We start from the raw sequence: 144,179 nt of genomic DNA on the forward strand, positions 1-144,179 counted from the left end.
TTATATTTTTTTTATCAATATTTATATTTAGAATAAATTAATACATTCGGTTGAAATACATATTTTTCAAATCATATAAGTTGGTTTAGATAATAAGAATAAGTAATTATCATGAGTTTATAATAAATAAATTTATTAAATGGAATTTATAAAACAAATAGCTACAACTGGTACGGAATTTATAAAATTCATACAAAAAAAAATTTGTTAACATAAATTACTATATAAGTAGTTAAGTGAACCAGTTATAGAACGGCAAACATCTCAAAAATATTATTTTTACTTTTTTCTAAAAATAATGTTACTCTTAATCTCAAGGGCTAAATGTATTTTAGCCCAACTATATCCATTTTTCTTACGTATCTTAAAAAAATAGATTATAGTTTCTGTACAATAAAAAGACCATAAGATATACAAATTTAAAAACATAATAAATTAATCAATCATAATATTATAGTTATTATTCGTAATGTCAAATATCATAATAAAATATTTAAAATTTATTTACAAAACACAAGGAATAGTTTTCAGAGATGTTGACCTAACGCCGTCATTTCACAAACTGAGCTGTTTTATAGCTGATTCTTTTTGTAGTTATCCTAATCCTATCTTTCTATAAAACTCGATGAAAATTGTCGAAATTATCGTAAATTTATGTATAAAATTTTAGTCATACACAATAGCATTACAATGAAACAACTAGTACATTATAATATAATTTATATAAATACCAAACACGTATAAGTGGAGTATAGCACCATAGCATTTTCAACTCACTATACAAACGGAAAACTATAATTAACATAAATACCGTACCGATATGGTGTTACCTTTTTTACATTCGTTTTAAATAAATTATTACTATTTAATATTAATTTAATAATAAAAAAAAATATAACACCTCCAAATGTTTTTTTTTTTTTTTTTAACAAACTAATTTTTATCAAAGGACATCTCTTAATGAATAAATGTTTTAAATTTATTAAATTTTGTTTAATACTGAAATATATTTTAACACTTTTCTCGGTTTGTTTATTTAGTATTAGTTATCAAGAAAATATTTGTATTTATTACTATACATTTTACAGTAACGTAGTCATACATTTTAACGTATAAAAAAAAAAAAAAAAAACATGTTTAAAATTACATAAATAAAGATATGATTATAAATGTATTAATTAAGCATATACAGTTATAGTATCTTCTTGATCACTGTATAGTGTATATAAATATATAATAATATTATTATTATATTTTATTATCATATTTTATTAATAATTTACAATATTGACGGCATGAAATCCTGGTACTTAGTTTCGTAGACATCTCGACGACGCTTATAATAGCGGTATAGGAATATATATTATTATTTGTAGTAGTAATAGTAATAGTAGTAGTATTAATGGTAGTGGTAGTAGTAATAGTATTAAAGATGACTGATCCTGACAAATAAGACAAATGCAGGCCAGACAAGAAACGTGCACTACTGCAATACAAATGCATTATAGAAGTAAATTAATTCGTACGTGGCGAAACAGCTTTGGTCAAGACTACAATAATGTCCATATAATACCTAAGCATAGAACACATGTTATAAATTATGAATTTGTTTTTCACAAAATATTTTATAGCAATAATTATTTGGTAACAGAATGAAATATTTCATAGTTATTGTACATCTTAAAAATAATAATTATTATGCAGCTTTATTTTTTATTTTTAATATTTTACAGTATTATAAGTACAATTTATTGTTTCCTTATAGTATTTGTATTTGATTAACTTATAAGTTATAAACTAAAAGTATGTTATGGAAAATAAATATTCTAGAACTAATTTAACTTACTAGAATACTTTTTAAAAGTAATAGTTAACAATAAATAATTCTAGCTGAGGCAGAATAAAATAAATGTTAGAATAAAAATATCATATTGATTTAAACACTAAATAATTTAATAATTTATTAAAATTAGTAATAAATATTTATTTCGTAAATGGTGTACTGGTGTGTATTTCTTTTCAAATAATTTTTCCTAAACATTTTTCAAATACATCTTACTCATTTTTTAAAAGATTATATCTATGTATATTTAATTAAAAATAAACAGTATCTTTTTATGAGATTGGCATTGGTCTTAAAGTTAAAAACAGCAAAATATGTAAGACTACGGTTTTTGAATCATATGAAAACATTAAAATTTACATTTTAAATATATAATGAGTACACGAAAAGATTGCGTTATTATAATCCATTAGAAAAAAATTAAAATTCGTTAATCTTTTATAATTTTATTGGACCGTGGTTTTAGTTTATATTTCTTAGATTACAAATACTACCATTCAATAAATTTAAACATATATTATACTATTAAATATATTAAATTCGAAAATAGATATCTAATGTTCCCTGAGTGTAATTTCTAATATTATTTCCTCAGTCTTCAAATAGCTCTAGTCAGCATCGAACTGACCAATAGTTTTTTTGTGGGGGAGGGGGGGAGTAAATAATGTATAGAAATTAGTTTGGTGGGGTGGAACTTCATATATGAATACGTTTTAGAGTAAAATACAAAGTATAAAATGATTATTGTACATATTATTACTACTTAGAAATTCGATCAGAAATATTAAAAGCTAGGTTCGTAAGATGCTACCTGGTGATGGAGTACATTTTAGTCTTGCGGTAGGCCACTGTCCGGCGAAACGAAGACGCCGCCGCGCACTTTGCCGTCATCTATGGCAGCAGTTGCTAAGATGACAATAATAATATATAACACCATGATTGTGAATTTTTGTCGTGTGACTCGCGTGGAATGTGCCCGATGCTCGGAAATCGAAAATTTCCGACGGATCAAACGTGTTTTATTCCCATAAAGGTCGTCGTCGTGAACCGCCACTGCCACCGCCGTCGGTCGATTTAATGTATTCCGTCCACGACCGTCGTCGTCAGTGAGCTGCACTCTTCGCATCAGCAACAGCAGCAGCAGCAGCAGCGACATCGGCATTAGACTGCAACTGTGTAGAACTGCGATCGTCGCCGACCTCGTCTGCGGCGTTACTATCATTATTTACACCGTAGGTACTCTGCTTATATAATATTATAAATTATACCTGTCGTTATTCTTTCACGCCAATGACACGTCGTCCTGTCTACTCATAAGTCGTAATATACACATATGAGCGTAAACTGTATATAGATCGGCCCAAATGCCTTACAAAGTTACAAATGCCGCACTACTACCCCTTCGTCACGAACCAAGAGACAAATAAAGGCCATTCGGCACATTCGCACTTTAAGGGACCATAATATATGATCTATCCTACTCAATTAATAAGCGCACAACATTACTCGTTGATTTAAAACTACCACAAATTAAACGTATAATTTTTGGCATTTTAGCTCATAGTAAATGTTAAATAAAATGACTCGAGAATGAACAAAATTATTACATTTTAATATTAGTATACGATAAATTATTCTTCGTACACGATTAATTTACAGTTTACACGATTTGTCTCCATTAACACATCACTTGCATTGCTTTTTATTACGATATGGTAAATATTAAAGAACCAAAAAAGCGATGACAAATAAATAATATTTAGTGACAGTTGTACGATCAAAAGGACTTCATAATTTTAAAAACATAATATACACATATCCATTTTTCACAGATTATGTCATCAAGGCAGCATCAAGCTTTTTTTCCCGAAAAGTTTATATTATATATATAGATTTTTATTTTATTTTTTCATAAAAATATTATAAAAACCTACATCAACATATTTCTATGATTAGTATACATAACGTTAGTAAGCGCGTTCCAAAAGTCTCACAAATATATTATTGTGAAACCCGCCGACCACACAACACATGCCCATTCTTAGAAGTAATTATATGGTTCGGATTCTTTAGTTGTGCAGAGGTCAGCACAAGCAGCTCGTAACAAAATAATAATAATAATAATAATATGTATCTATGCTACACACCGTATACTGCTATTAAACATATGTAGTAGAAATTATTGGGTTTTATTTCAAAACTACATATCAAGTTAATAATTATAACGATATTATTATTATTATTATTATTATTGTACTGTTGCATATTTAACCGACAATTCGTATTTTTTAAATTAATCCTCTGTTATCTAGGTTTTCATAATACATAACCTAGACAATAACGGTCGATATTAGGTAGGTATTACCTACTCAATATTATATTTCAGACATTTACCATCGTATAATATATATATATTATTATAATGTTGAGAAATGTTTAAATTTTGTATAATTTTTGGATTGCTAGTCGTATCATGAATACCATTTTCACAAATTATTTACATACATGTAGGTACTTAAATTTTATTTTTGTAATACTGATTATATACTATGCACCTAGTGGGTAACATATGAACAGTATATTTTAATTATTATTATCAGTATAAGTCTAGTTTAAAAATATTATATCGAGTTGAGTAACTCGATTAAATGATATCACCGTATCTGTTAGTAGGTAAACGTAAAATTCCTTTAATTATTATTCTGGTTTTCAATGAACTATCGTCTGTCATGCGTTTTTTACTATTTGGGTAAGTAATATATTATGAATAATTATTAATAAAGATTACAGTATATTATACAAACGTGAATTACATAAAATTACATACGAATAATATAAGACGAAATTCAATAAAAAATAAATAGGACACACGATGATGAAATAACTTCGACTTGACTTTAGTCATATCATGAAGAGTATTTATATGTAAAGATTAATCTTTTACGTTTTAAACAGATCAATTCTTGTATAATCCTGCATGACCGGACTTATCTATTATAGTATATTATGTAACTTATCTACCTACTAGGTTTTTAGTAATTTTAGTTATTTTTATTTTATCATTACATTACAATATTAAAGAACACGTGTTTTAGTTTTAAAATAACTCACCAATATATAAATCGTAATAACGTTAATCGTTGTTATCAAATTTTTGCAGCAGTCATGTCATTGACAGTTTCTTGGCAATCTTTTCATTCTACTTTAATACTCACATACGTTATGCATATAACTATTGAGACGACGTAGTAGTAAGTTGCGACAGGAGTTTAATGGTATTTAAAGAACATAAATGCTTATTCGCGTGCTATATTTTTCATCGGAAACAAACGATTTGAAAATACTTGATGCATTAAGTATTTGAGTATATGGTGGTCAACAAGTAATGATTGCTGTTGCAGCAGGGACGATTCATAGAAACTGTGCCACTATGCCAACAATATTTTTTCTCTTACTATGACGCATGCTTGTTGGCAAAATTGATTCGATTTATAACTAAATAATTATCGCATATTTAACCATCGATGAACTGTGCAAAGTGAAATGTTATATACATAACAACAGTTTGTATTATTTGAAAACCTATATGAAACTCTTAAATTAGAAAAAAAATTATGTAAACAGAGTGATTCAGTAAGCATGTTTATCACCCATTTTTTCCTCTGATAATATAATTTATTTAAATTCTGAATTTTGATTCCTTTTTTACGTATCTGATTTATCTCTTATGTTTATAATTGACTATTTTAATACGCATTTTAAAGGCTCTCCAAGATAATTGTTTGTGTATCTGTACTTAAATACTTTTAAAATTTATCTTTTACAAGAATATTTTTTTGTTAAGTTATATTTTATTTATCTATTATTACAGTACATTCATATTTTTATTGCATTCATTTATATGAGTAAATTTTATCATATAAATATATGCATAAAGATATTACGTTTTTATTTATATATAATTCTAGTATTCTATTATACATAATTGTATAAACGTTTTTGGACTGAATACATTCATCATCTATGCATTTTTTTCTAACCGATTTTAGTGACGTCATCTAAACTCGTTACAATTTAAACCATGACATTTATAAATAACATTTTTTTTTTTTAAAGAATTTTTATGAGGTTACCTCAGATCCTTAATAATTAATGTTTAATATAATATAATTATTTCTATACTCAATAATAATCTTAAAATATATGTGTCAGAGCCCAACTTAGGGGGGGGCTAGGGGGGCTGCAGCCCCGGGCCCCGATATTATTTGGGGCCCCGGGCTCCTGTTAATATTTAATTATTAAAGTGGCATTTTGAAATAATTGTATGATATTACTGGTTAGTGGTTACGTAGTTTCGTTAGTCGCGTATCGTAATGGAATTTATGATTATTCTCTAATCGATAAAATAAGCTATTAAGTTTTAAGATAAAGTTGGTCAAAAGCACTTTATATTGTTATGATTACAATTTATCTTAACATAGGTACATATTCATTAGCACATTTAAAGATGATATTGATACAATAAATATAAGACAAGAGATTGTGCACTTTTCTAGTTATGTAATGCAGTTAAATTTACCAATAATTTCTCCTCAAAATATTTACTTATATGTACATGAAAATAATTTAAAAGAAGTATTTCCAAATGTGTACATTTCTCTGCGACTTTATTTAACTTTGCCAGTTTCTAATTGTGAAGCAGAAAGAACAAATTCAAAATTAGAACTAATTGAAAATGCCAGAAGAACGTCCCTTCATCAAGAAAAATTAAATTCACTCGTTCGTCTGTCTTCTGAAAGGGATATAACTAATACACTTGATTTTTCAAATCTAATTCAAAAATTTGGTGAATTAAAATCTAGAAAAAAACCATTGTCTTAAATTATTTAACAAATTATTTCTTTAATTATTATTTATTTTTTATTTTAATTTTTTTATTATTTACATTGACTATGTTGAAAAATGCATTGCCACTTTGACTTTGTATACAATGTATATGATGTATATAAGTAAACATTTGTTTGAATTAAAAACTGTACTAAAACTTCTTTATTTTTATATTTATATTTTTAATTGCATCGTTTTATTTATATTAATTGCCATTAAATAATTTTTTGTAGCTTTATTATGGTATAATTGATTTTTAATCCTATATAAAATAAATTGAATATAACAAATCTATATATAACATAAAGACTGCATTTATAATTTAAGTTGATAATAATAATAATGATAATAATTAATTTTGGGGCCCCATTAGAAAATTTGACCCGGGCCCCAAAATTCCTAAGTTGGGCTCTGATATGTGTGGTTCAATGTTTGTTTTTGCATACAGTGTGGAAAAAATATTAAGAAAAATATCTTGATATCTCCATATTATGTTTTCTTAAAAAAAAAATGCTATACCTAATTAATATATTTTTAATACATCTGAATGCGTATTTATAATTTTTTTTAAAATATAGATAATTCTTTCAATTTTTATCAAAAATCTGTATGATATTAAAAACTAATTTTATTTATTATGTCATAGCATCATAGCATAATATATATTATAAGAAAAATAAATGCTTTAGAAACCTATTGTTACTATACAACCATCAATCAATAATAGCAAAAAATCCCATTATTCACTATAATATGTATTAAAGTCTTATTTTATTAACTGAAAATATTAAAATTAGTATTTATAAATTTTAACTTTCAGAAATAATGAGTATAAATAGTATTATTAAATTCAAAATCAAAATTAATAAAAAAAAAATGTTTAGATGCAGGAATTCCGTCCACGCTCTGCACTCTGCAATTTTGAATTTCGATGATCTTAATTCCATAAAGTGGCGGTTTAAAGGCGTTTTATAACATAATATTATACAATTGCAATATGCGATGAAGTATGTGACACGCGTGTAAGCAATAGCAAGAGAGACGAATACGAGTTTCCAATAAAAATGTTGTTGATGTGCCCGGCCGTATATAGTCGTCTTGTCGTTACGAAAGAAAAAAATCGTGCGAATACCGATCGATTATAGAAAATTCAAATCGTATACTCTGAAAATTCCTTTGCGTATTTATGTATATGTATATATATAAATTAAATAGTTTATACATTGTCGCGTACGATATTCGAATTGTCCGTGATGATAGACACGTGATATTTAATTATAATTGGTATACATACGTATAAGCAGATATTAGGTATATTGCGTTACGCATGGTTTATAACTAATTATTATTAGTTGTAGTAATAATAACATTTTAATAAATGGATAATTATAAATTATATAAATAAACAAATAAAAAATAAAAAAATTATGAAAAATTAATTAATTTAAAAAAATAAAAAATGTTAGTATTTTAATATTTTATTTATCTATAAATGTTGAAAAATATATAATTAATTATTATCAAATATTACGATTATGTATGTTTTAACGTTACATTTTTTTTTTTTTTTAACTTTGAAAATTAAATAAAACTATTCTTTCATTGCCCAATCTGTAACAATCTAAAATGATACTACTAAATATATAAATCATGATATAGAAAATCATCATTGTACAGTGCACAGATACCTATCATGTCTAGCTGGTTTATCACTATTATCAGTCTTTATACAGTACCTTTACAGATAGGTACACTGAAACACGTATAATAATTTTTAAAATATAGTTACAAATCAACAAAATAATTAACATCCTTATTCCTCCTTTAAATATGTAATTTCGTTCAAACTTGAAATTAAAATGTCTATAAAATAAATGTATTTTAAAACGATGTCGTGTACAAAAAATGAAAATATTTATATTTATTAATTACTTAATTACAACAGATTATTTATAATTGTTATTTTTTAGATGAGGAATAGTTATTTTAAAGATATCCAACGTCGGATGGTTTTGTAACTTCAATCGTTCATTAAATTAAAGTGACTTTCCGATTAACTTTTTTTTTATAAATAGATTAAATAGAACACTTAGGTATATGAAATCTCTTATTATATTCTAAACTAAAATACAAAAAAAAGTCTAATTAAAATCAAACATTTCTCATGTATATGTATAAATAGTTCAAAAAGTTTCAAAATAGTTATAAAATGTTATTTTAACTAGAAAATGCTTACATAAATATTTGATGAGACTTTCAAGTATCTATAGAATTCGATATTAAGTTACATATAAAAAACAAAATTGATTTTGTCGAGTATTGGTTTCGCGAAAAATCTCCATTTTTCGTTAATTTATTTTATTTTTTCTCAGTTATTTTTATAAATATTAGAAATTTTAGCATAAACTAAAAATAATTAGGTATAAAAAAGTATACATAAAGTTGAAAATCAAAGCATTTTTCCAACCACTATTATAATGTATTTAATTACACCAAAAATAAATAAATTAAGTTAAAAATAAAACTCAATACACTCATTAATTACTCCGCTCGAAATCTAAAAATGGTCGAGCAATGAGCATCCCAGGTGAATAATTACTCTATATAAGATGCGGTAATACGCCGTGATATAATTATTTTGCGTAAATGCAACTTTTTTAGTACTTCTTTACACAACTTGCATACATAATAGTAAAATACGTGACAGTGTTAATACTACAAGGGTAATATTATATGCATAATATTCTTTTTCCGAGTTGATCACACCGCTAACACCACCACAATACTAAATGCTGCAATGACATCTCGCGCACGTGTTGACGTCGCCGACGCCGCCTAGGGGTCGAATTTTTTTTCCATTACATCATAACGAATCCTCCTCTAACGCGCATAACGCATGTTTAATATAATATATATATTTATATACTTTGTGTAGAAAACGTAATACGATAATAAAATACTGTGGTATAGCGCGTAGACGTTCAGCTGTGGACTAACTACCTTTATACAAACGCGTGTAGCAATATAATGGTGGTGGTATACACGAGTTATTATAATATTTAAGACAATATGACAACGACGAAAACGAAAACGATACTTATGTATAGCCCTCGTAAAAAGAGAAAGAAAAAAAAACCGATCTCGCGGTGCATGCGGGCCGCCCCGCGGAGACAAGACTCGACAGTCTCTGCAGGTCTACCGCTGCAGCAGTGTGTGTATCCAAAAGGTGTATACATAATATTATTATTTTAATACCACGATAGTGATAATGATGATGTTATGATCTTTAAAAAAGACTACATCGACTACGCACATAATAATAACCATTGTGCGCGTTTCATGAAACCCGATACCGGCGCCAGTCACGTGTGGTGTGTCTTCTGTAGCGTGATAGTTTAACACATGCATAGCCGGCCGAGTGGGTTACTAATAATCAAGACTCGAAATCTAATCATCATAAAAATCAAAAGTAGATAAAGTCATAATTGAATTTTTTCATAACAACGTTCTAAAGTTATAACGTAATTTATTAAAAAATAAAAAAAATATTAAAATCAATAATTGATATCAAAATAATAATCGTTTTATAATTTGTATATATAAATCGATTCAAATTTTAAAAGACAAAATACCTTTCTACAAAATTCAACAATAACCGACTGATCATAATAATACTAAAATAATGTTCATCGGTAGGTAATATCATTTGTTTAAGAACCGTTCTTCGGTCGCACATGACGTTTACGTGAACCAAACAAACTACTGCACGTAAGTTTATTAGATTTGAACTTTTTAAACTAATATAAAATATTATTTTATACATTCTAATTACATATTATTCTTGTTAAAATAAAAATGAAATAGAAAATATGGTTTATATAACATTGTATTAAACACCTATACTCGTATAACGTTATTCTATACACAAAAAGCAATAGGTACTATTATTGTCATATAAATGATTTTTTTTTTTTTTTTTATCAGTTTTATATCTTTATAGAACATTTTAACTATTATCATAAAGAATAGTTTTTTTTCATTTTATAAAAATAAACGTATACTAGTATATCGTAATTTGTAATATATTCTAAGTTCTAATATTATGTCTAAGAATTTAAATAATAAAATATCATAACACGGCGCATTAAATAGGCAATTCAGGTACTCTTACACCTCTGCTGTATGACGAATGCTACAGTTTTTCTATACGTAATAATATATTATTATGCCATGTAATAAGTACAATATAATTATTGCTAACGGGAAATTATTTCGAATGTCTTTAACAATTAACAACTACATATATATTTTAAAATAAGTTAGAGTTATGTTTTTCGCTATACAATTATGATTAATTATACTACTGTAAATTAAAATATAATATATTAATTTAGAACTAGAGGTTGTTAATTGAAAATATTTAGGAAAATAATTTTATGTTGAAAACTTGAAAATGAAATTAATATAGTAATTACAATCTACAAATATTTATTAATATTGTCGAGACAAAAGCACTTTATGACTGAGAGAAGAAGACAAGCGGACCGTAGATATGTTGTTTTATATTATTTTACAAAGATATTTTTGCAATTGAAATTTCTAGACGTGAAATAATTTTCTAAATACTGTGATTCATTTCAATGTTTTAGCTAGATATAAGCGAGATAATAATATATGATATTTTATATATACAAAAACTAATTCTTTATACTGCTAATAATTTGTAGGATTTTTTATCTAATTCAAAACGTATTAAATTTATTTTCAAATGTCGCAATATAAGATCAATTAAGACAATTGAACATGTTACAATGTGGAAACCATTTATTCTAAAAATCATAATACCTACTTTATTTTGAATTTATCTACACATGATAATACATTATCTCAAATATAGATTTAAGTATACAATTTCCATAGTACCAGATAAGTGATTAATATTGTTTAGTTGATAAACATGTTAATCCACAATATTACTAATAGAAATGAAATTTAACACTGTCCACTGCTGAATTGATAACTCTTTACTGATAATATTTGTGGCATGTTTAATGCAATATATTACATTAAAATATGTGTTACTGTCCCGATAGGCATCTGTTATAATAACACAATGTATCCAAAGTAAAAAACGTACCGTCATCGTCTGTAGTAAATCGGTACGAGTCAGTATAGTGTGGTACATAATGTATACACCAAACTCTAAGTATAGAGTGGTTATTTAGTATGAGTACGTCTAGACGATGTCAAACATTACAGTGATTAAAGTATATTAACACCGAATATCTGTCAGTTACGTCATAATTATATGGCGTTTAAAAATTATCTGATTATTTATTGAAAGCCATTTACGTAGATTAATCTTCATAATATTTATATTATAAAACATAGATAATACAACAATAACTATTATCGTATCATTAATATTGATATGTCATGTACCTACAGCCGCTGTTTTATCCTCTACTGCAGTGCTATAATATATGCGATACATTTTAGATAATGTCACTAATAATCGCTCACGAAATCGACTCATTTATTTATAATCACAAGGTGATATACAGAGTGATTCTTTTATCGTTAGTCCTTTTTTATTTAAAAATCTATAAATTTTTTTGAAAACAATTACTACCTAACATAATTTTCAATCGAAATAAAACAGTTTTTTTTCTTCTTTTAATTATATAATAAAATTAAAGTACCTAGATACTTTAATTTGAATACTTTAAAAGGCATCTCTTTTAGAAAAATGTTTAAGTACAACTATTGTACATATATTATACATAACCATTTATTAAGTACCAGCTATTTGACAAATTACAATTTTTACAATGTCCTCGTTGCACTTCATTGCTTCATTCAACATTGTTTCGCTATGAATTTTTAAATGCCCACAATGTTCTGTTGATCATGCAACATTTCCCGTACACCGTCGTTTTTAATATCACATTGTACTTTTGTCTTATTTTATAATTTTAATTTATTCAATCTTGAATATTGCACCATACATATACTTACATGATATTATAACTTATGGACGTTTTTTCAGATAATTCTGTTATTGATTTTTTTGGCACACTATTTACGAGAGTTATCCAAACAGGCAATCTGTTTCTTCGGGTTAAAAAAAAATACCTACTAAAATTATATTGACAGATAATAAATATAGTAGACTAAAGAGGATATAGATTAGCGTACTATTAATTTTCTCTCTTCAGAATATAGCAAATTTGCGTTCTGTAAAATCAATCTCGTGTCAAATTACAGTGAATTTATTGATATATTACTTGAGTTAAAGTTAGAAACATGTTTATATTTGTCTGTGTTTATGCATTGTGTTTTTTAAGATATTTCATTCTTGATGCAATTTATTTATCTAGATACCTATAATTTAAAATATTAATATAATAAAATTTAACTATGTTCATATTACATAATAACTTGCTTTAAAATTGAATGTTGGTTAAAAAAACCTTTGTACCAATACAGATAATTTTACAACAGTAAGTTTTATAGTACCAGGTAAATGCACTCTAAGTCTTTACTCTTTAAGTTAATATTAAATACCTATATGGTTGACTGAATGCAAACTATCTATGGTGTATTGATGTGCGTAGATCAGAGAGAAAATACCTATTTACAAATAATGCGTTGTCATCCTCTTATTATAATATAATATCTAGTAATAAATATAATACATTTTTTTTAACCATGAAATATAATAGCACAAAAAAAAATAAATGATAGCAACGACATCAGTCAAACAATAACAACTGCACTTAAACTAATTAAGCATTCTATTTTTTTTTCACTAGTCATTAAAAGACGAGTGATTTAGATTAATAAAAATAATGATATGATTTTGATTATTTCCTATGTGTTAACAGATTTAAGTTCATCTAAATCCACAGTTTATACCTACAGTAATAAAATTAAAAACCATTAAAATATGTAGGTATAAAATATAATAACATACCTACATAAAACTTTTATGTTTCATAATTAAAAATTATTGTGTATGACAACTTGCATCGAAAGGAATGGCTTTTTTTAATACATTTTTTTGAAGCCTACAAAAATTAAGTACACTTTTTTTCTGGACATGCGTCGTGCTATAAAAAAAAACAATGAATATCATTATAATTTTTTAGATTTTTTAGTTTTAATATTAACTTCTCATGAACAACTTACATGGGATCTATATATTGTATCAAATTTTCAAACTTTTTGAGAGAAAAAAATTGTTATAGGTTATAAATAACTCAAAAAGAGTCAAATATATAGAAAATGAACATATAAAACATCAAAAGTAGGTAATATAATCATAAATAATTTCCAATAAACTTTTTTTTTCTTTAAATAGAAAGCTAATGAGAAATTTTGAATTGCATTTTCAAATATAAGATGTAAAAAGAATCATTTTTATATATTTTGAACTAAAAAATGTTGTAAATATTTATTATTTTATTTTTTTACTTAAAATGCTTATAAAAGAATACTATTGTGATCATAAATTTTTGATATTATTTAGTTGGTAGATGAACAATTTATAAGGAACCTTATACAGTTTCCAAGCATTTTTATCAGGTTATACATTTTCAAATGAAATACACAGAAATAAATTAAAATAAATAACTAAAACCCTTATATTTATAATTATCTATAAATTGCTCAGAAAGATTCAGAATATTTTGAAAATTATACTAAATATCAATATGTAAAATTATTTGAATAATTAATCAACATTTCAATTTTTTACTGTTATTGGTTTTTGAATTTCAGCAAAATAACAGCCATCATTTGAAGAGAAATAATTATTTCACTTACAAGTATTCAATAATATTAACATTTTAACTTAAAACACTCATAAGAAATTAATTGTACTTTCTAGTCTGAACTTGAGTAAAAGTTCTTTATTTTCCTTTTTCTTCCCCAATTATTGATATAGGTTAGGTATTTTAACTCTATAAGTGAAAATTTGCTACCAGAAATCACCTACAAAGTTTAGGATTAGAACATTTTTACTGCTTAGTGATGACACAAAAATAAATAAATAAATAATTTGTTTAAAATAGAAACTTTTTGATAAATAAAGCAATTTAAATAGGTGTTCAATACATTCATGACAACTTTTTGGACTGTTTGTTTTTTCATACAAATAGAAAATAAATAACGTTTAGGAAGTTAAATTCATTCATTACAATCAAAATTTTAAATTGCAAAAAATAAGAGAAAAATGTCGATACTTTAAATAAAAACAAAAATATACTACTTCATCAACTTCATTAATTAAATAAATAATTTTTTTACACACCAATAAAAGGCAATAGGTAAACACATTTAATTTGCTACATAATAAATTGTAAGATCCCAAAGGTAATAAACATTATCGATTCTTATGATCTTTGAAGTTATTGAATTAAATACTAACTTTAATGGTTTTTTTTTCTTTTATACCATTATCATATTATAAATACATTGTCCAACAACTTTGCATAATATCATCACTATAAACAATTTATAATCCTCGAAATATTTTATTTACTGGATCTATATAATAAAGAAATTGTACTTACCTATCTACCAAATAGAATTAAATATTAATATAAACATTATAAGATCTCTCAAAATTAAGACCAACATTCATATTAATATAATGAAGTAACAATTCAAAGTAATTTAAATCTTTGAAATAAAATAAATTTCAATTTATAAAAATGTATTAAAAAAATAAATAACATATTTTCTTCATATAAAATTTAATTTTAATTACACTTGGGTAGTATTAGTATTTCACATAAATAAAAATGTATTTTGCCAACAAAATACAAAATAATTGTGAAAAACTAAAAAATGTATATAAAATTAATATTCATGATTGGATTTTAATACATAATATAATTGAAAATGTTAAGCATCAACTTCCATGACAGTTTCCTCTGCAATTTGGAATTTTATTTCACTTTTGCGTAATACTTTGGTCAAACCAGTTGGATAGACATATTTGGCACTAAAAAATAAATGTTTTTATAAAACTTTAACTTATAAGACAACTATATGTCTACAAATTATATAATACAGTCAAGTCTCGATAACTTAAAAAACTTCATAGCTAAACTTGTTTTCTTTTTCTTTAAGTGCTTTAAGTTATATTTGTATTTTGAGGTAAATAATTCAAAAATACATGAATAAAATTTATATTTATTCAATTAGAGATTTAAGTTATTGAGACTAGACTACTGCAAAAAATAAAAACCGTACGTAGCTGGTTTTATATTGGGTGTCAGATAGTTCCTGAGCATGCGAGTTCCATCTTTTTTAATGACACAAAGGTCTACATTACTTCCAGAACCAAGATCATTAAATACACCACCCAAAATAGCATCACATGCCAGTTTCATTCCTTCTTCTTCCTAAAATTTAATAAAACCAAATAATTTTAAGGTTTTGAGTTTAAGCATTGATTAAATATTAAATCAATGATTTAAGCAATAAATTTAAATTAAAAAATTATTACTGTTAGATTTTCATTCCAGTGACTTTCAAGTTCTGAAATGGCTGCCATACTTCCTGACCCCATAGATATATAAGGCAATTTATCTATTGAACCATGAGGATAAATTGAGTATAAATGTGGACCATTATTATCAATGCCGCCTAAAATTAAAGCGGCTGAAACATATCCCTAAAATCAAATAAAAATTAAGATAAACAAGCAACACTTGATTAAATATAGAATGAATTACCATGTACTTGAAAAGATACTGACGAAGTGATCTGGCAGCGAATGCTACAGGAACCATTTCATCAGGAAACTTAAATGCTTGCAAGGAAACATTAGCAGATACCATGCGAGTAACTTGCATTGTATCTGCTGCTGTACCAGCACCACAGCAGCTAAAGCAATGAAATAATTCAAATGTATTAATTTTCAAACATTGTTTATTTTAAAATTAACATACTGCATGTATTTTCCAATATAATGGATTTTTTCACAATTTTTTTCCATAACTATTGTGTCAGATGTAGCACGTGTATCAGCAGCCAAAATAACACAGTCACGAGTAGTTACACCCACAATTGTAGTACCTGTTTTTCGGAAACTTGGCATTTTGAGTCCCATTTTTTCAATTTTTGCATTTCTAAAATAATAAAATAGAACAAATGGTATTGGAATTATATTAATTATTAATCAAATCTATAGCCTAACATGAAAATACCATAACTATGAACTAAGTTGAAAAAAATTATACTTGGGTACAATTTAATTATTTTTACAAAAAGCAATAAATAGAAGAATAAGGTGATCTACTAACTGTACACAAATTATTAAACAAATTTTAAAAAACATTTAACTCTTGTTAACACATTCTTTGTTGAAAAAAACAAACAATAATAAATATTAACATTTTATCAAAAATACTTATTTTTAATTTTTTGCATTTCAAATTTATGAAGTTAACTAAACCCTATTGCCTTACCAATATTTTTAAATCTTCATTTGTTTAAACATCAATTAAAATTTAAAAAAAACCAACTATAAAAACATGGAAATAAATTATATTGAACTTACTCCAATGTAAGCAGTGATTGATTAACACTATGAGGTACTATTTAGTATATATATATCAGGGCCCAGGGGTGTCCAACCAATTGTGAAGTCTGGGCCATATCAAATGGGTAGAAGTTGTTGTGGGCCACATAGTTTTTAATAATAATTATACATACAGTGTTTTATTTTTATTTGTTGATAAATGACAAGAGGTCTATGCCATGGACATATCTCCAATAATAAAATATTTTATTAAAATTGGCTCAAGTTGATTCACTAATCATTCGTATAATTAATGTGTGCCCGTGCTATTATGCTAAGATAAAAGTATTAAACACTATTAAAGTTTATTTGATGTTTAATATTATGTAGTTTTATATTCTTATGATTAATTTGTTCTCGTAATATTATATACAATTAATTAATAGTTTTTAAATTGAAGTGAGGGCCGTATCAATATCTACTAAGGACTGCGGGTTGAACACCTCTAATTTATATTGTTTGACAATTCGACATCGTCATTACGACTAAATAACATAATTATACAGATAATAAACACAAATATTGTTATTTAACATGCACTATTATAATATTGTACTATTATATATGGTTATTAAATAATTATTTTAAAACATTGAACATAAGATAAAATTCAAATATTTTTAATCAACTCTTAAATAAAATAGACACATAACTAAGCTTTTATTCGTTGGTAAAAGTTTATTGGTAACAATTTATTTGACTGTCTTGTTCATAAGACTAGACATCAAAGCATTGAAATTTAAATGTTTTACACAAATGACTAAAATTATGATAAGTATCTTAGGAATTAGAATCATAAGAATGTTGATAAAATAAATGTTATTAATCATACAAAGTTAAATAACAAATAAATCTTACAAACCTTTCAAGATTCCGGAATGAAAAGGCTTCGTCATCGTTGATGGAACTATAGTTCAGAGCCATTGCAAACAAGATAAAAATCTAAAGAATAATAATTAATTAATAATAATAATTACTTAAACAATCCTCAACAGAGTAAGCAGTATAACACAAATTCGGTTTTTACTTTTTTGTGGCAGACAAATTAATTAATCAAATGATTATTAAGATTAAAGATATTAAGAATTTAAAATAAAAAAATGTTTATACTATAATATAATATTGTTCATGTAGATTGATACTAAATTGTAATTTGTAATTTGCAATGAATTCGCTTTATCATTGTCAAAGATGTAATACACACAAACCGTACCAAACCTCTTTGGTTATTAATTTTGTCAACATTGATAATGAAATGGTTCAGAACACACATATATGTGTTTCAAAATTGATAATTTCATATAATCAGTCTAATAATTTAAAAGAAAATTAAAAATCTTCTAAATTTATTTTAATATATACCGGCACGATTTTGGCCAGTATTATTTGATGTAAAAGTAAGTTTAAATAATATCTATCAATTCTAAAGGTGCGAAAATGTCAGTGTCATTTTTAGCGCCGTCTTTGCGTTTCTCTGTATTTGATCCCATGAAGTTGAAGACCGTACATTCGGTTCTTTTTAATGTGGTGAGGCACAAGTGGAATTTTACACACATGGAGTTACCTAGCCCGAAATCCAGGAACTTCAGACGGGAAATCGAATGGCCCGAAAAGTACACCATAAAACCATTAAACAATAAACACTTAGCTGGCCGAGATCCTGACACTGGTATTTATAACAATATTAGGACAACAAATATTAATTATTACAAGATTTTTAATCATTCAATTTCCAGGCCGAGTTGTTGTCAAGGGCTTGGGTGGTGGTATCAAACAGAAATACCATTGGGTTGATTTAAAACGTTTTGGACCTACTGGTGAAAATGATGCTCCCCGAATTGACCGTGTCTTAGAGATAATAGAGTGTGGCTGTCGAACAGCTAAAGTGGCATTGGTTGGTTGTGGCACAAATTTAAAATACATTATTGCAACTGTTAATATGAAACCTGGAGATATGTTAGTCACATCTGGTTACATTCCTCGTATTCCAGGTTCATTGAAATTCATTATCTTATACAATTTTATAAATTAACATTACATACAACTGAAAATAATTATCATTGGCATACCTACTTTTAGTTAATCCAAATGAAGGAGATGCATATCCACTCGGTGCATTATCTAAGGGAACAAAAGTACACTGTATTGAAAAAATGCCAGGCGAAGGTGCTTATTATGTAATGACAGCTGGATCAACAGCTACTATATTGAGACAAGTTGATGACAGAGTCATTATTCAATTGCCATCAAAATTACAAGTATCACTTTCTAAACATTGTATGGCATCAATTGGTAAGTCAAAACTTTTATTGATATTTATTTTATTATTTTGTTATCCTTTTTTGCTTTAAGTTATGAAATAAAATCATCATTGATAAATAGTTAAATATTTGAAAATTATCTAATAGTAAAAATATTGTCGAATACCCAATGGAAATAACATAAATAGGAATCAAATTATTAAAATTTAAATGATCTTAAAAAATTGAAAATTATAATAAACTATTTGTTTTCAGGACAAATATCAAATGCAAATCACTTTAAGGAACATATTGGCAGTCCAAATCGTAATCGTGAATTAGGTAATCGTCCTCGGTCTGGATTGTGGCAAAGAAAAACAGGTCGTTTTGGCCGTAAAATTAGACCACCACCTCCCTTAAAAATTGTAACTGAACTTGCTCCAAAAAAATTAGAAAAAGTTACATTAGAACTAAGTGCTTTGTTTTGAATTATATGTACTTGGGACACTAAACCCATAAACTGTTATACCAAATATATGTGAAATAAAATAAAATAAACTAATATAATATTTTAATTTTATTAACGACTAATGTACAAAAAAAAAAAAAAAAAATGATAATAATCTAATATTTCTATAAAATTAAGAATTTATCTGTGTTTTTTTTACAACGTGTGGTAAATCAAATTTTCCTCTGACACATGTTATTTTTACACCAGGCAAATCTTTACACCGTCCATTACGCACTAATACAACGTTGTGTTCTTGAAGATTGTGTCCTTCACCAGGTACATAAGCAATCATTTCTTTTCCATTGCTTAATCGCACCAAGACACATTTTCGATTAGCCGAATTTGGTTTCTTTGGTTTTCTAATTAGTGTTTTTAGTATAACACCTTTTAGAAATGGATTGTCACCCAATGGATTCCGTTTAAACATCGGTTTTTTATGAGGGCCGGTCTTATGCATTTGATAAAGTGATGCCATACATCTAGTTGTTTCTCCCACTAAGTAGAATAAATACAAATTCTAATGTTAATTTAAAAATTATAATTATTGGTTTAAGATGACACTTACATGATTTATTCAGTACTAAATTTTTCATCCCTTGTAACAGAACATTCATTTTGAAATATTTTCGTTTAATTCGGTTTAAAATTGAACTTCTTTTTTTTATAATATTTACTCAGTAATTTAACTTTACTGAGCTATTGGAATACTACATCCAATAACAAAATGTAGTTTTATAAATTATATAATTTTAAGATCGTATGGATTAAAAAAACTTTACTAATTTTTACTATAATATTAAATATTAATAATATTATACACACCAATTGATAATAATATTTTGATAACAAATCCAGTGTCGCCAGATAGGGCGATGTAAAATAAAGAATATAAATCAATTTACCTGTAAAAAATAATAACTCCAATATTATGCCTTGGTTCTTCCAAAATAAAAAGAAACAACACAAAATCCGTAGGAAATCAAACCATAAGGATGAAATCAAATCAGAAGTAAAAGTTTAGTAATTCTTACTGTTTTTAAAATAAATATTTGCTACTTTAGCAACATTATAAGAAGTATTCGTGTTACCATCTTATGTTTCCACTACCCTAAAGTTTAATTTTCAAAATAAATATTTGTACATAGATTATTCTATTGACCTAATATAACAAATAATACATTTTCCAAAACCCAATATTCTGCTTGAAACCAGTCACTTAAAATTTACATGATGTTTGATCTGTAGAATTTAAGTAGGTTATTCAGTTTGTATTCTTCCTTATTGGAACTGCCGTTCACAGGGCAGCATTAGTCATTTGGCACTATGCCTAGAACCTACAAACATTTTTGGGCCTACGAAAATGTATAGCTACAATTTTTTTGTAATATCCTTTTTTTTTTTTATAAAAATTTCTGTAATTTACAGGCAAAAATAATGATATTAGGTACTCGTATATTTACACTTAATGTTTGTTAACGTATCATAAAGTCTCGGTAAATGATGGAAACGTAATTGATGCTGTAGATCAAATAAGTACTAGAAATTAAAACATTTTATATTATAATTGACAAATCGATTGAAGAAATGGAAAAATGAAAAATGGTTATCTAAGATAAGACAAAACATTTAATTTTTTAACTGACAAAAGATGATGAAATAAAAACAAGAGCTCATAATTTAGTTGAAACCTATGAAACCGATTTGGAATCTACATTTTTTAATAAGTTTTTAATCTTTAAGAGCTTTCGAGAAACTGAAATATCTCTCAATGAAATTCTAAAGGAATAAATAAATACCAAAATAGTAACAAGTTTTCAAAATGTAAAAATTGTAAATAAATAAGAAAATGAACGTAGCCAGTGGCCTCCAAACTTATTAATTATTAAAAATAAATTTAATTAAAATATTTATGTTTTTTCACAAGTATCTAGGTTAGTTTTGAAGCAAAAAACATTATTAAAAACCAATACAAAAAAATATTTAAACGTAATTAACGTAAAAAAATAAAAATATAAGTAGCTATTTTAAAAATCAAGTACATTAATAATAACAATGAATCAATTAGTTGAAAAAATGAAAAACTTGATACAGTAAAAGATTATTCAAACTCAATAAATGTAAATTATTAAGTACATATATATATATCAATACATCTAATGCTTATATTTTAACTTTAAAATATCGTATAGAATTTAACAAAAATGTTAAAAATGAACAGTTAAGAATTGCTACACAACAATAAACATTTATTTTTAAAAATATTGAATTAAATTACACAAATAATAAATTATTTAACTTTAAGTACCATACTATCACTTGCATAAGAAGTATATTTGTTATACAGTTCACGAATCCATTGAATGTGGTAATTAACATCTGTAAAAACTGCAATTGAATTATTTGTATTCGGATCCTTGACACTTACTATTCCGGTTAAATAATAAAAATTAGAATGTAAAAACGATAAACCTGCACCACTGTCACCTTCACGAACCCCCTGTCCTGAAATTAGAGATAAAATAAAATTAATCATATGACCATTTATGAAAGAAAGATGTAATACGATATATATGACAAATGAATTATTGTGTACAGATTGTAAATTGTCTTCCTTAAAAAAAAAAAATGTATAACAGACGATAATCAGTTTGAATGTTTGATGTTAAATTTTTAAAATAATAACAATAATAATAATATTAAATATAATTGACAACTAATTTGCCTTAAGTGAATAATGATTGATTTTAATTTTAAATAAAAAAAAATCATTATTTTTAATGGAGTTTATTAATAATTTGGATTTACAGTCCTAGACTTACACAATAATAGATATGAAAAATACCTGCTCACCAAATAGTTATACCAAATAAGTCAACAATGTATATAATTGGATTGTGCTTGTTGAAAAAAAAATGATTTCAAATATTAATAATTAAATATTGTATTACCTAATGCAGACCCGGCACAGAATTTATCAATTGTCACAAACGTTTGAAATCCATTTGTATACATGCTTCGACAAGAATTATGATCGATGTACGGTAAAGTTGCTTCTAATAAAATGGGACTCGACATGTGTTTTTCTGTTCTTCCCCAACCAACAATCTGTAAAAGTATAAAAAATAATTTTATAATGTATAATAGGGTAGAGTATACTGTTATTGGCACGGGTACAGTTATTGGCATCCTAAAACTGTTAATTTAATAAATAGTTATGTGTATGACTTATAAGAGTTTTTTTTTTATACATAATTGGCGACACTGGTCAAGTTTCGCTCCAAATTGTTATCTTTATTATTTGATTGCGTTTAGTTTATATTTTACCAAACAGCAAACGGACGTCTCGGCTCGTATTCAAAACAGGTAATATTCTTATACATTTTGTACTTTATATGTCTACGGCGATAGTGTTTTATTATTCGAAAATTATATTTTAAAGCCTATGTTAGGTGTTTTCATATATTTAAGAACATGTTTAAACCATAAATGATAGTTTTAAGTTGATTTATTTGATAAATATACGTATTAATTCTGGTGATAATAACTATAATCAATATTTAATGATTTTAGTTATTGGCATACCATGCCAATAATTGATTATAGTTGAATAATTCATAATTGTTTTATTGGCATACCATGTATTGTTGACAAATAAATTAATTTAAGTATTCACATTTAAATTCATGTTATTTCAATACTCAATAAAATTGTTAAAATTATCTAAAGTATATTTTGTCGTATTTTAGTCATGCCGAAAAAAAGAGAAAATTTTTGTCAGTTAAATATAACTGCTGCAGTTAATGCAGTTTTAAATGACGGTTTAAGTAAAAAAGCAGCTGCAAAAAAATTTGGTATTTCAAGATCTACTCTACAGTTTAGGCTTAAAAATTTAAATGGAAAAACATCTTGTGGACCAGCAACTGTATTGTCAGATAAAGAGGAAGAATTGTTACAAACTTGGATAATTGAAAGCTGTAAAAAAGGTTTTCCAAGAAGAAAAGAAGATTTACAAATGAGTGTGAAGCACTTTTTGGATATAAACAACAGACATACTCCTTTTAAAAATAATATGCCAGGTATTGATTTTGTAATTTTTATGGGTTTATGGGTAAAAATGTAGGTAGGTATTAGGAATATATTTTTGTTTGTAGGTAATGGTTGGTATAGGGCATTCATGCAAAGACATCCATTGATATCGATCCGAACAAGTGAACATTTCACAACTGCCAGTGCATGTGTTAGTGAAAAGGACATAAAAAAATGGTTCTCTGACATCCATCAATATCTAGTAGATGAAAAACTTGATGACATATTGTAAGATCCCACTAGATTATTCAATGGTGATGAAACTGGATTTTCGCTATGTCCCAAAACCAAATCAGTTTTAGCTCCAAAAGGAGTTAAAGATATTTGTGAGGTAGCAGTAGGTAATGCTAAAGAAAATCTTACAGTTATGTTCACATTTAATGCTGCTGGTGACATGTGCCATCCGATGGTAATTTATAACTATCAGAGAATCCCACAAGATATTGTAAATTCTGTTCCTCCCAATTGGGGAATAGGTCATTCCGAATCAGGTTGGATGAAATCTGAGTTTTTTTATGAGTTTATTGCGAATATATTTTACCCTTTTGTAGTTGAAAAGGGAATAAAATTTCCTATAATTTTATTTGTTGATGGCCACAAAAGCCATCTTACCTATCAATTAAGTGAGTTATGTACAAGTTTAAATATTATATTAATTGCGTTATATCCAAACTCCACTAGAATTTTACAGCCAGCTGATGTGGCTGCATTTCGACCACTTAAATCTGGTTGGAAAAAAGGTGTGTTTGAGTGGAGAAAAGACAATAATTTAAGTACAGCTGTAACTAAAAAATATTTTGCCCCTATATTAAAAAAGGTAATTGATGAAACTGTTAAAGCAGAAACTTTAATTAATGGTTTTAAAGCTTGTGGATTGTACCCTTGGAATCCTGATTCTATTGATTTTAAAAAATGTCTTGGTACTAATACAAAAAAAACTGAATTGTCAACGAAATTAATAATACACAATATCAATGTCCTCTTACTCTTGAACAATTTTGTAATACTGTAAGTCCTGAATGTATTAAAAAGTTTGAAAATTTTAATGATATTGTTAAATCTAATGTTATTAGTGAAGAATTTCATGCATTATATAAATTGTATCAATTACTTAAATCTAATGATAAAAATATGTTAAATAGTGGTGTGAAGTGTATTTCAGAGGCTGGTGAGCAGAATTTATTAGATTTTATAGAAGACCAAAATGAAGTAACTATAATTGATGACAGTTTTGTTGATAGTAGTAAAGAAGTTTTTCAAGATGCAATAAAGCAAAACAAAATGGATGTGTGTGTAGAAGCCAATAAAGAGAAAACAGATTTTATTAGTAATGAAATAGAAAATACAAGAAAACAGGATGAAATTGAAATTTGTATAGAGAAGAATGTAGTTACACCCAGACATTTAAATGGAAAAACTTTTCAAATTTCTCCTTTAGAATCATATCTTGTGTGGCCAGTTACTCCAGAAAGGAAAGGTAAACGTAATATTGAAAGAGTACCATATGTTGTATCATCTAAAATTTGGAAAAGTATGAACCAGTCTAAAGAAGATAAAAAGAAACAAATTGAGCTTGAAAAAGAAAATAGGAAAAAAAACAGAATACATAATAGATTGGTTAAATCGAATTTGGTCAATGATAAAAAATTAAAAACTGTTACTAAATCAAAGGTTGTGAGAAATATATTTGAAAAAGATATTGTGTATAAGAAAAAACCATCTGAAACTGTAACTAGTGGTGCGTTGGCTGAAAGTTTATGTGATGATATAGCACCTAATATTGTTGAAGAAATAGATAATGATATTCCAACCACATATGTAACCGTAGGACTTTGTTTTGGTTGTAGGAGAAATTTAAGTGAGTTGTTGAAAGGTGTTGATTGTGTCTTTTGTTCACATATGTATCATTTGAAGTGTTTAACCACAGATGAATTCTGTGGCATGGGCGAAAATGAACCTATTTTATTCATTTGTAAAATATGCCAAAAAGACTTAAATTAAAGTAAGGTACATATAATACCTATTTTGATCTTAAATTTGTATGTATTAACTAAGACCTAAAGGTAATAAAGGTCTTTTTATAAAAAGGGAAAATATTAAGTTTATTAATTGTATTTAAAGACTGATTGTTTTTATTTTATTTTATTGTTTTGTTATTGATTTCTATACCTACATTATTATTTATTATGGTTATATCTAAAGGTGAATTTATTGATGTTAATCAAATTCCTAACTTTTTATAAAATTATAAAATATTAAGTTTGTAAATTGTGATAAAAATTAATTTAAAGACTGATTGTTTTGTTTTTTTTATTTATTATTAATTCCTATACCTACATTGTTACTTATGGTTTTAGGTAGGTATTGACTAAAAGTAAAATGGGTTTTATTCTTAAGTTTTGTATAATATTTAAATGTATTATACAATTATTGTTCTAATAAAATATTAATTTAAAGTAGGTACCTATTTGATTTGAAATTGCGTTCACACTAATAAATTATTATAGAATCAATTGAAAAAAATTATATATATTTATTATTATTATTATATATTCTGTTATTTTATTAGTTGTATTTTACCTAGTTGAAATAAATTTATTTTTTAGGTAGGTAAGTACATATTTTTGATTTTTTAACAAATACTATAGTAGATGCCAATAGCTATGTACTCGGGTGCCTATAACAAAAACTACATGCCAATAACTGTAGTTTTAGTAAAAACTGATAAAATACCTATTTTAAACGAAAATGACAATATTTATATCAATTTTACCTCTTAAGTAAAGTAAAGATAAGAATATTTGGAATTCAAACATTTATTTTCAGTTATTGTATCATAATTATTTTGTATTCCATGATTCATTAAAAATGAGTATCTGCTTAAAGTGCCAATAACTGTATACTCTACCCTACCACTTTTCTTTAATGTAACCATGTAAATGCAAGGGTTAAGGGGGATAATGTGAGACTCCCCTACCTCTAATGTTGATTAAAAAGCATCCACTTTAACAAATTATTCGTAAGGTACGCCGTAACACTCTAAGTATAACCAAACATTAGTTGATTTAATATTCCGTTGAGATAAAATCTTAGTTTTTATTATTTTTATTATCAATTAATTCCTTTACTTTTATAAAATGTATTTACAACAAACTATGGACGATTTAATATATATTTAAAAAGTATTGATTTTATTAGTTATTGTAAATGATTATATCTATTGTGATTAATAAGTATTCAATTAGCCGAAAACATATTGATATTATTTAAAATTGTACTTTAAATATTTATAAATATATATATAGATAACATGTAAAAGTGTGATTTTTTAAGCTTGCTCGCTCCATCATGAGTAAAATTTAAATTCTTTTCTTCTATAATTTAAAACACTACATTTTATGTACACCTATGGTAATATAGTACTTAACTGTGATAATATCATAATTTTGATTTTTAATTATTTAATTAACAAACCTTTCCTTGAGCTCCATTTGGTACATTATAATTAGCACTCCAATCAACACAAACTGGTGCAACAACAACACTAATAGATATTTTGTTTTTCAACACTATAACAGCTATATCTTCACCATGGAACCCATCAGGTCCATAATAACCATCTTTCAGATAAATAGTTTCCACCTATAAAATTGTTTGATTTATAACATACCTATACTAAATAATGTCTATTATGATTAATTTCTAAAATTCTACTTTTACACTAATTTCATACATCCATAATTTGAGTGAAGTCATTATCAACAACCGTGTAATCTCTATTATATTTTCCAACACCAATTTTATATAAACCATCGTTAATTGATATTCGTTTAGACAACAAATCTTTTCGCCAAAAACAATGAGCAGCTAAAAATGTTATTTAAATAATTATTATACTTCTTAGATCTTAAGTACTTTAGATAGTTTTTACCAGAAACAACTAAATTTGGAGTAATAATTGATCCTCCGCAAATCAGGTCATACTTGGAGTTCTCTTTATTTAATTGATAAATTGCAACATTCCAAGGAGCTGTTCCAATATGTGCTGTCTTACCATGATCGATCAATGGTCTGCTATCATTATATACTCTACCACATTCTAAAAAAAATTTGAAAACTTATTTAAATAATTATAACTAATTAGTAATATACATATATAAAACATAATTTTGAAGGCTTAAGATAATTTTTGCGAATTTCATAAAATCGCATATTACAAAAATTATAAAAAATAACAGTTTTTCATTTTATAGTCGAATTCACTGTGAAATATTAATAAAATATAAAACAAATATGCCAAATCCTCAAAAATGTATCATTTACAATTTTTTCATAATACAATTCACATACGTTGCATGTAGATCTGAGAGAATAAATAAATATTGTGCTCGTATCTTTTTAATACTTTTTAATACTTCTACAAACAATTATAATTTGTTTACCTAAAATTTTAATTTTTAAAACACATAGAAACAAAACCATTTTAATACAAGAATCGTTTAGTAAATTAACCAAATATAAATAAATAAGACACATATAGTAAAAAAAAAAATTACGTGGAATGCATCTATATAGTTGATTACTCCACATTCCATTTGACTGACAAAGTAATTCGATTGGAGTCTCATCTTGTCCGTTTGGTATTTTATGTGTTGGTTTACATGATGGTATTGCTCTTGTACCAAATATTGATAGATTTGAACAATTAGCATAGTTACCATTTAAAGTACAATTAATATTTAAACTATCTGATATTAGAGGCGGACACATTTCTATAAACATAAACAAATTATAGCTAAATATAACCATTCATCGGAAATACAAAATTTAAATAAGTAACAATTACATTTAAAAAAAAAAAATACAATACATATATCTTACTGAAACATAATTTCTCAGAATTCGATATCCATTTTCCATTTTCCTGACAAAGCCTAAAACTTTTAGGATAAGCTTTATAATATCCTACTTCACAGTTCTCGATAACAGTGCGATATTGATTAATCAATGTCCCGTGAGGTAAAATTTCATTTGAACCTTCGTAAGAATATAAAACTCCTTCGATCGTCGGTAAAGCGCATACATTCCTTAAATTATAAAATATCAAAAATAATAATAATGAGGATTAATTGGTTGTTATACAATTCATGCTCAATAATCTTTTGCTTATAACTATAAATAGTGATACTTATCATACATATAGGCTATAGACTTATAATATCTAAAGCTAAAGATTATATATTTTATCAAATACAATAATAAAAAATTAAATGGTAAAATTAAGTTTAAAAGGGCCATAACTAACTAATAAATTTAATTTTTAGAAAAATACATTATTTTTTTTTGTATTTGTAAAATCATCAAATACACCATAAATAATGCATATGTTATTCATACGGCAAAAAGGATATAATAAATACTTTGTATTAGACTGCGTAGTTGGTCGAATTGTATTTATCACAGGTTTTAGTGTTGTTGGTCTAGGGGTTGGATTGGGATCAACACATTTTTCTTCATCAGATCCATCAGCACACTGTTTTATGCCATCGCATTTACTCTCTTTACTAACGCAAGCCCCATATTTACACCGATATGTAAACTTTTGACACCTTCAATTTAAAATATTTAGTAAAATTGAATGGTCATTTTATTAAAACCAACTAACCGAACTGTATTACATAATGCTGAAGTTTCATCAGACCCGTCCTTGCAATCTCGAGTTCCATCACAAGTTGATGTTCCATCAATGCATTGGCCTGATTTACATTGATACTGTTCTTCGCTTTAAACAAAAATAAAAACAAATATAAATATGTGTAAGATTTTATAAATCAATAATTATTGATATAAAATATAAAATATAATTTATATAATTATTTATTAATTAGTTATTATACAAGTATTAAGAGCAAAATATCATTACACGTTTAAATATTATGCCTTAATAATAAATAATTATTAGATTTAAATAACAAATAAGTATCTAACTGTATAATATGCATATTATGTCTACAAATTAATATTCGGTGATATGGTTTTAGTTTAATGAAATGAATGTTTAATAAATTTAAATAAAACTAAGTATGTTTAAAAACCACGTACAGGCATATAAATGAACCATTGGAATGTTGATTACTGTTTATAGAGCTTTGTTTACATTCGGGTAAATTTTCATCAGATCCATCAACACAATCGTTTTTACCGTTGCATTTTACACTTTTATCCACACAAGCTCCATATTTACATCGATATGCATAACTTCGGCATCTATATTATACAAATAGTCAATAGATACATAATATTAAATACAGCTATTACTATATTTTGTAGCTGTAAGTTATAGACATATTTATTCCTTACGTTTGTCTAGAACACAAATCACTGGTCTCGTCTGAACCGTCTGAACAATCAGCATGACCGTCACAAATAGCCGAAGACTCGATGCATAGTCCATTTGTACAATTAAACACGTCCTCGGGATTTCTGTAATTATAAATTCAAATATGCAACAAACAATGGTTTAAAATTGATAATTAATTATATTGCAGTGGCTATAATTAGATCAAGAAGCTCTATAATTAATATTAAAATGTAATTTTAGGAAATAATAACTATTATTATTTTTCGGAAGAAAATCATTTATAAGCATATTTGTGTTATTATATATTTTCTTTTTTTCTAAAATTTATAGTGAAATATATAAATATAAAAAAAATTTTATGTCAAAAAACACTAAAAACTAATGACTGACCATTACTATGTGTGTAATCATACAATTAGATAGGTTAAAAAAGAAGATATTATAAGTGATATAAAAGATATATGACAGCACGCATTTTAAATATTTATGATATTAATTTTCAAGAAAATGTCATAAGAAATGTATCAAGTTTGTTTATAATATATATAATAATTTTGTGTATTAAATAGCTTTTGTATTATTTTATGTGTGGCTGGTAAAAACCTCAGGGATCTACGCCTTCCCACAAGTTACCCTATTTTGAATACGTCTTATTTAAATAATAATAATAATTAATATTATAGTTACCAACACTGTGCAAGATGGTACGGTTTGTCGTTTTTCAGGTTTTCTGTCACAAAAAACGCCTATGCCTGAAACAATTTGCAGTGTTAACTAGTAAAATATTAAATATCAAAATTTTCTGTTTAATATAAGATATATTAAAAAGAACACCAGATTTAAAACTGCTATAGATCAAATTTATTTATGTAAAAATAACTAAAAAAAAACCTATTATTTTCTTAGGTTGAGGTTTAAACATCAAAAATAATATCAGGCATATAATCGTTTCACTTACTAGACCTACACGCGATCAATCGGTCTATGAAATCCTTCATCGCCCGATTACATATTGCCCCTATCAAGTTCGTAGAGTCATTTCTTCATTAAGATTCAACAAATTGCGTGGTTTGTTCTAGTAATATCGTGACTTAGTGTATCCGTAGAAAAAATCACACGGTGACAAATCACAAGATCGAGGGTAGATTTAGTCACCACGTACTTGATGGGACATTTTTCGGGTGAAAAATTTCATGTATCGAGTGAACGCGTGTTAGAGGGGGGCCGTATGCCCGATATTATTTTTCATGTTTGAACCCCGATTTCTTCTAAAGAGAATGTTTGGTTTTTTTTTTTATTTTACATAAATACATTTGATCTATAGCAGTTTTAAATCCGGCGTTCTCTTAGAGATACCCTATATTTTTATGGTTTTATACCGTACATATTCTATCCTACGTTTTAGTTTTAAATAAATAATATTAATTGAGTTAAAAAAGAAATTAATACTTAAACCCTACAATCATTATTATAAAATTATATTAGCTCAAAATAGAAAGATTGGCTTCATTCTTTACCATATATTTTTATTTAAGTACATTTTTTTTCATTTCACATAAAACGAGAATTTTAGTTCTTTCTATTATATCTATGAATATATCATATGGTATAGATTGTACATTTACTCCTCAAATTAAAAATAATAAACTGTATTTATTAAGGGACTAGGACCAATTGGTCTCCATAAAAAATTTAGGACTTGTGTAATAATTACACTCACAATAGGTTTCCGGTTCTAAAAAAAAAAATGTTAAACTATGATATAAAAACTTAATTTTTGAACATTTTCACAAACATAAAAGAAACATAAAACATTTTATAAGACAATACATAAAATAAATTAGTAAAATAATTTTAATGTTAACTACAAAAATAAATTAATATTTACTTTTTGACCACACAAATAACATAATATTGTTCATGTACAGTTTGATAATAATAGATAAAACAGACTATATAATAATTGGTAATTATAAATTATAAGTATGTTTTATCTTAATTTATTAATATATTATCAATCATTAAATAATAATGTCAGTATAATTAAAATCAAAACCAATATATAGCATACAGTAACAGAATATTATTTTCATACATTTTAAAAATTAGCTAAATTTGTATTGTCATTAATATTTGTCGAACAGTAATTTAGTTTAATACACTATTGTTTTCGAAAAATTATATTTTTATATCAATATGGATTGATAATTGTATTAACTACATTTTTTTTTTTTCGTGTAACTAACTATTTTATTGAATATTATTATATAAATAACATGTTTAATACTACATTGTAAACAACATTAACAAAGATATTACGTACCAAAAATTAAACACGAATATATTAACCAGGAATACGTCATTTTCATAGTCGATGATGAATTAATATTGGTCCAAAAATGTATAATAATATATTAAATGAATCAAATGAACGCCACTAGACACTTAACAATATTTTACAGTAAATTAACAATCATGTAGCTTTTATCTTACTGTAACGTATAATAAACACTGAGAAATATCTGTAAGGAATGAATTAATTTTGAACTTAATCAGATATACATATCATTTTTTAAACGATCTCTAAATAATATCTAATATAATATAATATTAATGATTAAAATATCACAATTCCAACTACACAACACATTACGCTAAATCTTCTAAATTAGTATTGCAGAATGCAGGTTATAATATTATGCTTGTTGATATTATCATGTACCATCTATATCTACAGCTACGTCCATATGATCGACCAAAGGACACACTACGTAGATAGGTAATGAATATTAATTTAATAAACAAACTTGTTTTAAAATTGATTATACAGTCCTACTGTTATATTTAACAGCTAATGGTATTTTAACATAAGTAATAGGTATACAATAATACATGTAATACTGGTTATTCTGAATATATTGGTAGGCGTATACATTTATACATTAATTTTATTGACAATTTATATGTACATAAGTAAATTTATAGTAATTCTATTTAAATATATATATACATGTTAAATTGTTTACATATTTTGTTATATTATTATACAAACGTTATTTACACATTTATAATATATTTTATATTATAGATTAAATATCAAACAAGTATATGATACATTATAGCTAATAGCTAGATACAATAATTTAGAATGTCTACAAAGTACAAAATGAATTTTTATATCATTTCCATATAATAACTTCATAATGATCTCGAATATTATCGTTTATAGGTTATTACCTACACCCAAATATTGTTGTTGTAAGCTTAATAATATATTTTAATTACTATTCATATCAACATATCTTGGAAAAAAATAATTGGGTATTCGTGTAGGAAAATACCATTGAACAATACTCGGAAAATTACGTCAGAGGTCAAGACCCAAAAGAAACGCGTTATAGTCTTATGTTTAGTAGATTAAATATATCATTTTTAAATCCTTAAAATAAACTGTATATTATATGATTATTATATTATAACAGCATATTATGATAAATAGCTTAATTTTGTATTAAATTTATGTAATTATATGTTTAAAAAAAATTAAAAATATAATTATAAAAATTAATGCAATTTTCTACTTTCTAAATAATAATTAACAATTTTGAGGATAATCATTAAAAGTTTTATTATTATTCAACATAAGTATTGTACTAGTTAATAGAAATTATATTATATATATATATATATATATCCCATTTCTCCATTCATTAATGAATTTTTTTACATGAATATTTTGCAGTCGTTTGAAGTTCAAAGTCTTATAACAATAAATATTTAATCGTATAAACTGTATCTCCTTAAGCAGTTTAAAATTTTATTGTAATTTATCATTGTCACAAAATATTTCTTTTTGAGCTATTTAAAAACATTTGACATTTTCAATTTTATTTTTTTAGTGTATATACTGTATAGTTTTTACATCTATTAAATATTATAAATGAACAAATATCATAACAACATATTTTCCTTTTTTTATTATTATATTTTTAACATTAAGATTACTTACCGAAAAGTAAACATGAATATATTAACCAGGAATACATCACCTTCGAGGCCAACTGTGAGCTCCATTCTATTATATTGTATTGTCTTGCTGTCATTAATGGAAGTTGTATAGAAATCTATATGGTTTTATACAAATAAATATGAATATATATATATTTCTAAATTATTAAAGCGCTAGAGCTAATGATTTATATATCAAAGGGAAATTTTTTATACTGTGGGTCTTTTACTCAGTTAATAGTTATTAAAAACTCCATTGAAAAAATGCATATCTATGTAATTTAATTAAACCACCTAAGTTTCTATTCTAAAATTACTGTAATCAATTTTAAAGATAGTAAACCGAGCAAAAATATATTTAATAGTAATTAACTACCTATAATTAAAACTACCATTGCAAACCATGTTTTATAAATACTGTTAAACTATCTATTTAAAAATATTAACTAATTTCTCATAAGTATTTTTTTCCAATAAATGGTATAGCAATAGCTTAAAATATATTTCGTCAAATTTCTTTGTTTAAATTAGTTGATGAAACTTCGTGTATAAATATGTAAATATTATCATATACTTTCACACTTGGGTGTTTTAAAGATTTTAATAAAATTATATAAATACATTTATACCACCGCAACATATCACACAATAAATAATAATTTTTATCACAAGAAAAATAGCTGATCTCACACACATTATCAATATCGTAAATCACTGTTTTATTTTTATAATCATTAAATGTGTGTTATGAATTATATAATAAAACAGATAAAATGAGAATTGTGGGCCGCGAACCGGCTGCTCAAATATATTATTGTAAATACGACTGTAATTAATTTTATTCCGTTTCATTTGTTGACGCGTCAGCATCAACATACATTTATTTAAATATACTTTTTGTGTTTTACTCCAATAATAAAAATTTTCATATTCGCTAAGTTTTTAAAGGTATGAATCGCCTTAATATTTTTTTTATATCACTAATCACTATATATTGTGCGAGTACAAATCGTCAAATTTTTATATTTATTTATTTGTACGATAGATAGTGGCTGATCAGTCTTTACAACTAAATATTTGTAAGTTTTATTTAAGTTTTACTAAACATAGGTATAAAAACTAGGAATAATAGTCACTTTTGTGGTTAATGGTGAGCTCTAATTAAATCAAATATACTTTTAAATATAAACCTTTTATGGTGATACAATATTTATTTAAAATTAACGAGAATTAGTTAATTTTCAAATTTAAAAGGTAATAATATGTAGACAATTTTACCAACACAAATTACAAAGCTTCACACATAAGGTCGGATATTTTAAATTAATAACTTTTTCAAGATACTGGTATGTTATCAAGATTGATTTTTGTATTTCTTACCAGCTATAGATGCCTATATGCATTTACACGATCGACCAAAGCACAAACTTCATGTCTATGTAGTTATATATGGTGAAAATATGAGTGAATGAGTAAACTAGTTTAAAAATTAATTGTATAGGTCCTAATACTACATCAAATCGAGAAAATAGTTCTTTAACGTATTTATACATAAATATGTATTTGACTGATTATTCAGATTATTTAAAAGCAAACGCATAGATACGGATTATAAGCAATTGTTGGGTACACAATTAAGTTTATTGTAATTATATTAAAATTGTATGTACATTACTATTACATGATAATTTTTTCGTCGAACTTTTTTTTATTGCCAAACACCGAATGCCATCAAATAGTAGAATAATCTGATATCAAGACTATGCTAATTGTGTTAGTCGGCCCTTCCTCATCATCAACTGACCGGCAATTTATTTTCTTTATTCTTATCTCTTGAAACTTGGTGGCTCTCATTTTGTGAGACCCTGAGCACAATGGCTACTGGTTCTACTGTTTGATTAATCTTTTACTTAAAATCTGTAAGATATTTTAACCGTCATTTATTTGTTCAGTAAAATACTTAGTTTTTCCCATCATCAAGCCCGGATTAAGGGGAAGGGGGGCAGGAGGGGCCAAGTCCCCGGGGCCCACGTGTGTTAAGGGCCCATAGTTTTCTCGGTTTAAAATTACATTAAGTGATAATTTGTAATTTTTATAGTACCTACATTAGTACCTACAAAAATATTTTTATTTTTTTTTTTGTTTGAGCTAACAGTCGATGGGGCCCGTCGACCGTGTTTACCACCAATAGTATGGTAAGTGGGGAAACATAGCGTCATAGCTATGTTTGTGTTTGTTGAGAATAGGCATATATTTTTATATTACTGTATTTAAAAATAGAATTTGGAAAATTTGTTTATGTGACTGTCTCAGTCATGGATACTCATAATTTAGATATCTACCGACTAAACCTGTTTACATAAAAAAAACTTAATTTTATGTGTAAATATATATTTTAATAAAAATATTATTTTTTTTTAATATTTTTATCCTCATCAATCGTTATCATTAGAGAGCGGATTTTTAGGTTTTTACATATTTTTATTGGTTTTATGCAGCTTTATGAGAGTGAAAAATGTGGACAACTTATTCATCACAGAGTTCGTAGGAAAAAATTTATTTAGCATATTAAAGCATATTTTAGACTTAAGAGAATATTTAGCTTATTTTTCATATTTTAGAATATAATATTCGATTATTTTTCATAAAAAATCATATTATACATTATTAATTTATTGATTTGTGATATTTTCCAGCAACAATTTTGTCTAGGAAAAAAAATTATTTTATATAAGAATGATAAAAATTAAAAATCATCCAATTATCTACTTGTTTGTAATCAAATTGGTAATGATGATCATTCTGTTACTCTTAATTCATGATTTTACTTACGATCTTATAATAACGTGATAAGAATGATTTATAATAATAAATCTATTTTTACTTTTATATTGTTTATTATTTTAACTTTAATGTCTGACGACTTAGTTAAATTTGTAATATTCATTTTTATTTTTTTTAAATACTGAAAATTAACAAAAGTTTAAAATATTTACATAAACAATGGATAGAGTCGTATAATAAAACAAATGATACAGTATTTACGACTGATGGTGATATAGTTTAGTAGGTAACTAAGTATGAACTAATTTTGTTTTTATTAATTTTATTTGTTTTTTTTATTAATATTTCATTATATTTATAAAGGTAACTAAGTATGAACTGATTTATATTTTATAGTTAAATAACTTAGCTGTTACTAAAGACCATACAAGTTATGTATTGTTTTTATTAAACTATTTTGTTTTTATATAATATATTTCATTGTATTCATAAACCTATGAACTGTTTTGTATTTTTTATAGTTAAATATTTTATATGTTACCAAAAAGGAATGGTACATAAGTTATTTATTGTTTTAATTGAATTATTTTGGAAAAAAAACAAATCATATTATCTGCATATTCACAAGTTTAAGGAATATTTAGAGAATATTTTAGGGTTTTTTTAGAACATATTAGCATTATATTTTAAGCTTTTAAGAACCTAAAAATCTGCTCTTTAGTTATCATACTTAAATAAAAATGTTTAAATTTGTTTTATTGTATAATTTTATAATTTTAAAGAATTGTTTTTATTGACGGGGGCCCACAACCATGTATTGGCCCCTGAAGCTCTTGATCCGGGCTTGCCCATCATGTCAGTGTTTTATACCCATTTAAAGATAACATAACATGATATAGTAGAGAAGCAGAATCACATTGCGGTAATGTGTTCTAAGAAATTATTTGACTAAGGGGTTATAGAAATTCGTCTATTTACTAAAAATCCAATAAAACGGTTTAACGAAGTTAACGGCATGTGAGCTTAGACTTCTAAAATTTAAAACAACATTTTATTTAAGTATTTTTACTCGTAACTACTTAGTACTTGTGTAAGATTATTGTTACTTATTTTATTATTATTTAATTTTTATTTTACTGTACCTATTAGTATAACATGTGTTTGTTTCATAAAAAATAAAAATAAATAATTAAATTCTATAACTATAATCTTTTTTTTTAAATTATTAACTATTTATCATAAACAGAGCGTTGTTCGTTAGTGGGTAAGTCGTTTTTTCTTCGTTTTTCTTCTGAATCCAATATAACTTAACTTAAGCAACGTATAAACTTCAATGATAATCAAATTGCTCGCTCAAATGTTTTTTCTTATGTTATAAATTTGATAATTTGAGATATTCACTTGCGGTCATTGAAATAAGAATTATATGTGAATAAATACTAAGTATAATTTCCTTAAAGTATGTTAAATTGAGATTGATTACGAATTTTGAAAAGCTGTGTCACATAGTTAGAAGCAATAAACACCTATGTGCATTGCTACGCTGACTGTGATAAAATGGATTTCTGTAGCTTTACATTTTTTTTTAAAAGTCATTATTAAATTGAATTGTTGTACTGCGTCAATTGTAACATAAAGTTTAAAAATATGTAATTAAAAATTAAAAATATTATAAACATTTATCATTGAGGATACCTATATATTAATAACTTTCCGTCATTGATAGTAGTAGATCTATATGGTTATTTTATGAAAAAAAAAACAAAATAATTATTCAAAATATTGTTTATCAATACATTGGTGGAAAAAAGAGCGGCACAAAATAAATCAAAAATAAGCACAGTAAAATTAAAGAAAAATAAACCATGTGTACCAAATATAATTCGTCTTGAACAAGTTGCTCACCAACCACAAAGAGATACAAGAAGAATATGTGCCAGATGTAGCACTAAAAAGAACGAGGTTCGTACAAAATGGATGTGCTGTATATGTAATGTTCCGTTGTGTTTGGTAAAAAATAAAAACTGCTTTGCACTTTACTATAATACACAAGAAGGGTAAGATTTTTAGTAAAACAGTAAGCACATATTATAATAAACAGTTTCAATAATTTTTTAATTTTTACTATTCCATATTTTATGCAAACAATTCATAGACCACAATAGTACTGTAAAATAAAAACATTTAACGGAAAAAAATTGTTTTTATTGTGTTTAACATACAGTTATTTTCTAATTAAACTACTTTTTTAAATTTTTCTTATAATTTTTTTTTTATAAATCTAATATATAAAACATAATACGAGTATAATATGTGTATAATTAAACATCTAATCAATTAATAAAAGTTAATCATAAAATGTAATATTATTTTCATTTTATTGATATCCCATAAAATCTATACCACATACTACATGGGGGGACATACGACATCCCACCTACAATAACTTTTTTTTTTTAAATATCGAATTTTTTTGTACACCAACATCGTATTATTTACCAAAATAATATTTGATTTTTATACTCAAATAAATAAATTTCTAATAACCTAGCGCGCAAGATTTGATTACAGACAAACAGACGTGAAAGCGAACTTAAGAAAAGTGTGTAAAAAAGCGGTGTTCGTGTGGTACGAGTAAAAAAAATATTCAGACCCCTGTACCGCAAAGAGTTTTAACTAGTAAAATTTTTAACTGCTACAAATTCCAATAACAAAGATAAAATAAATATAAAAAAATTCATGTTATAAAGAAATTAATTTGTTTGAATAATAACAGTCTGTAGCACGGCGTTCTAGATAGATTATTTAGCTGCATCTCTGTATTGAAAATTTCTAAGTATCCTATTAGGAATTATAATATTATAATTCTTTCATTATTTATTAGAGAAAAAAGTTTAGAATCCTATAATCTGAACGTAATAAACTCTATTTTTAACTCATTCGGTTATGTATTTCTAGATAATTTTTTTCGAAATTTGTTTAATGCGTATTCTAAGTATTAATAAGTACTTTTCATAACTATGGATTAGAACAGGATTTGTTAACTTAAATACTTTTATAACATTTGCAAAATACATCACGTGTATCTAGAATGTTAATCACTATTTTAAGAAAACTTAACTACTAATATTAAAGATATTCAAAATAAGAGACAATAAAACTACAATGAGTACACAAACTACGTATACTAACAAAACAGTTTGCGTATACAAATATAAAACACTCAAATTATTGCATAATTTATTTATTTTCTGTATTTAAAATAAGAGAAAAAGTAGCATTCTAAAAATAAAAATCAATTGTTTCCATATAAATAAATTAAAATGTAATTAAGTTTAATCTAAAAAACAATCAATAAGAATGAACTTTTTAATAGTGTTATTTAAAAGTAATAATCTATTTGAATAATTATCGATTTTAATTACAATAAGAATAAATTATTTTTATTTAATTACCATACTATTGGGTTTAGATATATTATCACTTGCCTAAAAACCATATCTGTTATACAGTTCACGAATGAATTGAATATGGTATTTAACATCTGTAAAAACTGCTATTGAATTATTTGTATTCGGATCCTTGACACTTACTACTCCAGTTAAATAATACAAATTAGAATGTAAAAACGATAAACCTGCACCGCTGTCACCTTCACGAACCCCCTGTCCTGAAATTAAAGATAAAATAAAATTAATCGTATGATCATTCTTGAAAGAAAGATATAATACAAATATATATGACAGATAATTATCGGTTTGACGTAAATTGTATTTTATGATAGTAAAAATATTAAATATAATTAAACAACTTCTTTGCTTTGAGTAAATAGTTATTGACTTTAAATAGAAAAAATTACTATTTTTAATGGAGTTCATTAATAATTTAGAATTACAGTCCTAAACTTACACAATGAAAGACTAATAACCTAACTTGCTAGATTATTCAAGATATATTTAGATAACTAGATACTAAACGATAAAGTTTAATAAGTTATAGCATTGATAAAAAATATTTAGTAATATCAAATAAGTTAATAATGTATATAATTGAATTGTATTTGTTGAAAAAAAAATTGAAAAAAATGATTTCAAATATTAATAATTAAATATTTTATTACCTAATGCAGACCCGGCACAGAACTTATCAATTGTCACAAACGTTTGAAATCCATTTGTATACATGTTTCGACAAGAATCATGATCGATGTACGGTAAAGTTGCTTCTAATAAAGTGGGACTTGATATGTCTTTCTCCGTTTTTCCCCAACCAACAATCTGTAAAAGTATATAAAATAATTTTATAATGTATAATACCATTCTTTAATGTTATTATGTAAATATTGGTAAAAATTAATAATCTATATAATTTATAAATTAATAAAATAATTAAAGTTCTATAATTTTAGAAATCAAACAAACAAAAAATTAAAATAATTTTTAATGATTTTAGAAATTAAATCATAATAATTTTTTTTTAGTATTCTTCTATTTGTTATAAGAACATTTTAAACTTTAGCAGAGTTTCTAACAGTGTTTTCCTACACATACAATAAAGAATAATGTGTAGTAATTTCGATGTTTTATTATTAAACAAACAAACCTTTCCTTGAGCTCCATTTGGTATATTGTAAATACTTCTCCAATCAACGCAGACTGGTGCAACACCACTACTAATAATAATTCTGTTTGATAACACAATAACAGCTATATCTTCACCATGAAACCCATCAGGTCCATAATAACCATCTTTCAGATAAATAGTTTCCACCTATAAAATTGTTTGATTTATAATATACCTATACTAAATAATGACTATTATGATTAATTTCTAAAATTCTACTTGTACACTAATTTCATACATCCATAAATTGAGTGAAGTCATTATCAACAACCGTGTAATCTCTATTATATTTTCCAACACCAATTTTATATATACCATCATTATTTGATATTCGTTTAGACAACAAATCTTTTTGCCAAAAACAATGAGCAGCTAAAAATGTTATTTAAATAATTATTATACTTCTTAGATCTTAAGTACTTTAGATAGTTTTTACCAGAAACAACTAAATTTGGAGTAATAATTGATCCTCCGCAAATCAGGTCATACTTGGAGTTTTCTTTATTTAATTGATAAATTGCAACATTCCAAGGAGCTGTTCCAACATGTGCAATTTTACCATTATCAATCAATGGTTTACTATTAATGTATACTCTACCACAATCTAAAATAATATTTGAATACTTTTTAGATGATTATAACTAATAACTAATTAGTAATATACATATATAAAACATAATTTTGAAGGTTTAAGATATTTTTTGCGAATTTCATATAATCGTACATTACAAAAATTATAAAAAATAACAGTTTTTCATTTTATAGTCGAATTCACTGTGAAATATTAATAAAATATAAAACCAATATGCCAAATATTCAAAAATGTATCATTTACAATTCACATACGTTGCATGTAGATCTGAGAGAATAAACAAATATTGTGCTCGTATCTTTTTAAAAATGTTTATCAACTATTATACTTTTACAAATAATTATAATTTGTTTGTCTAAAATTTTAATTTTTAAAATACATAGAAACAAAACCATTTTAATACAAGAATCGTTTAGTAAATTAACCAAATATAAATAAATAAGAGACGTAAAATAAAAATAAAAATTACGTGGAGTGCATTTATATAGTTGATTACTCCACATTCCATTTGACTGACAAAGTAATTCAATTGGAGTCTCATCTTGTCCGTTTGGTATTTTATGTGTTGGCTTACATGATGGCATTGCTCTTGTACCAAATATTGATAGATTTGAACAATTAGCATAGTTACCATTTAAAGTACAATTAATATTTAAACTATCTGATATTAGAGGCGGACACATTTCTATAAACATAAACAAATTATAGCTAAATATAACCATTCATCGGAAATACAAAATTTAAATAAGTAATAATTACATTAAAAAAAAAAAAAATACAATACATATATCTTACTGAAACATAATTTCTCAGAATTCGATATCCATTTTCCATTTTCCTGACAAAGCCTAAAACTTTTAGGATAAGCTTTATAATATCCTACTTCACAGTTCTCGATAACAGTGCGATATTGATTAATCAATGTCCCGTGAGGTAAAATTTCATTTGAACCTTCGTAAGAATATAAAACTCCTTCGATCGTCGGTAAAGCGCATAAATTCCTTAAATTATAAAATATCAAAAATAATAATAATGAGGATTAATTGGTTGTTATACAATTCATGCTCAATAATCTTTTGCTTATAACTATAAATAGAGATACTTATCATACATATAGGCTATAGACTTATAATATCTAAAGCTAAAGATTATATATTTTATCAAATACAATAATAAAAAATTAAATGGTAAAATTAAGTTTAAAAGGGCCATAACTAACTAATAAATTTAATTTTTAGAAAAATACATTTTTTTTTTTTGTATTTGTAAAATCATCAAATACACTATAAATAATGCATATGTTATTCATACGGCAAAAAGGATATAATAAATACTTTGTATTAGACTGCGTAGTTGGTCGAATTGTATTAATCACAGGTTTTAGTGTTGTTGGTCTAGGGGTTAGATAGAGATCACCACATTCTTCTTCATCAGATCCATCAGCACACTGTTTTACGTTATCACATTTACTTTCTTTACTGACACAAGCCCCATATTTACATCGAAATGTATACTTTGGACACCTTTAATTTAAAGTATTTAGTAAAATGCAATGGTTATTTTTTTTAAACTAACTCACTGGACTCTTTTACATAAAGCTAAAGTTTCATCAGACCCATCATTACAATCTCGAGTTCCATCGCAGATTGATGTTCCATCAATGCATTGGCCAGATTTACATTGAAACTGTTCTTCACTTTAAAACAAAAAAAAAAAAACAAATGTAAATATGTGTAAGATTTTATAAATCAATAATTATTAATAAAAAATATGAAATATAATCTATATAATTATTTATTAATTAGTTATTACACAAATAATAAGATTATAATATCATTACAAATTTATACATTTTACCTAAAATAAAAAATTGTTAAAATTTTACAACAAATTAGTTATACTGCTAAAGGTATGTGAATTATTATGTTTACTAATCAATATTCAGTGATATGATTAATGGTTTTAATTTGATGAAATAAATGGTTTCTAAATATAAATATGTTTAAAAACCACATACAGACATTTAGATGAACCAATGGAATATTGAGTACTGTTTTTAGAGCTTTGTCTGCATTCTGGTAAATTTTCGTCCGATCCATCAACACAGTCATTTTTACCATTGCATTTTGCATTTTTGTCCACACAAGCTCCATATTTACATCGATATGCATAACTTCGGCATCTATATTATACAAAAAGTCAATAGATACATAATATTAAGTACAATTATTACTATATTTTGTAGCTGTAAGTTATACACATATTTATTTCCTACGTTTGTCTAGAACACAAATCATTGGTCTCGTCTGAACCGTCTGAACAATCCGCATGACCATCACAAACAGCCGAAAACTCGATGCATAATCCATTTGTACAATTAAATGTGTCCTCGGGATTTCTGTAATTATAAATTTAAATATGCAACAAACAATGATTAGAATTGATAATTAATTAAATAAATAATCTTAAAAAATAAATCATATTCTTTTAGATTGTCAATATGGCGATATAGGTACAAAACTTAGATAGTAGCCTAATCTGACATAAATACAATATTTATAATTTACATTAAAATGTGATTATAGGAAATAATGATTATTATTATTTTTCGAAAGAAATAATAATTTATAGTCGCATTATTACAATTCCTTTTTCCTAAAATGTATAGTGAAATATATTATATAAAAAATATTAATATCAAAAAACACGAAAAACTAATAACTGGCCATTACTATATGTGTAATCATAGAATAAGTTAAGTTATTGTTAGTAAGTCTTGTAGCTTATATAGATTATATTAGTAAACGCTATTAGTGATAAAAAAGATAAATTGTAACAATATTTATAAAGGTAAATCAATAATTTTTAAATATCAAAAATAAAGGAAATTATACAATAAAAGTTAGGTAAACGACAAAAATTATAATATTTCCTTTATAAAGTATTCATCAATTTAAATATAGATAAAAATCTAGTAAATAAAGATTAAATAAATCTAATTTATCGCCCAATAAAAAAAAAAGATAAGGGTAAAACTCTTAGACGTTTTAGCTTAACTAAATTGTTGTTTATATCAGTAAGATTTCAAAATAAATATAGGTTTCTGTTTTATATTATTCAATAAAAATAAATATTTATTTTTTATTTTCACTAAGTTAGTAACCTATCATAGCTTGCAGTTTTGTATAAATTTAATAATAACTAGTGGTATAAAAAAGCAAAATTCTTAGAGGTCTTCAAACCCCGTTTTTTATGTTTTATATACGAGTATATTAATAGATAAATATAGCTTAAATTTAAAAGTAAAGTAAAATACTATAGAGTATAAGAAAATTTCATGAGTTTTGTATCAAGTTTGTATGTAATGTATGAATGAATAATAATTTACAGATGATATCTATTAAATAACTTTTGTATTATTTTATGTTGGGCTCGTATAGGATTTAAGGGTCTACGCCTTACCACAAGTTACCCTATTTTTAATACTTATTGTTAAATAATAGTAATTAATATTATAGTTACCAACACTGTGCAAGATGGTACAGTTTGTCGTTTTACAAGTTTTCTATCACAAAAAACGCCTAGAAACGATAGAAAGAATCATCATTAGTTGGCATCATTTTTTACCATATATTTTAATTATTACATTTACATTTTTTAAATAATAAATTTTTCATTGCAAATATTATTTTAGTTCTTGCTATTATATCTATAAATATATCATATGATATAAATTGTGTGTATAATCTACGTACTACTTAAATTAAAAATAATATGCTGTTTTTAATAAGAATCTAAGAACTATGTGTCCACGTGAATAAACGTGATATATAGACAAAAATTTGGCTTAATATTTTTATGTACTTTAATGCATATATAACAGTTAATTTTTGAAAATATTTATAGACATATTATATTTTTAAAATACTAAAAATTTAATAAAATTATACATAAAAAAAATCAATAAATAATTTTTATAGTCAAATACAAAAATAAATAATTAATTTTTAATATTTACTTTTGAATTATACAAATAACATAATCATTCGTTTACAGTTTAATAATAATAGATAAATTGGACTACATAGTAATTATAACTCATAACCGATCAAAATTTGTAACTCATCTTATTTAATTCAAAAATGTGACATAAACATTGAATTTTTTAGTAATACTTAGTGATAATTTCAATTATTAATGAATTATGCATCTGCTGCGATGCCATTGCTACAACGAAAAAAAAGACCAGTTGTCAATTAAAATTCATAAAATGTTGATTGGGGTCAAAACTAAATTGTCCACATACGACTTGATTCGTAGCTACTAATAATATATTATTAATTTAATAAAAAATATGTTATACATATAACATGAAACATTATTTTTGTTTAGTCTCAAAAACGTATTCAAATTCATCTAAAATTAAAAACAAAATTTTATTGAAAGTTTATTTAACATAATTTATTAATATATTATCAATTATTAAATAATAATACCAGTACAATTAAAATCAATACTATTTTACCTATTTAGCATAGAGTATCAGTCATCAGAATATTATTTTTATAAGCTTTCAAAATTGACAAAATTTTTATTGCCACTAAATTTTGCTTTATTAGTAGAATATATTTATTCTCGAAAAATTATATTTTTAAATGAATATTTAAAAACAATACAAGTCTACAATATAGATTGATAAATGTATTACCTATATTTTTTTTCCATATAACCGACTATTTTATATAATATGTTATATATTATTATTAAATAAATATGTTTCTCCATTATTTATTACTATATTGTAAACATTATTAAAATATATATCACATACCAAAAATTAAACATGAATATATTAACCAGGAATACTTCACCTTCATGACGGATTAATATTGAAGTGAAAATGTATAATAATATATTAAATTAATTAAATGAACGCCACTAGACACTGAATAAAATTGTACAATAAATTAACAAGCATAAAGCTAGGTTACTATACAATTATGTATAGTAAGCACTAAAAAATATAAATTAATTTTGAACTTAATCTCAAAAATACGACATTTTTAAAACAATCAATAATATTGAATGCAACATAATATTAATGATTACAATATCACAATTACAACTACACAACACATAATGTTGGGTTTACTAAATTAGTATTGCAGAATGCTGGTTATATTATGATTGTTGATATTACCATGTACCAGCTATACCTACAGCTATGTTCATATGATCGACCAAAGGACACACTACGTAGATAAGTAATAAAAATTAAATGAGTAATCAAACTTGTTTTAAAATTTATTGTACAGCACTTCTACTATGTCTAGCAACTAATGATATTTTGACGTAGGTAATACTGTAATAGATATACATAAATACATGTAAAACTGGTTATTCTAATTATGTAGATTTGCATATATATATATATATAGTCATACAGAAACATTAAAAATGATTTATGAAGCAATATTTGCGATAATATCATGTTGTTTGTTGTAGTTATTTATTTTACTATTAGTAAGCAGATTGATTCAAATATATAATTTCGTTAGAATTTAAACTTCAAGTATTAAAAAAAAGTCATGATATTTTAATATTTTTTTCCAACATAAACTATTTACTTAAGAATAATACCGTATTAAATTGTTAACCTATACAGAGCTAAGAACAAACTATGAGGGATCAATAAAATTTTGCCCCAGTGAATAATTTTTTATCTTTAAAAAAAAAAGTTAGAGTATCGCTCTATATTAGGTTTTGGGTGAAACTCGCTTTTGAGTAAATCACTATCGTGGATTTTTTTAATTTTAATTCAATAGTAACATATTATATTCGATTAAGTCTAGCAATACCACGGTCAAGGGGATGGACATGGATAGTCCAGCCGTTCCATATTGACCACTGTGATTTGGCCACCGGAAGCGTCCGAAATAATTAACGTCCCCAGAATAAGGAAAGCGGAGAGCTATGCATGCAAAGTAATCGTGAATATTGATTTATACGAAAACTGACAGCAACGTATAATCAAGCAGTTCCCGATGACGGAAGGTCCTTTGTATCGGAGTGGTCGGTATCCATACTAACAATGCAAACGTTGACAGTTTCAACGACGGTGTTTCCGTTCGTCGTTTGTTCGCGTACATGGATAACATCGGTAACGGCAGGTAAATTCAGCACCGCGAGTAACCAGTCAAGTGTTAATCACGTCCTCTTATGTCTCCGATACCTATCCTAAAGCGGTTAATGCGTTAACCACGTTGCTGGTGGTTCGTCGAATTGTTACATTCTTATTGTTGATTACTGAGAGAGTTGGCCGACGAGCTATGATTTACTACAAATTTTACAATTTTTTATACAATTTTGCAACAAACAGTAATGCTGGTCGGGATTTAAGCTCAGGAGTCGTGTCCAGTCAAGGCGCGGTTTCCAGTTCTGAAGTGAATTTTAATTCGTAGGATTTGTGGTTTTCATTTTAGCCGGTGATGCCATAACTGGCAGAATTGAAAATTGAAATCAGAATTTCGTTATGATATTATTATGTGTAAGGAACACGAATACAAAAATAATGTAGATATTTTGAATATCGAAGGTTATTTGTGTTAAGGTTACACTTAAAATTACAAATTGATGTTGTCGTAAACAGGTTTTGCATAAACATTTCCGTTTTTTTCTTAATTATTTGTTTGTTCTTCCCGATGATAATATTGAAAAATACTGAAAGTTTTTAATTTTTACGCGTTTAAAGTACAAACTATATTTTACAAGAAATCTCCATCAAAATGAAAACAATAATTTTTTCGACTACTTATCGTGTATACAAACAAAAAACAATTATTGTAAAATCATTCATTGCTTACATTAAAAATATAAAAAAACAAACAATATTTTATACTTCTATACATTTATGATTATTATTTATACAAAACCTAGAAGACAAAAATCGGTTCAACCTATTTATTAATCGAATACATAACATTATAATATTGTATGTGTTAACGTCAATAATGTACTTCATAAAAAATCAAGGTTAAGTTAATACAGAGCTTGCGCTAATGTGCAGTACAAACACAAAATGTGCAGTTCTAAAATAAAATGTTTAGTTATAAAACGCTAATTGTGCAGTACCTAGTGCTACTTATTCTAGCATTGTAAAAAAAAAAATAGCTAATATACCATATAATACTAGGTATACCAAAACAATTTGTATTAAAATTATAATTCATAATAATCAAATATTATATGATCATGATATTATGATACAACCATGAATCAACGTGGATTGCAATATGTTTTCTATGATGTAGAATGTAGATTGATCCATAATAATGGCTATAATAATAAAATGTGTATACAAGCTAAGTTCAGGTACCTATTTGTGCAATTCTAAAATTTTCTTAGCGCCTAGCACAAACACTGAGTTATAACAAATTTTTTTGTAGTTGGAAATTTATAAAAAAAATTGTTGTCATATTTGTGATTTAAAAATTGAATTCCATTAAAATCCATGAGGTTTTCAACCTGAGTATAGAAACTTAACCGGAAAATCAAATCAATTTTTCATAAGCATTTTCAACTTAACAGTGGTTCTGATAGAAAATTGTATCTAGACTCTAGAGAGTACTTCGGGTTCGGATAAAATAAATGATACAAGATTTCTCATAAGTTTTTCCACCTATAACGAAGACAAAAAATTTCACCAGAGAGAGTCACATTCATTTTTTCTACGACCCTCTGAAATTCAATACTTTACGGCATTGCATGGATATTCTGCCCTATATGATGATGACCTATACATTTCTCTTCAAACGATGATTTTGTTAGCATTAGGTACATAAACTCGCTCGTCGAATTGCTGACTATTCCTCAGTAAGTATAGTGCTCGTACACGCAAAAACTCGGCATATTATCTTACGATATTTATTTGCGTCTTGATATTATTTAATTTAAAATCATTAAACCAGTAGACGTTCGCAAAATATTGCGTACGGGTGCGCGGTTTAATCGGTCGAAAGCCACGAGGATATACGCGACATTCGGAAGTACAAAAAATATAAATATACAGCAGTATACATACGGGAAACATAACGGTGCACGTCCGGTCGACAATAGTGATCAGTCGGTACGCTGCGACGGGCAATGCAACACGTGCAGACCGTCCACGTCAATGGCATTGCGCCAATGGTATTTCGCACTATACGAGTGACATTATTATCGTCTGTCGCGGTCTTCGGTGCGCCGTTACGGTCACCGGCGTTTTGGTGTTTGCGGCTCACTGCGGGCCGTCGCGAATCGACGTAGCCGGCCACCCCGCGCCGACTGGGGCCTCGACAGGGCCACGCAAACGGCCTCCGGCCAACACGAATAGGTCCGCGTGAACGTGCACGTCCTCGCTGTGGCCCAAAACCGAACGGCCGTCGTTGACAGACCGCTGGATGTGCGCTGTGAATAACGCAATGCGCCGCCGCGGTATCAGACGAGGCTACAATATTATAAATAGTTATCGTACAAAACTGGCTTGTAGCACAGGCGGCGACTTGCGGCTCACGTCTTGTTTACAAAATCAAAAATTCACTCTATATTATTGTAAATTTTAGTTTTTTAGGTATTAGTTTATAATAAATTATCGAATTACCTAGTATATAAAATGTGTTTATACACATTTTGGCTTTTGGTATCGTTGTATTTATCTTTATTTACGGGTGTGTCTTATGTGCAAATAATCTATTTCTATATTATGAAGTATACGTAGGCACACGATTCATCATGAATTTTTTTCACTTTCATACGAAACAACTAGGTACTAGCTAAGATATTATCATGATATGCGCAATTAAAAACACTCTATTGTACCTATATGTATAATACGATTCATAATATAATATGTATAAATAATACATACATAGTTTTAAAAAAAATTGTGTATAGGTACCTGCGATCAGAGTCCTGGCAAACGACGAAACACCCCGAACCAATAAAATTTGTCCACATACGTTATTCAATTTTCTCACGGGAAAAATAGAATACAGCACTACGTTTTGAATACATTTGTAGTACCCTGAAATGTATAGAAAAATATCATACAATATTCATTAATATTGTTATATTCATAAATCATAACATTTACAGACTGTGCTAACATAATCATGTAGGCAAGTACCTACTTAGTAATTAGTACATTAATTTTAGTACTAACAAATTTTTGGTATATCATATCATTTATTACAATAGTCATAAAAAAAAAATCAGCACGGGTTCAAAATTCAAATCACATGGATAAGTATCCATTTTTTTTGGTTCTTAAAATTAACGGGCATGACCGTTTTTGACCAAAAACGTATTCTTCTCTTTTCAACCAAATTAAAAAAAACACCGATCCTCTTTTCGACCAAAACAAAATTTTATATAATATATGTAAAAAATAAAATAATTGAAATATAATTTTTGTAAAATTAGGACAATTATATAATTATTATATAATTTTGAAAATTATTAAAAGTATAAAATGCATAAAATATTATAAAATAAAATGTAGAGAATTATTTAAAATATAAGAAAATCTATATATTAACATCATTTTTATGTTAATATGTCAACGTCATCTGCCTATTTCCCCGTACATGTCAAGCGCTTCACAAATTCATGTCATATCCGTCAGGTATTTATTATAATTAATCCATTTTGTCCAACTATGGTATAGAAATATGAATTTAAATAACCTACACGGTTACAACATAAACCATACAGTATTTTATTGGTAGGTGTATACACTATATTTTAATAACGATTAAAAAACATTTTTTTCATTTTAAAGATCTTGCCAAGATAATTAATATTATAATAGATGGAGAGCATTTATAGCATTTCAAAAAGTTATAAACCCTTTATGGGATAGGTATAAGTAGTACTTTTGCAGTATGGGCATATCAAGTATTATTATGTAAAATAGATTTTGACCTTTAAATTGGGCTCAAACAAAGTAACATTGCCGTCGAAGAGTATATCATCTCTGTACATCGGCCAACTGTCGATAAAACTGTTTTTGAACATGTTCGTCACATTTTGGACGTCCAAAATCCAGTTTTTATACTCTTTGTACAACCAATTTATGCTGTAGGTGACTTAACTGGATTCTTGTGCATGGGAAATCATCGGAAAGTTCGTTGAAAACCGCCCCACCCAAAATCTGCAATAATCAATTTATTATAAATAATAATAGGTATTGTTAATTATAATAAATATTGATCATAGATTTGATACATTCTCAAATAACTGTCATCACTCATCAGTCATCTCATACAATAATGTATACAATATATTATGAATAAGTGCCTAAAGAGTCTATTATATATGTAGGTATCGTATATATTATAATTGCGACGACCGCAGCCATTACTAAACAATTTAGATACATATTGTATAATATGCATCACGGTGTACTATATAAGTACTAAAATTGTAAATGTATTCCTAAAAAAATTACTGAAATAAATGATTTTTAAAATGTATATATTTTATAATATAACATACATTATTATTAGTATATACTCGTAATATATATTATAGTAGGTACCTACATTGAATATAGATCACCTTTTGATACAATACCACGCTATATACATATAATATTTGGTGAACAGTGTCTGTTTTTCTTTAAACTATACAAGTAAATATTAAAAAAAAAAAAAATTAACTGTAAAAACATATTTTCCAATCGGATATAAATAAAATATTACCAGTTTCTTACAGGTATTTTTACATATATTTTAATTTATAATACATTAATACTTATAAATATATAATATATATACTGCTGTAGACATTTCATAAACGATGTGATGTATACGTATTAGTATTACGAGCTATAATGGCTAAAATATATTACTTATATTAATACTAACATGGGTTAATAAAGTCTCACTGTTGCTTTCCGATCGTGGTTTTAATGGTTGGAGGTTGATGCTTTTTGAGGAATTTCTCAACATTCCAGGCCGCTTTCATGGTATTTGATTTGGAAGGATTTGACAAACTAACTAATAATAATTTTGTTTTCGATTGCATCAAGTTTTAACGGCACTGGTGTGGTAACGAACAACCAAAACACCAGTGTAAAGCACATCAAAACTACATTAAAAGGTAAGTATAATATGCAGTGTATACAATGCATATTAAACTTGTATCGCCTACTTGGATTAATATATCAAACGATATTATTCACAAAACATTATATTCCACTTAATTAAATACTATGTATATATGTGTTTGACTAATATAAATATGATTATAGCTATATCACGAACCTATTTATACTTACCCAAATAAATATGTAATTCCGATTTCAAGTTAGTAAATAGTAGTTGGTATTCGATCATAGGTGGCATTACCATCATGTCAGCAATACTTCCTAGATGAAGACATAAATACGCTGTGCACTGATTTACAATTAAAAGTGTGAATAATAAAACGAAAAACGCGATCTTAATCATAATAATACCTATTTCAATACCTTTGTGTATAAAATGTATATATAAACATAGGTATACAATATTATATTTCTAATATTTGTCACATTTAATAATGTATATTTTCTTGAAAATTTGGACTTGGTTATTGTCATCATGTTTGGCATTTTATTTTAATATGTTAAATGTTTTTATTATTGATAGTATTTTTATTGAAATTTAAACTTATATCTTTTCAGGAAATTAAATTGTAATTTATTTATCACAGTTAACTTCGGTATTTACATCTATAAATTAATTACATAGGCACTTAGTTATTAAATATCACTGTAATAACTAAATTATCAAAATCCTTTTATTTCTTTTATTAAACAAAGCAATCCTTAAAAATATAAAATATAAATTCATAAGTATAAAACTGTAGAATAGGATTTTCCATATTTTTTTAAAATAAATACAAGTTTATTTAGGAGTTGGATTTTCTAGAGCAGGTTCAGAAGTATTAACTACCTTATGTGTTACTTCACTATTTAAACTGAAATCAGTGATTTATTAATGGGTAACTCAATGAATTTATTAAATGTTTAGTGATTGTTTATACAATCCGGTATTATAGATAACTCAAGGGATGGCCATTTCATATTAAAAGTAAAGTAAAAGTATGTAATAGCATACTTTATTTTTACTTTTCTTAAAATACATGGACAATTTTCTATGCACATAGATCACTAAAACAGATGATTATAATAGATCATATGAATATTTAGATGTCAACCAAGTTATTACTATTTATATTTTATAACCATTAACAATATAAAATATTAGACTATTGTCCTCATAGACATAACATATTAAATAAATGTCTACAATTGTACTACAAAAAATTAATTACAGTGAATCCAACAATAGATGTTTAAATATAATATATTAATATCATTAAACTAAAATTTTAATGGCACGAGGAATAGAAAAATTATTTGAGAAATTTCATAAAAAATATGCATTACGAAAAATGTATTTATCAAAATATATACCAAATTAAATAGTTTATAAAATATTGTAAGCTTTACACTTATAATAAGTCTTATAATATTTCAAATTAAAGTTAAATATATGAAAAATTAATGTTATACATTAATAATTTCTGAAATCACCAATTATTAAATCCATGAAAATCATAACCAACGACTTTCTTTTTTTTGTTAGGCAATTCTTCATTTTCAATCCTAAAAATAGAAACATTTAATAAAATAAAAAATAAGAATCACATAATTGAAAAAAAAAGATCTACTTTGGATCAAATGATTGTTTCAGCTATACATACATAAAATGAAAATAAAAAACATATTGGCATAATTATTAATTCTAATGTAAAAGTTCTAAAAAGGAAGTCAATAAATGTTTTTTTTTTTCAAACTAAAGTGCAACATAGAAAAAATACACATATAAAAATTATTTTTCATGAATGTGTTGTTTATATTGTGCACATGGGCCAGTGAGTAAAAAATAATGGATGACTTCCTCTTAAACTCATTTTAAAATAAAATAAATTACTTGTTTTTTTGTAAAGCTGAAGGATTGATATATTTCCCTACTCCAGATTTAAATGTTTTTAGTTTAACTCCTGGAATTGCTATACTTGATATTTTATTTTCTTCTGTTCGTACAGTTGAGGCCATACTAGTTCCGGGTGTATTTATTAACGCCTCTTGCCTTTCTTCTGCTATCTAGATAGAAAACAATTCAGAAACAATAATACAATAATTAACACTGACACTAATATTAACACAATTATAGTAAACTTAATAAGAATTTATACCTTATCATCAACTTCTTGAAATGGATCAACAAATACATGAGTTTGCAATATAACAATATCAGTAATTGGTCGATCTTTATTATCCACTTCGATTTCTTCAATAGCATTAAGTGTTTCAAAACCTCCTACTATACGCCCAAACACTGTATGTTTGTTGTCCAAATGTTTACATGAGCGGTATGTAATAAAACTATAAAGATTTAACACATATATTGTTGATTATATATTTATATATTAATAAGCAATATTTATAAGAATACCAAAAATAAAAATATTTTAATTTATGTAGAATACTAACAATTGTGATTTATTTGTATCAGGACCAGAATTAGCCATAGATAATATACCTCGTCCTGAGTGATTTAAATTTTGTTTAAATTCATCTTCAAAAGGCTGTCCCCAGTATGATTCACCACCTTTACCAGTACCTGTTGGATCACCACCCTGAACCATAAAATTACGAATAGATCGATGAAATTTTGTACCATTATAATAATCTTTTTGACAAAGTTTTATAAAATTTTCACATGTTTTAGGTACTTCTTTACAAAATAATTCCAAATTTAATGGTCCATAATTAGTAGTTAATCGAACATAACCTGTAAAAATAAACAATTATCTGTTATAATTTTTCAATATTGTTTAACATTTTTTTTAAGCAACAATTTAAAAACTAAAAACAGTAAAAACATTAAACTCACCTTTTTTCTTTATACGCTCAAATCGGATTTCATTCTCTTCTATAATTGCTGATTCATGTTCCAGCACTGGAACCATTGCTGTTGATGTAAAACTAGCAGCTACACGACCAGTAGAGTAATGAGCCTTAAAAAAAGGATAATCTATTTTATGAAAAATCTAAATTATATTCATTATAATTAGATACTTACAGTATTTAATTTATCTGGTTTTTGTGCTACTTCATCAATTATTTTTGTCGGTTCCTTGTAATCTCGATCTAATGTATCTAATATATCTCTTGTAGTTTTTGACACTGATTTTAAACGCCCTTCTGGGTCTTTAGATTGTGCTTCTTCATCTAAAATATTAAATAAACTGTTTATAGTAAATATACTATGACAAGTAATTAAAATTTTAATTATTTATACCGGGATCTACAACTTTAATTTTTTTAACAACATGATGAAATTTTGCGATATTAAATTTTGTTAAATTAGTTGGATCTTGAAGAGTGATTATATCTTTACGCAAGAATGGTTCATCTGTTAAAAGATCTTTCCAGTTTTTTGTTTTAATATTCAATTGTTCAATAGCCTAAAATTAAAATGTTTAAAACAAATTAAATTTTTTTTTTCAAAGAGAAAATAATTGTAATAATTTACCTCATACGAAAAAACGTTTCCTGTATTTTTAATTGCTACGATATGTGAGTGCTTAGTTAAGGCTTTAAACAATACTGGGCAATGATACTCCCCTGCTGCGTTACGATGGAAGTTCAATTTTATTAATTTTTTCAACTCAATAGGCTAAAATATAGAGTAAAATTTATGTAACACAAAATAAATGTTAAATACAATATATTTACCTTTCCTGTCACGGGGTTGTGTTTAAATTGTTTTATGTATTCAAGTAATGCTTCATACTCAAAAATATTACCATCAAGGTCACAATACGGTGTCTTGAAAGCGACAAGTGATAGACAACAATGATCAAATGGCAATCGAGCAAATTTAGGCTTTTCAATGCCTGGTCTTTTTCCACCATACAGTGTAGACCATTCTGTGTACGTAAGGTACCTAAATATAAAAATCAAAATACATAATAAAATAATAATTTACATTAAATTAATGTAGTTGGTAGAAATCTAAATGGTATATAGTTTTAACAATTATACAACGAAAACTTACATCTTATCCTTCTGATGCTGTCTCTTACCCATTTCGAACGGTTTATTTAAACAACAATATCAAAAATGTATAATAAATTTATAGACACTATCAACTTGTAAATATTACTTTATAATAAATATTTAATTGTCAATTTGTCATCTATGACTTGTACTCGGTATTTTAAATTTTAAAATGTATAGAATAACTATAAACAAGATGGATCATCAATTATAATAATGATAAATTGAAGAATAAAGATCTTTGACTATCTATGATAATAATTGTGATATGATAAATATTATAAATACTGATTATTCACATTTATTATCACAAAATATGTTATTCTTATCAATTTTTATCAAAAACATATCAGCTTACTTTTCTCAAAAACTTGATACTCAAACACTAAGAGTCAAATTCATTCAGGTTAAATATTAATTAACAGTATTTTTTTCTCAATTCTCGGTTAAACAATTTAATTTTCACTATAAACGATGTACAAAATACCTCGATTAAATACCGTAAGTGCAATTTTGGGCGTTTAAAATAATCTATATTATAGTATCTAAAATACTGATACTTGTTTACAGGTTGGATCAATTTTAGCTAAGCAAAAGGCTATACGTTTTGAAACTTTAGGCCATCATCTACGTGCCATTAACACATCAACCAATGAAGTCAAACCCAAGTAATACTAGACTAAAATGAAATAAAATCAATGCAATATAAATTGTTTTGAGTTTTTGATTTCTAATTGATACTTGCATTTCAGATCTCGATTTTTGTTTTATGTAATGGGCACTGTACTCACCGGCGTTATGGGCACAGCAGGGATAGTTGTTTATTCTAAAAATGATCCCAAATTTCGAGAGCTTCTAACAAATAATGTACCAGGTGCTGACAAGTTTATAAAAGTTTGTTTATTTGAAGATACAGAACTTATAGATCAAAGCAAAAAATTAGGAGGCCGTATGGTTTGTAAAATTGCGCAGCAAGTAAAATCAATAAAAGAAAGGCAAGTCATATTTTTAGTTTCATATAGAATGGTCATTGTTTTTTTAAATTTGTATGACAATTTAAGTTAACCAATATGAATGTGATTTATTTTTCATTTTTAACAGTATTGGCATTGATCAAAAACATACCTTTGTGGAAAAATCTGCAGGCGAAAGTAAATACTGTTTTAAATTTTTTAATGATTAATAGATTAAGGACAGATATGAATTTAAATTTTAAATTTGTTGTTTAAATAATATAGTTTTTTTTTCTTAATAAACAAAATACCAATTAACACTTTATTATTTTCACAATTACATATCTTTGAAATGTTTTTACTATTTATTTTGTTTTTAGTTAAATCAATTGCCAATAATTTTTCATCATCTGTTTCTATGGCTTCAAATAATGAACAAAAGATACTAAAAGAAAAACAAGGTTATAAGTTACAACATATTATAATTTACTAATTAATAGGTTACGGAACTTATTGTACTAAACATCTTAAAAATATGCAATTAAATAGGGTCTTTTTGTTTGAAAAAACCTGTAATAAGTATAGTATTTAAAATTCTTAAAAAGTCAAAAATAATTAAAAATTTATAATATTTAAATTAACTACTTATAAATAATAATAATTTTTTAACCTAACTTCAGGTATATATTAAAAAATAAAACTTATTTATTATTTTAGGTATTTATAACAATATTCAAGGTAGTTTCTGGTCACAGAATGCCGCATATTGGATTAAAATATGATATACCAACTTCCATGATATACAAACTTATTATCGCAAAATTTAAAACCTAGATGTCATTAAGTTTCTAATTATAAAATTCTTAGTAATAATCTCATTTATAATAAAAAATACTAAACTTTTCTTTAAAAATAATTAAATGTAAAAAATGTACTAATATGCTAACAAATATTTAAGTATACTCTTTTCTAAAATATCACAGTATATTCAAAATTAAAACTTGGTATTTCATTTAAATATCTTACTAAACAAATGTATATATTACCTAGAATAATTTATAACTAATGTAATAAAATATGCAAATTAATACTAGAAGTTCCGAACCCTACAATAATAACTAAAATTAATATCAATAATTTAATTCTTTACTTTTTTAGAATCCCAGCAATCTAAAAACCAACCAAAGAATGAATCCATCAACACTAACTTTGTACAGACTAAGCCTGCTGGTATATTTATTTCATTTTAGTATTATTATCTATTATAATTAATTTATTATACATACATTATGTAATATGGTATTCTACTTCTTCCAATTAAAGCTTAATGGTTTTTAGAAAAACTTCAAGAACTTCCACCAGCACCACTTAATTTACCTCCTCGCCAATATACTTTAGAAGAACTGGAAACTGAAATTCTTGAAAAATCTTCTTTGGGTATTAGCGCTTTAAAAAGTGCAACTGAAGCAATAAATGGTAAACATACAAATATTCAATTTTATTCAAACATTAATATTTTTATATGTAAAATAGATTATTATGAAAATGTTTATAAACTCATCAATAATACTACAGAAAACATAGATCCAAACTTGAGTGTTAAACTACAAATCCTTGAAGATAAGAAAAATGAGGTTTATAACAATGCATATGATAATGCAAATAAATACAAGTAATATCAATTACATATTATCTAAAACTTTTGTACAGGATAATTATTAGATACTCATGTTTTAGGAAAGAAATATTAGATAAACAAAAACTTTTAAACAACTCTCAATTTGAGGAAACTTCTGATAAATTAGCCAAGACTATACACAAAACTAATGAAGCATTAGAAGAACTGAAAAATGCCAGTATAATATTGGAAAAAGAAGAACATAAGTTGGCTAATATAAATAAGTATAAATCCAGTATCAATGAAGCACAAGCAGGCTTGATTGTAATTTTTTTTTATATATTATATATAAACATAAAAGTTAAATACTTAAATTATATTTTTTGTCTACAGGCTGAATTTGAATCATTGTTTCCAGGTTCAGACATAACTCAACACAAAATTAACGTAAACAATAATGATTTTGATATATTTCTGCTGTATGCGTTAAAAAAATTAAACTATTATAAAGACAATCTTTCCAAACAAGAGGTGAATATACAAATTAAATTTTAAAATATTTAACTGCGTAAAAGTATTTTTTTAACATCACATTTATTACATAGGCAATTTTAGATCGTAAAATAAACAATGCTATGAATGCAGATTTTTTGAATGTTGAAACTATTAATGAAATGAACTCCCGTTTAAATTCAGAAATACATCAATTAGATGAACATTTTAAACACCAGGTATGACTAAACTAATAAATAAATTTAGTTTTATTTTTTCCAGAAAAAATTAATTATAATTCATTTGCATGAATGTTTAACTTTTTGAAAATTGTAATTTATACTTAAAATTGTAAGTCATTATTTTGAGCATTGAAAGTTGCTTATAATGCAAGTAAAAATTGTTTTCTAGATGTCGTTATAATTATTTAATTAATTTACATCTTGTTGTGTAGACAGTAGTTTTATGTCTATAATAGAACTAATTTAATCATCCTTTCACTACATACATTTCACTATTTGCAATGTTAAGTTAATCACCATTGTTTATGACGGTTAACTAATTATATTAATTTATATTCTAGTTAAATCAATTTAACATCAAAGTTGATGAAGACTTAAAAGAACAACTTAAGGCACATAAGAAAGCACATGCAGACCTTATAACCAGAGCAGTAGACTTCACTAAAGAAGAATTTGAAAACAGAGTACGTCAAGAGCTATCGACTATTGAAAAATTAGAGCGTCAAAAATACCAATCACAGTTGAATTCATTAAAATCTGAACTTCAAAGTGTTATAAATAATTTAATAAGTAATGAAACATAAAATTTAATTGTTATCAACTAATGTTAGAAGAGATTAAGTTAACTTATGTATCATAGGTGAAGTTGAGAAAGAAAAAAAATTATTTGCCAATAAATCAATTTGGGAAGCAAGTAAATTTCTAAAATCTTCTCTTAGTAGTTCAAATAATGAACAACCAATCAACATAAAAGATCAAATAAATGCTATCAAAAAATTAGGAGGTATGAATAGATTTGAAGTATTTTATGTTTATCATAAATGCATTACTCATAGTCTATGCATTGAGTTTGTGATCATATTTATGATGTATTTTTTAGCTTCAGATTCAACAGTGGAAAAAGTAGTGAGTGCAGTTCCGATCAAAGCTCTTGAAAATGGTGTTTTATCTAAAGGCCAACTGAAAGAAAATTTTAACCAAGTAGAAAAAAGAGTATATGAGACTGCTCTCATACCTGATGATAGTTTCAGCTTACCTTTAATGGTATTTAGTTATTTGGCTAGCCTCATTGTTGTTCATCATTCACATATTTCTACTAATGAAGTTAACAATGAAGAATTTGATCCCCTAGAATTAAACACTTATGAAATTATTGAAAGAGCCAGGTGCATATAAACAATTTAATAATTAATATTTATAAAACATTTGTATAAAATATAATCCATTTCTTATCTTGCTGCAGGTACTGCGTTGATAGGGACAATATTTTACAAGCATTGCGATATTTAAACTTGCTCACAGGATGCTCACGAGTTGTTGCTAAAGAATGGATAAAAGAAGCCACAGTTTTTTTGGAAACAAAACAAGCTGTTGATCTACTATTGTCTTACACTACAAACAAATCTTTTTCATCTATAAATGGCAATTGAAATGTATCTGTTGTTTTAATATTACCAGTAGCCGAGTAATTAGAAAGCATAATAATAAATGTTTCTATTTTAATAGGCTTACATATTATGTATTTGTTATAAATTTTCTGTTTATTACTTCAATTTGCATTCTTTGTCAAAATCCAATGTAAATAAATATTGTGATTCTATTTCACTGGAAAATCATTACACATTTTTAATCACTTAAATAAATGTTTAGACTACCCGAAATGAAAAAAATTTAAATTGGTGGCTTAGTAACCATTTGTTATTGAGCAAAATAATAACAAATTTGTCAAATGTAATTATAAAAATCTATCAGAGAGAGAAAATAAACATGATCTGTATTTAGTTATTTATCTGGGTGTTTGAATTATAATTCTGCATAATATTTTAACAATTTGATTTATCATTGTTACAATTCTGTCTTGAAAAAAAACTTCATTGAGGTTTCCTTACCATCTAAATCATAATATTACTTTATTAAATTATTTATTTATTAATTAATATCTCATATTAAATTAATACAAAATATAAAAAAATGCTTAAACACCATAAAATATTATGCTAACCTTACTCTATGAACATTTATATAATTTGTATGATGACTAATACAATTTACATCAACTCAAATTAATTTTCTAATGTGAACAGTGTTAAAAAATTTATTTTTTAATTAGGTTAGTTTAAATTACATATAATGTTTTCAAATTTATAGAAATAAATTGTAAATTGTAATACAGTGCTATATAGGGCAATAAGTATTCTGTTCAATTAATAGTAATCAAATAAAATATTTGTAGATAGGTGCATTGTGAATATAAATTATGTATCAGAAACTTGAGTTATGAAAAAAAAATTATTCTATTTGTAATAAATGTAAGGTTACACAATACATATAATATTTGGTAGGTAAGTAAACAATTTATTGTTTTTGGTTTTATCGTGTTCCTATAAATGAAAATATAGGTATATAATATAAAAATGTACTGAATCAATTAGCACTAAATTCTGCACTCGTGCTCCTTAAGACTCGAGGAATGTTTCTAGCTTCATTAACTATCCCTTTGATAAGTTGTTAGTTGTTACTGTATAGTTGTAACATAAATTTTACATTGGTACAAATAATTTTATTGTTCTTGTTTTTATATATTTATTATTTATATTGCAATTAGTTACATAAACATGATTAAATAAAAAAAATTGGTATAAGTTATCCAACTTGCTATGCGTTGTTACAGGATTTTTTTTAAAACAGAAAATAACATTTAATTCATAATTCATATTTTATACTCAAAAATTAGTAAATTAACTTCAACGAGAATTTTAAAGATTGTTCTTAATGATATCAAAAAAGTATAGAGTAGTTTGAAAATGAATATATCAAGTGGTAGATTGAATATTGAATTAATTCATAAATATGAAATATCTGTCTGTGAAATGAACTAAAACTAAGATACACCCGTAGGCTATAGGAGTCTCCAAACTACGGCCTGCAGGCCGGATGCGGCCCCCGAATAAGTTTTCACCGGCCGCCAAATAACTGCAAATGTTCTAAAAATATATATAGTTTCCATAGTCGTTATTACGCGCACGAGCAATTATCAGTTGTATTGGCTGTAATTTATAAATTATATATGAAAATTAAATGGGTTCATACATTTTGGCCTGCTAAAATCTTTTTTTATTTTATGTAGCCCTTAGATAAAAAAAGTTTGGAGACCCCTGGGCTATAGTATTGTATTTTATGTTTCTTATTTTTTCTCGACAAGGACATTAAATAGAAAATTGAATCTATTGTTAAGTAATTATAATTTATAAGAACAAATTTATATATTGTCTAGAAATAGTAGAAACTCTCAATCAAAAATTGTATTAAGAAATATTTAAAATACATTAATTATTTGGCACTCGATTGTAGGTAATTTTATACTAAGACTTAAATGAAAAAATTTAAAAGAACTATTTTTCATTACAAAAAGACTTATTTCCATGCTTTCATTGGCTATCTAGATAGAAAGAACTTTAACTATAAGTCTAATATGTAGAAAATTTAGTTTGAAATGTTTAAATTCTTAAAGTCTAAATAATTAAATCTCTTATTATCTATAAAGAGAGCAACCGTGGTAGTATAAAACAAATTAGTGGTAGCATTTAATTTAGTCACGAAGATTAGAAATCTTCAAGGTGGATATAATTATATGTTCATTATACCTATGTCACAATAACCGTGATGATGAGATAACACTGTTGATTGGTGGGCGACAGTGGGACAGCAAATAGCGATAAGTTCGATTTCAATTTTCAACGAACCGTACTTGATATTTTCGTAGTATTCACTGTTCGTTCAATTCGATCGTACTTCGATAGTTTGTTAGTCGTTTACCTTCACCGTGTCTGATGGTTGAATGTTGTACTTCGCGAAACCCGTCATAGTGTCATACGTGTTAACATAAAAATCTTAATAATTAATAATGACCACAAAATTAAATATAGTTTTTAGTTTTATTTTGGCGGGCTCCAATCACAAATAGCACCAGGATGTGTTTTTAATTTAATTAATCGTCCTAGGCGCATCGTTTTTAAAGTTTTTTTTCTAATAAATATCCATAAAATATTACATTGTAATTCATTTATGTCCAGCGAGCCGTATGCACCACTATGGATGGAAACAGACTCAGTGCCTTACCAATACTTGAGGAAACATTTTATGCACTGTCTAAAAAGCAGTACTCATATAAAGTGTCACTGACAAATGAAGGTCTACATCTGACCAAGAATGGTGAGAATGGGACAGAGAAGACCGACTTGATACACATCCGTGATATTATTGGCTGTAAGTGCATGCGAAATAGTGGCAAGTCAAACCACTGTGCTTGTAGGCCGATAAAAGGGGGCTCAGCAAAATCTACCAGAGATATCACAACGGAAACAGATGAGTGTCAGGTGCGAGTGCCTTATGTAGAGGCTGGAGATTGCAGTGCTTACCTAAGTATATATGCATTTGTACTGAAAAATGTTGGAACGAAGAACAAAAAACGTGACAAGATGACCATCACACTGAGATTCAGAAACTTCAACAGTTATGATGAGAATAGCCGGGTGGCAACCAAGTGGAAATCGGCCATCAAATCACTATTGCGAGCTAGGTATGAGGACAGTACTATTGTTGCACCATTAGATGATCATTACCTAGGTAAGCACATTAATTGAAATAATATAAAAAAATTTTTTTAATTCAAAGTGATTAATTTTACATTTGTACCTAGAAATTTAAGTAAATTAAAATATGAATACTTGTTAACCCACAAATAGTATTTTTGTCTTTCTAATGTCCACTGTAAAAAACTTGAGTTCAGCAAAATCCATTTTATACTGTTTGTATTAATAGTAAAATACATTTACTTATTATTCAACTTAAAGTAAGAATGTTATCTAAAGCATAGGCTTTTATTGATTCTTTCATTTTCAATTGAGTTATAGCTATATAAAATATTGAAAACTTTAAAATGCTTATAACTTATTTTAAAATATCTATAAAATCTTATGTGATGCTCTAAATAATATTTTTATCTTTAAGTTAAATAATAAATCAATTGACTCTAACATTAAAGTAAACAGCATAAAAAGGATTCTGCTGAACATAAATTGACTATAAAAACAGATACGACTATTTTATGCAAAATTTTTCTAAACTATCTGAGTTATACATTTATTTATTAATGCAATAATGACATGTTTATTTACATTATGATTTTTTAAACTCTTTATGAAAGTATTCAAACTATTAATTTTTTTTCTTTCAAGTCAAAATGAATTTATGTTTTATTTTTATGATTATAATTTTATTTTCATTGTATGATAAAATTAATATTTTTTTGTTAAACATTTTTTTTTTTAATTTACATACTTATTTTTATTTTTAAAAGAATTTTGCTAAGGAGAATATTTCTTGGGTTTTTTTAAAGCATACAAGCAACACATTTAGACTTTTTAAACATGACTGTCCTTATAAAATTAAGTATTTTTAGTGAAAACGAATTAAACATTAAGGTATACAGTATATTCACACCAAAAAGTATCCCTAAATATTTTAGTAGAATAACTTTAGATTAAATAGGGATTTTGGTTAGCTTTTCAGTATCTCTATGTTAAAAAATAATATATTAAATTATTTTTATGTCATTGTTTTTAATAACATTTATTTATCTATTTAATGTACTTGTTGCTTAGTTTTTATATTGTTTTCAAATCTATAGATATCAAATATTTACATGAAAAATTTAAGACTTATAATATTTCTATTCTAAGTAGGTACTTTTAAAATAACTTTTGACCTTTGGTGATAACCTGTTTATAATTTGTATTACTGATTAGTTTAATTAATGTTAATCAAGAATAATTCTAAATTTTAAGAATTGAGTGCCTTTTTTTAGAAAATTAAAGGTAAAGTTAATAAAATGTCAATCAGTAAATCTATAGTATAGAAATTAAACACATATTTTACTTTATTGGATAAAAAGTAATTTAAACTAAGAACTTATTAAATATATATATATATATACACCTATATACCTATACCCAATTGTATTGATCCTACATTTATTCTGTTTTATCACTAAATCATGCCACTTTTTATTATTAAAACACAAATACATATACTAAAATAGTATTGATTCATCAATAGCCCATGAATTACTATTAGGTCATCTGTAAATTAAAATGTATAAGTAAATTTGTATTTTACATTCACATAAATTAAATTGTATTCAGTATAACTTATTGTCTCGTAAAATTTAATTAAAAAATTCTCTTGTACTCCTCTGCTTAGTATTTATCTGTCACTGATATAATTTATCAGTGATAGACTACCTATATTTAATAGTTACTGCCACAAAGATAATTATTAATAAGAAGAATGTTTATTGATAATATTTATACTGTATATTACATTTACTTTTTGAAATCCTGGAAAAAATTCCAAAAAAAAAAAAAAAACTAACAGGAAAAAAATTAAAAGTACAATAAAAAATTCATTAAACATTAAATTTTATTAAATTATTTATTTAGGTATTTTGTCAAATTTATTACACATATTGTTGGAAGTAGATACTATGTTTATATAAAATACAAATAATAAATATATCCATTATTAATTTAATGTTTTAAAGAAAAAAATAAAACTACTTAATTACTAAAATGAAAAAAAGAATGACATTTAAATATAATTAATAATATGTTTTATAATTAAAAATAGTGTATTTTATAAAAAAAAAAATACATATTAAAATGATACAAGGCAATTTTTGTTAACTAAGTTTTTATTATTGTATGTATCAAGTACTTATATATTAACATATTTTATTAAATTATTACCATTTGATTGAGCATTTTAGGTTCAGATTCCAAACATAATAATAAAATTGATTGTATAACATTGTAGATAAACTGTAAATTATAATCTGAAAATATACAAAAATTATTTATTTTTATTATTTATATTATATAATATATTGAATTATTATTTTAGATTTATAATATTCCATTTTTAAATAAAACGTGAGTTTGAAAAATTAAATTTTACATAACATGGCGCATACCCAATAGAGTAAATACCTATAAAAACTGAGTGCATATGCATTTCTATGTTAATACATCTAAATTAAATTGAAGTCTACTAAAATTGAATTAAAAATGTCACCATCAATAATTTTTAGAAGGATTTTAACATATATTAATTAATAAGGTGTACTATATATGTGTATGTCCAATGTAGAATAATTTATGTTTACTACTTTGTTAATGCTATTCAATTTAAAAAAAAAATAGTATTTAACTTATCACTTCACACATTATTAATGTCTTATATAAATTATTATAACCATATAAATAAATATTCTAATATCTACAGTTCCATTATAGAATAATTCTTAACTAATTATAAATAACTCTTTAGCTGACAATCTATCAACATCGTTAATAAACATAAATATTTATTTATTAGCTTTTATTTTCATCATATATTTTATTATCTGTTATAACATTTTACTTCTTAAATTAATATATGTTGATTAATTATTAATTATTATTAACTTTTTATTTTATGTAGACCTTGTTGTTTAATCCTAAGGGTTTATTTATCAACTGTCATTACTTAAGATAATTATAATTTAGGTATTTTTTTATTATGAATATAAATAATTATTCAAATATTTTCATTTTAGTAAAACAACTCATTAAACTATTAATAATTTATTTGTTTTAATTTATTATTTTTTTCAATAAACCCTGTATAAAATATATTTGCTTAATTTCTTTATTGTAATTTATATAACAAAATATAAAAGAAAAAATAATGTGATATCTGATCCTAATTTATATCTATTTATTTTTATATTTACATACATGAATATTATAAATAAATATTGATTTATTTAGATAAATATACTCATAATTTATTATAAAAGATGATTTTAAGTTCATGCATTATATTAATGATAAAATAGTACCTTAAAATCATGTTGCTTATTGTTGAACATGTAAATATATTAATAAATGTAATCATCAGAAATCAAAAAAATTATTTTTAAATCAGTAGTATAATATATTTGTGTTATTGTGTACCACAACAAGTAACATCAACTAATAAATATAAATCAGTTCAATATATTTTTGATCAATGTTAATTGTACATGATAACTAATTAGTAAAGCTCAAAGGTTATGTCTAGTCAATTTGTAAATTAATATTGATTAAATCTTCTTGGTTTCAGTGTTTGAATTATGAGACCGTGGGACCATAGAGTAAAAATACCTTATTTTTTCTACTTTAAATCTATTGATTTTACAACAATTTTTTTTTTATTATAGATAAAAGAAAAGAATAAAAAAAATTCTTTAATTTCCAACTTTAAAGGCGAGTTCTAATAAAAAATTAGATCTGATTGGTACTTTAATACTTTAAACTTTGAAAAAGTCAAAATTTATCAAATTAAGAAAAGAAAAATGGGAGTTTTTGGATAAAACAGTTTATAATGAAATTAATTTAGTTTTTTTTTTTTTTTTGTATAATTCGTAAACAAATGACTGATGATACTTGTGATTAAAATCTTATATTTTATATTATTATTTTCTGTAAATGACCAAATGTTTATAAATATGTGTTTTATTTAGTCAAAAAGTTTAAAAATGTAATTCAAGATTTTTAATAAATTGTTCATATTATACTAATTAAAATAATATTGAATAAATATAATTATAATATTTTTTTTTCATATAAACTTCCCTGTAAGTAGTTTATGCTGTAATCAAAAAAATCAAAGTAATATTTAAGTACAATTTTATTTTTATAAATATTTGAAGTTAAAATTTTTACAAAATTGGGTATTTAAATGAAAAATAACAATTTTAGTTATTTAATTGTTATTTTTCAGTCTATCTATATAACTTAACCTATGTTATACTAACTACCTATGTTTAACTAATATCAAAATAAATTATTTAAATAGTAATGGCTATAAATACATCATAAAATATAATTGTAATATAGGCTGACACACCATTTGCTTAGAATCGTTTTTTGTTTACAATGATTTATAATTGAATTAAAATTAAACATATACATTAAAGTAACTCAATGATGGGATGCATATCTTACTTAACTAAAGTATTTCCATTTCTTATAGTTTACTAATTATATTCTATTACTAAAATGTTTTCAATAGTTAAAGCAATTATATCTTAATTTTCATGTTTTCAAATAATAGTATATTTATGAATGATAAAATATTATCTTTAAGTAAGTAGTTATAAAGATTTAAAAATATATTTGTTACAATAGAGTTGGAATCAATTCCCATAATAATTTATTCTTCTTTACGACAAAATGAATGTAAAATAGTAGGCCTAAACAATAAGTAAAATGTAGTATAGTATATTATAACAAATATACCTAGGGCTTTATTTTGAAATTTTATATCTTTGGTAAAGTACATAAATTCTTCCATTAAAATGATGATTTCATGATAAATTTTTGTGTGCATGAATATCTTTTTTTTTTTATAAGGTTTTATATTCTCTTCCATATAAATTTAAAAATAATTTTAAACACTGTATCATTAAATTCTATAATATTCAAATATTTTATACTATAAGTAAATATGCTTAGTATAAAAACAAATGTATAACCATCAGACCTAAACTGGCATTATAGTTTGTGATGATATCCATCATCTGTTATGAATAATAATTATAAACTATGTACCAGGTAAACATGTTCTACCACATATTATTATGGTATTTTTCATTACCTATGTTAATATTAAAAATTACAGTAATAAAAAAATTTAATTAATTTCTATTCAAGTTCAAAAATATGGTGATTGTTTGCATATAATTTCATTAAATATTTTTAAAATATTTCAAAACTCATTCATTTGAAACAATGAGTAGGCTGAACTTATTATCTTAAAACACACATATTGAAGAAAGTATAAGGTGTTTAATAATTTACTTTAATACTATGAAAAGTATAATAATTCATATTTCTTTGCTAAATTAAATGAAGTATTAATTTTCTTTTAAATTTAATTTTACTAGATAATGTTAATTATTTTATTAGCCATCATAATTTCAAAACAAAATAAATAAATAATAGTTATATTTATAATTTTCAATTAATTATATTAATTAAATAAATCATTTATGATCTATAGAAGCATACTTAAATAGTTTAACGTTAAGATGCTTAGTAAATATTTGGTTAATATTTAAATTATCTATCAATTTCTTTTCACAATAGTTTATTAATGGCTGTTTAATTGAAATTGTATATAATAATTAATAATTAATGAATAACAATTAACTTTAAAAATAGCATATTTTTTCATGTTTCAGGTAATCATTTATTAGTGATTGTGAACCCAAAAAGTGGTATTGGAAAATCACGTGAAATATTTCAACGTAAAATAGTACCTCTTTTAAATATGGCTGATGTTGACTACGATTTGCATATTACATGCATGCAAAATGATGCTAGGTAAATATATTTGAAGTATTTATAAACAACCATACTTACCCGGAACTTGACATAAATCTATATGTACATTTGTCCTCCATTCAATTAAAATTAATCCAGGATTTCCTCTTTTGATTTCCTCTTTTGATATCATCTATTGTTTTGCATTTTTTATCCTCACTGCATTAGCCCCATGTAAAATCACTTTACTTATTGCATTAAGTTACATTTATCAAATGTTTCTGTTTGAATTATAATAATTAAATAAACTTACCACCAATTTTATAACTATTTTTATCATGAACATGTATTTTAAAATCTTAAAATAGTCAATAAATCAATTATTATGTTAAATTTTTAAATCTATTGAATTTTACTATGCAATTATTATAATATAATGCTATATGCAATGCTAAACTTTTTATTGTATAGACCTATTTTAAAATGGCATGTGAAGGTCAATCACTACTGTAATTATACTTATTTGCATTTGTACAAATATTATTTTGTTAGATAATTAGTGCTAATACAGTCCTTTTAAATTTGTTAAAATCCTGTTTAAAAAACCTATTCTAATAACAACAAAAATGAACTAATTTAAGCATTTTATACTAGAATAGAATATCCAAGGACATAATGTTTGTTCATTTGTTTTATTCTTACCTTTTTAATCTTTGTTTAAAATATTTAGGTAATTTATTTAATATATTTAATAATGTTTATAAACATTTATGTTGCATGTCATGTTTTATATCATTTACTTTTGGTAAATTTATAAAATGTATTTATTCAATATAATTTTTTATGAACATAAAATAATCATTTATTTATTTACACCGCAATAAAATTAATACATCTAATTGTCTGAATACATATAAATATTTTTAAATATTTAGTTTCACTTAAAAAATTTAATTTTTTATTTTGAGTTAAATAGAATTCAAAAAATAAAACAAATTGATTTATATTCTATCCATGATTATATCATATTCTATTGCTTAATAAGTCTGATTTAAAACAATGATTTTCACTTTGGAATTAAGTATATATTATGTTAATCTTGGTTATTATTGGCTATACATTTGCATTTTCACTTAGTTAATCATAACTCATTAAAGTAGACAAATTGTAATTGTTTGTGATTCTTATTTTATAATTTTATAGACTGTAGTTGTCATTTTTTTGTTTTTTAAGTATATTGGTAAATTATACATGATAATTAATTATTATAAATCATAATTAAAATCATCAAATTAAAATTAGTATAATATTAATTATAACATTTATAACTTTATGTGGTGATGTAATTTGGAATTTTCCATATTATTTATTCATGAATAATTTATTTTTATTTAAATGTTTGACTTTGCCTATCTATTTATAATAATAAAGATATAATTTAAAATCACGGCTTATCGTGTCTTGTAAAGTTGAATAATATATTTAAATGGAAGGTAGTATATTACCAATATTTTATTACCTACCTGCGACTTGCGAATATTAAATATAGTAACGGAATAAAACTCGGAATAATGAGTTGAGAAACCACTTTTATTAATTAGTTGATATATAAAAAAAAAATATGAAGCTATTTAAAATTAACGCAAACTGAATTTGATCTATTTTATTTAAGTTTAAATGAAAATTGACATGACGATTTGAATGAAGTAAATAATATTTATTTACTACATACCTACTTTATACCTACCCATATTAATAATAATATGTATTTTTCTATCAACACTTTCAGTTGTTGAAAAATTCTGAAAGTTTTACCATTGGAACTTGAACTTAATTGGTATTTATTGAAAGAGGCGATAATAATAATGAATATTATAGTTTATCAATCGACATAATTGGAATTTTTTTTTTTTTTTTGAAATAAACAATCTATACCCAAAATTTATAATAAGCTTATATACTAAAAGTGGGTATTGACATAAAGAGGTTGATTATGCTGTCACTTATTAGCAAAACCTAGATTGATTTTTTTCCCCTATACTTATTTATTTATATGTATATGTCATTTTTTTTTTTTTATTGTTTGTTAGAGTTGTGGGTTTATTTGTAATAGGCCACGACATCGCTTTCTTTTTAACCAGCGACCAGGATTTATAAAATGATTATGATGGTTATGGAACCGCTTATAAAAGCGCATAAAAAAGAAACGTGCTTCATTATCGATAGTTTTCATATTAAGATCGTTAAGTAACGTTAGGTTAGAATATATATATTGGAGCGTTAGAGAGACGTTAAAGTGTCAAAATAGGCTTGAAAATAATTTTATATATTAGTACTTTGGTTCTAAGATTGGTGTTAACATTTTTTGATAATAGAGATTTGACCATATGCAGATGGGCATTAAGTGTTGTATGGACATGGTTGTTCCAAGTCAATTATTTATCTTGGTGAAGTCCTAAGTACCTAACTGTATTAGACGTTGGAATCTGTATTTTATTAAGAGTAACAGTTGGCAGATACCCTATTTAAGTTTGAATCTTGTGTGAATTGACTTATTTTGGTTAATTTTTATATGCTATTTGATGTAGCGAAGGAGATAATAAATACTAACTTGTGGGATATCATCATAATTTTTGAAATTCCCGAAGTAGCTGTATTGAACTTTAATATAACGGTCAGTCATATACAATATAAAAAAAATAAATAAAGAAGAGTGGAGATAAATTAAGTTTTTTTGGAAATATATTTTTGATTATTGGATATAATAATATTTCATAACATATTATTTAGTTCAAAAAAACTGATGCATAATATTAAAATAGTAAAAATATACCTAGATAGCCGGAAAAAACTATTAATAAATCAATTTAAAAATAATTCAAGAAAAAAATTAAATTTTAATAAAAAAAAATATTTATACTTTTTTCTTCAATCAATATAAAAAAAATAAAAACTTTTAATAGGTATACCTATTAAAATACACGTATATATATATTAATTTATAAAATAAATGATTTATCAAAAAAACTAGCTACACACCATACTACACAATGATACATTACCATTAACCAAGTTGTGTATACATATTACAAACCATAAAATTCTAATAATAAATCATTAATAAAAAAAAAAATCAAATGTGTAATATTTAGGTTTTCTTAATTAATATTCTTATTTTGGTTTTTTACTTACAACCAATCAATACGTATGGCTATAAGAAATATAAAAATAATTATTATACAAAAAATATATTTTACGTATATTGAGACGACTTGATTTACCTTTGGTATTTGTGATCAATTTTTTAATTTTTATTTTGCATTGCTGGCAATAATAATAATTATTTTTACAATGCATTTAAATTTTAAATGTAAAACTTAAATGTTGTATACTTGTAAGAATGTAAGATAAGTTACCCTGTTGATAACTCCGATTAATTACCTACAATTATATATGATATACCTGTGTGTGTGTGTCCTCCGACCCCCCGTTGTCTTATGATATATAGGTTACGAAACGTGTATTTAATAATATATGTTAAGTTTATCGTAATATAACGTTTTTACGTAATAAATCTGTGTTATCGGTTTATTAAAATGTATTGTGTACGCGAATTATACTGGAATACTACAGTAAAACACGTCCATTCACGATGTGCAGAATAAACACGTTTTATTTTCTGTCTGTTCTTGCATACAATTTTTTATCTTAGCAATTTTGGAATTCGATGCTAATTTACATGATGGCGAATAGCGACGATCGGCGATGTTATATTACTGTGTGTCTATGTGTTGCAATAAATTCATCGACGTGCCTCTTGGGTACCTATATGCTATATTTAAGGTTACTTACCATATACATAGTGTAATATACTATTTTAGTATTTTCCATATGTGCTCATTTTACAAGATAATACATGTTCCTATATATATCGTAAAAATATAAACGTCTAGAGATTGTTTTATTTTCTATTTATCGATTTTGATATGTATCTAACACACAAATTTCACCTGATAAAAACGATATTTGTAATCTTTCTGCCAACGTGCCATTTAAAATTTATCTTCCAGCCACCAGATGAAATCGTTCGTTATACAATATTAGTAATATAGCATTACATAATTTTAAAATAATTATAAATAATAATAATATAATAATAATAGTAAAAACAACATAGATATAATAACTAATATTTCATAGTTATAATCAAAAAGTTTAGACAGTTATTTAATGTTCCTTAAATATCATACTTCTTATTTATTCTAGCAATAATTTTTGTTATAAAAACTGAATGCCAGTATTAAGCGTTACGAAAAATAACTCAATAAAAATATTTTTTAATAATCGTTATTTATGCATCGTCTTCGCTTGTTATCAGGAACTTGATGAGAACGAGTAACATCTATAAATGGGGCCGTGGTGTAGTAGTGCTCGGCGGTGACGGACTCATGTTCGAAGTGATAAACGGCCTCATGGAACGTTCAGACTGGCAGAGGGCCTTCGAATACCTTACCTTGGCTGTTATACCCGGTGGTTCCGGCAACGGAATGGCCAAGTCGATAAGTTTCGAGACTAAGTGAGCTCGAATTTTATTTTAAAAAAACTGCACATTGAATAAAACCAGTTAAACGTTTATAGTGAACCCTACAATCCTGATCCCATTCTCATATCGGCGCTAAATATTGTTGGCGGTAACAGGTGTCCAATGGATCTGGTTAGAGTCGAGACTCTTACACAAGTCGTATACTCTTTTCTTTCGATTGGTTGGGGCTTTATTGCTGACATTGATATAGAGAGTGAGAGACTTAGGATGATAGGTAACCCCAGATTTACTATTTGGAGTATTGCTAGACTTATTGGTAAGGATTGCCGATTGTACGCGCTATATAACGCGTTCCCCCACGATTACCATACGTTAATGTTGTGTTTATATTTACATATAGGTCTGAGAAGTTATCCCGCCCGATTGTCGTATTCCAAAATTGACGATTTGGAAACCGAAACCAGAATGAACAATTACACGAGAGGCACGTCAGGTGATTTCCAAGAGGTCATCGACGACGAACCAGTATCGATCGAATTCGGAATGGATCCGGTAATTATAATAAAGTAGTGATTACACGCTCACTTGTATATCATTTCTGATTTAAGATCAATTTTTATTTTTATTGTTTTCGCTTAGTTGCAGGAAGACTTTGAAATACCACGTGAGCGGATTGAAAGTTTTTCATCAATAATATCCAAGCGCACGGCATTCATGTCTGTCAACGAAGCGCCGAGCTTTTCGTCTATACCAGACGTGATCGAGGGATCTGAAGTTTGGGTGCGCGGACCTATATCCAAACTCCCTCCGCTTTCTCATCCAGTTCCGTCGGACTGGGTAGTCGTTGAAGGTAAGAACTTCAAGTGTATTATTTTTATAACTCAACGATTTAGTTCTCACTGTATATAGCGTATTATTTTTCGTTTATTTCTTATTTTCAAATCTGATTTTTACGAATTATTGTCTCTATATTTCCATTTAACAGTATTATATTAGCTGGTTAAAGTTTTAGTATTCGTAAAAATAAATAGACAGAAAGTTATTCATATTATAACTGTTAACTTAAACACGGTGGTCGGATCACATAATAAACTAGTATTGTACAACTTTGTTTATTTTTTAGACGAGTTCGTGATGATACATGCTTCATATCTATCTCATATAAGCGAAGACGTGATACTAGCACCCAAATCAAAATTAAATGACGGTGTTATCTGGCTGTTGGTCATTAAAAATGGAATATCCAGAACGACTTTTTTACAAGTGAGTGAATCATTATTAAATGATATATTTGAAAATATTTTCAATAATGGCCTCTGTTTAGTACTGTATAATATAGTGTATTATGTATTTCCACTACAAAAATACATTATAAAAAAAGGTTAACTATATAATAAATATAGTAAATAACCAAGAAGTTTATACACGCACATAATAATTAATATGTATATAAATATAATATTATATACATTTAGCTATTGTTCAATGGCAAACATTTAACAGTTTAGTTAATTTTATATTTTTCAAAAAAAAAAACTGTGGTTTTATTTAGTTGTAAATTTGCAATATGCTTATGAAACATATCACTTAAAAAATATTTATTGTTTTTAATTTTTCAAAATATTATTTTATTTTATAAGAATGTTAATCTATAAAACATACTGGATATTAAATGAATAATATTTTTATTTACGAGCATTTAAAGTTAAGATAAGAGTTGAGTGAAAAACAAATATAAAATCATAAATAATATCTGATAGTTATTTAAACATATTTGTACTATAAATTACTCAAAAACTTACCGAATAGATATAACAAAATCATACAAATTTTCACCATTCATAAAATCGTCTATGATAAAAGTTACTCGTATCTAAATCGTTAATATAATTACTGCAATGTCGTTCAAAAATCTTTGTAGGGCAAATACCGCTCCTGTATTCTAATATGTGTGTACTTGGTTTAACCAATATAATGTCTCGTGATTCGTGTGCTCGCTCCTTTTATTGAACTCAGTGACAACTATACCTATTGTATTTACTATGTATAATCTGGGTTAAATCTAAACAAGCAGCAATTAATTATTGACTAATGTACAATAATATGGTTAAAACTAAGTTGACCTTAGGTCCAACTATCCCGTATCTCTCTATCCTAAGGAAACAGTTAATTATTTACATGGTTTCTAATGTAGAAGAGGTTGGTCGAGGATCACACAACACACTCGTATAGGTAGTACAGAACGACTTATACATTTTCATAAAAATGGAAGTTTTGAAATTTATATTCAGACATATTAACATTATTATTTTAGATTAGATAGTTACAGTACAGTACCTACGTTAATAAAACGGATCTACATTTTGAGTTTTTTTCTAAAACAAGAATTAAATTACGTATTCGATTATGTGATACTAATAATATAAATAATATAACGTATTATATTATGTATCATACAATCGTATTCTAAGTATTAGCATGGTTATACCAGTAGACAGTAGTCAGTGAGCAGTAACGTGATTTTTCAAATGTTAAAGCCTATTGGGGAATTGAGATTTTCTCGGCGGCCCCCTCCATATTAACATGCATTTTTGGAAATAGAGCCCATATTTATCCTTAATGCATTGGTGATTTAATATGAGTGGAATATGAATAAGTAACTATACAGTATGTGATCAATGGCCATAATATTACAATATAAATTTGAAAATAAATTAAATTCAGTGTTATATAGAATCATTTTGAGCTACAATGAATAAGAGCACTAAAACTAAATATTAGAAGCTAATACGAAAAAATATTTCTTAAAAGGCATTCGGGCTCTTGCACAGTCTCCAACAATAAGGTACGAGCACAAATACAAAAGGGTAAAGTGTGTTGTACTATTTTTAAAATTATCTTAATATTGTATTTATTTTATTAAAATATCGTCAATTATGATATTTATGCTCGATTTATAGTTAGTATAATATAGGCAATAAGACAATAATCACTTACGTGTATGGTATCGTATAATATCAATTAAAGCAGTAAAACAAATACAAGGAAAAAAGTAGATATTTAGAATTTATACTCGTTTCCTGTTAGTTTGTATACAGCTGTTTACTTTGCGTGCTCATATTTAATAGTTTTTCTTCATCGATTATTTTTTTTTAATTATAAGTATATTTTTATTGTTGATCTTAGTTGTAAAATTGTAAAAAATATATAAAATGGAAAATTCCAAAAAAAAAAAAATAGTAATAATAAAATAATATCACATAAAAGTAGAAGACTAGAAGAATAAAAATAAAGAAAGAAATACTAAAATGACTTTCACTTTACTTATAAGTTTATGCTTAAATTATCTATCTCTTGAATTTAATGTAAACGTACTTTCATTAAATTAAAATTTATTGAAAATTATTTAAGAAATATTTTAGGTCAACACTTATTACAGAGTTTATTGATTCTTTAGAAATAAATACATTAGAAATTAAAAGTTGGATATTGAATATATAATAGGTTACTAAACAGTTATACATATATTAATCAATATGTTATTGTTTTAAAATTTTAAATAAATTCAATGATTTTCTAAAAAAAATTTCGTTATTAACAGGATTTGGACTTTATACGCTAAAATTATAAAAATATGTAATTACATCATGTACATTAAAAAATATTTAAATAATTATGCATGTATTTTTAATTTAAAAAATACATTTATTTACTTTAACATACGTCATACATATACTTAGTATATAACTCAATAAAAAATAAATACAAGTACATTATTTTTTTTAATCATTAACCATTTTTGATATTATTTTATAACCTATAGGTATGTGTACTGACTTAAAAAAAACAATTTACTTCTAACTGGTTTATAAAACTACGTAACCGAGCAATATTTGAAATTTTTTTTTTAAGCATTTAAAAATAAATACGTTGAAAACACATTTACAAGTCAAAAACAATGATTACTTTTATACGATACGCACGATTTACACGACTGATTGTTACTGACGTAAGTACCTATTACAGTTTTAACGAATAAAAACAAGTCCATAGTAATTAATTAATCGTGTAATTTAGCATGTTCATATCACATTTTTAATGGAATTATGATCACAATCGTAGAATTTGAACCGCTCTCGTCTTTCCATATTGGATAATGATAACAATTTAAAATTAGTTTAAAAATAATCATTACCTATGTCTTAATTGATAAAATAATGAGTTAAAATATGTTAATTTTAATGGAAAATTTGACTTTTTTTTGTAAATAGTTATAAATATTTAAAATATCAATAAATCTTCAAAATATACTTTTATAAGAGAAAATTCAAAAATAGAATAATGTATAAAAGTTTCAATCCCTATAGTTATAAGGTATACACATTGAATATCACATTTAATTAGTCATAAATTTGAAAGTGAAGTGAATGTTTTTTTTTATGTAGAGAGAGACCTTCATAAAATCCAACAGTAAGACAAAAATGATCGATCCGCCTCTAACAGCGTTAACCATAAAACTAATTAGATGTCTAGATATTTATATAATATCATTAATTATACATTTATAAATAATATTATATTTTATAAACAATACGATAATATGTATTTTGTAGTTTAGTATTCCAAGAATGTGTTATTAGTTTTTTTCAGGCCTTTACCATTATTTTAGTATCTCATTCTGACTATCACTGAAGAGATGAACCTAAAAATAATTTTTTCTTAGCCAATGAACATTTTTTCTGTTATATCTATGCCCTAATGAACGGCTCAAATATAATATTAATAAAGATAATATAAATTACTTACAATTGAACATTGAATAACGTATGATATTTGAATGAAATGGTTTTAGGGGTGAATACATATTATTATGTATGACCCATTCAAAAATACTATCTATCTTTAAAATAGACAATCATAATATAAGTTTTCATAAAAAGGTCTGTGAGAAATAAAATCTATAAATTAACGTTTTTAAACCTTTGCACATCATGTTATTAACAAACCGTATAATATAGACTACGTAATGAATTTATATCATGATCTACTTACCTAACTATTGAAATGAAAGTATCTACTAATCATTGATTACATTTTGTTTTTTAAGTTATCGGCCATGTGTTATTTATTTTTATTTTTTTATGGATCGCAGTTTTTGTTGGCCCTGTCATCCGGAAACCACTTGGCCATACCCAACGTCGAAATGATCCCCGTGCGAGCATTCCGACTCGAACCACTATCCCAAAGCAGCCACCTGGTAGTTGACGGCGAACTGTTGAAGCACAGCCCGGTACAAGCGGAAATCATGCCCGGCATCACCAACGTGTACGCCCGACAAAAGTTCTCCTGATGGCTCGTCTCGGGCGAATACGATTGAACACGACACAAGAGTGATGAATACATTACATTATTTATAGTAATGTAGTTTACGTAATTTGTTATTTTTTTATTATTTTTTAAATCCAGAGAAAATTTGTCGATATTATTACCTCGCCGTATACCATGCATATTGCGTTGTTGTTTCTCGCCTCTTTTGTTGCTCAAGAGGCATGTTTTATATTTAATTTATTATTATCAATATTTATTTTGAATTATTCGTTGTATTCGTTACCAGCGACGTTACCGTAACGTGTAATATCATATTTTTTTCTCTTTATAATATCCTCGTGTTATGGGACCATTTGTTTATTAGGTGAATAGGTTGTTAAATGTTACATTATAATTATTAAGGTCAAAAAAAAAAAAAAAAAAAAAATGATAATTAACATATAGTCAATGATTACTGTCTGTCTTGGTAAATGAATAAATCATTTGTGTTTTTCCTTTGCTCAATCTTTATTGTACAACCAATGCTAACACTAAGTTTTAAGTCTCCGGACTGAATATGTAACAATACGTATAGCACACGTCAAAATATCAACTAATATTATTATTTTTATACTGTAATAGCTAATATATTTATGCAAAAATAATATATAGTATGAATATTTGGTGTTATAAATACAATATAGAATAAGAAAATTTTTTTCCCACAGAAACATATTAATTTTGATGGCCTACTTGTCCGTCCTTGATTGTGCCTAATCGAGAATTATGGAATTACTCTACAATTACAAGTCAATTACATATGTCTATCATTGTGATTATACTTTTGTGCTACTTAAGTTAAAATAATAATAGTAATAATAAAGTTACCATGAATTTTAAATTTGCTGCTGTTCTTTATTACAAAAGTCACTTCTATGTCTAAAAAAATATTTAATTTAGACATTTTATTGCCAACAAATAAATTAGGATCAAATGTATAGCATTGATAAGTCCATTTATAAATATTTGTCAAATGAATGTGTACTCGACATCTAGTTTTACTGTTAAATAGATTTTATAATGTGAAAGTAATTAATTAATTTTAATAACATTAAGCACATAATATATCATCAATACTACTGTCCCTTCCTTAATTCTATGTCAATTTCAAACTTAATTTCAGGGCTCGCTAATCTTATGAAAAATAATAAAATATATAACTTTCTTTGATAACATATCTCGTTACATATAATTTATTTACAAATTTATTGCTTCATCACATTCCCTATTAATTTGAATACTACACACAGACTTAACATGATACAAAAATAAACATTATATAGATCAGTTATATTTTTATTTTTTTTTTTTAATTTTTATTTTTAAATGTTTCTACAAATTTCAATATTTACAATTTAAAATGAATTAATAATAAAATTACGTAAAAATGTAAACAAAAAAAAAAATAATAAATAAATAATAATCGCCACCATAAATTAACAATACAATAAAAATGATAATCAAAATCCACAAAGTCTTAAATATTAAAGAATATAATATTTTACGTTTTTCTATAGTTAACAATAATTATCAATATTTATCATGAAAAAAAAAATGAATTCCTTACATTTTCTAAGATAATGCCTGGTGTTATGATAAAAGAATCACTCTGTAAATATTTATTTGATAAAAGCTTAAAAAATATCTAGTAAAAATATTTGACCTGCTACGTTTAGTTGAAATACCTACATCAGTTTATTCATCAAGAGTATAACTACATAATTAAAAATTATACCACACCAAATATAACTGCATAACCATCATATATATGGTTTGCAAATATTCGATTTAGTGAGTTTTAATTTATAAAATATTTAAGGCCTCTGGATGCCAGGTACAAAATAATTGTATGGTATAGGTTACGTCTACTTTAATATTAATTACATTTAAATAACTTATTTTGTATGAAACAAGTATAAACTATACAGTGCACGTCAACTTTTATTTTACTTTTAAATCCATTAAGTGCATTGTGATGAATAATTTTGAAAAAAGATTTTATAGATTGTTTTAAACAAAATATTGTGTCTTATAAAAGTGAAAGGAAACTAATTTATTTTGTAAAATTCATATTATCTGTATAAGTTTATGAATAAATATATTGTTAGAAAAGTAGAATTTTTTCATTTAGACAAGAGGAATAAAAAAAAAAAAATACAAAGGTTAACGTGTATTGTATGAAATGCAATCATTGTCAAAAATATATACTTTGTGCAGATTTTTATTACTAAATATACTCAATTTTCCAGCCAAATTAGGTTAATTGAACCAGGAACTTATTGACAAGATAAATATTTATGTGTAGAAACCAAAATATGTTACAAATTTTTAACCCTCTTATTATGTGCATGCTCAGTAAAACTTTATCTTTTTTATTAATTCTATGCTAGGATATGCTTTAGAATCAAAATTGATTAAACGCAATAGCTATTTAAAATTTCATCATAAATATTTATTTTATACTAATTAAAATTATATCAGTTTGTTTCTTGATATTTTTAGCTAATATTTTTTTGTTAGGAAATTGTCTACTTAATAACTTAATCTTTTTAGTATTTCAAAAACATCTCTACTTAATTCAATGTAATATGGTCAAAAAATTGAGTAGTATATCGTTTAAATTTATTAAAAAGTATGATTCATCAAGCTTTATTTAGATTTTTAAAAGTAGAGTATGCTTATAACTTTGAGTTTATATTTTCAAATACTTAGGATTTTTTATATCATTTAGAGAGTGCCTATGGCGATAGTTTTTTTTTTTTTTAAGAAAATAAATTTAAACTTGAACAAATAGTATCCAAGTTATAAAACCTTAAGTTTTAATGATAAAAGGTTAAAAAATGGACATATCTTGTAAATAACAATATATAACAATATATAATAATTACAAAGTTATAATCATTATTTAAAAATTGATAATTCAGTAAGTATTTGTTTGAATTCTTAAAAATTATGCGCTTAAAAATGTATAAAAAATATAAATATTTGAAAATATAATCCTCAAGCATACTTAAAAATTCCAAGTCATAATACTTATAATAATAATAAATGCATTATTAAAGGTTACGTTGAGCATGCTTAGTAAATTACTCTATTTAATATTTAAATTCTTAAAATTAACTCAGGTTAAAAAGGATTAAGGAACCAGCATAATGATGGAAAGTAAATACAACTGTCACAGACAAAAACTTGTCACAAATTTAAATATAACATTATCTAAGAATTAACTCTTTAAAATTACTTTTAATACATACTTAAGACTAAATAAATAAAAAATTACTTAGCACATCCTCAATAATAAAAATATGTTTAAAAATTAATTCAAACACATAAAAGTCTGTAGATTTCTTAACAGGGTACCACACTTGTGTGTTGTCTAAGTCTTATAATTATACATCATAAAAAATTTGCCATCAGCAAACCCAACTGTATTTAATATTTATGGTGTCAGTAAGTTGGTTTTCTAAAATGTTTTAAATTATGAAAATTACTATATTATAATACGAGTATTTTACCACTTATTCATTCTGTTAATAAAAGTTATAAATACAAAATTGGTTTTGCTGAAGGCGTTTTTTTATACGTTTATATGTTTAAGAAGACTATACAGCAGAATTGAGTCTCTTTTATGACTTTAACTAATATAACATATAACTTTATAAATTAATGAGCTTATCATATCCGCCGCTGTTTAAAATAATATTATAACAATAATTTTTAAGTGTTATTACTATTTATAATTATTTTATAGTTTTGAAGTAGAATGAAAAAACTATCAAATAAATACTTTTTTACACTTTTAATAATATTAAACAAAATTAAATTACTAAATAAATACTATGTCTAGAATCTTTCAACACATTTTTATTCCCTTGTTTAAAAATTATTCTACCAAAAAATTAATATCCATTGGTTATAATTATTAATATCTAAAATCAATATATTAGCTAATTAGTTTAATAAAAAAAAAAATAATAATTCCATAAGATAGTATATATATCAATAATATAAATATAAAGTTTTATTAATCTAAAAAAAAATGTTTTTAATGATTTCAGGCTTATTTATTTAGTTTTAATGTAGATAAATTGTTTAAAAGATCTTGAATTTCGGTGCTAACCCTTTCACCTGAATCTGATATTTGTAATCTAGTTTGGAAGGCGTTCAATAGTTCTGCTTCATCTGAGCTATTTTTTTTATCAAAATATGCCAATAGCATTTCAATTACCTGTAGCACTGTTTGTTTAACTGATGTACAAACGTCACTTTTACAATGAGTCAACAGACGCAATTTTGATTGAGCCAAATGTAGAGGACTTCGGCCTTGGGCATCACAGCTACTTACATCTGTTCCTGACCACACGAAAAATAAAAATAAAATATTAAAACATTCTTTAATTTTTAACTTTACATTTGTTTATATATTGTTCAATTATCACTTGCTTATTTGCCAAGTGTCGGTCTTAAGGGATAATGGATAATTCCCACCCATAATATAATGATGAGCATGTTGCTTTATTATTTTTTTTTTTTTTTTTGATTTCAATGAGATTATCTCATGAAGTTACTCAATTAACATGAAAAACTTTCCTGTGATAAATTGTTAAGCTAAATATATTACAATTAAACATTTTATGAATTTTGATATAAATATCTTAATATCTTTGTTTTATATTTTATGAAAAACTTAATCAAATTATTTATCTAAAAAAGCATAATTAGTTATTTATTGTATAAGATTGTATTCAAAACAAAATTTTTACTTGTTTTCAAAATCCATTTCATGTAATTAGATTGATTATTATGTTCGAAATAAAATTAATGTTTTTAGCATGAAAATTAGTCTGTTAGAAATCCCTTTGAGTGTTATTTAAAAAAATATCCTATTAACTGTTGGTTAAGTTAGATTAACTGTTCTATGTTTCAAGTGGTAATTGACCAAATACATTTATACTTACCTCCTTTTAAGAGTAATGTTACTACATCCATATGATGTGTACAGGCAGCCAAATGTAATGGAGTGTTTCCCAAAGCATCTTTTATATTTGGATTGGCACCGTATTTCAATAACAATCTAAATAACGAGTATTCAGCATGAATTTTAAATCAACACTTTTTAAAATACTGATACTAATGCAAGACATATATTTACCCCACAGCTTCTGCATATCCTTTACTTGCTGCCAAATGTAAGGGTGTACGTTTTCTACTATCCCAACAATTTGGATCAACACCATTCTTGAGAAATTGCTCCAGTAGTTCAGTGTTATTCATGTTTGCCGCTCGACAAAGTTTGTGACTGTCTATAATCATTGAATTACATAAATTAGCTGTACTAATAATAACCTAGCTGTACTAATAATAACCACTGAATAAATACCTCTGGACTGAAAAGCATTTGATCTCATATAACTACGACATGAATGAGCACGGCACGGGCCAATATTGCTTTTGGATTGAGTATAACTGCCTTTCTTCTCCATTTTCAACAACATTTCTGTGTATTCTTGTATGGGAGTTAGACACTGGATGAGAAAATAATTCAAAAATTAATAATCACCGACTTGTAAATGACATTTTGAGATGTCTGGGAGGGAGGCGATACTCACGGATTGAAATCTATCCAACGTGCCCGGAAACGTGGGGTTGGCCAACTCGAATAGGCACTTGAACTTACGACCTGGAATCTCGTTGATCATAGGTCGAGCAAACACGATTGGGGGTTCAGATATAGAATTCAGGCACAACGACAACGGAAAATCGTGGTTCTTCATCCTCTGCACAGGCACTAGAGACATCTCGGCGGATGACACAAGTCTCTTGTTGAACTTCGGTTGCGCACAATCGTCGTTGTCCGTGCTGCTTTCCACGCCAGAATCGTTAGACGTCATGTCTTCGAATTCACAGTCTGGATTACTTTTCCCAGCTAACATAGCGGACAGCCGAATACATATTCTTAGACATGGATTTGATAATTTTACACTATTGAACACAATACTGTAAAATAACTGAATCGTACACAGAAGCAGATTGCGATATGCGTATAGGTATTAAAATAAAATGTGTACGGAACTGATTCCAACTCTGACATTACTATTTGGTATTATGGTTATTATTGTTTTTATCGTGTTATCAGTCTTAGTCCGTTGACGTTCTGTTTTTGTAAATTCGTGACCTCACGGATCAAACAGCTGATCTTCAATCTTCATATTTTACCAGTTCAGGCTTTCTTATTGATATTAATTATTAAGCAACTCTAACAGTAATAATGTAATATTGTATTATTATCTTCTTAAGAATTAACATCAGATTTGTATAATTTACATAACTACTTATGGTTTAAAGATTTGTAAATACGCAATATAACTTATAATAATTATGATACTACTGTTGTAACCATGATTGCAGATCTGTAACTACTGTGGCTGAAAAAAAGAATAATATCAAGTACTGTAAATCTACAGTTAAATCGATTAATTTTCATAAAATCAAAACAACGACTAACCACAATGTTTACAACATGTTTTTCATATCTTTCCCGTTTAAATTAAATCTGATGTTAAGTTAAAACCGAGTTAAAAGGCTAATAGATAGACTTACATATTATTCCAAATTTTTAATATAATCGATATATAATGGAATCTCAACTTTCACTCATAAATTGTAATTCAATACTAAATAGTATCTTTATTTTATTAGTTGATAAATTCTGTTGTCTTATTGAAGTTTTGAATAAACTAATTACTAAAAGAATAAAGTAATTGCAATAATAGTACATTTGAACAATTAATATGCAGATGTTGTTCCTTTGGTTAACTATTAAAATAGTACATTTATTATATACCAATTATTTCAAGATGCTTTTTTTACACAGTTAGTAATATAAGTATTTGGTACTAAGTATTATTTAACCATTCAACTATTAACATTACATTTTTTAATCACAAATTTATGAATATTATGTCTGTAATATACTTAATATGTATATATTTATAACAATATTTTTTATCTATACACATGTGAAATTTAGCTTATGATAGTTTTTATTTATATTCGTGAGCATTTACTACTATAAATTAAACTAAAATATGAATGTAAAGGTAAACAAAAAATAGAATTAAAAAATCATGATAAATTATACACATAGTGCATGGCATATAAATTAAATTATTATATACTCAATTTTAAAATTATCTTAATTCATTTAATACATATATATTATAAGTAACAATTATGGAATATTAATTTATATGTGCTGATTAATTAGTTGTCGAATAGCTGGTATCCAAGTGTTGCATTGACGTGTGTGGTCAACCATTAATGCCATTTGTAGTCTATTTGCTTCAGCATAATCATTGATTTTTATTGCTGTAAAAATGAAATACAATTTTAGACTGTGATTAATGAATTATAAATATTTACGCAGATATATTTTAACCTTTGACTAATGCGATAGTTTTTTGTTGTACTATGTCTGTAAATTGAATATCTTTCCAACTGACTTCCAATCTTGACAACCGTTTACTAATATCCACTTTCTTGGACTAAATTTATTAAATTAAATTATATTTATATAATTTATATTAATTAATAATTATCATATTTGGCTACTTACATCTGGTAATGTTGATTTTTGTATCGAATCACTCAGAGATGACATCACATAAGATAAACGATCTTCTACAGGAATGTCACATATCGATGACGAAATTACAGGGATTGTCGTAGTATCATTGCAATTTTCATTGGAAACTATCTCATTATTCAAAGGTATTTGTTTATTTTCTAAATTGAATTGTTCGCTAGGAGCATTTGGTAAGACTCGTGCAGGTATTCTATCAAATATTTTAGGTCGATTTTCATGTTGAGCACTCACAGTGTCTTCAAATGAATATGAAGGTGGGTCATTCCATCCAGGTGTATAAGCTAAATAAATTTAGAGTATTAACATTAAAATAAGTATAAATCTACTTAGAACTAATAAAATTAATTTAATTAATAAATAAAACAGTGTATTGTAAAATAATAAATATTATGTTTCATACGCAGATAAAACAGTTGAACATGATAAAAAAATTGTAATTATAGAATATCTACATATTTCCTTATTTGAATTTTGTAACTTTTAAAATATATAATTATAAAAGTTAAAATATAGGTATTAGTTATGACTGAATAGTTTTATTTATCTTCTTTCAAGTATTTGTTAAATACAGAATGTCTAATAATTTATTTATTTATAAATGAACCATAGGTATTTTAATTTTATTCTTTGTCATTTGTTTGGCTTACTATTGGTTTAAATGAAAATGCTTCATCATGTATCAGGCTGAAAAATGTAATGAATAATAAATTAATAACTACTAAAATTTAAAAACACCAATTCAATTTTGTCTTAAAATATCATAGATAATCCAAAATATTTTTTGAAAAGACGTTTAACTATTTACTCGAAATATGGTTCATTTATAAAAGATAAATGGTACCTAGTACATACTATGTTGGTTATTTTACAAGTAAAACAAAAAAACTTACATTTATATCCTTCGCTCATTGTACAAAAATATAATTTATAGAAAAAATAAAAACAACTTCAACAATCAATGTTTACGTATAATAACGATATATAAAATTATAATTAGTCAAACCCATTAATTATTAAGTGAAGATTATATTATTACAGAATATAATAATGATAAATAAATAAATATATTTTTTACATTTATAATTTATATTATGTTCAAAAATCGTACTTGTAAGTTACGAATTTTTAGTATAACCCAACAACGCACAATCAAGTACGAAGTATGTAATATATCACAAGGCACACACGCCACCGACTACTGACTACTGAGTACAGATTGTGAGTTGTGACGTGACTATAGAGCCATAGAGGCACGTGTAATATTTAAGTCGCGTAAGAAATATGAACACAATGCCAGTGGCCCAATATTGAATATACCAGTCAAAGTGGACAGTGAACTACTATGAGCAGAAAACTAATGATAACAGAATAGATATGAAGTTGGAAGACAAACTCAAACGACCGCTATTGCCCAAAACAAGTCGAGAAAAAGCACATGAATAAAATGGCCACTGGCTGCGCTGCAGTCTCATCCGTAGTTAGTAGTTAGTAGTTACTTTAACCTGTCTAAAATAGGAATTTATGGTGTTTAATTAAATGGTTTTTTGAAATATGTAATATGCAATAATTTTAAACGTCCCTTGAATAAATTGTGTAAGTTTTTTAATTACAGATTCATGCATATGTATATGTGTACTTTTTAATGATTATTAAATTAAATGTATCATTGTAATGAATAATAAATCATTAAACTACTAAATCAAATTAAAATAATAATTCTATTAAATTACTTTATAATAAAATTATATTCTGTTATAAAATGTTTAATTGATAGTTTGTGATTATAACAACAGTAAATACTTTCATGTATAATATAAAATAAATACCTAGGTGATTGTTAACAATTATAAACCGTCATTAAAATCAAATTGTAAATATATGCATATCTATGAAGACTTAATTGTAAAAATCTCCTTTGTTGAATGTTTTTGGTAGTAAATAGTTGGTACTTTTACATTTTGGTAGGTCAAAATTTGAAATCCTCATTACTTTTTAAAATTATAGGTAGTAAAAAACAGATACCATCATTTATTATAATTATAGTAAAATTATTAACATATTTGTTTACCAAACAAAGTTGATAACTTTTGTTGCCAAAAAGTTTGACAGTCTTCAATTTTTTTTTACAAATATCAATAAAAATATTGCTAGGTCGAAAACCTTAAAAATTAAAAATAGGTTCTTTATAAGTTGTTGATACTAGAATAGAAAACAAAATGGTGTATTTATTATTGTACTTTTACACACATAGATTGACAACTTAAATGAAAATTAATTTAAACATCAATTTAATTGTAAAGCATATGATCAATACTCATGATTTGATATTGTACCTATTAATCAAAAATATGGTTGATATGTAATTTAAAATTTTTATAATATAAATAAGTATAAAGAATATATTATAAGGACAGTTTGTAATAATTTAGTTTCAATGTTTTATAATTTTTATTGCAGTCTAATATGCATAAGAGTGAATGACTTAAACTATTAATGACCACAATATAATGAATAGCCCCACAGGCATATTTTAAAAAGAAAGAAAATTCTATGAATTTGAATTTATTTTAACAGTTTTTTTTTTAGATATTAGCCATTAAGCAAAAGTTTAATAATTAAATATTTTTACTATAATATATAATATATTAAAAAGTGTTAAATAAATTTTTTTATTGAGTGTAATAGTTATTAGTTATATGACACGGTCAACAATTTTTATAATAGAATTTTATTAATTTATTTGAGTTGGTTTAACTTAAATTAAATCTCCTATGATTATTAGGCTTAGTCACTTATTAAATTATTACAAAGTATGCGATCATAATTAATTAGATCTAATGTAGTTATAGAATAGAAAAAAATTTGTTCTCAAAAATAATCTTAACACAAGCAGTAAAGTGTTTGACATTTAGAAAATTGCTAAAAAAATTAGATATTATCTAAAGTAATTGTTTATTTATTTATAATTAAAAAAATTTAATTTTATTATAATTCTAAATCAATAAAATTATTTATTTATTTTAACATGTTTAAAAAGCATTGCATCATTTTGAATTTTTAAAGGAAAACAACCTTATTATGGCGATAAATGTTAATATATGAAATGAGACTTTTTGAGTAAATAAAAATTGAAACATTTCATTAATATTGAAAATCATTATTTATTTAAAATTAAATAAATCGGATACTACTAGAAAAAGAAACTAAATAGATTTAATTTTTTTTTGAATTTTCCCTCATTGACATTAAAAGTTCAGCTTGCTCAGGAAAAATGGGTACTGGAGTTCTAGTAACAAATTTTGTATGAGGTAATCGATCAGCAAGTTTTGTACTCCAATGATGAAGATTACATTCTACTGGTACTTTTTCTTTCTTATTTATCTGTAAAGAAAAAATAGTGAAATATATTTCTTATTTAGAGACAATAATATTAATAATAGAAAACTAAGCATAACTCACAGTAATATACACAACAAAAGATTTTCCTTCTAAGGTAAGATCAGGTCCACTGATTGGCTGTTCTGGCAATTCTATTGAATCATCACTTAATACATGTACATTCATTTTGCGAAGTGATACTCTTATGTGCCAAGGTTCAATTGTCCAAGGCTCATCTTTATTCATGCTTACGCTAACAACCATTTTTTTTAAATACTTCATTGTCTAAAAAATATAAATTGTATCTTTTTCTTTAAGTTTTATTTAGATTAATAAAATAAGGATAAAATGTATAATACTTGAAGAGCATGAATAGAACTAGGTTTTTCTTCATCTTTAGTTTGATATAAATTGTTTTTCATACGTTCCAAATTATCAGGAGAAGCATATATAGCTAATTTTGGCAAAAGCAATTGATCATATGCATATGTTGGTCGAACAGATACCAGTTCACCTTGATGCCCTAATCCTAAATTAATAAGAAAAGATCATTTTATCAAATTGCATAATATTATAATATTAATATAATTTTTAGTACATGGTTGCTAGAAAATAAAATTGTGCATACCTTCAACATATTGAGTTAATATTACATCCATCTTTTGTTGTTTCATTTTTTCTGGATTTTCTTCAACATCATAGATATAATGCCTTCCTTTCAAAATTGGTTTTTGTTTAGAGTTTTTTTTTTGCAACTGAACTGGATGGCGTCGTTTAAGTATAATTAAAGTCTAGTAAAAGTATAAATAATTAATATTTATTATGTATAAATAATGTATAAATAATGTATAAAACAAACAGAAATCTTTATAAATTTTTTTTTATCAAAATAATATATTAAGTACTAAATAAAATAATAAATGTAATGAATGAAAAAAATAATAAAGATCTTACCCTATTAAATTGTTGAATTGGGCTCTGCACCAAAAGCAATTTAGAAAAATTCCTGAGAACTCCATCCATGATGTGTTCTATATTGTGTAATAAAAATCCAAAAAATTTGAAACTTTTAAATAAAGAAAATACAATACAATTCGGGTAATTTGTACATTCGTTAATTCTAAATCCCAAAACTGTGATAGAGGTATTTACTATTTTCCCGGAGTTAGAGAATTCGAGCACCACAGTCTACAGTCTGCAAAGCTGCACGGCAAATTGTTATCACTTATCAATAAAATACAACTACCAGTGATAAGCACTTTTACGAAAATGATAAGGATTCGATAAATGATTGGTGTTCTCCAGTCTCCACCAATATTTTCTTAAAAAGTTAGACTCTCTAGTAAAACTAAGTAGTTATGTAGTATAAATATAAAAAATTTAGGCATATTAGGCACATTCTAGAATTATGTAAATTGTAAAAAAAACTTGAAAATAATCAATACAAGGGGTTTCTCATAGTTTCTCACAGTTATTAAAATACTGAAAGTATCTTATATATACCTAATCATATAAAGTCAACATTTTTATAAATGTGCGTTGGCCTTATTTAATAATAATACATCAAATAAATCGCAAACTACGATCGGATTTCGACGTCGAACAAAATACTCTGTATGACTATATAGTATAATATATGTTAATATATTTTTATGATAAATGTACGTTTAATACTTTTAGAACAAAATACGTTATTATTATTATATATTATACATTTCAACACTAAACATATTATAGTAGCCAATAGTAACAATAAAATATGTTAGTTTTTGTATCGAAAATACATTTTAATTCAAATATTAAAAAGTAATAGTTCAAATAAGTTAAAAACAAGCTAGAAAATCTCACTCTCAGAGCGTTCTAAATTTCCGGTTTGTGAACGTATTTTAATAAAATAAAATAAACTATAGATAATTTAAAAATAATTTATAAATAACCTTATATATTTTGATATCTATTTTTTTTAAATATTGGCTAGTTTAAATTTATAATAAATATTCTTACTTTAATTAAACATTGTTTAAGAATACTTTTTTATTACAAAAAATACAAAGATACAAACAGCTGCTGTTATTCAACTCCGCAACTGGTTAATTTTTAAACTCTATAGAAACGTTTTTAAACCAGGCGTCCATATAATGTGCCCAATGCCCATTATAAATAATATAGTATAATACTAGTAGGTATACTACTTACATATTATTATTAAACTGGTATGTATGATATAACTGAACGATTCTTATGTGATGAACACTGTTTTAGAGTCGATATTCATGTCGACTATTTTCGTCATATAAATCTTGTACGATAACACTACATTCCACAAATTTTGTGGAAAAACATGCATCCGATACTGATCAACAGTGCTCTGCGATCCGCACGACAGCCAAATGCATCAAATATGTGCCATGAGCTTCGTTGCGGTAATCGGTATTGATCTATTTAAAAATAAAGGCACAAACATAGGTGGTTGTATTTTGCATTATAAATCACTCTCACGCGAAACCTTAGATAGTTAGATCTTTCTTTCACCCTTTTTATATCATTATAAGCCAATATAATATACCCTTGGGAACAAAACTTCCATCCAATAGGAATGACCCAATACATTTATCGCGCTTAGAGAGTCATCGTTGCTATGGTTTTGTTGAAAAAAATTGCTTGACGATGAATTCCGCGATTTAGGAATAAAACACAATCCGATCACGTGTAATACAACGATTGGATAGCAATACATATTCAACGATATGTTGAAAGGTATTGCTAATGATCATATCGTTTGAATAGACCAAATACGTCGGATATCACGACGCCCATTGCCATGATCACAGGGAACATTAAACACAATCTGCCTACGAAAAAAATAATATTATTTAAAGGTAATAGAAATCATGTGATAATACAAATTATGTTATTATATTTAGTAGTAACAATTCTTTTTAAATATTAAGGAAAACAAATGTGTGTAGTTTATTGAAGATACCTCGGAATTTCGGATGCGATATTTCGCCTACGTATGCGGGTACGATAGCGGACATAGGCACCTGAACCGATGCTAAGCAATAATTTTCTGGCGATCATCAACTCCATCAATCTAACTGGAAAAGTTATGGCAAACAAACCGATGACCAAAATTGCGTCAAAAAATGCCATGCTAAGTCTATTGCCAAAACATCTCCAAACGGGCTCCATGTGCAGTGTGCCAATCACCGCACCAATTATATAAAAGATTGGAAAAAGTAACCAACACTGGCCATCACTGGAAATCGGTAAATAGAAAACCTGCGATCCTGACTGCGGAAGCAGAGACGACCATTCCACTTCTCGCATCATTACGCCGATGGTTATCGCCACTGATGATACTGAAAACGTTTACTTATTATTGTAATACACAGAAGGTTAGGTAATATAAAATCATAAAAAGCATACATATTTTGTAAATAAATTAAATAATTTTTAATGTACCAGTTAAGGCGGGCATTATTCTTTTTGACGATTCCATAATAAAGATATTTTTTTAAGTATGACTGTTGATACATATACAATATAAGAGTAATAAATAAAACCTTTACAAAAACTTTGAATGAAAATAGAAAAAACTCAAGTCTGTTTATTTTTACAGTAATTTTTTTAGTAAACATTTATCCATGGTTACTGATTTACTGCAGTATAATAAAATACCGATTACAATGATGTTTTAAAAATAATAATTGTATTTTTGTTTGATTATTATTAACACGTAATTATTTAGTATAATGATATAGTTGTGTACATACAGTTTTATTTAAACGACTACACGGACGTTCTTTAAAGCAGATGGTTTAGATCGTGTTGTTGGTGTAAACGTTCGTATGATCTTTGTTAAATAAAACTTAAGCTCTAAAAATACTGTAAAAGGACAAGTGATTTTAATTGAAAAAAAATAAAACATTATTTAATATTGATATTTGATGGATACAAATTTCGTTACCGTAAAATGATACAAGTTAACGTTGGAGTTATTGTAAATAGACGCGTAAGTCATACATTAACCAAAATAATAAAAATGAGAGTATAGAATGTGCAAATGATCATAATCATGTTAAAGATTCTGCGAACTATTTAATAGACAACGTTAATAATTTAAAAACGAAAGGCTGTAGAAAAACTTTACGATAAACCATCAAAACGTATTTATGGGGCGTGGGGCTTTATCAAAAGACATTCCAAAAATGACGCAAGTTATGATTTAACCTTAATTCGTATTTCTTAATAATATGCATCACGCTAGGTCATCTAAAATTCCAAAACTTCCTGATAATTTACCGATTTATACAATATTTTATTGGAAAAAAATATACAAACTAACCGAGATGTATCTTTTTTATTAGCGAATGACAACAAAAATAATATAGTCATTTTTTCAACAATTACAAATTTAACATTTTTAAGTTGATTTAATATTTCAAGACTTTTAAGCAACATATTCACTACGTAAAAAACGAATTAAATAGAATTACGACACCATAAACTATCAAGTGTAAATACGTACCTAGGTACATAACTGTTTCATGTTTGTAGATTTTACAATCGCATACGAATCATAATATGACTGATATTATCGGCAAATAAATGCATACTGTCTAGTGTCTACTGAAGTAGGTACTGATACTGCCGAAGCCGAGTACTGACTGATGTATAAACTATGCAATATGCATTATATTAAATTATTTATTAATATTATCTTTTGTAATCATAGTTCTCGAAATTAAAAAACCATAACACGGTTTTTCCTGTTTTAAATTAATGTAGATAATCAGAACTTAAAGGTGGTTGGCTAAATTTAGAAGGCAATTATTACCGTCATTTTGTATACATTCTAACGTTCGTTAATAAATATTGTTTTAAATTTTAATAACTATGATATTTACCAATAGGTTTTATTCAAAATAAAACCGATAATTAAGTAAGTAAAAGAATAGTAAAAGAATTATTACTATGCAAAAGTTTAAAACCGGTAATAATCGGTGTCCCGAAAAACTTTGTTCGGAACAAATGGCTACCCTATAGCTAAAAAATCAAAATATTTTATTAATTTTGACAAGTATATAAAATGAAAATTGTATGCAAATTTCAAGTCTATAAGAAATTACTAATTACCTAATTATTTTTGAAAAAATCAAAAATCATTTGAGAAAAAATAGTTAGGTATATATTACCAATAAATCTTACAATAATGTAAACAATTTAAATTTAAATTCTGATAAAAATTAAAACGTCATTTAATTTTATATCATTTCCATGGTTAAAATATTTATTTTAAACTTATATTAATTATATTTAACAATAACTTTTCAAGGGTTTCAATGTTTATTTTTAATTGATTACGAACCAGAAGATTTTGATGAGCTAGTAAAGTGTTACCTTTCTATTTATTTTTAGTCTATAAAAAACGGAATTGAGTTTAAGAAAAATAAACTTTCACATGTAGGAAAATCTTCAAAAATAGGACTTTATGCTATTAAGTTGGTAATCGTGAATTATTCTCTAATTACAAATATTTTCTATACTCCCGGTATTAATGGCAACGCCAGAAAGAATGTTTTTATGCCTAAAAGGTTGAAATCATACTTAAGAAATGTTATGGAAGAAGTAAATATTGTGCTGTACTTATTGTATACCGTATACGTTTAAGCACGTACAATGAAAGAAAATATTTTTACAATTGGAATAAATATTAAATTAAAAGTTCAAACATAAAATACTAAATTTGAAACTAACTTTTTAAGTTTTGTTCATTTCTTTCATAGTTTAATTTATAAGTATGTTTGAAATGTTAATTAACTGCTTATAAATAAATATATTATGTATATTGTGTTGCTATGTATATTATTCCAAAGCAGGAGACTCATTTGGGGAGACCAGCGTGCGCGGTTTCACCCTTTACTTTTAAACTAGTACTCATTGACCTGCACCCTGTTAAATTAAATATTCTTAAATGGTATTTTAATATTTATTTTGATATTTAAATCAATATTGGTATACTACCAATTATTGTGATAGTTAATTATTTATTATATTTAGTTTATAAATAATTTTTTTTATTAATAATTAATATTTATGCAATAGTTCGGTACGTGCGATAAATAGAAATAATTGAAAGCAGGATTATGTATTTATGTACACACACAAACGTCATAAACTTATATCTAATTTTATATGGTTTGATAAAATTTCAAAATGCCTGCTTGAAACTTTGAACACCGAAAAAAAACCTGATATGACATCCCTGATCTAGTAGTGAATATGGAGTTTCGAAATTTAAAATTTATCCCTTCACCAATATTTTGCATCAAATACGATTTTCATAAAAAAAACTGTTTTTTCTGGCCTTTTGCTGTATATTTTTCGAAAATAAAATAAATAAGTACATTAAAAGGCAGAGCGACATTCCACTAAACGTTATAGCTTGTTTCAAACAAATTTTAATACACCTTACAGTCTAAAAAAGAGAAATTATTAGGTTTTTAGTAAAAAAAAATCAACAGGTGAGTGTAGGCCTAAAAAGAAAAAAATTGTATATTTTTACTTTTTTTTTATGTTCATTATTTTCTGGCATCTTGAGTAATACAGGAGCGTTATTTGTGGAGGACAAGCGTGTGCTGTTGCACCCTTTACTTTTAAGTTTTAAAATAGTTTTAATTTTCCTGTGCCCTGCTGAGATAATGTTCAAAATAAATCTTTTTAAATGATTTATTACATTTATTAATATTGGTATACTGTCAATTATTATGTTAATTATTTATTATATTTTATTTTTAAATTGTTTTTGTTTTATTTATGATTATGTACATATATATATATATTTATATGGCTTCGTGAAATTTTAAAGTGGCCTTTTTTTAAATTTAGTGAACATTTAAAAAAAAAATTGACAAAAAGTATATTCAATTTTCAAATACATAATGTAATTATAAAAATAAAAAAAAATATTCTCAGTATTTCGCCCAAACGAGTTGTAAATTTTCGAAATTTAATAATAAGTGCCCCAATGAATTTTCACTAAGAAAATTTATATCCAGAGCCAATAACATAAATTTTATAGAAAAATTGTTTCGTATTAACCTGAGATTTCGCCAATTATATAATTAAATTTTGACATGCTAAAATCTATATAAATATTTCAAACGCAAAATTATCAATGTCTACTGCAGAAAATTAAAACTTTGATTAATTTTATAAGAAACCAGAAACACGTATTATTTTGTCGAATTATTGAAAACCATCATTACAAATAATTCAGGTGGCTAGGTTTTAATATGTTTTTAAGCTATACTGATTCAATAGTCTGTATAATAATTGAATATCAACTGCAATTTGCACATTACAATTTGGATTAAATCAAACGGATTAAAAATTATTATCGGGATAATAAAACCGTTCTCATGGCGCAGCGCTGAACATCAAAATTAATATAATACATGTTATGTACCTTTATACCATTACCATTTACCAACGTACGAGACCACTCCAATTATCTGCGAAAATTCTCTACGCGGGGAGACGAATACATTGTGCACGCGAATCCAAAAGGGTTGTGCCGCTATTACACGCCATTATGATTGTTATTTTAATACGTATGACGTGTTGTAGTAATATGTTGTTCGCGTTGACACGCTGTGAAGTCAAAACGCGTGTGCAGACAGACCGACGTCTGACGGTCAATTATACGTGATGTCCCGCTGACATTGTTCCCATTATAAACATTCTGTGGCACACGCGACTTACAAATTATTGTTATCATCATTATTATTAAAACGAAACTGCTCTCTTATTCGATTTCTCCCACGAGTCCCACGGACCACGTGGAGTCGGCGTTGAGCGTGTGTGTATTTTTTTATTTATTTTTTTGTTTTTCTCTACAATAATGATAAGTTACGCGTACCAATCAAGAGAAAATCACGACTGTACACATATATTGTTCTATTTATTTTTCAGTGATTGTATTACACCAGTCGTTTGGATTCAAAACGTTTGGCCAGAGATTTGTCTGTGAACGTTTATAACCGAATGTTTTACGCCTTCGCGCATGATAAAATACAAAAATGTGTGTACTTACGTGGAAAATTAGTTCTTAAAAATAAAATGTCTCTAGATTATTATAATTATATTTAAATAAAAAGTTTTAAGTTAACAGGTCACGAAAATCGAATACGTAATCAGTGTAGTCGGTAGTCGGTACGAACACCGCAAACGATCGTATAAATGATTATTATGTTAATATATTATAATAATTTTGATGCAGGTACACCGTTATGTTTTTTTACGTATGTACACATAATTTTACACTAAAATTATTCGCTTTTGAAATGCTATAAATGCGTTAATATTGAATAATCGTACATAATATAATATATAATTATCAATGGTATAATTCTCATTTAAATTTAAAATAAAATATCAAAATGGTAAGAAGTACAATCTTTTTTTTGAAAATATCTTTACCTATATTTAGATACTCAATTAAATTATTTAAAAACTTGCCTATTACATCCATACTCATTTTATCTAATAATTACTATCTAATATTTTAAATTAAATAATAATTAAAAAGTTAAAATTGACATAAATATTAACAAAAATCAATATAGGTACATTTGATTTTAAAGTATTACTAGAAAAATTACAAGAAACAATGAATATATTAGTGTTAATTTTGTTTAAAACATAAATTTATTTGATTTCTGTAGTTTTAGATGATTTTAAACAACGATGTTCATGTTTTTCTTCTTTTTGTTTCTTCTCTACTCCATTTAGGGAAATTAGGCGCTTTATTGTTTCAGACATTACTATACGCGGTGCCTATATAATATGGCTAATGATTAAAGATTTTTTCATACTTGTATTAAAGATATACATATTTTATTGTTTAATTCACTTTGGCCAAATGGCCAAAATTATATCAATAATAAAAATATTTGGTACAATACAAATTATTATTATTGTTGTTGTAATTTCTGATGAAAAAATAATTTAAATATTCTTAGAACAAACAATAGTTGAAAACATTGTTTATTAAAACAATATGGTATATGTTATTAGTAGGTACATATTATTTTTATCCGAATATAGTACTTATTAAAATGTTTTTTTCTTTAGTTTATCTTAAAATTTTATATTTTCATTATAAAATATAAACATGTAAGCAAATTATCACTTAATAAACTATTTAGCTGACAACATTAAAGTCTATAATATAGGTCATAGGCCCTTTATGTACATATACCCTGGCCCCGGAAACGTAGCTTTCCCATCTCAGCCTGTTTCATCTCTAATTTTGGCTCTACGAATATTATGTAAACAGCAGAGAAAATAATACAATTATACAGGTAATATAAAATAAACACAATATTTATATATATATATTTTAAATGCATGTCTATATTAATAAATTATAAAGATAAAATTATCGTAAAATGTACAAATAAATAATAAATAAATATTCTACAAAGTTAACAGGAATAATAAGTATAAATCTACTTATTTATATATATATTAATATAATCATGACATAAAATTGTCATCACAAAGATATTATGTACAATTAAAATTTACTATAAATTATATTATTATAATATACCTGCAATACGCGCGTATACAGAATACTGCCGTATTCAGTGTTTTGAAACATTTCAAAAAAAAAAAATATAAGCCGTTATTGGATACGCGGTATGGCCAGTATGCCCTGTATAAGGGGGGGGAGGCGTAGATATTGTTGACTTTAACGCGTATAATATAATCCGGATTCCGGACACGCTATTCGTCGAACATAACTTTATAAAATCCACCAAATCCGCAATTGCGTTTCGGTAGTATACGAGATGAAATTATATAATATGTACAAAATGTATGACATGCACGTTTGTAAGGTACACCGCCGCGGAACATCATACCACGCGTGATTGTGAATTTTAAACGCCCCCCCGTGCGTTTTATATTTTGCGCGACCGTCGTCTCATCAACGAATAATACAGAATTGGTTCCACAGTCGATTATAGTGCACAGATTGCAGATTATAGGTACCGATAAAAGTCACTTGCCATCACGTAACCGTTCGAATTGGTTCTATGTACACAAATCGGTCGTCTTTTACGAAATTGTAATAGGTCTTACGATATCAACCTTCCCTATAACGGACTCCTTTAAATAGCGGACACCTCCGAAACGCGGACGAAACGTCAACGACCCGGCAGCGTCGTCCGGCATTGAGAGGGGGTTTCGCATGTTCATAATATCTCATAACTGTTATACTATTTACCTATACACTAAATTATATATATTATAATATACAGACGCACAGGTATATATTATACGCGTGTAGTGGTCTTAAACATCTTAGTATGTATATATGACCGCGGTCGTCCCGCGTTTGGAATTTCGCCGCGAAAAGAGTGCGGCTACTCCGTCGTGTCATGACGTTTGACGCAGACGCGTCCGGCGGCGGGCGATCAGTGAACGTACTCGTTGACGGCGGCGTAGTGTTGGGCGTCGACGATGACGCCGTGGTGGTGGCCGACGGCGGTCGCGGGCGCCGAGGCGCCTATGGGCGTGAGCACCTGGTACGCGGCCGCGGCGTGATGGTCGTCGTGGTGGCCGGTGGCGGTCATGAGCATGGCCGCGGGCGGCGTGTAACCGCCGCCGCCGGCCTGGTGCGCCAGCTGCAGCCTGTCGCTCTCGTTCGAACTGGAACAGCTGGACGCGGAGCTGAACGGCCGCGCGCACGTCTGGTCGTACGGGTAGAACAGCTCTGGGTAGATGTACTCCTCGATCGTGTACATGTTGGACGGCTGCATCATGTTCTGGTGGGACGGGTGATGGTGGCCGGTGCTGTCACCGCCGCCGCCGACGGGGCCGTTGACGAGCGATTGCGGTTCCTGCGTCAGAAATGCAAAACGGTCAATTATTATAACTTGACGAGTTCACCATTTACGATTTAATAATAACAGTAATAATATATAAAATCGACGACGTGCGTAAGGACCAAGGTGCATCAAGACGATTACTGTCGTCTGTCGCAGTGTCGCATGATTAATTGTCGAGAATACAAATATGTCTTAAATCGTGGTTATTATAACTAATATTATCATATTATATGATTTGGCAAGTCAACTGTTCGCTAATCAAATGGATTGAAACGCGAATGTTATAACTTATAAGTGTCATAAACATGTAATGACAAAAGGTACCGATGAACAACACGCAACAGACGTGGTGATAGCGGTAACGCGTCAAAATCACATGTAGATACGAAGTTTGAGTTGTGTATTAGATATTATAGTGGTCAAAATAACATTTTTTTATTTTATAATTTTGTACCAAATACCAAATTGTCTAACTTACACTGCCCTAGATTGGTTAGATTTAAATTTAAAGCTTCTTAGTTTTATATTAATGCGACAAAGGCCCATTAAAAAGCAACAGATGACTAGGCCTGAGAAAAATGGAAATAATTTATTTCCTGACAATTACTAAAAGCGCATATTTGTATAATTGATAATGATTGATTTCAAGAATGTGGGAGAGAAAATATTTCTTAACGAGAGGAAATCGTGCGTCAAATATTCTTTTCATAAGCGTACGTAAAATAATGAGAAACATGATCGCATAATATATGTTATTTATAACATAATATAATATTATTATATACTTCAACATAGGTACATAATAATATGTTTTTATACAAGGGCAGGAAATGCATGTCTAACATGTGCATTGTATAGGTTAGGGTAATATGTACTTGTACAACGCCAAAACATTGTTTGAAACTCGTGTGATATAAGCACACAAAATGTCACTGGTGAAGGGTAATATTGTAGCTCGAACATCGTAGTTTCCTCCCAACCACAGCCCTCCAACCGCGAATTTTAGCTCTGAAGATTACCTACCAGTAGAGGCGTGGCTGTAGCGACGACAAATACGACATTTTATAGAGTTAAAAATGTAAATACACGGCTTGTAATATGCGTGCATGGTGCATGTGAAAATATTTTTAAAACCAGTAGGTGCAATTTTACGACTGCAGCTTTTGATTTTTAACGATAGGTTAGATTAAGTTAATTCTTAATATAATGTAGTTATATTTTTGTTTTTATAGAAAAAATACTAATGTCTACATATTTTATGTTTGTCAAATCTGTTCGTATAAGTGTGAAAATAATATATGCTACCATTATCAATACCTGTGTGTATAATCAATTAAGAATAAATATATCGTATTATTAAAATTTATTGGTAATATAGTATAAAATTAGTCTTAGATCGTCTAAGTATTGGTATAGGTACTCACCACTGGTAGTTTGTACATGATAAATCTTAACTGTAATTTTAATTGATTCAAGCAATTTGAAATATCCAACAACTTCACCAGTTTATAGGGTTTAGAAAAATAACGTGTTTTGAATAACTTATTTAAAATATATGAATGTATTAAAATAAAGGAAATTTAACCTTTTTAATTTAATCACTATTACCTATTAGCCCTGGCTTATTGACTATTGTATCAGTCTTTAGTTGTCATTAAGCTCGTAAAAAATATTAATTTTATCAGAAATTTTCAAGACAAGTAATGATTACTTATTAGTTATTAGTTATTAGTAATTAATAATGAGAATTTAAAACGTTAGTCAAAGAGTGAAATTTAACAAAGTCATCACAAACATTTTAGTTTACAGTTTTTCCACTCGAATTAAGTATGATTTATATGCGAACATAAATCACTGGCATGTAAATTGCAATCTGTCATGTTACACAAACAACAAACCACCGTGATCGTATATTCTGTGAACTATTTATACATAGATAATAATAGTTTAAAATTTACTTGAAATGTACATAATATTTTAAAATGTACGTCTAAATCTCTTACATTCTTAAATAAAATTTTTGTATAATTTTCTAAAGTTTTATAAATAAACTAAGAGATATTAATAATATATTATGTGTTAAAATATTAAGATAACAATTTAAATATGCATAATTGTTGTATACTGTTAACTACATGACTGTTTATATAACGGTGTAATGCTTATACATATACTTAAAAATAATTTATTCTGTACAATTTATGTAGAAAAAAATAAAATGGTAAATTAACATTTATCCCAATCATACACAAATCGAATCACGAACTTTAGTTGAATTATCATTTAATATGTACAGTAATATAATTAGGTATTTACGTTGTATTTATTAGTCAGTTATTTTGAGGAAGACGATCACCACATAAACTTAACATAAAAGTTATTTTAATTATTAACACTTAGCACTATGCATAAATTGTAAATGTTATACACTTATACGTGAACGGCTAATAATATTTCGTACATTAAGTATTTAATTTTAATTTTTGAATTCTGAACAAAACTATTGATTTTAGAATGATTTATGATTTTTTTTTTTTTTGTATAGGTATGTGTATATGATTTGCAGTAGAAAAATTGTCTTGATTTTCTATTTCATTACCTTTTCTGGTAGAAAAATGAATCTAGTTAGTAGGCACTTTTAGGAGCTCAAGATTAAAAATTACCCGTGTTTTTCGAAATAATTAGAAAAATGTTGATAACAAATAACAATAATATTGAATGATATAAATATATACAATTATAATAATTAAATATTAAAAATATAATAAATACAATAGTTTTAGCAAAAGATAACTCAATTTATAGTATTTTACTAATAGTATATTGAATAACTATAATAGGCCATATTAATAGCATTATAAATATATTATAAAATATACTTTGAGTATTAGGAATAAAATACGCTTAACCTGAAAGATCGTCACCGTTCAGAACCGTTTTTTGTATGCAAGGTTTATCATTGAATTCAAATTTAACACATATACATTATACTGACTTACTCAATGACGAGATACTTTCTACATATACTTGACTGTATTGTGATTACTGATTACTTATTTTTCTTTTTTTTTTAATCAAATTTTTATTATTATTACATTCCGTTTTTATTTATTTATTTACTTTTTTTATTATTTTTATTGATTATTCAAACTATTTAGATATTATAATACATAAATCAAAAATTTTGCTATTTGCATAAAAATTCAAATAAGTTCGTATCTGTAGATTATCATCTGGGTACCTACTGAATACGGTCGTATTAAAATACAATATTCTATTTTTACTTTTTATTTTAACAGTTTAACATTATATGTAAGATAGAGGCTATTATATTACCAAGAGAAGAGAATGTTATCTGTCTCAACGTTTATTACGCACAAGTCTATTTTAAATTGGTTTAAAATGTGTTGTCATCATACACCGTCGTTTAACGGAATCTACATGCCATATAGGTAGAAATAAAAACATACGTTCGTTTTGCAATATTAACAAGCAAAGATATAACACGTATTACATCATTGTATAATATATAATATTACTGTATTATATACAGCACCTACTGGCGGGACATGCTTTTAAAGATGAACAGTGCTATTCACCGGTATAATTTATAACGGACGAGAATTATATTATTTTTTTATGTTTTGTTTTTTACACTTACGCTGTTACTGCTAACGTAGTCGTTGAAAAGTCCACCGCTGGAATCACTGTATTCTTCGTCGGTTACCACTGGTGGTCTGTGGTACCTATGATTTTGATTCGATTGTCTTTGGTTTTGTTGCGCTTTGCTGGGTTTGTTTTGGATTGCCGCATCTTCATTTCCGTTCTGTGACGTCGCGCAACCGTTGTTGCACACGGACAGGCAGACGTCTTTCATTTCGGACTCACTGCAGAATAAACATATATTAGCTCCGTCGACAGTGTTGTTGAATATTTATTTGATTTACTCACCTCAGTACGTAGTTAACGCTAACTATACAATGGGGCCTCGAAGATCTACTATTATGGACTATGGTGGCGTAACTCTGAACCCACACCCAACCACCGTCTTTGGCCAACAGCCTATAGTACTTTGTGGTGACTTGGCCTTTCAATAACACTGGAAAAAACGAAATAATTAATATTTATTGCAAATTCAATGATTTTTTTTTTTTTAGTTCTTACGTGTGTGATGCGAGAGTTTCATATTATGGATATCATTGCTGTGAATGTAATGGTAGAGTGTCTTTTCAATTAAATCCTGAGGTTCATATCCTGTCAGCTGAGACACTCTAAAATTTAATAATGAAATTAAATATTATAATGTTTGACAAAGTTACCAAATTTAAAATAATATAGACAATCAAACAAAGGGTGTGTACTGAACATTTGTGATAATACATTTTTAACCATTACTCATTAGTTGTAAAAAATGAAATGCAATTAAGGGTTATGTATTCATAAAAGTAAAATATATTCATTGATTAGGATTTTAAAAATAGTTTACTTGACTTACCTGGCATCTAGAAATATGAGCTTCAAATCTAAACTTGCACGGAACATAAACATATTTGAATGCAATTTAATCTCTGTGATGGCATGTGGAGGTAACGAATGACCAACTGCTACTAGACCAACGGTTTCTATTCCAGGCATTCCGGCAGGGTATTGTCTTACTTTAAGGTAACCAGAACAGTGTATAACCTATATATAAGTATATAATCAAAACAACAAAGATATAAACGATACAATTAATAATTATTGTTCAATTACAGTAATAGTTTAGTCTATATTAAAGATAATAATTATCGTTTGGGTAAAAAATATTTATCGTAAAATTTAGTATTTAGTCGTTGGTTGTTATTTTTTTAAAAGTCATATAGGTACTTAAAAATTATTATAATATAAAATACTACAAAGAATAAATATATGACTGAATTACTAATATTCACACTGTACATATTTTACAACAGATATAATGACAATTATAAGTAAATTAATTTATAATTGATAAAATGATAACTGATGAACTGTCTATGTATAATAAAATATATTTTAGATTTTTATACACTGTTGAATTACAAAATAAAATATCTTGATAATATTTTTTTGGCAAATCATCGAAATCTACAAACACACGCACATTTAGGCTATATGTGTACGAACACAATACGATACTGTTTTTTGCATGTATATTATGAAAGCAAACAAAATATATAGTTTACATTCACTTTAGAAATATGATCCCCTTGGGTGTTCGACGAAATATTCAATATGACAATATCGAAACGGATGTATACTTATATTATGTCTAAACAAATACAGCCATTGATAGAGTCGTATAATATAGCTATATAGGTACTGCAGTATGCACTAGTCACAACTCACGAACACAATATAATAAGTTTATGTGTGCGAGTTGGTGTTATTATATTATGCCGTTGAAAAAATACCATTATAAAATATATATAGGTAAACGTATATCATAATATATATTTGAAAAAAAAAAACAACAACATAAGACCTGTTCTAAAGGTCGTTGCTGCATCCATAGCCACATGGTTATAATAGACTAGGTAATATAATGTGCACGTTGAGAAGGTGTCAAGAAGTCCATTCATAATAGCCGAGACGTGACCACAACCAAAAATACAAGATTTAAGTATTAGAATAAATTAAATACGGGTCTCTTCACAGGTGTGAGATATTTTTTTCTTCGCCTCCACCTCACTGTCTTTCGTTTCGAAAAATATACCCAAAAAATTCCAAAATGTACCTTCGGCACCCGGGACAATAGATACTGAATAGTAATAAAAATCATAGGTGTTCTCCGTGGCTCAGACACGTTGGAGCCGATCGTGAGGTATCAATAAGCGGTCGGGATTAGAGACTATTATAATATTGTTTACTGTGTATAGTGGTGCACACTACAAATGCGACCGGTTCGCGTAATCAATCTTCGGCTATCGACACCACATGTGGAGTGTATAGGTTGTTTTAAAACGTTTTCACTCTTGCATTCGACATGCGTGGACTTGGACACGTTTCGGAAAACTCACCTATAGCGAGGACGCTCGTAACATTACGTTACACAATGGAAAGGATTCGAAAATTCCTGTACGTTATTTTTACTTTGAAGTATAATTCTCCAAAACGTGACTACCTATTGCGATTCGAATTTTCGTGTATAGTCAGTACGGAGTGCACATAAATAATTGTTATCACACCTACAAGTGTGCATATAATACATATAAGTTTATAACTATACAATATATAGTTATTTGTATACATTATTAAAAGAACGATACACCTGGGTTGTCTCTGGCTTACAAACGTATAATATAACAAAGTGTACATTCTGGATAATCAGTTTAAATCTGTTATGTTTAACATTACGTATTAGAGTGAATTGACCAATTATCAAATTTAATACTTAGAATATTAACAAAATGAATCTTATTAGTTAATTTTATATTTAAATTTTAAAGAAGGAGAGATGAGAATTAAGAAAAAAAGCAATTTAAACCTATAAAAATATAAAATGCTCATAACCGATTTTAAAATTTAAAATATAAAAACAACTTATGCAATTCGCTAGATACTATTCTTATTTTAAATTGTGTGTATATACATATATCAATTTGCTATGTTATGTAAGACGAAGACAATGCAGGTGAGTTTAGCGTCCTCTTAATATCAGATATAATATTCTATATTTATGTTTATACTGTTGTAACTTGTTTCAATTGCAAAATGTATAAAATGTTGTACTTCGTAAAATTTTAAGTTAGAAAAGTAGCTACATTATTAATCATATAAGTCCTAACATAATAGTATGCTACATATATATTTAACATGTAGTGAAGTACTGCAGTAGTACTAGCCACTAAACTACCTATAAATATTCTTTGTATACAAATTTATTATACTAAGTTTATTCTATTGCGATAATGCTAACTAGAAGGTAATAAGCGTACTTAAATTTTTTTGCCGATGTTGCTAGAATTTTTTTCTCCTGCAAAATGAACTATAATAGAAACTTTGCATATAATTTACTATCGCACTTCACTTCACCTATTAACTTTATCGGATTTAGGCTAATCTCTCATAGGGTTTATATTTATCTAATCATAAATAATATTAAAACTGCGCATGTTAAATTTACTTACTGAGTATGTAGTATTGTGACAGGTAGAATATGTTTATTTTTGCTTATCGAACAAAATAAAAAATACAATAAACAATGATTTTAACGAAAGAAATTCATATATAGATTAATTAAATGAATTCTAAATGGTTGTTTTATAACAAATGGTCAATACGGTTGTTTTATGCCAATTAAAATATTTGAAGTATATTTAACAGAATAAAACGAAATACATTTCAAATACTAAGTTATATCTGCCTACAAATCTATTCTAATTATAATAAATCTAAAAAACATGATCAAATATATTTTATTTTATATTAAAAAATATTATGATTTTGTTAGAACACTACGAGAATTGAAGAAAACAGTTTACATTAGTCAATATTATACTCACGAGAGGCATAATATCTCAATATTTGACATAATATAATATTATAAAACTACACTTTTACTATAACTGTTGGTTTTGTCAAGTACTATAATAAGTTTAATACAATACATTAATATATTATGACAACTGGCAAGTATATCTATTGTAAAATATGAAAAAAAATTCGTTGAAGCTACATAATATATATGCATATATTTAGCAGCTATTGCTGACCAGTACTATATGTTTGATAATCGCACGTATCGCTTATCCATGTATTTACAGTAATGAAAAAAAATATTATGTACCTACTCACATCTATAATGTAAATATATAGTAGATAAAGGATTAGTTTTTTTGTTACATAGATAAATTATAAAGGTATAACTATAACTCAACATTAATTTAGTACATATTTTATATATGTATATGTGCACGTAATTATCTATCTATCAAATATTTTATTTAAATTAATTTGTATTATACATCATAATAATATTATAATTTATTTATAGACTAAATTGAAACCAAGACTTAATTTTTCGTTTTTATACACGTTTTAAAACTTATTTTAATCTAAAAAAAAAAATTGTTTTTAAGTACCCGATATTTTTAAAATGTAAATAATATTAATTACATAAGAGATAATTAAAAAAAAAATTATAAAAGTAATAACTAATAAAAATAACTTGTAAGTAATGCATTAATTATAGGTAAATACGAGAATGTTTATTAATATGTACACACTCATATACAGCTACTGGTGGATCTTTGATTTTTCACGTTTTCCTGTGTACGTTAAGACAATAATATGTAATATTATACGATAATCTATGTAAGCCCACCTTGCAACTGTACACGTACCTACCGCCGCGCAATGCCCGCAGTCTCGATACGGCTAAATAAACAGACATTGCGCGCTTTATTATTTATCCTGGTGCGCGAGCTCGATCGTCCTGCGGAGATAGAAGTAACGGAGAAAAAATATTGAAAAAGAGGAGGACTCTCGAAGAGTGTTGCGAGGACGCCCGCGGCGAGCACAGCCAATGGCAAACAGACGACCAAAACACAGGTAAATATACGACGGTGATTAAACTCACTCGCGCGCGCACACCTGGGCCCCCGCAATATGGCGCCGCCGCCGTCGCCTGTTGTATTTTATTATTTCACTCCTTTTTATTTTCCCCGTTCCTTTCATCTCATATCCTGCCCCCTCGTATGTATATTGTATAATATTATGTTATATTATTACGTATATTATAACAATCGACACGGCACATATATACCGTGATGTATATATATATATATATATTTATATAATATACATGTATATTTATTGTAATGCTGCAGCAATACGCGCCCGTTTGTTATATGAGCCTATATATGCGTAAGCATTAGCTCCGTAATGTATGCACGAACACACGCCAGGGCACACGAGTGATTTTTATGGCCTACACTTAAGCCGTCCGCAACAACAAAAAATTGTACTTTATATGTATATATATATCATAAATCAAATGTATGAAACTTTGCTATGTCTAGGGAAAGAAAAACGTATAATATAATGTAATGTTCACGACTAATACTCAGCAACTGCTATATAATGCTATTCTAAATTCTAATTCGATGTGTATAATATTTTAATGGTTTATAACGTATATACATATTATAAATCTTAGCATTGACCGCGCGATGAATTTAAAATTAAATATAGTATACTATGCAATACAATATAATAAATATATACGTATAATGCAGGTAGTACATAATATAACCATAATACGAGGTATATTTTTGGTTATAACAAAAACAGGTACTATATAAAATAGTTTTAATTTTTAAGTTGTTAACACGTTCACGTTCACGCGTAATACGTACGTTTTATATTACGACGTTGGCGTAAAAAAAATCCATTTTGAAACTATGCAAGTGACGGTAGTTAGACGTATGTAGTATAAAAATCGATTCCGAGCAAACGTAAAATTAAAATAATTATAAGTGAACGAAAACAACCTAACAGTGTACGAGTGCTCCCGTTGGTTAACCTGCGAAGTTGTATACTAATAATGACATCTTTATATTTTCAATATTATTAGTTATTAGTTATTATACCTATTCAGACTAAGCCATGAACAATTAGGTCAATAATTATACAATAATATTAAACGAATAGGTAGCTATATCATATTATATTATTTCACAGAGTATGCGCATGTTATAATGTTTATCGGTAAGTATTTAAAATGTATAGTGTTTGAATTAGGAAAAGTGTTTGAGGTAACTCTTGTTTTTTTTTTAATATTTCGGCGTATTCTATTATTTATTAAATGAAACGCTGAGGACGAGAAAATATAAGCACTCTGTTTTCACATTTTAGTTAATTATAATTTATTTAAAAAAATATGCAAAAGAAAAATAAGTTTTATAAAGATATTATACTATTATTAGGTATTTATCTAGTACAGTAATACACCTATAACTTCTGGTATGAAAATAACACTAATAGGTAATTGTTTACGTAATATTTTATAAACAAGTTGATTGCACAGATTGACAATTGATAATACACGTTACAGTACCTACTTTTTTAGTATTCTATTTTTTAATCATTTTAAAATTAATATTTAAGTTGAAAATTTGTTTACGCACAGAGAGATTACTGTAAAATAGCATAAACATATTTTCTTATAATAAGCCCTTTTTTTTTTAGAAAAGATTGTATCCTCCTTACTCTGTGCTTCTAATTCAAATACTAGTAATTTTTAAGTCTATGTCATTAAATTCCACAATTTTAATAAAATTTAAAAGTAAACGACAATTCAAAGCATACAGTGGAGTTTTTCGTAGGTGATTGTTTGTATTTGGAATAGTGAATTTCATAGTTAATATTGTTTATAAAGGGCACCAATCTTATCAAGTATGACAATGAAGACCAATAGGTACGCTTAAAACAATATCTAATAATAATTGTTTGAAAGAAAAAAGTATTAGGTGTATTACTGTATTAGTATTATTATATTCGCGTACTCGCGTTTCTTCGACATATTTTTTTTAATTGGTTACAATTCGACGACCAGCGGTAAGTAATGAACTCATAACATCCACCAGCTTCATTGAATAAAATATATTATAAAATATGTGAAAATAAATTATTAATAAAGCCATACCACAGTGTTTTAAATTATTAATGTTTTATAATACTCCGAGAAAATTAAATACTAACAAAAATTATACATAGTAAACGTGATTATAATAATTTTATAATTTAGTAGTTAAACACATCACACGAACGTTAGACGATCCACGCGATTAATTTAAAATAACTTGTGTCAATTATAATTTTATTCTGTATAATTATGAAAATATTATGAATATTTATTGTTGTTATACAACAATAATAAATATATTTAAACGCAGCAAAAAACGATTATAATATATATTTCATATTTTTATATCACTAATTTTTTTTCTTGAATAAACAATAAAATTCTTATATTATGTATACAATTATTTTAAATGTTTAATAATGATGAAGGTTAGTGTGCATTGTTTACATGTAATATGCATTATTATTGTTTACACATTAAACTATTTTTAACTCTATTTATTATTATTATTATTATATATAATATATTATTTTATAAACATTCGTTTTTAATTATTAATTAGATAATGTTTTGTTCAAAACAATTACTACAGTATAATTTTACATTATAAGCCATAAAGATAGCTATTACGAGTATTTGTAATTGTTGCATTGTAATAATGATTTATTCGTGATGTGATAACTTGAATTTAATTAAAATCATGTAAATTTTTTGTACGTAACCTATGATATTTATTCAAAACTTTAACTGTGTATTTCAAAGTTACATTTAAATAAATTATAATTTAAATTGCTTAACTATATCCATTTATCGATTGATTTCCTATGAAAAAATAAATGATTTCATAACGGCAACGTGATTATTTAAAATTTAAATATTGATATTTTTATCTTGTTAGCTTATACGTATATATATATATGATGTGTGTGTACAAGATTACTGAACAGTTAAGTATAAAAGTAAACACGTTCAGGTTTTTGTATTGGCAGTAAGTGTTTAAACTGCCACCAGAACATTTTATAGTTATATTGTTTAGGCTGTTGTTAATGATTTAGTACAACAATAATATTAAATGTCATTAACCCATAGGTATAGCTTTATTTCTTCATGTTTGTCGTGATAACCAAGAATTCTTTATCCTTACAATTAAAAAAAAAAAAATTATGTGTAAATTGTTTTTATTTTTTTTCTTATCATTATCACACGTACTTACACCAAAGATAGATAATTTTACATCTCCTACGTGTTTATATGTAAGTTATATTTTTAATAAAATAAGAATAAGTATAAAATTGATAAAATACCACTGAAAATTGATAAGAACTATATTTTTATAAGTTATTTAATATTATGTTAGTAATTCACATCAATGTGCATTTATATACTTTATATTAATATTTTTATAAATCTGTGTACAATATTAAATTTAATTTTTTTGCTTACTATCAATAATTAAAAAAATAAGCTTATTATTATTATTATTATTGTAAATTTTTTCTATTTAAATAAAAAAAAAAAAAATAATCATTATTTATTATTTATTGTTATACCATATCTTAATACTATTAGGAATCAGAAAATAATATTAGCCGTATTAATATTTTGTTTACCGAGTTTCTGAGATGTATAAACTAATATAATGGCGTAATATGGAATAATCAAACTTATTAGCTTTAATTTAAATAAGTAGTACTTATAATTATTCAATTATGAATCAATATATCTGTATAAACCATTAACAATGTATAATATGTATAATTTAAGTTATATCATATTAAGTTAGTAATATACTAATACCATGGAAAAATAACTATTTTTTTAATAATTTGCTATCAACCAATTTCCTCTACGACTCTACTCTATTTATTCCAAAATATTTGCCAATATTATTATAGTATAACCTAGTTCATCAGCAATGAATAATAGTTACTAAATGTTCAATTATAATGCACAATACCATCATAACATAACTTTAAAGTTTAAAGTTTTCAAAAATTAATTTCTTGTTAATTTATAGACATGAAAATATTTTCTTAAATATTTATTTAATAAAATGTAACATAAAGATTTAACTGGTTAATTATACTCTACAGTTAATATTTTAAGAATAGTTCATTTACTGTTGTTATGTATCAATAATACTAACAATCAGATTGTAATTCAAAAATCAATCATCAATTTTATTTGTTTAAGTTCTTAACATAATTTGTTTATAAATTATAACTACAGAATATAGTATATACCCAATATAAATGTATAATTTACCTTGTATCCTCCTGTGGTAAGCCCTGCGTTCCGTTTGGCCAATACACATTTCATTCGTAAAAAAAATACACGCTGAAGTTCAAACACGGTTGAATCTAAAATGTATTTATTTTATTAGGACCAGTCATTTAGAAAAATTGTAAAAATAGTGTTTTTTAATAACATACTCATCATCATATTCTCCGCTGGAAGATTTTGAGGAAGAGGTGGACTAAGCACTGATATCATTTCATCGTGATCAGATTGATGAATATATTCAAATATACTGTTACCAGTCAATTCCACCTTAACTCAGCAATATCAATTGAAATTAAAAATTAATTAATTCAAATAGTGATGAAATAACAATTTTAAAAACATTTGTTTTTAAATATTAATTATATCATTTTAATGAGACAATATATTTTATATACCTGTGACAACCCCAAGTGGACAGATGCTGTTTCAGATATATACATTATCTTCCCATCGCCGCCTACGACGAATATAAAACCATCGAGACTCTAAAAATAAAAATATAAGTAAATATTATATAATTATACAAGAATAATTTTAACTATTAAAATTGAATATATAGCTCTAGTAAAGCATACATCAACAATTTTCTTCAAAGTTAATAATATAAAGTGGATCAATATAAATTATATTATTGATAAAAAAAAAATGCTACAAAATATTTATAAAATGTTGATTTATCATTAGCTTTATTATTAATTTAACACAATCAATGACTTAAAAGATGAATAAAATTTTAAAAACAAAGCAATGTTATTTTATTTTCAGATTATCGCGAATTAGAATTTGATCTGTCTTATCTAATTACCTTTAATATATTTACCTGTAGTAGATATGAACCAAGCTCTTTAATACAAGCTTCTTTTGCATGGTTTACTGGAGTCGCTGCACCCCAAGCGTCACCTAAGCCTAAATTATGATGGGTGTAATAAGTATTAGTTCCAAGTACTTAAACATTAACATTTCAAACGAATTCTGTGTACAGATAAGAATAAAACACGTATTGTTCTTACCGTTAGGGAAGACGTGTCTCATTTTTAAGTAGCTAGTGGTCAACCGGATGACAGAAGCTTTATCTAATTGGCTAGTAATGGCCGCCGGTAATGGCAAGAGTTTGGCCAACTCTAGGAATTCGGCGTTCTCATTTTCCCTACGTGTCCTTGCCGCATTCCTGCTCCTCTCTCTCATCTCTGTAGACCCGAAAACAAGTAAAAAGTCACGAGTATTAATAATCAATTTACCCATGTTTACATAAAATGAATCAGTTCTCCGACTGCAGTACATCGAGTGCAATATATTACCACCGGCCGCGGTGCTTATTTTGAATTCCGTGGTGCTCATTTTGAATTCCGCGGTTTTCTTCAATAACTCACGCATAAGTTAAACGCTATTTTTTTGTTAAAAATAAATTTAGACGCATGACTGAAAATTATGAATTCTGTAGCGACAAAAATCAGTTCTATCTGACACTGACTCACCGAGACAACTACACAAACTATCGGAACTAAAACAATTTGACTACATAGTACATAGTGCAGTTTGTTTACTAAAGCAACCTTGACACCAGGTTTGGACATTGTTTATAAAATGATCACTTTGTTTTATTTCCTAGTCTTTTACGTATTATATGTTTATATTTATAAATTAAAGAAAAAACGTTGACCTCGAGTCTAAGGCAGGTCATTTTCCTCTGATTTAAAAATAATTAATAGTGAAACACTACTTTAAAATATAGGTACCTACAAAAAATAAAGAATGATTTTACTCATGGAATCCAGTGAAAATCATTGATAAATGGTTAAAACTATGATCGTAGATTTATACTATTTAAAATTAACTCTAATATGATATTAGTAATATCAATAGTATTATCATACTCTTTTATGTTTAAATTACCTATAAGATATCAAATCTTATTGTAAAATAACAATACAATAATTCGATCCGTTTTAAATTTTAGTGTATGATAATAATTAATATTTTAATTAAATGGATAACAATAACTATTAGCTACAAATAAAATTTGAATCATACACATAATTCATAATAGTAGCTTAGTTTATTATTTAAGCTTAGTACTCAAATAAATATTGTGTTACTAAATAAATTAATATTTTAATACCTACTTAAACATATTGAATTTAATGTAGAGTATTTAATCTAGTCCAAATTTTAAGTACATCTACTACCTAGATTCAATGTATAAATATAGCTGCTTGCATGACTGTATGGTTAATATCAGTATAAAACATTTAAAGCATTTTTTTCACGGTAATATTGTATGACTTACTCGAAGTATCACCCGACAACGTCATTTTCACGAACACAATAAGGAGAACGCACAAAATGTGTATAATGCGATAAAATTGGCCTCGAAGTATTACACTAATGTGCTACAGTGGACGTATAAATTTAACAACCATACAACATAAGTGCAAAATATCGTATAGTAAAAAAAAAAAAAATAATATTCAACAACAAGTTAATTAGAAGTTTTATTATATCACAAAACAAAAATTATTTAATACGATTATACTAAGAAGTGAAATACTAACGCTTTACCTACGTTGTTACTTAAGATAAGCTGTAGTTTTTATATTGTACAACTTGTGAACATTAATTAGATGTATAATACTAATAATAAGTAACTGTATTTTGTATATTTCAATGCTTATAAGTTATAATTATTTCTAATGCCAAATAAAAAAAAAAAAAAAAAAATGAAGATATTCATATATTGTAAAGATATAGGTAAATTTGTATGAGCGTGTGTGTGTGTATGTGTGTGTGTGTATTTTAAACATTATAAAAATAACCACAAAATTGTAAGAATCATGTATAATTTTTTCAATTACATGTATATAATCGTCATAATTCATGTGTAAACTCTATTATTTCACCTAATAATTTGGCTTTGTCGATCTTAACGAATGCGCTCATAGTAAAAATAACGTAAAACAACTTAATTTATTCAGGTTCCGAAAATAATTTAAATAGATCGTTTCGACTTGTAATATAATGTGCGTAAGTAAATTTCAATACAATTATTTATAGACCCGATGTGTGTGAACAAGAAAACTTAGGTATTTACTATTTCATCCCATTGGCGTGCGCACTTTTTTTAACACGACCGACCGACAAAAGTGGGCAAACCGCCGGCGCGTCGGCGCACGTGCGACGACAGTAAACGGGTGACGCACTCGGATCGCGAAAACGTGATTTATCTACTAACAATCAAAATCCATTTAAGCGAAAATGTTTCCAGACTCACGTACTCGAATATATCACTATAGGGTACCCACTAGCTTACTGATAAAAAAAAAAAAAATGAATAAAATTATGAATTATAGTAAAGTAGAAGGGAAAATGCAAAAAAATATTTTCAAATCAAACGTATTATACTAACGCGCAACATACATTATATATTATATATGTACTGTACCTTTGGGCATCGGCAACGGGGATTTCCTGTAACATTTCCTTTTGGTTTTCATTTTCAATTCTTGGCACATAGTCCCAATTGTTGATGACAGAATGTTTTCCCGGCACATATATTAAAACTGCGTTTGACGGTCGAAGCACACACACTCACTGACCACCACCACAGTTCTACAGACCGTCGAATACTATACAAACACTAGACGTGTACTGCAGTGCGGGCACCGCCAAAAATGAATACACCTATACGTCGACAGAACGGAGAAATTTCAAAAACATAATAGACGCACACCAGGTATGATCGGCTGATGGCACGGTAGAGGGGGCAAAAAAGGTAGACATTGGGTCGCCGGGACCTTTGGGCTCCTCACAGTCTGGCTGACCTGTAGGTATTGTTCGGCCAAAACCTTTCGGAAGAAGTCATTCTAGGAACAGATGTGTATTTTATTGATGGTCCCGTCTTTTTTTTAAACACATTTTTTTTTTATATGATTTTATATTATAGGGAGGATTTTAGTAGGAAATCCATTGAGTTTACACTTTACAGGTAGAATTTAGGTCGAAGATGAACAAAACAAAACGTATTATTTGCTCATCGTGTTGCCGCCGCTGAATACAGTATATAAATTATAAGGCATAAGCCAACAGTTATATGACAATACCTTTAATACTATGTATAATGTATATATACTTATATATACTATATATATATTATATATGGCCACACATAATATACTTCCAATATATAGTATATAATAAATATAAACATGTGTATATGGTTCAATAGTCGTATTTATATAGGTATATTTTACTCCAACAAGCAAATATTACTGTTTTGAAATATATATTGTACATGAGCAGTAATATGTTTTTTTTACTGTTACAGGTTAGATAATAAAAGATAATATTAACAACACTAACACATTTTTAGTATTTAGTACAAAAATTATTGTTATTTAAATACCAGAGCGTTATAAAACAATAATATCGAATCAATTATTGTGTAGGTATTCAATGTGATTTTTAAAACAATCCTAACCAATATGATTTTAATCATATTACAGAAAAATATTATTGTCAATAAATAATACAACTTAATAATAATTATTACCTATCAACCTATCTATATTAGTAGTATACTTAAGCATATTGGGTTTAAGGTGACAATCATTCACAAGTCATTAGAAATTGAATGGTATTTATAAATTATTAAGAAAAATAAAGTATAACTATTGGTATTAATTATACTTAAAATTTAGGTATTAACTAAGGATACAATAATAATTTTAAATCGAAGCCTACCGTAGGATGAATAACAAATACTACGCTATATGCGTGTAGTACATATATATATATATATATATATATATATATATATAATTTATATTCATGCAAATAACGCTGCAGAGAGGTACCTACATTTTAGTACATAAAGAATGGTTTATAAAATATTTTGTTCGTTAGTGGTTTGAAAAAACTGCAGAAGCCTTCATACTTAATATAATAGATATACCTATATATATATACATAGTGTATACGTATAACAACAAAATATTATTTTTTAACAGGAGATTTTTTTTTTCAACTCAAGTTTTGATTCTCATTTATTTAAGCCACAACGTTCTTGAAACATAAACAAAAAAAAAAAAATGTGTAAAATATTAAAAAATGTTTGTTTTTGTACACAAATCTACTGAACGGATTTTATTCAGTAGAATTTTAAAGAGTACAAGTATACATACGTTCACCGATTCCGGGGACCGAAATAATTCCGGCACACGTCCAAAAGATCAACCATTATAATAATACGGTTCGAGTGTGATGGTGGGATGTAGGGATGTGTAGGGCTCGTTGCTTGCGTATACAGAGAGGGACTGGTGTACAAGAAAAACACTCGTACTTCCCTCTCTTATACAACATGAGTGCTTATGTGGGATTTGTAAAATGTAATTGAATTCAATTGCCAATGGGTGGTAAAAATCTGCTACCCTTTATATACCATTTCGGGTTGTCATACCGTGCGAGACACCCACCCAACGATAAATAAAAGGCTAAAGCTCTCTCTTTGATCGTATTAAAAATAATCCATGCACTCGAGTCGCGGATAAATAGTGCTGAAAAAATATTTGTACGTTTAATTGCGTTTTAAAAATATCATGTAAATATGAACTAGAAAATAAAAATATACGTCTTAACACGAGATAGGATTTTGAAATGGCATATAATATTGTTTACTATGAAATATATACATATTATTAAAAAAATAACAAATCAATTGGATAAATCATTTTTATTCTTTCAAGTAAATAATTTTAACTGACGTAATAATAATTAATAACTATAAATAGGTACTCCGCCACTCCGGATGTCGTTAAATAATAGTTGTAAACGAAACAAGTATAGATAAATTATGCAAGTGTAATGTATGCTAATTAAATGCAGTGTACATTGACGTCTGAACAAGGCATATCAAATCAAGACGGATGCATCGGTTGAAAGATCCTAACAGCCATCACTAAAGAAAATAATATATTATATTTTGAGAAACCTTGTTTCGATGGTTCAAATCATAAAGCACAACTAACAAATGCATAACTGCATAAGTTTGAAAAACTCAGGAAACTCACTTGCTAAAGAATAAATATTGAGTATACCTTGTTATATTGAGTAGGTAACTACACATTAATTTTAAATTTGAATTAATGAGAAATTATTGTAAACCAAAAACAAATAGTATATTATTATCTAATTTTTGTTTCTTATTATATTAAATCGAATTAATTAATTTTTCTATTACTTAAATGGTATGTCGAATTTAAACTAATTTTTAACAAAACTAATCAATATATATAGCATATTATAAATTAGTAAATTTTTTTTATTAACTTTTAAGTTATAATAATTATGATAAGTCAATACCAACATGGCGACATACCGTAAAATGTAAGTGTATATAAATTCTTAATACTCATAAATATATTGAACATTATAATGTATATATAGCAATGTTACTGACTTTGAAATTTCTAATGTAAATATTTTTTGAATTACAACTAAATAACCAAAATCATAATTTCTCGTTTAAAATTTCGTGAAACTTTAAATACTTATAGATTAAAAGTATTAAAACAAATAAATTATATTATATTGATTTTCAATGTTTTTAAAAAGCTATAAAAACAACATTGAACATAATATACAAAACCGATACATGACAGTATTACTGAAATTAATGTGTACGAATTTAAATTCTGTTAAAATTAGTCGAGCACTTGTATACTATTTTCTATTTCCTTTTTCCTTTTTTTCATTATTTCTAGAAAAATATTAAGAAAATACCTTCTATAAGATTTCTGGACTCATTCTAATATAATAGAATAATTAGTAATTACAATGAAGTATTAAAGTAAAGAGTGATGAGACAATATTTAAAAAGATCTCAAATCCAATAGAAATACAATAAAAAAATAAAAACCTAAATTTTAAAATTTCAAAATTTATGCACAAGATTTATCAAACGTGATTAAAATACTTCGCTGTATTATGCACAAGGACTAGAAAATAATGGAGTTTCTATTGTTATTTAAGTAGGAGGTGATAACTTTGAATGGCACTTTTTTTTGTTGCAATTTTAGCGTTTGTAATTGTTATGATTTATGATAACAAATATTGTAGTATATAATTTTTATGTTATTAATATCTTTTATATCCACCATCGAATCGTGTAATAACGATGAATCAAAAAACACTGTGTCATGAATTCTGCGTTTGTACTCCTTTAGTTCCTTATAAATGACACAACCACTATCCACTACACCTTCGTATTCGTCTTACAAGTGCGTAACATAACAAATTTACGGTCAGCAACTTACGTTAAGCTTCATTAGCTTAAATATTGTTGAGAATCATAACTAATTATAAAACTTAATGGTAAGAAGATTATTTGAGTTTATAAGTCAATTTTTTACGATAATTCAGTGTATAAGCGAATTATGAATAATTACCATTATTTTAGACACGTTAAACTCGCTTAAAATTTGAACTATCACCAAAATATCTACATATGATCACAGATATTCATAGGCTTTAAAATAAGTTGATTCACTCAAATTGTTTAACTATTGGTGCTAAACATGAACTCCTGAGCGTAAATTTGCTATGGTATGCACTTATAAGATGGTAACAACAAATGCGGGTGTTGCATAGTCTTAATAATTTTCGCAGTCGTACGAAATCATATCTAAGTTTTTGTACAATGCCGATTAAAAATAACATATAAACTCATTAACATTTTTTATCAAAATATTTCTGTGCACATGCGCTCCGGTAACCTGATTGGTTATTTGATTATCGTATAATCGGTTATATTTTATAATTTAACTTGTAGGTACGTAATCCTTTATCAAATTTAATTTATAAGAATTTTTTTTATTTGTTAAATGTTTTTATATCGCTTTGCTGGTAATATAAAACCAATGTTATTTATATTAGACAGGTTCACGGCTATGTCGTCATTTGTAGTATCATGTCAGAAGTTGAGTTCGACTCAACATTGGAAATTTTGGAAGTTTCCGTTTTTCTTCTAAGTGACTCAGGCCCATAAACCTAAATCCATCAGTCTTAATAATTACTATACAGTATACATATATTATTATATTACTGTTATCAATTATAAACTATTATTTATATTTTATATTTACTATTATTACTCACATAGCTAATGTATTTTCAAATATAATATACATATAGCTGGATTTATAGTTGACGCATGAAGCGTATTAAAATATTAGTACAACATAGGTATTATAGTTGTGTAAAAATGTATAGAACCGAAGTTTAAAAATCATTGTTTAAAGTTACTATGAATAATAGACATCACTGGTTTAACATCGAAATAATTTATTAAACTATTAAATAAAATTAAACGAATAGTAGGCATAATTTTATAAACTATATACAATATTAACGTTAATGATTAAAAACGTCACAAGTTCAGCAACAATATTTTGCATTAAACTATAATAAAATAAAATAAAATTATAAAAATTTAAACATATTTTAACATATTCGACATTTAATTTATACAAGAAAGAGATTTTTTGAAAAAATCGAAGGTAGTTAAATGTCCATGAATGTATTCTTCATTTCTTATTAGCTATAAGTTAATTATACTTCGTTGTTTGTGGAGTTTTTGGTTCCTTCGCACTTAACATTTTACAATATAAATTGATGTGTAGGTACCTACTTTATTTATCAAATTCTGAACCCACGTAAAAATAGATGGTGAATTTTTACGAATAACGGGTTCCGCCCGCAATGAGATAATAATAATAATGCGAAATATGACTAATATAAATGTTTCTTAAAAAATATCTAAAATAATTTATAATTATTTTTTAACGTAAACGGATTATAACCCTTGATGAAACATAGCTATGCGGTGATAACGGGCGAGGGTCATTTTGGTGGAAAAAATTACACACAAAAATTCTTGGTAAATCGCGTGTCTTAAGAATGATACTATTCATCAACCACGACCAATCAGAACATGATAAAATATTATTACGACACGACAGACGACGCCGTAGTTGCTTTACGATAAAAATATCGATGTGTGATTTAACCGAACCTTGATTTTACCGGAATATTTAGCCGTCGTTATGAAAAAACCTAACCTAACCAAAACGATATAAAACAAAGAAACAGTTGTCAAGCAAAATCAAAAAAGAGATAATAAGCATTGCAATTTTCGTGTTATGCAGTACATGCGGTAGACTTCGTTTGAAATTTACGTTTAGTGTCGAATCTGATTATGTCCAGAATTTTCATCCTATAAATTATTAATCCACACAGACAAACAGATTGAGCCATGTTCAGATTGGCTCACATCCGTTCATTGAATAAAGTGAAAACTTTTTAAGAATATGTAGTTAATCAAACAATGCTTAGAAATCAGAACGCAATTTGTTTGTATTGAAATGCTGGACGCATTATCAAATTTATATTGACGTCCGTGTTCGTGGAATATTTAACTCATCGTTTGAAATTTATAAAAATTATTATTATTTTCCTCCGAGGTGGCGGCGAAGACTATTACGAATGAACCAAAATACGCTGCATAAGTTATGTTAACACTTTTTTCGTATATTTTGGTTTATCAAAATCGTATAAAAATCAATTTTTACTAGAACATAATATTCGTAAAAAATATATAAGCTTGTATACATATTGATATAATATTAGTTATTACACTAATAACAAGTATGTTGTAACTTGTTGGTATACAAATAATATTTAATTCAAATATAATTGAATTGTTATCAATGTTAAGGGCATGCATTCCGTTTAAACGTTGCAATAAAATATTTTTAAGGTGTATTATATATATATTTTTAAGTCTGTTTGATAAAAAAAACCTAGGCTTTGTTGTATATTGTATCCATTTAAGGCCAGTCAAACTGTACGCTACACCGTATGTAGGTAGTAAGTACTTACGATACAGTTGCAGTGATGCTAGAACTATTACACATATTATGTACTTAAAATTACTATATTTATCATATGAACGGACAACAGTATTTATTTTAGAGCGTATCGATCGACAATACATCACGAACAGAATGTATAATACGAATTTACAAATGTGTATAGGTAGTACGAATTAAAAAAAACATCTGGTAATCGGTTTTACTGTATGGTAGATTTTGAGCATACCTCGTCATTGAGTAAAGATAATAGATGTTATACCATGAACGACTGTAATAGATATAAATTAAATATTCAAATTTAATGAAATACCATTATTTACAAAAAACGATTGTGAGCGTAGATGGTGTGTCAGTCGTGCTTGAGGAAATTTTATAATAGGTACATATTTGAAATAAACTAAATATATTATAGTTATTTCACTACTATACAAATACGGTATGTTACACTAACTATTGAAAAAATCATCATGTATATTAAATAATTAATTATTATAATGTTATATCGCATCTTATTATTATTAACTTAAAACTTAAGAGTCGTCAATACGTAAGTACTAAGTACGTATTGAATCCCAAAGTACTAATTACATTTAATTTTCTACCAAAAACCATCATAAAAATTGAAAACGTATGCATATCTTCTGTTTTAAAATGTGAAGGCATAAACAAAAAAAAAAACACACTTTATTGTTCTTGTAAAACTAATAATACATTTATTGCTCCAGTCGATCAGAATCTAAAACGTAAATGAAACGAACGAACGAATTAATATTATAGCTTAACCGCAATAAAATTTTAACTGTAGTCTCCACGTGTGAATAGAATATAGTTTCATATATGATATATGTAATGTGTTGGCAATAAATTACCAATAGGTATTATTGTGTTATTGCTATATAATACATTGTTTGATGATATTTATAAATGTTAAATCAAACTTAACAGTCGAATCGAATATAATTAAACGCGAGTACAATATTACTGTGTTTACGATATATTACATCGCATAAAAGATACGTAGGTACGTACTTCATTAACCGGTTGTCACCAATAGGTGTGGTGCTATAATTTTTATGGCGGTGATCGGTGCATCCGATCAACTGCAGAGAGGATTAGGTTAGGTCAATAATTATACTGTTTTTTCCTTCAAATTTGTTTTCGATCAAACGTTTCTTTATTCTATGTATCTACGTTCACCAGTTAATCACTGTCTAATCTATGAAATAAACCTGGCTGCATACTTTAATTGTGTTCTCAAAAAAGGTTAGATTATTAAGTTAATTAAATAGATGCAAGTTGGTCATAGCATGAAATACTAATTATCAACATAGTTTGTTAATCAAAAATTTATAATTTTTTATATAGATTAAATTATTTATTTTTAATGTTAACCAACCGTATAACATATTTTTATGACAATTTAATTGAAATCATTATTTTATATAAGTTTAAGTTGCAGTCGAATTTGCTTATAACGATGCCGTTTACAACGATATTCCGGGTAAAATGATTCCAAGCAATGTATTTGGTTGATTTTATATCTTATGTGTTATTACATTTTTATAATCCGGATATAACGAAGTTCGGTTATAAATTTATAATGATCAGATTCTCTTGGTTCCTCGAAGATCGTTATAAGTGAATTTGACTGTAGTAAAAATATACATCTGAATATATATATGTACCTATTATAAATGAACAAACAATTGGCATTTACATTTAAATAGTATGCAGTGATTTAACTATTTGTTCATATTATTCACAAAATAATTAAAATTTAATTTTATAGTTAAAATGAATACAAATTTATAATTTGTAATAAAATAACAAATTGCAGTACATATCAGTTAATGAAACCGGAATAATGTGTAGCCTACAAAAATAATTTATTGATCTAATAAGTTGTAGATTATAAAATTATAAGTTTAAACTTATGACTATTATTACCAAATATAAAAACTATTGATAACTGATAACGTTTTAAAATTAACATTTCCATAATGTCACTATTGTCACTATAATATAACATTGTTACTTAACCGTGACTAAAATAACTGAATTTACAATAATTATAATTACGATTGTCGATTGTACGTGTATACACCTAACGACAAGATTAAGTGACAACCGACAGTAATACATGCGTCAATTATATTTTTTAAAAAACGTATTTTTACAACAGATCCAATTTAATAATTAACTTCTGCCTAGATTGATTTATAAAATGTATAAAATCACTTTAAATTCATTCAACTACTAGCCGTGACTGCATGTATGAGTGTAAATTTATGTAATACATACTTTAATAGTATTACAACAATACAATGCACATGCGTATAACGGCAGAACACTTCGCAATTCGACAGTAAATGCACTCCTCCAAGGGGCAAGGACGGTAATATTACTCGCGTGTTGTAAAAATGTAGTCTGCTGTAAAGGCGCAAATCGTGTTATTACCTACTTATTTGTATCGGTCACTCGTGTAAATGATGTATCGGTCTACAGTGTGCAGTGTGAACTGTGTATAATGCATTTAATGATATATAGATACGTACGCATCGTATAAATGCAGTCATGTCATTACATCACGGGTGTCCCCCTATGGCAATACTCCTATAATCACGGTGTGGTATATTCATAATCATCATCACCGTCATCGATGTCATAAATCATATCGTTTTGTGATTTTCCGTACGCGTCACAACGGTCATTCATAAATCGCGAAACCAACAACTACACAAACGCAATCTGTACAATACACGTGGTGCTATATGCTTTTTTATACAAATGTATAGAACACTGTAAATGTATAACGTATATGTATATATAAAGGTACGCTTGCGCCTGTATAATAATAATATTTAAAATTAGTTGATTGCGAATTGTTTTGCTAAAAAAAAAAAAAAAAAAAAACGAACCTGTATAATAGCTAGTGTCTGCAGAAATCCACAGAAATCCAAACGGCCACGTGACCGGCTCTAAAATGACCCTGACCTCCGTTGTTATTCCTAAATTATTACATTACACAGCCACGTCGTTCCCAGAACGCGATAAAATATCTTGGCGATACCTATACGGTATGTTTTCATGTTTATAAATCATGCGATACGTTTCACACTGCAATACACTGGTACAAATTGCGCGGTAACAATGATTCGTCCGAAGGCGACGATGACGACGGGAACCACGCCGATCACTATTATAACAGAAAACTCTTAAGTTACCCTCTCGCGACATATTTCTCGATCGCTTAACGCGCGCGCGTGTGTGTGATAAGCGCGTTAAACTGATTTAATTTCACGTTGCGTTAACGTCATACAGTCGTTATCAATTATGTCCTGTGCGTATACGTATATATATATATATTCATATGCTATAAGCAGAGTATAGTACAGGCTACAAACTATTATTGTTGTGCATTAAATTATATATATTATAATATAATAGTATGCACATGATACATGTGTGCGAGCTGTTCGCCTTCGTCGTTCGTCGGCCGACGAGGCACAGGTGTCCGAAAATCGATTATGCATACGTTTTGGAACCGATTTGTCATAGTCGGGAAACAAAAACGGAAAACAAAACAACAATAATAAAACAAAATAAAAACCCGTAAAAATAAAAACGAAACAAATACCGTCTGGACCCCATAAAAAACAATGGTACTATATATGTACATATACTCCGCGCGTCCCCCGCACCGATATAACGTATACTAATAAATATAATATTATATGTGTGCAGTGTGTAATGTGTATATTGTTCTCTGTACGGGTACGTTTTAACGCTCACGACACCGGCCGATTCAATATTCCACTTACAACTCGGCACAGATGTTAAACCTTATAAACGTACCTGCAATACAAATATAATATTGCAGTTCAAGGTACGTATGATATATTAAACCGTTGCTTTGACAGGCGATCCGGAAATTTAAAAATCTAAGAGATAACATAGCACACAAGCATTTAAACGTTGCAAATAGATTATGTGAATATTTTTGAGATTAATTTTATCACTCGTTTAGGTGTTAAAACTGCAAATATAATACTATGCTTAATACTATAAAAGATACTTATACACCAAATTACCTATAAAATTCACACTGATTAGCAAGTAAATCGTTCTCAATTATAATAATCTAAGACATCCCCGTGTAAACTAAAAGCGGAAATGGATACTTGCCCTCTTCCGCAATCATCAATATTATATCTTATCAAATATAAAATAATGTACTCGTATAAAATGTATTTATTTAAAATATTGAGTGTAAAGTAGGTACTAAATAGGTATGCGCCAGGACTCAAATATAAGAATAGCGTTTAAAGTAGAGATTAATTTTAATCGTTTTTCATTTAACACGCTTACGAGTATATACTAATATTCAAATTTCAAATATTATACATTATACCTGCAAATTCAAGTACAAATGATTATAATAACAATACATTGACTTAACTAAATACGTAAAGTAATTAAATTCACTAGATTTCACTAAAATCTACTAAACTTGGATTTTACAAATATATAAATGTGTAAACACAGAAAATCTTAAATAAGTAACAACATAAAAAATTGGCCATTAAATCGAATGAATAATGTCTCTCAATAACTATTATAAAGAAAAAAAATTTATGAAATAATACTGAAATATTTGGAATAAATAATAATCGATATAAATTAAAAGTCATTATCTATAATATTAATAAAAATATGTTTTCGTATAACCATCTGTTCATAAACTTGAATTGTCATCCTTATAAGGAATTTGTGATGCATGACGTGTGTCTTACCTTTAAGTGTTATCCTCGGAATACGAGCCTTGCGTTGAACCGGAATTGATGAGGCTCGCAAAAATATGATTTGCTCCAATGGAATATGCACACTAGTACGGCACTATTTAAAGTACGTACTCGTAGATGATGACGTAAAAACTGTTTAATTAAGAATCGAATTGTGTTTAACGGACGCGGAAAAAAATACTGACGGTGGTCGATGACCAGGATTTCTATGAGATTAACCGACGGAAAATATTGCGGTTATCTGCTTGTTGGTATATGGCATACCGGTCAGCTACCCATCATCCGTAAAAATAAAAAATGGATAGGATTATGTAGGAGTGTTCTTGAATGATAACGGTGAAAGCAAATACCCAAACTTTGAGAATACTGCCACCTATCTATGTAATGAAGCCGAGTTTCTACAATGCCATGTCATATGAAGTTAAATATTTTTAACTTACAAGTAACGCTACTAACATAGGCATTGTGTCACAGTTATAAATATAGGGAGTACTGTTAAGACTATTTACGTTTATTACGAGTGGGCTACTGCAATATTTTCCGATGGAATTTCGTCAAAACGAATCTTGTTTATTAAACATAAATTTATAAGTTTTGTCACCGATCCGATGAAACGAGTCACCTGTTTCCTGAGAATTATTATAACTCATTTACAACGCATATCTGTATATACTATTCATAGCCAAACACATAATTGAGACGTTATTTATTTTAACGTTACTCAACATGGCGATTAGCCATGCAAATTCGATATTTAAATATAACTAAAGTTGATATTTATTATAATCGATTTTGCAAAATTAAAATATTCAAATGTTATGAAGCTTTATTAGTAATAAAAGCACTGAAATCTAATCTGAAATGAAAAATTCAAATTATAAAAATAAAATAGTAAGTTATAATACGAATGAATTTTATGAACTCATGTAAACGTCTGAAATTTCTTGCTTTAAATGAAGAGGCTAGAATTAAATGTAAAATATTTTTGAGAGTACGGAACCTGTATGGCTTGATGAAGGGAGACCAACTTCACGTTAAGTTAGGTCTATCAGCTCTACGAACGTTATTTATACTTTATCGTGGTATTTATATATTTTTTAATGTATACATAGTACACGGTTACGATAACACAAATATACAATATAATAATATATATTGTAAAGTACCTTTATAAACTTGTGAAACAAAATAACAAGTTTGTCTTTGATAAAATAATCGGACGTGATAGTGCCGTAAAAAAATCTAAAATCCGTTTCTGTAGACTTAAAAAAGAGCAATAGTTCAATTCACAAGCAATCATTTAGTATCGTATAACAATGTATTGACAGTGGGTATTTATTATCATTTAGAACCACTGTGCGTTAACGAGATGTGTAACTCACGTGCTCAACAGAAATCTTGAAATTAAACTCGCGTACCATGCGCTGCTTCTTATGCGGCCGTGCGAAATCAAAACGACTGCACGTCTATATACATGTGCACGCACACCGCACGAAATATAAAAAACGGTTCCTCCCCACCCATGAGTGTACAGCATAGGGACGACGAGCTTTTGGCGATGGCACAGTAGTATAGGATGACTATACGCCCCGTTTAAAACAGGATTGTCTCTTTTTTGATCATCATGACACAATTATTGTCCCGACATACTCCGAACGAGACGCTTTTTATCCCGTTTTTAAAAGATGGTATATCGTTTTATTCCTGTTATTTTCATATTATAAAATAATGTTTGTAAAAAAAAATATCAACGTATTAAAAAAATATAAAACGGTTTTAAAAAGAGCAACATATTATAATTACTATTATTTATTGATTATTATGTTATTATTTTAATAAATTGTAAATTAAATGTAATTGGAAAAAATAAATAATTATCATATTAATAAAAAATTGTTTGTCCCGTTTTTTATTTTTACAAAAATGGACACCCCACAGGTAGTGTCATTTGAAATACCTAACGAAATCGACGTGCAGTAAACCGAATCCCGTATGACGCATTGTATGCCGTGCCACGTTTTTTTTTTTTTTTTGTATAATGTATTTTACTGCCGTCATTAACGGTTCGCGACGACGAATTTGAAATTGTCTACACTACGCGTTTGTAGAAACTCCGTGGTGGCACACACCGCATCGAGTGAGTGTGAAATTGTACGACGGATTTCGTGGAACTGACCGCGTTCTGCTCAGCAGGCCCACTGCGATTGACGTCCCATAACAAATACCTACTCGCGAACATGTACCGTACATGCGGTGACACAAATTGGACCGCGGTCACCGAAACCGGCATCCGTATGGTTTGCGTTATTCGCACGATCGGGTAACAGCGGTAATTTCTTTTGACGAGTCTTAAGCGGTATGTAAGTGAGTTGCGGCTCAATATCCCTTAATAACGTACGAGTTGCGGCTCGGACTTATGAAAGGTATGTATACGAATTGCGTCCCGGGTTTATGAGAAGTACGTACGAATTGCAGCCACATATTAATATATATGTATGTGTGTGTGTGTGTGTGTGTGTGTGTGTGTGTACTATATTGTATACTCACAACAAAATCAAATTAGAAGTGTAATAAAAACACGTAAATATATGTTTAATCACGAGGTTCCAACGACTTGAGCACGAGTACGATCGCACAGCACGAGAAACCGATCAGAAATATGATGGTTTTAACGCGACCGTACGGACTTGGCGCGACAAAAGTAACGAAGCCGAGTTTGCAGCAACAACGTGAAGACGGACTTGTTAATTACTTGGGCCGCAATTCACTGGTCTCCAACACCGGAAATAATACGTCGGGCAGCAACTCACCCACAGCCGTCTTAAGATAACCATTAAGCCGAGCTCAGTGCAGCTATAGGTCGTCTGTCAAGTCGCGTCTAAAAGTTGAACTCGATCCAACTCCGGAAATTTGCCGGTAGGCCGTGGTTGAGTGGTTAATACTACGATTCCGACGACCAATCAGAATACGATAAAAATCACTCGACATGACAGACGAATTTTATAGCTGTGAATACACTGCAGATTAAATCTGTCACCACCGTATTCCGGGTAACGCGTGTGGTCCATTTTCAGAATTTTCTTGTAACCGAATTAAATAATAGTAATACTGTTCAGGTAAAACTAGTTCACTTAAGTCAGGTTCACAGCTTTGTTCGTCTGTCGTGTTCAAAAGTTAAGCTCGGTCAAACTCACGGTAGTCATGCTTAGTGAATGATAACGGCCAATTGGTATATAATCAGATAATTTTACGACACGACGGATGATATAGCTGTGAACCCGGCTATCGTTAAGTATAATAACATAATGCCTTAAAAAGAAATAGCGGCGTGGTCACCGATCGTTTTCTCTAAGTTCAACACTCTATCTAATTTTCAATAATTCATTTAATACTGACTAATGACCAATGGAAAATATTATGACGTAGATACACGGAATACACTTTCATACTGTCATACTGATAATCAATCACGAAAATTTAAATTATCGAAAAATCGATTACCCATCGCCCTTTACAAATGCGTAAAAGTGCTGTGTTTTTGAAGTGTGAAATTATTGTTTATTTTCAAAATTGAAATGCATAAGAATATTAGAGGAAAGGGGGGAAATTGACACATCGAAAATTCTGGATGTGAAAATGCTGAATATTTCTAAAGTGTTAGGAGAATTCGGATATTGTACATGAGACGTGTTCACTGTTTAAGTTATAGGTACTAAGAATATGATATATTATATATTTAACACTCATTAGCATGTAGAGCTTTATCATTTATATTTATTTTTACGATATGTATAGATATCTATAAATCACAATGAAAGAAATCGAGGAATACAACGAAATCTCAACTAAAACATACGTATAACAAGTAGCCAGTAGGTAACATCGTATTACGTCTATATAATATATTATCTATATTATTATTACGTGTGTACAGTTAAATACGTAATTAGTGTGTGATGTACCGATTACCAACACGTTACGTTGAATGATTATTTAAGCAGCTATCAGACTTTGAAAATTTCCCGGGCATAATTTGTAAACGGAAAAGTGCATAATTACAATAAATTATAATTATTGATTACCATTTATGTATATAATGTATATCACAATATATACGATATCTGTGTATAAAATATAAGTACGATGGTTGAATTTTTTTGCGTAATTCTTTAAAAATAAAATTACATAATAAAATATATCAATTTTTGCATGGAGTAGATTTCGATAGTATAATTTAAATACCTATGAGCACTACACCTTAACAGAGAATGCGTTAAACTATATCATTAATTTTTATGCCTTTTTCTTCGACAGCACTTTAACAATATATATAATATAGTACACATACACATACACTCATACACATACAAAAAACGAACGCGTGTCATATTACCGGTGAGTTTATAGTGTATAATTTTTTTTTGTTTCGTTTTTTATACATATTTTTTTATTTTTTTACTGAAACCGCAGTTGCCCGATACCATATAATCTGTATAGTATATTTTATGTGTAACAAAACGATGTGTATGGATTATGGATGTTTATGTTTTATATACGATGGTCATCGTTTTCGTACGATTCTGAACACTGCGTGGACCACAATATATCAATATATACAAACTTGTATAATAAATATTTAGTAGGTACACGCGTATTGTAATATATATATATTATATATATTAGCAATCGGCTTAGTTGGCAAAAACAAACAAGTCGTAAAAATAAAGGGAGAAAAAAAATGAAAATACCGTAGTAGGATTATTGTTATGATTAGTTTATATCGATGGTGGGATGGATGTGGATCGTGGGTGTAGGGGAGACAAGGACTCGCAGCGATTGTAGTGTACGCGCGAAAAGAAATAAGCGCAATAATAATATTTGTCGTAAATGTATTAAAAACGCGACGTCGGCGATGCTGACGACTACGAGACGGCGACGACGTCGACCGAGCGGCGAGCGCTAATCGTATAAATAATATTACGTGTGCGAAGGGTGATCTTTGTGTACATTATAATGTCAGAGCGGATATTAAGGGAAAATTTACACCTCTGATGCACACCCGGTCTTGTATAATATTATACAAGTACATAATATTACATTAACATGGCTTAAACGGCCAAAATCAAACTAATACTTATAAAATATAATGCATATGATAAACATAATAATATAAATATATTACATTACATAGTATTGTATTATTACAATTGCATGATTGTTTCGTGGTGTAAAATACTACAGTCGTTTCGGTAAACCGTTTTACTGATCGTATAAAAGACGTAAGTATAAAATATAAATCATACTTGTCCAAAAACCAGTCGATTGATTGAAACTTCGATCACGTATTAGATGCCTATTCAACGAATCGTTTTTAATGAATAATTCCAAACACTATAAATAAAATGTATTATACTAGATTTCATAAATTATTATCTGCGTTAATTCAATCGTTATAAATGCTAAATAAAATGTATGTACTTGCCTACTTTATAGGTAAATAAGTAGGTACTATTACTTCGTATAATAGTATAATTTACAGAGACATCATTTTTGTCAATGCTAAATTATTTCAAGAAATATTAACGCCTAAAATTTAAAACCATAATCTATATTATTTAATTTACAGCATTTTAACAAAATCAACTTAATGTTGATTATACGAGTAAATTATTGAAGTAAGAGATTTATGGAGAAACACCAATGTCTGAAATTACAGACAATGATATTTGTTGGAATATAATACTAGTTTAATTTGTGAAGAAAATTATTCAGAAATGAAAACAATTTTTGAAACAAAAGAAATATTTAAACCTAAAATAATACCAAAACAAAAAATATTTAACATAAAAAAAATAAATATTTTACAATTGAAAACAAAATAACGTTAATAAACAATATCCCTAATAAGGTTTATGTTCTTTTTACATATAACATACACAACACATAATTGTTATAAATAATCGTGAAAAAATAATAATTAAATATAATATTATATAAGAAAAAAATGCTCATTTATAAATCAATATGAATAATATTGTTTATACTATGAAAATATATTTATTCATTACGAATCACTATAAAGAATCATTGTAGCTATTCTACATCTGTGATCTGTCATAATATAGACAATAATATGGTACCTATAGATTTTAGATGAATACCGATATTCTTAAATTGAAAGACAATAATATAGTTCCAATTTCTGAATCATAACGAGAAAAAAAACTTTTTTTTATATTAAAACACCTCAGTTTAGTTCACAAATTATTAAAAAATTCTCAATCATTTAATATAATTAGTAAATAAAAAAGGATACAGTATGTATAGTGACATAAATTATATTTTAACTGCGTATAGTTTTACAATAACGCTAGATTTTATTGTTAATACATTTTTTTCATATTTTATACAGCACATTCAAGAAAGTTAAACAAAATAATCTATTTAATATTATGACTATTCAAACCTCAGAGATTTAAAATTGAAAACTAATAACTAGTTAACTTACATGTTTAAGTACAGATCTGCATATAAAAATAAAAATTTTTTAAATAAGTAGATTAGACAAAAACATTGTAACTAACCTTTTAGTAAACATGTTTACAAGCATTAGAAATATTTGTCGGAATTACGTATAACATACTTGTTATATATTTTGTTAATCACACAATACGACGAAGTACGCCTGTGGGCCGTAGCTATAGTAACTAACAAAACAGAAAAATCTAAAACAAATTCTCATACTATAATAATTATTACATTGTAGACTGTATAGTAGTATAGTGCACTACTGCAGTACTGCACCAAATTCTCCACCCTATACGTATAATATACTTCCGATGATAGTGACTGTGTGAAATGCGGGTATTTTTTTTTATTCAAAATCACAACTCTGTGGGAACGACGTATATAATATGAGATTAGATCAAGATTACATGATTATTTAAAACTGAATGCTAAAGATGAACTATGAAAGTGTTTTTAATGATTGCGCATTTTATATGATTAAGATTATATTGTTATAAACAGGTCATAACTATAAGCAAAACTTTACCATTTTATTTCGATTCGAAGGGTTACTTACTAATCGTGTATCGCTATTCACCATGATATAAAGGTTTTAATAACAAATTCAAAATTTGTATTCCAATGTGAATTAATTTTAATCAGATGTGAGTTTACTTATTCAGTTATTCGAATATATAGATATATAAATAGTTTACTCACGTTCGATTAATACACAATATATCTAATATCTATAATAGTATAGCCTATGTATTATTATATATTTAAAGGCATATAAAAAAGTAGGATGCATTCATGTACGAGTATTAATTAAAACAGAACAGTGTTTGTTTTCGATTACTAATAACATTATATAAACTTCATACAAATCTTTTTGTATGCTTTCAATTACTAATTAAACTAGTTGTAATTCTCAGTAGCCAGTAATCTAAGGTTTAAATTATTATAGTGCCAAAACATTAATTATAAGTATATATTTTGTGAACTTGTAAGATAGTAGCAGTGCATTTATTCAAAAAAAAAATCACCGAAGTTTAACAGTGACATATATAATAATAAAAATAATAAATAATAATACATGCGATCATACTGATCATAGAATGATGTTTAACACGAGATCAAGAGATAATATTGTAAAAATAATGTTGTGTTTCTTCCTCAATAGAGAATTCTTAAAAATGAATTTGATTATATACATATAAGCACTTTTAAGACGTTTATCTATGATTAATGGTTAAATACAATTTGTAAATTATAAAATTCATGTACATTTAGAAGTCCAATATGAAATTTAATATATTAATTGGCAGTATTGGAACTTTGGTATTAGGTTAGATTAGATACTTATGTTCTAACTATTATTATATCTTATAGGATTTCTTCCATAAGCATGAAAATAATAATTACATAAATAAAAAAAAAATCATGTATCTATGTTTAATGAATCCAAGTGCTTTATAATTCATGATCATTAGTTTAACTATTGTATCCATTTTTTTTTTTTTTTTTTTTTAATATTTTATATAAGTAAATATAGCAACAATAAAGCTTATAAAAAGTAAATATTTGCAGAACGTATTTAGACAGCTAAGGTATAGGTCAATTTTACGGATATTCGGAAGTTATTAAGACCACAATCAAATTTCTTTGCATACTTTTTTAATTCCAAATTTACAAATTTTAAACATTGGAATATTTCTAATGAATGACTTTTATTTAATGTTTAACCTTCATAGCGTAAAAATTTTACGTGTGTTCTTGTTTGTAACAGAATAAATACTATATAAAATATGTATAATTTCAAAACTAATTTTTATGATGAATTTATAATTATTTTTATTCATTATTGATTTACTTTTACTTAATCTTATAGCTATAATAAACTTGTATCATGTTTATATAACTGTAAAACAAAAATCTACTAAATTATAACTTTTTTTTTTTCAATTTCCTACGGAAAAGTAAGACAAATTATTGAATTTATCTAACTTATACTTATAACCTATAACACATACTAGTTTATATTAGTAATTTAATGACCACATAAATTATGGACATTTAGAAAACGGTATAAGACGACAAAATATATACACATACACATATATGTATTATATACGTGCATCAATGGTGCGTCGTAAAAACAAATGCATTCGTCACATTATAATAGTTATTAGTATTTAGTACCATAATAATATATGTTGGCTGTTTAAAAATGTGCTTGGCTACATACGTGACAGCTTTGTATTAAATTATTATAGTTGTTTCTCCTTTACATAGCTATATACGAGTATATATACCTATGTCCTACCTATCTATATAATATAATGCTATATATATATATATATATATATATATATATATATATATTACATATTATTATTATGTTATGTGTCTACCGTAGGTATAGACATATAGTAAAATAATAATAACATATATTATGTGTATGTAGTGTGTGTGCGCACGCATAATGTTCGATCACAATAGTACCTATATATATATATAATGTCTATACACAATTAATGTGTATAGGAAACTTAAATGAAGTCGGATATCCAACCACCGCATCCGCCCGTATAGTATTGTTATTTCTTGTGCAACGCGGTGAACGGTTGTCGCGCGTATGGATGATACACGTATATATACATATTATGCGTATAGGGTACTCTGATAAGATATATATATAAATATATATTATATAGTGGCGTTCGCGAAAAAAAAAACACGTGAGAAAGAAAGAAGATGAGACCCTCTCCAACCTGTCAGATGTAATATTATGTGTTCCTTGATCACGTGCGAGATAAACACGTACAAATATTGCACATAGAAAATCGTCGTCGTTATGATTGTTGTTATTATTATTATTATTATAATATAATATATTGTTGTCTACGTCCATGGCATTGTCATTATTGTTATTCGATTATTTATAAAATATATATAAGTGTACATAATATTAGTATAGTATACGTTGATGTTTAACCATAATAAACTCGTCGACATCGCACGTTTATATTATATTATAATGTCATGTTATGTTGTATACTTGTACATTTATATAATATATTATATGGTGAGAGATGTGATGTACGCACACGAGGTAAGCGTGCATTCATATTTATGCCGAAAATCAAAATGATATCTCCATCTCATCGTAGCATTATTATTATTATAGGCAGGTAGTAGATATACTGTTATAAATGTGCGGAAATTTGGACCACCTCGTCATTCCATTCAATATACGCACGTTGATAATAAAATATTCAACATTGTGAGTATTATTGTAACACAATACAACACATATAATAGCCATGGCATCTGTTTTTAATATATTATTTATTGTCTACGGGTAAATAAATAAGAGCTTTGTCGAATAAGATTTAACTTAAAAGAATAAGTTAACTACAGGAAGTTTAACAACTCACATCTCCTAACAGAAGCATAGAACCATATCGGCTTAGTGTAAATATTAATGTATCCTTCATATTCAAATGAGATGCAATACTTGAAGAATATCTTCAAGATAATATACCTATGAATAGCGGATTGCAGACTACTTACTTATATAAATCCAGGTTATGTACAACTAACATAATATCTAAGCCATATAATAAACTAGATATAAATATAAAGTTATAGTCAAGACCGTGCGCGTTTACAAGTATAAAATATGTATTATTCTTTAAAAAATACTAAAAAGAAATAACACTATACGTTTTCACTATAGAAATATTGAATATCGACACATCCATATTGAACCTTATGACATAGTGAATATTTTGTATATCAATGTAGGTATATCTACATTTTCTTTGTATTATTAAAATAATAAATATAGGTACCTATTTTATAACATATATGTAGTCATAATAATCATTACCCTAAGAAAAACTAGTCACGAGAAAAGATAATTCTAATTCATTTATTGATTGATATAGTACAGCTTAAACTGAATAAAAACATTTTTTTAGAATTTGTGTTTTATTATTAACACTATATTAACACATCATAATAACTATTTACCACATAAATAATTTTCACGAGCTACACACGACACGTTCATGTCAATTATTAGATAAAAATTCCAAAACACGCCTCGAAAAGTCAAAAACATCATATTCTAATATTATATATGCTATAGAAATTAGAACAAAATATAATATTAGGTGCGTATACATTAAAATATATAGGTATTTAGCAACAAACATGTAATCATTTACATTATATACGCGTTACACCGGCTGGAATATTCAATTTAATTTACACGACACGCACTGACATATTATATAGTCCGCCACCGCCGAGCAGCTGCTGTCGGTGTCGCGTTACCGTTTTACTAATACCGATAAAACAAAAAAAAAAAAAAAAAAAAAAAAAAGGAAAAGGGAGAGAAAAAAGGACGAATTCTAAACGCGACCACACCAGCGCGTTAAACGATTTCAAACGAACCGAATCGTCAAGTCTTATAAATCTTGTCGGAAAAAAAATACATATTAAGTATATAATATATTACATATGTCTTGTATATTATATATGTATAATTTAAGTGTGTGTGAGTATGTGTGGGACCTAAAATCGAAATATTTAGGGTATAATATATAATATAATGTGTGTTATGTATATTATAAATATGTATACACTTATGGGTGTTCATCACCTAGAACGGTAATTAATCACTAAGTGGATTTGTGAATTCTGCCATGTAACACGGCCCGTGTTTACTGCAAACACAATATTTGAAATTAGAGAAGCCGCCGTTATAAACATCCTTTATTGCGACGGTGATATCGTCAGCTGTCTGTGATTTGTGTTATAAAGACCCGTCCGATCCGAGCAAATTAGTAGATGAACAAAAATTATATTCATATTTCTCGAAACGTATTAACGGTTTTCGACATTTTCTCCATAGTATATTGAAAAAACAAAAAATTCTAACGTTTATTTTACTTTTGAGTTTGTTTGTGAAATCACTATCGACATATTTTGATTTAATAATTCAATTTTATCATAGAACTATTTTAAACAGGATATTTTTATGAATAGAAAATATTAAACTGTTAAGAGGACGTCGTGTCCGCATGTGCTCTTATTAACATACACCATAGCTAATTTGAATTCGGCAAAATTCATTTTATGCCATTTAGTTTAATAGTATAGAGTAAATTTACTCATTATTCAATTTAAAGGTAAAAATATTATCAAAGTTAGGTTAGGTACGTAAGCTTTTATTAATAAATTAATTTTGAAGTGATTTTTAAGCATTTTAAAGTTGTTAATGTTTTACATAGCAATAATTCAGTTTAAAATTAAAATATCAATAAAAGTCTTCGTGATGCCCTAGATAATATTCTTATCTATAAGTTTCATAACAATTCAGTTGATTCTAAAATTAAAGTTAATAGCATAAAATGGATTCTGTTGAACGCAAACTGCCTATATTTACGTTGATAATAGGCGGAACAATACATACCGGGTAGACGTCCTCTTAAAGCAATAAAATGTTAAGACTTTGTGTGTCATAGATTTTTCAAAAAGAAAATGTGAAAAAATTTGATACTATTAAGCAATCACTCTCTGTGCCTATTTAGGTATATACATAAAATATCTATATCTATAGTAAACTATACTATTATACTGAAATTTATATGATTATCAATACATAAAATAATCATAAATTAATACTATTGGATTGTCTTACAGAACGCCACAGCAAACAACGAGTCTCATCTATAGCTCCTGTTATAAATAATCTCAAATAAATTATTAAAACATTATGCTAACATAATATTTTACACGCATCAAAAAATTGGTCAAATGAAAAATAATTACATTAGATGGTCATAAATTCCAAAGATCTTAAATATTTTAATGATTAGAGAACATAATTTTAATTTTTTTTACAATGCATATCACTTCGTAATTGACGAAATAATATAATTATTTCTGTATTTTATTATGAATTTATATTTATATTATAGGAATTGATTGTACTATTATTAATTTGGTAGATGTTATACGGTATGAATAGGCATATAAATAATCTAAATATTTTGAAAACGACATTTCGCGTAAAGAAATTAAAAAATATACATAAAAACTTCAAAGCTCCAAAAATAATATTTTTAAATTACTACAAAATATTTATTAAAATGTTATTATTCGTTAATTAACATTTGAAGAATATTTTAAGTATCTACCATTTTTTAATTACAAATTACAAAAAAATAAGGAAATCGAATTTATCAAAAACTAGTTATGTGTGAAAATTCCAATTTTTCCTTAATGTTTAAACTGTCTTTCACAATTATTTTGAAAAGTACTGGAGATGTCAAATATGTTGACTTTCCAATAGTACTAACTAGATTTAATTTATAGCAACTTTTCTCAAAGTTGTAGATCCTAGTATTTTTGTTACTATACCTATATTGTATAAACATAAAAAAAAAAACTTTATCGCTCCGCCCAGAATATAAAATGTTATCGTCGACATTTAATGTATTATGAATATTAGACTGCAAAACTACGAATTATGAAATAGATTCTATTGTCATATTTTTAAAGTACAATCAAATAAAATAATTACGTTTTTCAAGCTATCAAAACATATAAAATGAGCAAATATATTTTAAATAATTTTAATAAAAATATTAAATTTTATATTTATTATAGGTTTCGAAAACAATGAAAAGTTTAAATGTTTATGGTTAATTTATAAATTTCTGAATAACTACAACATTTTCGAAGTAAATTATATTCAAAACAGATTTATGTGAATATATATATATATGCTTATTTATGTTAACTCGCTTTTTCTC

General features: G+C 26.5%; 12 protein-coding genes across 15 annotated transcripts; 4 read left to right on the plus strand and 8 right to left on the minus strand.

Annotated features, from left to right (window-relative positions):
• Nucleotides 1-15,568: 15,568 nt before the first annotated feature.
• Nucleotides 15,569-18,394, minus strand: LOC112597582 (proteasome subunit beta type-7-like). Of its 2 annotated transcripts, XM_025343692.1 has the most exons (7): nucleotides 18,352-18,394; nucleotides 18,187-18,266; nucleotides 16,693-16,872; nucleotides 16,477-16,627; nucleotides 16,248-16,415; nucleotides 15,992-16,143; nucleotides 15,641-15,740 (listed from the first exon to the last, which is right to left on the minus strand). In XM_025343692.1, the coding sequence occupies exons 2-7, from the start codon at nucleotides 18,246-18,248 to the stop codon at nucleotides 15,641-15,643; spliced, it is 813 nt and encodes a 270-aa protein (XP_025199477.1). In that variant the 5' UTR covers nucleotides 18,249-18,266; nucleotides 18,352-18,394. The 2 variants fall into 2 exon arrangements, with proteins under 2 accessions (XP_025199478.1, XP_025199477.1); XM_025343693.1 differs by lacking the exon at nucleotides 18,352-18,394 and having other exon boundaries at nucleotides 15,569-15,740; nucleotides 18,187-18,248.
• A 230-nt stretch (nucleotides 18,395-18,624) lies between these two features.
• Nucleotides 18,625-20,121, plus strand: LOC112597555 (39S ribosomal protein L2, mitochondrial). Its single transcript, XM_025343653.1, has 4 exons — nucleotides 18,625-18,993; nucleotides 19,061-19,315; nucleotides 19,404-19,616; nucleotides 19,841-20,121. Exons 1-4 carry the CDS (start codon nucleotides 18,762-18,764, stop codon nucleotides 20,050-20,052), a joined length of 912 nt encoding a protein of 303 aa, XP_025199438.1. The 5' UTR covers nucleotides 18,625-18,761; the 3' UTR covers nucleotides 20,053-20,121.
• A 36-nt stretch (nucleotides 20,122-20,157) lies between these two features.
• LOC112597556 (40S ribosomal protein S12, mitochondrial) lies at nucleotides 20,158-20,858 on the minus strand. The gene is made up of 2 exons (XM_025343654.1): nucleotides 20,641-20,858; nucleotides 20,158-20,570 (listed from the first exon to the last, which is right to left on the minus strand). The coding sequence occupies exons 1-2, from the start codon at nucleotides 20,687-20,689 to the stop codon at nucleotides 20,206-20,208; spliced, it is 414 nt and encodes a 137-aa protein (XP_025199439.1). The 5' UTR covers nucleotides 20,690-20,858; the 3' UTR covers nucleotides 20,158-20,205.
• A 1,360-nt stretch (nucleotides 20,859-22,218) lies between these two features.
• On the minus strand, nucleotides 22,219-50,804 carry LOC112597623. Its single transcript, XM_025343741.1, has 24 exons — nucleotides 50,610-50,804; nucleotides 46,056-46,110; nucleotides 44,805-44,927; nucleotides 44,547-44,711; nucleotides 44,109-44,225; nucleotides 43,864-44,052; nucleotides 43,325-43,530; nucleotides 42,999-43,214; nucleotides 42,374-42,541; nucleotides 42,176-42,309; nucleotides 41,917-42,084; nucleotides 41,435-41,591; nucleotides 40,825-40,984; nucleotides 30,522-30,644; nucleotides 30,264-30,428; nucleotides 29,827-29,943; nucleotides 29,582-29,770; nucleotides 29,043-29,248; nucleotides 28,718-28,933; nucleotides 28,093-28,260; nucleotides 27,895-28,028; nucleotides 27,636-27,803; nucleotides 23,024-23,180; nucleotides 22,219-22,577 (listed from the first exon to the last, which is right to left on the minus strand). Exons 1-24 carry the CDS (start codon nucleotides 50,704-50,706, stop codon nucleotides 22,363-22,365), a joined length of 3,813 nt encoding a protein of 1,270 aa, XP_025199526.1. The 5' UTR covers nucleotides 50,707-50,804; the 3' UTR covers nucleotides 22,219-22,362.
• LOC112597622 lies at nucleotides 23,241-25,281 on the plus strand. Its single transcript, XM_025343740.1, has 3 exons — nucleotides 23,241-23,438; nucleotides 23,822-24,151; nucleotides 24,227-25,281. Exons 2-3 carry the CDS (start codon nucleotides 23,824-23,826, stop codon nucleotides 24,391-24,393), a joined length of 495 nt encoding a protein of 164 aa, XP_025199525.1. The 5' UTR covers nucleotides 23,241-23,438; nucleotides 23,822-23,823; the 3' UTR covers nucleotides 24,394-25,281.
• A 4,263-nt stretch (nucleotides 50,805-55,067) lies between the features above and the next one.
• LOC112597539 (RING-type E3 ubiquitin-protein ligase PPIL2) lies at nucleotides 55,068-57,891 on the minus strand. Its single transcript, XM_025343621.1, has 10 exons — nucleotides 57,682-57,891; nucleotides 57,360-57,570; nucleotides 57,157-57,300; nucleotides 56,923-57,088; nucleotides 56,704-56,852; nucleotides 56,515-56,638; nucleotides 56,112-56,412; nucleotides 55,814-56,003; nucleotides 55,549-55,721; nucleotides 55,068-55,220 (listed from the first exon to the last, which is right to left on the minus strand). Exons 1-10 carry the CDS (start codon nucleotides 57,711-57,713, stop codon nucleotides 55,145-55,147), a joined length of 1,566 nt encoding a protein of 521 aa, XP_025199406.1. The 5' UTR covers nucleotides 57,714-57,891; the 3' UTR covers nucleotides 55,068-55,144.
• Nucleotides 57,892-58,042: 151 nt separating this feature from the next.
• Nucleotides 58,043-62,491, plus strand: LOC112597544 (MICOS complex subunit Mic60-like). The gene is made up of 15 exons (XM_025343632.1): nucleotides 58,043-58,184; nucleotides 58,254-58,351; nucleotides 58,436-58,678; nucleotides 58,785-58,834; nucleotides 59,017-59,097; nucleotides 59,795-59,866; nucleotides 59,975-60,112; nucleotides 60,170-60,308; nucleotides 60,374-60,578; nucleotides 60,648-60,785; nucleotides 60,860-60,985; nucleotides 61,330-61,558; nucleotides 61,629-61,772; nucleotides 61,869-62,154; nucleotides 62,232-62,491. Exons 1-15 carry the CDS (start codon nucleotides 58,158-58,160, stop codon nucleotides 62,416-62,418), a joined length of 2,163 nt encoding a protein of 720 aa, XP_025199417.1. The 5' UTR covers nucleotides 58,043-58,157; the 3' UTR covers nucleotides 62,419-62,491.
• A 2,200-nt stretch (nucleotides 62,492-64,691) lies between these two features.
• LOC112597571 (sphingosine kinase 1) lies at nucleotides 64,692-82,139 on the plus strand. Of its 3 annotated transcripts, XR_003114842.1 has the most exons (9): nucleotides 64,693-65,614; nucleotides 71,313-71,454; nucleotides 75,773-75,970; nucleotides 76,033-76,253; nucleotides 76,338-76,489; nucleotides 76,577-76,787; nucleotides 77,061-77,200; nucleotides 81,090-81,353; nucleotides 81,973-82,139. XR_003114842.1 is itself a non-coding variant. In XM_025343682.1 (8 exons), the coding sequence occupies exons 1-8, from the start codon at nucleotides 65,080-65,082 to the stop codon at nucleotides 81,285-81,287; spliced, it is 1,791 nt and encodes a 596-aa protein (XP_025199467.1). In that variant the 5' UTR covers nucleotides 64,692-65,079; the 3' UTR covers nucleotides 81,288-81,924. The 3 variants fall into 3 exon arrangements, 2 of the variants coding, with proteins under 2 accessions (XP_025199467.1, XP_025199466.1); XM_025343682.1 differs by lacking the exon at nucleotides 81,973-82,139 and having other exon boundaries at nucleotides 64,692-65,614; nucleotides 76,583-76,787; nucleotides 81,090-81,924; XM_025343681.1 differs by lacking the exon at nucleotides 81,973-82,139 and having other exon boundaries at nucleotides 81,090-81,924.
• Nucleotides 82,140-85,328: 3,189 nt separating this feature from the next.
• LOC112597565 (ankyrin repeat domain-containing protein 54-like) lies at nucleotides 85,329-87,436 on the minus strand. The gene is made up of 5 exons (XM_025343669.1): nucleotides 86,914-87,436; nucleotides 86,685-86,829; nucleotides 86,457-86,607; nucleotides 86,263-86,378; nucleotides 85,329-85,657 (listed from the first exon to the last, which is right to left on the minus strand). The coding sequence occupies exons 1-5, from the start codon at nucleotides 87,235-87,237 to the stop codon at nucleotides 85,365-85,367; spliced, it is 1,029 nt and encodes a 342-aa protein (XP_025199454.1). The 5' UTR covers nucleotides 87,238-87,436; the 3' UTR covers nucleotides 85,329-85,364.
• A 1,046-nt stretch (nucleotides 87,437-88,482) lies between these two features.
• LOC112597591 lies at nucleotides 88,483-89,991 on the minus strand. The gene is made up of 4 exons (XM_025343702.1): nucleotides 89,840-89,991; nucleotides 88,920-89,230; nucleotides 88,743-88,848; nucleotides 88,483-88,672 (listed from the first exon to the last, which is right to left on the minus strand). The coding sequence occupies exons 1-4, from the start codon at nucleotides 89,856-89,858 to the stop codon at nucleotides 88,551-88,553; spliced, it is 558 nt and encodes a 185-aa protein (XP_025199487.1). The 5' UTR covers nucleotides 89,859-89,991; the 3' UTR covers nucleotides 88,483-88,550.
• A 2,099-nt stretch (nucleotides 89,992-92,090) lies between these two features.
• On the minus strand, nucleotides 92,091-93,529 carry LOC112597588 (39S ribosomal protein L9, mitochondrial). The gene is made up of 5 exons (XM_025343699.1): nucleotides 93,282-93,529; nucleotides 92,956-93,118; nucleotides 92,687-92,856; nucleotides 92,409-92,612; nucleotides 92,091-92,330 (listed from the first exon to the last, which is right to left on the minus strand). The coding sequence occupies exons 1-5, from the start codon at nucleotides 93,348-93,350 to the stop codon at nucleotides 92,163-92,165; spliced, it is 774 nt and encodes a 257-aa protein (XP_025199484.1). The 5' UTR covers nucleotides 93,351-93,529; the 3' UTR covers nucleotides 92,091-92,162.
• A 9,184-nt stretch (nucleotides 93,530-102,713) lies between these two features.
• LOC112597531 (single-minded homolog 2) lies at nucleotides 102,714-119,795 on the minus strand. The gene is made up of 11 exons (XM_025343611.1): nucleotides 119,557-119,795; nucleotides 117,128-117,304; nucleotides 116,938-117,023; nucleotides 116,513-116,602; nucleotides 116,267-116,384; nucleotides 116,100-116,194; nucleotides 107,724-107,911; nucleotides 107,393-107,499; nucleotides 107,180-107,327; nucleotides 106,890-107,115; nucleotides 102,714-103,240 (listed from the first exon to the last, which is right to left on the minus strand). The coding sequence occupies exons 1-11, from the start codon at nucleotides 119,663-119,665 to the stop codon at nucleotides 102,815-102,817; spliced, it is 1,770 nt and encodes a 589-aa protein (XP_025199396.1). The 5' UTR covers nucleotides 119,666-119,795; the 3' UTR covers nucleotides 102,714-102,814.
• Nucleotides 119,796-144,179: the final 24,384 nt, after the last annotated feature.

Source organism: Melanaphis sacchari, unplaced genomic scaffold (genome assembly GCF_002803265.2).
Source record: "Melanaphis sacchari strain LSU unplaced genomic scaffold, SCAv2.0 Contig42_pilon_pilon, whole genome shotgun sequence".
Taxonomy (NCBI): domain Eukaryota; kingdom Metazoa; phylum Arthropoda; class Insecta; order Hemiptera; family Aphididae; genus Melanaphis; species Melanaphis sacchari.

Coding starts and splice junctions, on each gene's coding strand:
- LOC112597555 (XM_025343653.1), top strand. CDS start 18,762: ATGTCAGTGTCATTTTTAGCGCCGTCTTTGCGTTTCTCTGTATTTGAT. Junction 19,316..19,403: donor TTACATTCCTCGTATTCCAG/GTTCATTGAAAT, acceptor ACCTACTTTTAG/TTAATCCAAATGAAGGAGAT. Junction 19,617..19,840: donor ACATTGTATGGCATCAATTG/GTAAGTCAAAAC, acceptor ATTTGTTTTCAG/GACAAATATCAAATGCAAAT.
- LOC112597531 (XM_025343611.1), bottom strand. CDS start 119,665: ATGTGCCGGGAAAACATTCTGTCATCAACAATTGGGACTATGTGCCAA. Junction 117,024..117,127: donor GAGACACGTCTTCCCTAACG/GTAAGAACAATA, acceptor ATCATAATTTAG/GCTTAGGTGACGCTTGGGGT. Junction 116,385..116,512: donor TCCACTTGGGGTTGTCACAG/GTATATAAAATA, acceptor TGCTGAGTTAAG/GTGGAATTGACTGGTAACAG.
- LOC112597565 (XM_025343669.1), bottom strand. CDS start 87,237: ATGTTAGCTGGGAAAAGTAATCCAGACTGTGAATTCGAAGACATGACG. Junction 86,830..86,913: donor CGTTGGATAGATTTCAATCC/GTGAGTATCGCC, acceptor TTTCTCATCCAG/TGTCTAACTCCCATACAAGA. Junction 86,379..86,456: donor GGATATGCAGAAGCTGTGGG/GTAAATATATGT, acceptor CTCGTTATTTAG/ATTGTTATTGAAATACGGTG.
- LOC112597539 (XM_025343621.1), bottom strand. CDS start 57,713: ATGGGTAAGAGACAGCATCAGAAGGATAAGAT. Junction 57,571..57,681: donor CAGCATCAGAAGGATAAGAT/GTAAGTTTTCGT, acceptor TTTTATATTTAG/GTACCTTACGTACACAGAAT. Junction 57,301..57,359: donor ACAACCCCGTGACAGGAAAG/GTAAATATATTG, acceptor TCTATATTTTAG/CCTATTGAGTTGAAAAAATT.
- LOC112597582 (XM_025343693.1), bottom strand. CDS start 18,248: ATGGCTCTGAACTATAGTTCCATCAACGATGACGAAGCCTTTTCATTC. Junction 16,873..18,186: donor TCATTCCGGAATCTTGAAAG/GTTTGTAAGATT, acceptor TTATTATTTTAG/AAATGCAAAAATTGAAAAAA. Junction 16,144..16,247: donor ACTGGAATGAAAATCTAACA/GTAATAATTTTT, acceptor ATTAAATTTTAG/GAAGAAGAAGGAATGAAACT.
- LOC112597544 (XM_025343632.1), top strand. CDS start 58,158: ATGTACAAAATACCTCGATTAAATACC. Junction 58,352..58,435: donor ACCAATGAAGTCAAACCCAA/GTAATACTAGAC, acceptor CTTGCATTTCAG/ATCTCGATTTTTGTTTTATG. Junction 60,113..60,169: donor TGCAACTGAAGCAATAAATG/GTAAACATACAA, acceptor TATGTAAAATAG/ATTATTATGAAAATGTTTAT.
- LOC112597622 (XM_025343740.1), top strand. CDS start 23,824: ATGCCGAAAAAAAGAGAAAATTTTTGTCAGTTAAATATAACTGCTGCA. Junction 24,152..24,226: donor TTTTAAAAATAATATGCCAG/GTATTGATTTTG, acceptor TTTTGTTTGTAG/GTAATGGTTGGTATAGGGCA.
- LOC112597588 (XM_025343699.1), bottom strand. CDS start 93,350: ATGGATGGAGTTCTCAGGAATTTTTCTAAATTGCTTTTGGTGCAGAGC. Junction 93,119..93,281: donor CAATTCAACAATTTAATAGG/GTAAGATCTTTA, acceptor TACTTTTACTAG/ACTTTAATTATACTTAAACG. Junction 92,857..92,955: donor ATTAACTCAATATGTTGAAG/GTATGCACAATT, acceptor TTATTAATTTAG/GATTAGGGCATCAAGGTGAA.
- LOC112597556 (XM_025343654.1), bottom strand. CDS start 20,689: ATGAATGTTCTGTTACAAGGGATGAAAAATTTAGTACTGAATAAATCA. Junction 20,571..20,640: donor TTTAGTACTGAATAAATCAT/GTAAGTGTCATC, acceptor TATTCTACTTAG/TGGGAGAAACAACTAGATGT.
- LOC112597591 (XM_025343702.1), bottom strand. Junction 88,849..88,919: donor AAAAATCAACATTACCAGAT/GTAAGTAGCCAA, acceptor TAATAAATTTAG/TCCAAGAAAGTGGATATTAG. Junction 88,673..88,742: donor AACTATCGCATTAGTCAAAG/GTTAAAATATAT, acceptor TCATTTTTACAG/CAATAAAAATCAATGATTAT.
- LOC112597571 (XM_025343681.1), top strand. CDS start 65,080: ATGGATGGAAACAGACTCAGTGCCTTACCAATACTTGAGGAAACATTT. Junction 76,788..77,060: donor GGACTGGGTAGTCGTTGAAG/GTAAGAACTTCA, acceptor TTTATTTTTTAG/ACGAGTTCGTGATGATACAT. Junction 77,201..81,089: donor CCAGAACGACTTTTTTACAA/GTGAGTGAATCA, acceptor TATGGATCGCAG/TTTTTGTTGGCCCTGTCATC.
- LOC112597623 (XM_025343741.1), bottom strand. CDS start 50,706: ATGCCATTGACGTGGACGGTCTGCACGTGTTGCATTGCCCGTCGCAGC. Junction 43,531..43,863: donor ACTACGCAGTCTAATACAAA/GTATTTATTATA, acceptor TTATAATTTAAG/GAATTTATGCGCTTTACCGA. Junction 41,592..41,916: donor CAAATGGAGCTCAAGGAAAG/GTTTGTTTGTTT, acceptor ATACTTTTACAG/ATTGTTGGTTGGGGAAAAAC.